This window comes from Ambystoma mexicanum, chromosome 4q (assembly GCF_040938575.1).
Source record: "Ambystoma mexicanum isolate Mex_15411 chromosome 4q, UKY_AmexF1_1, whole genome shotgun sequence".
Classification (NCBI taxonomy): domain Eukaryota; kingdom Metazoa; phylum Chordata; class Amphibia; order Caudata; family Ambystomatidae; genus Ambystoma; species Ambystoma mexicanum.
In genome coordinates this window covers 1,303,511,193-1,303,655,371 of record NC_090928.1, presented here as the reverse complement: position 1 = coordinate 1,303,655,371, position 144,179 = coordinate 1,303,511,193, and the positions used below count along the sequence as shown (strand labels likewise).

Sequence of the window (144,179 nt, the reverse complement as noted above, 5' to 3'; positions counted from 1 at the left end):
TGTTCGTGATATATGTGCCTGCAACCTTAAAAAGCCCCTCTTTCTACAAATCCCAAAAGTTAGGTACTCACCCTAATGTGAGTGATGCAGTAAACATAGTAGCCCACTTTTCTTTTGCTCTAGTGCATGCTAACGTTCGTGCGACAATCTCTGCCACCTATGCTGAAAATACAGAGAGCTTTCAGTCACTGCATGTGCACACTATGATCCAGGTTTCAAATCGCTGGTCTAACCTCTCAAGCAAGAGATGTCAATGTAATGTTCCCTTACGTGAATTTTGTAATGTGACTCTAGCACATGTATGCATTTTTTTATTGAGTGCCGTTGTGGTCTAGAGGCAGTTACAGTGCTCACCATCTGCCAGGGATAGCAATAGGGAGACTGGGTTTAACACAGAACACTGTGTAAACATTATCTGAGTTTTAAAAGATTTATATGCATTTGTAAGCTGTTATTCAGACAAGTGTTTAAAGCAATATTGCTATATCTGCATATGTTACTGCTACAATTATCGGCAATCCTCACATCATTTAGCTCTGCACAGCGAATGCGGATGTGAAAGCAGACTGTATGCTAAGTGGGACACCTGCAATGAGAAGTTGTGCTGTACTGTAATATGCAATTGGCTGGTGTTTGCTGTGTTTTGAGGTAAATAATGTTTGTGCAAAATATTTTTTTATCATAACAATAAATGATACATTGATTTTGCTAATCTGGCCAACTAAGAGCTGGTGTGCTTGCAAGAATTTGTTTCTCTTCCACAAATGCTTTCTCTGCCACTGCGGACCCCTCCACTTGTTCGGGCTTCTAGAAATAAGTCATTTTATACAATGTGCCTCTTAGTTGTTCATCCTAACATCCACTGGTGGCAGTACTCCTTGGGCCCCCAAAAAAACCTTTGAGTAAATGTGTTGGCTTGGTAAATTCCAAAAGTTCTTGTAAACAGGAGTCTAATATTCCCATTTCCGGGTGGTGGTGACATGTCAGACCTAAACACTGGAATTGTTCCTTGCATCATTCTAATGTCTGCTGGGATGCTTTGCACCCTTTGTTTGCCAAGGCTGGTAATAGAACCAGCCCGTCTTCCTTTATGCCTCATTGGAAGGCGACATTACCAGATATCACCCAGACATTGCACTAACATGACCCCATCCCGCTGAGAGTTGAATATTGCCTGACAGCCTTTTTCAATATTTGTTAAAAGAGGGTCTGGTGTTCTGTGTACCCCTGTGGGAGGCGTGTCCATGTGCACTGGAGCACAGGAAGTAAAATAAAAGAAATAGTGACTGTCTAGATATATAGGGACTGAGAAGAATACAGAACACATATTAGCAACTGCAATGAATGTGGCTCTAGGTGAATGCATGATAATATAGTTGCTGGATTTGGGGTTATTGAACATGTGGGTAAAACGACTGCATTCACTGCTCTCAAATCCTGCACAAACTGACACAGATTTCTGTAAGAATTCTTAACTTCTATAATTGGAGGTCTACATAGGCTTGTGGTAGAAATGATAATCCCCTGAACTAACTATGATTTAATCAAGAATGGAGTACAAAAGGGCGTGCCTTGTGTGAAAACAAGAACTCAAACTTGCTGCATGGTAGGAACTCTTGGAAAATAAGGACTTGATAGCTTTTTGGAGGAAGGTAACAAAAGCAACCAATCCTACTATGAACTACTCCACGGAGACAAATGTGCATATCTCGGAATGGGTTTCGTACTTGAGGATATATTTTTAAAAGACAATGGGTAAAATACTGACACTCATTCCAACTTATTAAACAGTCTGAGGGATGACTCACATATAGGAATATGCTATCTGAATGTCCAGAAGCAAATTAAAGCCCACAAACCTAACAAGTCCCCTGCACTGGATTTTCTGATCTGTTTTATACCAATATATACCTGTTGGTTTCTATTATTTGCGGTTTATGGTCATAAAATCGAAAAAACAAATCCCAAAAAAAAAAATCTCGAAATGAAAAGGTCGAAAAAAAAAAGTCGCATTTTTTTTTAATGACGTTTTTTGTTCGAAATGGGGGGGTTCCCCCCCAGCCCTCCTTTTTTTCATTTTTTTTTATTTTACCCCTTTTTTTTACTTACCTGACCCCAAAAAAGCATATAATTAAATAAATTAAAAATTCGACTTTTTTTTTTTCGATATTTTTTTTTCGAGATTATTGTAATTCGAGATTTTTTTTTTGGTCTTTTGACTGACCACCATTATTTGCATTATTTTAATGCAATTACGAAGAACTGTGCAATCCCTGGATCATGTTGCCAAGCTTTAATTTTCTATTTACAAGAAGGGAGATGCGTCACTACCAAAATGCTACTGCTCAATCTCAGTTTTGGATGCTTCTTCAGATGTTTTGGGGAGTGTTTTATGAGGTTTAGTGGAATGGGTGAGATTGGATAACCTGTATATAAACGCTCTTCAGTTGATTTTACAACAATCCGCACCTGATAAACGTAGGTTAGATGATAGAAGGGTCCCCATGTAGGGGCTTCCATCGATGATGTTGTTCTTTTAGTCTGGACTCCGAGAGCTCTTTCAAAATTTCTAAATGACTCTACAGATTTGATGACCCTCAGGAAATTGGAAATCAATGCAACCAAAGCAGCAGTATTAATCATGGGTAAGCACAGAATTTGTGAAAAGCCGTTTTTGAGAGTTAGAGAAAGTGCAACACTTTGACGAGCTGGGAATCTGTTTTGCTGCAAATAGCTGTGGGTACCATCATATTGAAAATCAAGCCATCAAAGGGTCCCAGGCCATATGAGGGATTTTTCGGTTTGCAAGGTTTATAAGAGTACATACATTGGCAATAATGCTAAAGGTTTATAATGTTAAGGCCCGTGCAATTGGTCTATATGGGGCTGACAGTTGGGGACTGAAGTCCTCTCACAAACTGCAAATAATGGAGACTATATTCTGTAGGTCAGTTTTCTCCCACAGAGTGCTCCCACCTTTGCTGTTCATAACAAGCTTGAGTTACCCTTTATCGAAGACAATCACCAGGTTGCTCCAGCACTGATGTGGCTGGCAGCATGGGCAAACAGGAAAGCAAGCCTAGCTAAACTCATACTCAATGTCCTGTCCCACGTTGGTGAACTTAAAATCAGATGGCTCGTGCATGTAAAAGTCACCCTCACAGCCATACTGTTAGGGAGAACTCTCCAGAATGGCTAATTTCCCTTACCTGCTGAGTCCCTCAGCTGCTTTGCTGGATTTCTAGGATTTATTTTTTTCACCTGGTAAGAGTGTGACCCTTTTTTTTCCCACTCTTACATGTGTTTTTGGCTATGTGTTGGTACATTTGTATGTGTTCATGGACTGTGGAGCCTCACCTACTCCATAGACGACATCTTTTTACTGTGTGTGACACAGCACCTTTAGTGCAGTGACACAGGGTTGTCTTTTTCAGACTTTCTGAACTCATTTTCTGGAACTGACTACTGTCTCCCAGAACATGTAAAGTTGCCATTGACTTTATTAGTCTTTTTAAACTCACAGACCTAGTACAAACTATCGTCCATAGAGCACTGGAAAGGGTTAATAGTTATCCCTTTTTGTCTGTTTCTCGTGGAACATTATTTTGTTCCCCTTTATTTAAGATCTGGCTGGTGGCAGTGGTAACTATCATATATTCCCTAATGCGGTCTATGAAAATAGCCTTGGTACTGTTTTAGGCTAAATTAGTAGCCTCAAAATTTAAACCCGCTGGACCCCTTTTATTTTATTCCGGTTCCGGCTGGGTTTAATCGCCATTTCTTTTTGTAAAGGTCTTTCTCGTGTTTTACTCTGTGTGCCAAACCAGGTTTGGCTCCTTTGTTCGCCGTCCTTTGCCGGGCTTCTGCACAGAAGCCCTCCTTAGGTGCCTGAATGTCTGAGGGGGACAGGATGTGAAGGAGGGGTTTGAGACTCCTTGGAGACCCATGTCGCACTCTGTATGATTGGCTGAGGTGACTGTCCCGCCAGGACAGCCACCCTGCTGCGTGATTGACAGCCAGGCTGTGTGAATGGGGGAAAACTTCATATAAAGCAGGTCTCTGGGACTTGGAAGGCTCAGCCATCGCTACCACTTTACTGTGTAGTACAGGCTTGTACCAAAGGTGAATTTGTACTGTCACTTGTAGTCTTAATTGTGGGTGGTGTTCCCAAAGGGTACTGCATATGATTCTGCCTTACACTTACATTCCCACATCTGAGAAATGGCCCCTTCAAGGAGAAGGCGAAGGTCCTGCATGTAAAAGTCACCCTCACAGCCATACATTTCCACATCTGAGAAATGGCTTCTTCAAGGAGAAGGCGAAGGTCCTGCATGTAAAAGTCACCCTCACAGCCATACATTCCCACATCTGAGAAATGGCTTCTTCAAGGAGAAGGCGAAGGTCCTGCATGTAAAAGTCACCCTCACAGCCATACATTCCCAAATCTGAGAAATAACCTCTTCAAGGTGAAGGCGAAGGTCCTGCATGTAAAAGTCACCCTCACAGCCATACATTCCCAAATCTGAGAAATGGCCTCTTCAAGGAGAAGGCGAAGGTCCTTCAGGTAAAAGTCACCCTCACAGCCATATATTCCCACATCTGAGAAATGGCCTCTTCAAGGAGAAGGCGAAGGTCCTGTTGCTGAACGTTTACCAGGGACAAAGGAAAATAGCAGAAATGGGCAAACCCTCGAATGGGGTATATCTGGACATTACGTCACCAAGAAAACTGGAGTCATATCTTGAGTGGTGCAAAGGTGCATTTCAAGACTCCTACTCCAGCTGCGGTTCTATTTTCTCCCTTTTAATTCTGTAACTGGGAAATGCAGGGCCTGGGAATAGATTCTCAAACCTGCCCCTTTCGCCCAAAGGATATCGAAACCTTGGTCACGTTGTATTCTTTTGTCATTTTCACACTACATTTCAGTGGGTTATATCAATCTAGGCTGGCACTATTACATTGCTTATTGCTGAAAGGTGAAGGTATAACCGGGAACTTCATTTCTTTATCAGACAGGCATTGAAATGTATGAAATTGGTGGCCCGTGACTTTGGGGATAATATCTCCACCTCATAAATATGCTAATAAACATTTTATTTCATGTGTTTCTAAGCTGAACTTGCATCGCCAGAAATGAAAGACTCAGCACCAGACTAGGCAATTCTTATAAACTCTATCCTATTTTATCACCGCCCATCAACCCTATGTAACACCCACAAAAAAAAAAACAGAAAGCCTCTAGGAAATCGGGACTGACATCTAACTCGCCTGATAAACATGCCATCCATGGAGCACTGATTAATGCTAGGTGCCTGGTAGCACATGCAATCGACATTGCTGACCTAATTGTAGAAAAGAATCTGGACTTCCTCGCTATCACCGAAACCTGGCTACATGCAGCAGCAGGCCCTTCCCTCCTTATTGCAACCCCAGACAATTACACAGTCCTCAGATCAGACAGAGAATCATCCAAAGGAGGCGGCATCGCCTTTATTGCTAAGGCCACCCTAGGACGATTACATGACATCATACGAGCTAATGACAGTGACATTGCCCCTCAACTCCTCACGCACCATTACAATGCACCTAATCTACAGACCACCGGCCCCTGTAGGAGACTTTGAAGAAGAAATTAACACCCTACTATCAACAAACACAAAGCCATCATCACAAATCATTTTACTTGGCGAATTTAACCTAGGTTTCAATCACCACACAGACCAACCGGCATTGACTCTAGCTAATTCCCTGTCTGATCTAGGCCTCACGCACAGAGTACTCTTCCCCACACAAGAAAAATGAAGAATATTAGACTGGGTAGCAGACTATAATTGTGTAACTAGTATATCTTCTATCGAACAGCAATCTTGAACTGACCACTTCCTACTGATCTTTATTTTACAAGATTGCATACTCCCTACGAAAGAGAATTCCATTGCTCCACCCATCCCAACCAGGAATAAAAAAAATGAAACAGTAGATAAGCTTAAACCTTTCCTCCTCCCCCTGATCAATCCTGTACCTGCCTCTCCCGATCCATCAGAATGAGTGGACCTCTATAACAAAACCATTACTTCAGCAGTAGACGCTATTGCACCGTTAAAAATATGTAAAAGTAAACCAATAGCGCAATTGCACTCTTGGTACACTCCCCATCTAAAAAACCTAAGGAGTGAAGAAAGGAAATGTGAAACAACCTGGAAAAAAGAACCCACTACAGATAATAAAGGCACCTTGCTTAAAGCCTCAGCTACCTACAAAAATGAAATTTTATTGGCCAAACGTGATACGTATACTAAAAGGATCGAGAAAGTCAGCTCCAGTACCAGAGAACTCTTTACCATCCTAAAAGAACTCGAATTCCCCCCCACCCCCCACCACAGAGAGCTGCACCAAGGACCAGAACTGGTGCACTAAAATTCAAGATGCCCTAGCCAATAAAATCACCTTGCTTCAAAAGAAAAGCGATCAATACCAAGCATTCAATATTGATGGAAACAATATTAAGGTCGCCAAAGAGATGAAAACTCTGGGTTTCTATCTTGACTCCTCCTTGAATATGAACAAACAGACCAATGACTTAGCCTCAGCAACAGCTTATATTTGCAAACTTATCCATGCTTGTAAGCCCTTTCGCTCCACAAACAGCTGCACAACGCTAGCTAGAGTATTAATATTATCCAAAATCGACTATTGCAACACACTGTACCTAGGGGCAAGCAAATATATCATTACAAAACTCCAGATCTTGCAGAACAATGTGATCTGAACTGCATTAAGCATACCTTGAAGACAACACATATCTGCCACGAGATGAGATATCAACTGGCTCTCTATAAATGAGAGAATACAACTAAAAACAGCATCTCTGACCTTTAAATGTCTCAACAATTTAGCTCCTCAGTACCTTGTCGAAAAATTCACCAAAAATAACCCAACCCGACTTACTAGATCTTCCAACTCAGGCTGCCTACAAGTGCCTAGGTATAAACTCAAAAAGGCTGGCAGCAGTAGTTTTAGTTATGGCTGCCAAACTGTGGGACTCCCTAACCACAACACTAAGAGATAACCAGTCCTTCTTTACATTTAGAAAAGTTATGAAAAATTGGATAGTTTCCAACAATGCTCCGTACTAGTCACGGCACAAATATTTGTATTATAACTCTGCACAATGTTCACTACTGGCTATAACTAAATGCATACTTCTGATTTTTCCTGCCTACTGTATAAATCTTGCTACTGTAATTATTGTAAATTATATTCCCATGTACACTGCCCACCTGATACTTATTGTAAATTGTATTCCCTTGTACTGTAAATCTTTAAACTGCCCACTGCATATGTTTTACTCTGTGTAACTAAGCAACTGCATAACCTTGTAATGCGCCCAGGTACCTCTGCATTCGGTGTACACTATAAATAAACAAACAAACAAACAAAAACCTTGGAATCCTAATGGACAAAGAACTAACACTAGAACAAAACGTCATTGCGATAGTCACAGAACGCTTGCCATAATTTCTCTCATCATGTCAAGAATAGACTATGCAAAGAGCATCTACTTGGGAATGCCAGATTACCTGCTGAGAAAGCTTCAACAGATACAGAACGCATCAGAAAGACTATGCCTTACCTCACCAGAAGAGACCACATCACCCCAGCAATAAGAACACTGCATTGGATACCAGACAAAAAACAAATCTTCTTCAAACTCTGTGCATAGCACACACAGCAATCCACAGCCCAGGTGCGGAAATCATACAGAAACAATTTTCCATCTACAAACCAGCACGAACACTACGATCCAGCGACAACTTCCGCCTTGATCCGAAACAATACTCAAAACAAAGATTTGGAGGTTCATTATTCTCCTGCATAGCAGCGAAGCTCTGGAACTCACTCCCGAAGGAAACACGAATGACAGAGGATCACATCTTCTTTAGGAAACTGTTAGAAATATCGCTCTTTAACAACCCTAACTAAGAACCAACCCTGAGCAACAATCTCCATCGACTACAAAACTAGAGAAATTGACAGGAATAAAATTGCCATAAAGATATGTCCTGCCGCAGACAAACTCCCAGAGAGGGCAATGTACTGAGCATAGCCACGTCTTAAGGCAGCCACTGCCTTGACCCAAATGCATTAGAGGGTGTACGATGTTGAACTTGGGCCCGGCCAAGAATGACAAAGGACAGGAAATCTACACATAGGGGCTCTCCCCCTGATGTGAGCTGCACTGATGCACAGATATATTTGGGTCAGTGGTGCACATAATCTCTGGTGTGACTGCCCGATCTGAAGAGGGAATGATGCATCTTGTAATGCTCATGAGATTGCATTTTGCATGTGCAAACTTGTTTCAGAGTTAAAACAATGTATGGACTAATACATTAGCACCTTCATATTAGAACACTGTGTAGATCACCTGCTTCAACCCCTAGATCGCCCGATAGATCTATTGGGAGTTATCTGTGTACTGAGATCAGCTGTATTCATGGGATAGGAACTGTGTTGAACTCAACTATATTTTGGGATGGGAAATATGTTGAAATTAGCTGCATTTTGGGGGTAGGAAAGGTGCTGAATATAGCTGTACTCTGGAGGTAGGAAATATGTTCAACTTAGATGTATTTTAGGGATATGAAATGTATTGCACCTGGATGGGTTTCTGGGGTGGGAAGTGTGTTGCACCTAGATGGTTTGTGGGGTGGGAAGTGTGTTGCACCTGGATAGGTTTCTGGGGTGGGAAGTCTGTTGCACCTGGGTGGGTTTCTGGGGTGGGAAGTGTGTTGCACCTGGATGGGTTTCTGGGGTGGGAAGTGTGTTGCACCTGGATGGGTTTCTGGGGTGGGAAGTGTGTTGCACCTGGATGGGTTTCTGGGGTGGGAAGTGTGTTGCACCTGGATGGGTTTCTGGGGTGGGAAGTGTGTTGCACCTAGATGGTTTGTGGGGTGGGAAGTGTGTTGCACCTGGATAGGTTTCTGGGGTGGGAAGTGTGTTGGACCTGGGTGGGTTTCTGGGGTGGGAAGTGTGTTGCACCTGGATGGGTTTCTGGGGTGGGAAGTGTGTTGCACCTGGATGGGTTTCTGGGGTGGGAAGTGTGTTGCACCTGGATGGGTTTCTGGGGTGGGAAGTGTGTTGCACCTGGATGGGTTTCTGGGGTGGGAAGTGTGTGGCACCTGGATGGGTTTCTGGGGTGGGAAGTGTGTTCCACCTGGATGGGTTTCTGGGGTGGGAAGTGTGTTGCACCTGGATGGTTTGTGGGGTGGGAAGTGTGTTGCACCTGGATGGTTTGTGGGGTGGGAAGTGTGTTGCACCTGGATGGGTTTGTGGGGTGGGACGTGTGTTGCACCTGGATGGTTTGTGGGGTGGGAAGTGTGTTGCACCTGGATGGGTTTCTGGGGTGGGAAGTGTGTTGAACCTGGATGGTCTTTGTGGTGGGAAGTGTGTTGCACCTGGATGGGTTTGTGGGGTGGGAAGTGTGTTGCACCTGGATGGTTTGTGGGGTGGGAAGTGTGTTGCACCTGGATGGGTTTGTGGGGTGGGAAGTGTGTTGCACCTGGATGGGTTTCTGGGGTGGGAAGTGTGTTGCACCTGGATGGGTTTCTGGGGTGGGAAGTGGTTGCACCTGGATGGGTTTCTGGGGTGGGAAGTGTGTTGCACCTGGATGGTCTGTGGGGTGGGAAGTGTGTTGCACCTGGATGGGTTTCTGGGGTGGGAAGTGTGTTACACCTGGATGGTCTGTGGGGTGGGAAGTGTGTTGTACCTGGATGGGTTTCTGGGGTGGGAAGTGTGTTGCCCCTGGATGGTCTGTGGAGTGGGAAGTGTGTTGTACCTGGATGGGTTTCTGGGGTGGGAAGTGTGTTGCACCTGGATGGTCTGTGGGGTGGGAAGTGTGTTGTACCTGGATGGGTTTCTGGGGTGGGAAGTGTGTTGCACCTGGATGGTCTGTGGGGTGGGAAGTGTGTTGCACCTGATGGGTTTCTGGGGTGGGAAGTGTGTTGCACCTGGATGGGTTTCTGGGGTGGGAAGTGTGTTGCACCTGGATGGGTTTCTGGGATGGGAAGTGTGTTGTACCTGGATGGGTTTCTGGGGTGGGAAGTGTGTTGTACCTAGATGGGTTTCTTGGGTGGGAAGTGTGTTGCGCCTGGGTGAGTTTCTGGGGTTGGAAGTGTGTTGCACCTGGATGGGTTTCTGGGGTGGGAAGTGTGTTGCACCTGGATGGTTTCTGGGGTAGGAAGTGTGTTGTACCTGGATGGGTTTCTGGGGTGGGAAGTGTGTTGCACCTGGATGGGTTTCTGGGGTGGGAAGTGTGTTGTACCTGGATGGGTTTCTGGGGTGGGAAGTGTGTTGCACCTGGATGGTCTGTGGGGTGGTAAGTGTGTTGCACCTGGATGGGTTTCTGGGGTGGGATGTGTGCTGCACCTGGATGGTCTGTGGGGTGGGAAGTGTGTTGCACCTAGATGGTTTGTGGGGGTGGGAAGTGTGTTGCACCTGGATGGGTTTCTGGGGTGGGAAGTGTGTTGCACCTAGATGGTTTGTGGGGGTGGGAAGTGTGTTGCACCTGGATGGGTTTCTGGGGTGGGAAGTGTGTTGCACCTGGATGGTCTGTGGGGTGGTAAGTGTGTTGCACCTGGATGGGTTTCTGGGGTGGGATGTGTGCTGCACCTGGATGGTCTGTGGGGTGGGAAGTGTGTTGCACCTAGATGGTTTGTGGGGGTGGGAAGTGTGTTGCACCTGGATGGGTTTCTGGGGTGGGAAGTGTGTTGCACCTAGATGGTTTGTGGGGGTGGGAAGTGTGTTGCACCTGGATGGGTTTCTGGGGTGGGAAGTGTGTTGCACCTGGATGGTCTGTGGGGTGGGAAATGTGTTGTACCTGGATGGGTTTCTGGGGTGGGAAGTGTGTTGCACCTGGATGGTCTGTGGGGGTGGGAAGTGTGTTGCACCTAGATGGGTTTCTGGGGTGGGAAGTGTGTTGCACCTAGGTGGTTTGTGGGGGTGGGAAGTGTGTTGCACCTGGATGGGTTTCTGGGGTGGGAAGTGTGTTGCACCTGGATGGTCTGTGGGGGTGGGAAGTGTGTTGCACCTGGATGGGTTTCTGGGGTGGGAAGTGTGTTGCACCTAGATGGTTTCTGGGGTGGGAAGTGTGTTGCACCTGGATGGGTTTCTGGGGTGGGAAGTGTGTTGCACCTGGATGGTATGTGGGGTGGGAAGTGTGTTGTACCTGGATGGGTTTCTGGGGTGGGAAGTGTGTTGCACCTGGATGGTCTGTGGGGGTGGGACGTGTGTTGCACCTGGATGGGTTTCTGGGGTGGGAAGTGTGTTGCACCTAGATGGTTTGTGGGGGTGGGAAGTGTGTTGCACCTAGATGGTTTGTGGGGGTGGGAAGTGTGTTGCACCTGGATGGGTTTCGGGGGTGGGAAGTGTGTTGCACCTGGATGGGTTTCTGGGGTGGGAAGTGTGTTGCACCTGGATGGGTTTCTGGGGTGGGAAGTGTGTTGCAACTAGATGGTTTGTGGGGTGGGTAATGTGTCACCCTTCGATGGATCTCAGGTATGGGAAATTGAGCTGCACTTAGCTGTATATTGTGGGTAGAAAAGATATCAAGGCTGACTGTGCTTTGGGGGTGGGTACGGTGACTCATTTGGATGGATTTTCAGGGGCTGGGAATGTGGTGAATGTGGCTGTACTATGGGTGTAGGGAATGTATTGCACCAAGGTGGATTTTGGAGGTAGGAAATGAGTTACACCTAGGTGGATTTTGGGGGTAGGAAATGTGTTACACTTGACTTACTGTACTAAAAATTACCATACTAAAAACTATCCTGCTGACTGACCAGCAAAATCTAAACTAAAAACAACCCTACCTCTACTGCACCACAATTTGCACACACCACACAAAATGCAACATGAAATGAAAAACACAGAACACACAAAGCACCCACTCACAATCATACCTCAATACCACATGACGGCTACCAACAACAAAACACCAACGCTCAGTGACCAGTTTCTCCGAACTGAAGCTGCCAACAGCATAGAAAAGTTCTCTTGCTCTTCTCCCTCTCAATCCCACTAACAGACCCCTCAAACCTCCTTCCAGTGCAGATCCACCAGGGCACCAAGAGACCACACAAGTGGCAACAGTAACATGTTTATGTCACAGTTTGAAGTGATTTATCTGTATGTGTTTCATGATAATTGCGAATAAATAAGTTCTGAGTCTGTCTTAATCACTATTGAAATTCCTTCCTCCCCCTCGGCCTTCAGTGGATACAGGGGGTTTTCCTGGCAATGGTTTTGTGGTATCTACCTGAATATGTACTTGCTCGACATTTCGTATTAGCCCCACCTCATTCACATGTTGCGACCACAGTTACTTTGGCACATTTGACAACAAATCCTCCAAATATGTCTGCCTTGCCTCATCCTTCTGATCCTCCAGAGGTTATTCCTACAACATCACCATTGCCTAATCCTCATCCTCATTTGGCATAGCTAAGGAACCTCCAAACAGAGTACAATATACAGTACATCACATTTTCATAATAAATCTTGCCGTAATAAATTTGCCAGTGACATATAGCATGCATGATTATCTGAATTTGCGGCAACATGCAGAGTTTGGGCTGTGTTCACATAATAAAGTACTGAATTATTGGAACTACCCACAGGTTTTACAGTGTCAGAGGAGAACGCACAGTTGGAAAATAATATACATGTAAATATTGCTGTTTCTGCTTTGTGCTAAAAAGTCAAATACTGCGGTTTTTACTTTGTGCTAAAAAGTTAAATCTTGCTACCCATTGCGAAATTCTCTGTATTTTGCTTGAATGCTGATGCTTCTCTGTAACTTACCAGCCCAGTGTCCTCACCACTCTCTTTTGTCCCACCTACCTGCTTTAGTCCCCCCGGTTTCTCCACCCTCTCCTCACTTCCAACCCCATGGCGCGTTCTGTTCCTCCTATCTTTTTCAACTTCTTCTCCATTGACTATCCTTCCCTTCTCACTAAGTCTGGTAGGAAGACGTTCAAAAAGGGATATCTTAGCCTCTAACCCTGGTCTTCCTATTGCCGACACCTACTCCAATGCTTCCTCCAGACAGACCCTCACCGACATCCTCTTTGTCGTTCCTTCGCCAGATCTATGGACTCCTCATATGATCTCTGTGCTCTGCCCTATCTCCTCCTCTCCCATTAATGGTGGCACTCTCTGGGAAGTTCTCATGGCTTCCTTCGACTCCTCTAAAATCATCATTAATGTCTACCTAAATGGCGCTGTCATGGTCCAAGGCCCTCAGGCCAATCTCCTCCTCTTTTATAAGCGCTTCCCTCACCTCATCAATTTCCTCTCATCTCCTGCTGTCCCCTCATCTCCTGCCTTGCTACCTTGCCCTCTCTCTCCTCCTCCTCTTCCTCTGCCCCTCCGAGGGCTCTTTCTCCTCCGCAGGGCATACCTCTGATCTGTACCCCTCCCGAGAAGGTCTTTAAGGCTGGCAACCTTCTTCATATTGCCACTCTCAACTCTCGCTCTGCTGTCAAACACTCCTCTGACATCTGCCACCTCCTTGAAGAACTAGACTTTGATGTCCTTGGTCTTACTGAGACATGGTTCACGGCCAGCTCTGTCACACGCTTTGACACTCTACTCCCTGATGGCTACAAGATCCTCTCAGCACCCAGATCCTCCCGGTCTGGTGTGTGGGGGGGGTAGCCCTGATCTTTCCTGAGTGGATTCCTGCCTCTATCATTTCCACTCAGACCTACTCCTCTTTTGAATGCCTTGTCTGTAGGCTTTCTCTCTTGCCTATCCATTCTCTTACTGTGGCTACCATCTACCGGCCTCCTGATCAAATTACCTAATTTCTCTCTGAGTGGGCGGACCTCTCCTCCTCCCTCCTCGCCTCTACTACTCAACTCCTCCTCAGTGACCTCAAATATACATTTAGACTCTCCTTGTTCCTCCTCTGTACTGTTCCATGACCTTTGCGACTCCCTCTCCCTGTCCATTCTCCCCTCTGGCCCGACTCACTCTGCAGGGCACACACTCGATGTCTTGATCTCCTCTGACCTCCCCCTCTCCATCCCTCCGACCACGCCTCTCTCCTGGAGCGATCACTCCCTCCTCTCCCCTCGTCTAATCGCTCCCTCTCTTCCCCCCAAGCCAAGCCTACCCAACACTGCCACATACCTTCACGGACATCTGGCCTATTAAGCATGTGTCAGTTGAGGCTTTTGCTGCCACTTTCTCTCCCCCCCTCCACCTTTGGCTGTCTCACATCCTGACACAGCCCTTTCTTTGCTCTACTCTTCAATTTATAATACTCTTGATGCTCTTGCCCCAGTCATGAGTATCCGTTTGAAGTCCAAAGCCAAGTGCAATTCCTGGTATGACTCTGACCTAGCTACACTTAAACGTAAGTGTAGGGCGGCTGAGAGGAAATGGAGGGCTTCCTGTTCATTCTCTGACAAATTGGCCTGTCACAAGGCAATACCGACTCTCTGTCCTCACCAAGAAGAGAGTCCACATTCAAGTTTGTGTCTCTGCGGCATCTAACAACTCGGCCCAACTCTTTAAAATCTGCAAGGAGCTGGCCAACCCTGCTGCAGTCTCTACCCCTCCTGTTGCCTCCCAGGCTCTTTGCAAAGCCCTTCCCTCTCACTTCATTTAAAAAACCCAGGACATCCTGTCCACCTTCTCCACCCATGCCCCTCCTCTCCCCTCTCCATCTGTGCTTGCAGACCCTCCTTTAGCCACCCCCCCACCATCCTTCTCGTCCTTTCCTCTATTCTCCCCTGATGAGGTCGCTAGACAAGTCCGATAAATGAAAGCCTCGTCAAAACAGGTTCATCCCTGTTCCTCTAAAACCATCAAGGACCACATTGACACCCTTGCTCCGGCCCCTGCTGATTTTTGCAACCACTCCTTTGCCTCAGGATACTTCCACTCCCCTCCCCTCTGAAGCACTCCCTTGTGCATCCTCTTCTCAAGAAACCCACAGCTGATCCTTCTTGTCCAGCTAACTATCGCCCATTTTCCATTAGTCCCTTTATGGGGAAACTCCTGGAAAAGTTGGCCATCTCTCGGCTTAACCTTCTTTCCAATTCTGTTGGCTGTCTCCATGACCACCAGTCTGGCTTCAGAGCTGCCAGAAGCATGGAAACTGCTCTCCTGAACATCCGTGAAGATCTGCTCTCCAACCTTGACTCTAACATTCTCTCTGTCCTCATCCTCCTTGATCTCTCTTCTGCCTTCGACACGGTCAACCATACCATCCTGCTCAACCGTCTCCGTGAAAACCTGGGTATCACTGATCAGGCTCCGGCCTGGCGTACCTCTTTCCTATCTGATGGACCCTCCGAGGTCCAAATTGGGTCCTTCCTATCATCTATCTTCCCCGCTACCTGTGGTGTTCCCCAGGGGTCTAACCTCTCACCCTGGCTTTTCAACCAATACCTGGCAACTCTCACCCACTGCATTGCCATTTTCTGCTCAAATTTCCAGTGCTCCGCTGACGACACTCAACTCATTTTCAGGCTGCCCTCTGCCACCTCCTCTCCCTCTCTCATCTCCGATTGCCTAACTGCCATTCAAGATTGGTGTGCTGCCAGCAAGACGGAGATCCTCCTGATCGGCACACCTTCACCATCCTTTCCCCTCACTCTCTGGCCAGCTTCCCTTGGCCCTCCTCCTACCCCCACCTGTAAGGCTAAGAACATTGGTGTCATCTTTGACTCCACCCTTTCCTTCTCCGCCCACATCTGAGGTCTCCAAGAAGTCAAACGTCCTACTGCACCTCCTCAGAGGTACTCTGCCTTTCCTCTCCTTCCCCCAGAAGCTCATGGTAACCTACGCTCTGGTTCTCTCTTGGTTGGACTATTGTAACAGCCTCTTTCTAAATCTACCTGCCTCTACTCTCCGCCCTCTCCAACTAATCCAGAACAGGACTGCGAGACTTGTCCTTGGCCTCAAGCCCTGGGATCGTATCTCTCCAGCTCTGAAATCTCTCCATTGGCTCCCAGTGGATGCAAGCCTTAAATTCAAACCCCTCTGCATTGTCCACAGGGCTTTCTGGGGCCTGGGTCCAAAATACCTTCAGCTATCCCTCCGCAAATACCTCCCCTCTTGAGCTCTTCACTCCTCTACCTCTCAGGGTCAGTCATTTTTCAAAGAAACGAGCTGGGGGTAGATCTCTGTCTTCGGCTGGGCCTCCCTCTGGAACAGCCTCCCTGCCACTCTAACACATGAGGAGAACCATCTCTGGTTCCGGAAGCACCTCAAGACCTTCCTGTTTTCTTCTGCCTTCGCTCCCCCGCTGCCTTCCTGATCTGTTCTCTCTTGGCACCGTGCACCTGGCCACACTCTGTCCTCCGGGCCCAGGTACCTGCTCACCCTGCTACCCTCCCGCACTGCATCCGGGCCACCCCTTGCACTGGGGTCTGTATCTGTACCCATACAGCCATCCCTCCTTTTTCTTCCTGCACTTATCAGACCTACCCTGTCTGCTGCCTTAAACCCAGCACTTGCAAATTGTTGGCTGCACTACCACTGTTTGTTGCCTTTATTATTTATTATTATTTATCTGTTTCTCCTCTGCTTCGCACTTTCCACTTCTCCCCCTTCCATGCACTTTTCCACTCCCCCTCTCCCAAGCACTTGTGCGTTCTCAATGTCACTGGGCCTAGTAAGATCGCTGTTTTGTTCTACCCTGTTCCCATCCCTTGCCTTGGCGCGCTCTGAAACACTTTTGTATGAGCGCGATAAAAATAAAATATCAATTAAAAAAAACATATGTATTAACATATGTGAGAAACTTGAAAGTGTCTCCATAACTTGTCCCAGGGGATCTGTCATCCACGTGGCCAGGACACGGCCATCGCTATTGGATCCAGTTCCTAGGGGTGGACCGGTCAGGGAGGATAACCTGGATGAGGGGTCCTCGGGGAGAGGAAGCAGGACACCGATGGGTGTGACGTGGTGTCCCCTTCTTATAACACCTTTTCCCCATTCAAGCACATAAGATACTCAGACACTCTACCCCCCGTTTTCTGACACAAACACTGTCTTACACCACGAAAGATAACAGACTAACACTAGAGCCATTTACCGGACATGTCCCAACACAAGGGTCAGGCAGAGTCAGGCAATTGACCAGAACCACACAAACCTGACAGCCCTTTTCCTTCCCCACAGGGATAAAAGGTGGAACACGAGAGCACATGACGAGCAACGCAGCCCGCACAACGAGACAGCTATCCAAACACAGCAGTTCAAGAGGAGGAGAAAGGCAGTGAGAACCGAAAGGGTGACAAGGAGAGAAGCGACCTTGCCCTTTTCTGACTCAGACCCGCAAAGCCTCCCTGAAAAGAAACGTAAGACCGCAAACGTTGCCAGTGTATGTTGCAGTAGATGTCAATGGTACACGGAGCACACCTACACTGATAATCAGAACAGGGGGAGATGTTTGCCACCGTGGTACCGGCCTTGACTCCAGAGACAAGAAAACCCACGCGGTTCATCACGGCTGGTGAGTCGAGGGGAGAGCCGATAAGAAACTGAACTGTGTTAAATGAAAGTCACAAAGGACATATTAAGGAAAGTTCATAGAAATGTTAACATATTAAGGGAAAACCAGATGCAGAGGGTCCAGCACCACGTGGGTGCTCATTCGAGAGACTCTGGTGATCCCACAGTTGTTGAAAATACCAATACCAGAAGGCCCAAGGAGAGCCAGAAGGAGAAGATCAAAGTGGTCGTACAGGGGTCTAGCAAAACCCCCTGTAAAAAGCTGTCACCCACTGACACGTGAATGTAACAGAAAATCTTTTGAATATAAGCCGTGGATCTGAGCCCAGAAGAGCACATCCAGGGGTGAAAAGTCATCACCCAACATACACACGTAGAGGAACTTTTTGTTTGTTATTTTGAATACATCAGGTCCTCGGAGGCAAGAGACTTTTTGTAGAAAAGAGACTTAACCACCGAAGGTCCTGAAAGCTGAGAATGGAACTTTCATCTTGTTCTGGGAAAGCTCTTGAGTGTGTTGTGCTCAGGAGTCCCGCCTTGTCCCGTACTCAAAGGCCCCAGGCTAACACATCCTGACTTATCATTTGTGAACACTTCTTTCTTCTGAATCTTATCCCACACTCTTTTTGTATTTAGTTGTAAGGATTGACAATAGTTTTTTTTAGCATAGGCCCTTTCATTTGACAAGACGCCAATAGGACTGCCTTATTATTATTTGATGGTCATAGCTTGCTCCGATCTTAGATTTAAGTTTAGATTAGGCGTTTTTCAACCTGCACCTACAGTTTAATAAACACCCTTAAACTGTCATCACTTGTGTCCGTTTTTACTGTTGCCACCATGAGTTCCTTACACATAGTATTGCAAAACAATGGGACGTCCCAAGTAATAGCAATTAGCAATGATGCAGTTGAATACAGTCCTACCATCCTACTATTCTCCTGTTTGCTTTTACAAATTTAAATCCGACAACTAACCAACAACACATATAGCCATCTCAAATATGGCACAGTGAAAAATAAAAACAAACCCCCATTGTGTTGTCAGGACATTTTTTGAATAGCTGCTTGCTTCTTCTTATCCAAGTCTTCACTCTGTCATGGCATCTCTATTTCTGCAGCCATCTCTGTTTTGAGTTCCTCACAGCCGTGACATTATTCTCTCGGCTGTTACCTCTTCTTCTCTACCAGTTTGTTCTCCTGGTCTGCATTTACAGTCTCTCTTCCGGGATTAAGATGCAGGCTAGGGTAAGACATGTAAACCCATGCATTTCGGCTTGCCCATTTGGGTAACAAAAGTGCATGGATGATATCTGATGTGCCAGCATGGAAGGAGTGTTCTGGGGTGCTGATTGGGGGCATTTGGGGTTGGAAGGATTTGGGATCAGACAAAAATGTAGAAAAAGTGTTGTTTACAATGGGAATCTTGATCACCTGATAAGAGATCAATGGGAGAAATACCCAATAGCCATCTGACCGGCTCTCACTCCAGATTCCAACACCGCCCCTACAGACTAGAGGTTCCATGCACAATAAGTGAAGCTCACAACATCACAGTATTGCACCCAACATAAGCTACTATTACTTAACTAAATGGTGCTCATGTTATTTACTACTCAAGATTGAAAGGTAGAGAAGACCCAGCTAGACTTCAAACATAAGCATGTAGGTTGTGCCATAATATTGGAGATCTACATATTTGTACACCTGAACCCATTTAATTTGCAGAAGTAAATGATTTGTTTTCTGTTGCATAAAAATAGTCTACATGCAAAATAACTGCTGAATATAAAAATTGAAAGCCCACTTAATCTGGCAATGCAGACAAACCACTGTGCATTTTTATCCCCACCACTTGATTCACATACTTGTTTCTCAAAAATACGCCATTTTTAGAGCATGCCATTTTAAATTCCTGTGCACATGTGCATGACTATATTTAACAGACTGCAATATGCTGTGAGGGTAAAAGCCAGGGGTGGTTATTTCATACCATACTTGGGACAGCTGGAGATCAAAGCAAACTGTTGTTATGCATAACGAGCATAAGATATTTAGTTACATAAAAAATATGAACATGGTTTTGCACACAGCATGGACCAGTCAGCTTGAAAGTTTTAAAACAAGCACTATTTGGTTATTCCGTTTATTTAAGAGCAAGCATGGATTGAGAAAGAAACGGGGCCTTTGAAACACAAATGTTCAAACCATTAAGACCCAGGAAAGAGACACAGACACAGAGGACTCATGTCTTTGGTTATGGACTTTTATTAACGATTTGGGACACAAATGACCTATAGGGCTCCATTGTTGGGGCATGACATTGTATTAACGAGTTAGTAACTCCCAGAAGGGTAAGTTAGGCTTGTCTGTTGATTCTGCTAATTGACTTTATATGTTTGTTGAGTAATGAGAATGCTGATAGTAGTGAACATGAGAATGTTATGATTGTGGTACATAATGGATTTTTCTTTTTATTGTTATGCTTTTCTTGTTCTTCTGTTTTTCTTACTTTTTCTTTTTTCTTTTACAAGTTAAGGCTGACATGTTTTATTCTGAGTAGATCGGTGTAAAAAGTTTACTCTGTTAAACTGCTAAACACAAATAAAAATAAAATTAAAATAAATGAATAATAAAGGGGTTGGAAAATGCCTCACTATGCCTAAACTAAGAGGTATTTCCCTACCTCAACCAAAACCAATGATCTGTCCTGTGTCAAGATGTCCAAAGCAAATATGTCCTGTGTCAAAAGACCAATCCTAGCCCTCACACTCTAAAAGTAACTCTAATGTGCTAAGGGTGATATCTGATGTGCCAGCAAAGAAGGAGTGTTCTGGGATGCGGATTGGGGCAGCTGTGGTTGGGGGGGATTTGGAAGTCCGACCCAAAAGGCATGAAAGCGCACAAATATTCAAGTTCAACAAAATGGTATAAATCCAACAAAAGTTTCAACTGAATGACTCCCTTCCCCAGGTTTCACTCCAGCAAAACAAAAGTTCAAAGGTTCAAAAGAATAACCAAGTTCTTTATAGTTCAAGAGGATGACTTCCTTCCTCTAAATGTTGCAATATAATCCAGGGAAATGACTCTTCTCCAGATTTCTTTCACATTCAACGTAATTAAAAATCCTAAGGCCATGAATATTTGACTCACAAACAACACCTGGTGTACTCCCCGCCAGGTTCTTTCATATGGTTCCTTGATAATATTTGGGCGCAGCTCTAAAACTCGCATAAGTCCTGGTATACTCTCCTGCCAGGTTTCTTTCCACATTCACTGCAGTTCACTTAGCACACTTGACTTTTACTGATTTACTCCCCCTGACAGGGCGTTGTTATGCAGTTCACTTCACACACTTGACTTTGCCTGGCATACTCTCCTGCCAGGAATTTCTTTATGCAGTTCGCTTTACCCTGACCCTAGTCCCACTCGCTACAGCTTCCAATGCCGTGCCCGACTGTGCTTCGGTGTCCCGACTCTTTCCCTGGGCTTATCGGTTGCTTTCTTGTACTCTCTCTGCTTCCCCGTGGATGCCTCTCCAACTCTCATGGCTTTCGCTGACCCTGCAGGTACCTACGGTAGGCACCAGGGCCACGGTCAGTGTCCCAGCTCCTTCAGCTGTCAGGAAGCACTGTTTGCTTCCTTTCACCTCACTGCAGCTGCCACGGAGCATCACTGGGCATGTTGTCCACTGGGCTTCCTTCTCGCTCCACCTTGCCACTTTGTCTCCTGCACCATCGCCAGTCACCATACTCCCAGCCTCTCTCCTTGGGTCTTCTCACCAAAGCTGAGTAAGCAGACAATGACCTCCATACTTCTCTTTCCAGATTGGTTGTCACTATAAGTAATCACCATTGCTCTTTGCCTCTTCCTCGCCTCAGTTGTGTGACTTTATTCATTATTGTTAGGGAGAATTCTCCAGAATGGCTCATTTTCCTTACCTACGGAGTCCCTCAGCAGCTTTGCTGGAATTCTAGGATTTATTTGTTCACCTGGTAAGAGTTTGAGCCTTTTGGTCCCACTCTTACATGTGGTTTTAGCTATGTGTTGTATATTTTTATGTGTTCATGGACTGTGGAGCCTCAACTACTACATAGGCATTATCTTTTTATTGTGTGTCGCTGTAAAGACTGGAGGGGGGTGTCTGTACTTCTGCTCTCTATATGGTAGAGGAGAGGCACAGAGGACCCCAGCCAAGATTCTCTATGCGGTAGCTATGGTCGAGCAATCAAGGCCTAGCTTCTCAGGAGGTGATGCAGGCTGGTTCTTAAGTACAGTGTAGTCCCCAATCCCCCCCCACAAAGGAATGTCCACACACTGTATTACTGAAAACACAGCCTTTATATAATTAATATTCAAGGTTATGTACGCTATCACAATAACTCACTTTGTACTCAGAAAATCAACAATGGTAAATATATACAATTCTAAAGTGGTACCACCAATATTATCAGATCTCATTAAAGTGCATCAACTATACTGTCAGACTGTCACACAGATCAATAACAAGGAAACCAGCAATAGAGATAGGAAGGAAAGCAAGATGGTTGACACAATTGGCAGAATCCTGGCCCTGTTACCTAGACACAGTCCTGTGCAGAGATCCCCCAACCTGGGCAACCTGTAAAATAAAGATATAGCACAAGCCCAGTCCATATATTGCTCAATAGTCTTGTTCTCTCCTATAATGTTTTTACCCCCCCAATGTGCCTGGTGGAGCAGAGTTCTTTGAGGAAGTGTCGACGGATCCTTCTTGAGTGACTCCCTTTAAAGCAGGAGCCACGGATCATCGAGAGGCATCGAAGAGAGTGAACTTGGCGTTGACGGCGTCGATGAGAAGTTCGAGGGTGCCGAGACCACGGTGTCGGTCCAGGCAGTGCTCGTCGGCGATGTCCTGCGAGGATGAAGTGTGCGGGGCACCTCAGCGATTGATTGTCCAGGACTGCAAAGAGTTTCTGAAGAACTGTGGCGAAGCAAGGGCGTCGAGTCGTCGAAGTCTTTGTGGCCTTCAGGTGGCGCGAAACCCACCGCGGATTCTCCTCGGCACGTTGGCGGCCTCGACTTTCTCCGGCAGGACAAATCAGTCGACATTGCGGACAAGGGAGTCCTTCGATTCAAATGTTCTTAGGCAAAGGAGCGGGCGGCTCCGGTCGTCGGCGGCAAGACGTCAAGTGGTCCCTGCATCTGGGCAACACAACTTCGACAGGCCTTCAGCGGTTACACAAACCTGGGAACCCTGGTCGACGGCAATGGACTTCGACAGCGGCGAAGTCCGGGTGCTTCACTTCATTCTCCTCAGCGGTCCCTGTCTCCGGTCGGTAGCCTTTCGAGGGACTGACTTCCAGGGCGCTTCGGCGAAAGTTAGCGGTGCTCGATGGTCCCTCGGAGCACGGGAAGAGGGCACCTTACCAGGTCCTCTCTCGGATCAGTCTTCGACAAATTCGGCAGCTTTCAGATCAGGTCAAAGCAAATGCAACAGCAAGTCGTCTTCTTCCAGCTGGGCGTCGAGGATCAGCAGTTCCAGTTACTCTTTAAGTATAGACACAGCTTCTGAACAATTTCCAGTGGTGAGAGGTCCCCAGATATACTATTCGGTCTCTCATCCACACTGCTGGGTCACGCTCAGCAGCCAAAAGGGCATTCATGCAGTCAGTCAGCCATTCAGGCACACAGTGCATTCAGGCCATCCTCCTCCCTCTCAGACACTCACAACAAGGAATGTGGATTGGGACAAGTACCCAGCCATTCAACACTACACACTGCATTCAGGCCAGTTTCGGGCAGGGCGGTCTCAGCCTTTGCCTCTCATACTGCTTACTCTCTTTTCTCTCCTCCTTTCCCTTTCCCCTCTCTCTTTTCCTATCTCCTCCCCTTACTTTCTTCTATGCACTTACTCTATCAGAATTGTCCCTGGACCTAATATGATAGCAACCTCATCCGTTTCCTCCACCCTCCCATTACTGTTTTTTTCCTCCCCACCACGCCTCCAGCACTATCTGAAATGTCGTCAGGCCTAGTATGATAGTCGCTTGTTTTGTTCCTCCCCTCCCTTTCTGCACCCCTCTCCCTCACCTTTTGTTTTTCTCCGGCTCTACCAGAAATGTCGTCAGGCATAGTACAGTAGTCGCCTGTCTGTTTCCATTTCCTTCCCACTCTCCCCCTCCCTTCCTTATCTATGTTTTAGCTCTTGCACTATCTGAAATGTCGTCAGGCCGAGTACGATAGTTAATTTCACATCCTTACTGTTCATGGCCTGTAAGAATGTGGTTGTATTTTCCCTTGTTCCCTCCCTTGCCTTGAAGCGCTTTGAAACACATTGTGTATAGGCGCTATATAAATAAACGATCATATCATATCATATCATACCAGAAACCAGACAGCCACAACAATAAGTGCATATTGGTCACACACTCCATTCACCCAGGTCCCACCCACAGAGTGTACCCACAACATACAGTCACTGGGAAGGCTCCAGCCAGTCTGGCCTGGACTTCACAACAACACCATATATGGAACTTCCACCCAACAGTCAGCCAGGGGGAAGGGGCAGAGTCAGGGCTCCCAGGACTTTGGGAAAACAGGGTAACAGGCAAAAAAAAGCAAGAAGCCACAGGAGGCATCATGTTTTCTATCAGGAATCAACTGATTCCAATGGCAGGGCCTGGGTATCCCAAAATGGAGGATACTCTGAGCACCTGTCAAATTCAGCATGGAGCTGCCATCAGCCCATACCCTGCTCTGTGGGCCACCCACAGGTGTCCAAAAACATACACTAGGGGCACAGGGTTGTACCCCCAACTATGGGTGCCATAAGGGTATCCCATGAATCTGTACACCAAACCAAAAACAGGAAGAGCTGCACTGCCAGGAGTCCCACATGGACTCCTGGGCAGAAAACAATACAGAACACAAATGAAAAAGGACTACAGGACAAGGACAGGGAGGCCCTGTCCCTCCAATGCATTTCCAGCCTCACAGTCACACAGCACCTTTAGTGCAGTGACACAGGGTTGTCTTTTTCAGACTTCCCACTGTAAACTCCATTTTCTGGGACGGACTACTGTCTCCCAGAACATGTAAAGTTGCCATTGACTTTATTAGTCTTTTTAAACTCACAGACCCAGTACAAACTATCTTCCATAGAGCACTGGAAAGGGTTAATAGTTACCATTTTTGTCTGTTTCCCATGGAACATTATTTCGTTCCCCTTTCGTTAAGATTTGGCTGGTGGCAGTGGTACCTACCATTGTTTCCCTACCGCAGACTATGAAAATAGCCTTGGTATTGTTTTAGGCTAAGTTAGTAGCCTCAAAATTAAACCCGCTGGACCCCTTTTATTTTATTTCGTTTCCGGCTGGGTTTATTTGCCATTTCTTTTTGTAAAGGTCTTTCTCGTGTTTTACTCTGCGTGCCAAAGCAGGTTTGGTTCCTTTGTTTGCCGTCCTTTGGCGGGCTTCTGCTCAAAAGCCCTCCTTAGGCGCCTGAGAGTCTAGGTGGGCTGAATATGAAGGAGGGGTTTTAGGCCCCCTGCACAGGGTCTCCTTGGTGACCCAAGTCGCTCTATGGTTTGATTGGCTAGGCGACTGTCCGGCAAAGGACAGCCACCCTGCTGTGTGATTGACAGCCAGGCTGTGTGAATGGGGGAACGACTGCATAAAAAGCAGGTCTCTGGGCTTGGAAGGCAGAGTCACCACTGGATCGAGAGAACCGGAGAGAAGCTGAAAGAAGAGGACCACTACCAGGACTGAAACTCCCGGTGAAGCCCTGCTGTGGGTCCGAATCTCCAAACTTTGACGACAGAGAATATCTACAAGGAATCTTCTTCCCTTGAGCTGGTGGGACCAACCAGTTCACCAAACACCAAGCAAAGCTCCCTCCCCTGGTCGAATTTGCTGTGCACAGTTGCAGTGAACCGGATAGCAAGGAGGACCAGACCCTGTTTTGGGTTTTAAGGAGCGCACCCTTTATTCGTTGCTTTGCTCTGCTGCTGGTTTCTTCCCTGGGCAGTGCAGGACCCTCCCGTCTTCCTTCGTCGTGTCAGTCTGACAGTCGCTTCAGGAACCGTGAGCCTGCAGGATCTGCCAGGAATGTCTGCCTCAGCTACAGCTTTCTTCTGCTTCTAAGGTACTGTGCAAACCCGATTGTTCGTTCCGTCCGACCGCGGTGAAAGCGTTTTAAACCTTTGCCAATCCGAGGGCTTGTCCTCCTTTTCTCTTTTAAATAACTTTTCTTCCGACCAACTTAGTTTCGAACTCTTGGCAAAGACTTAACCGCAAACTACTCTGAACTGTGTGATCCTCTGCAAAGACTCTGTTCCATTAACATTGGCTCATGCCTCTTGATTTGATTTCCTAACCGTAGTTGCCTTTTCTAGATTGCCCTGCCTACTTACATGTTGGCGCTGCTTACTTTTGAATAACCTTGTCTTTCCCTCCCTTTTAAATTGCTGGAGTGCCAGTTTGCTCTCACTTCATTTTGAGCTTAACTTGTCCAGAATTCATTGGGTGTGGTGTAGTATAATAAGAGTGTGATTTTTCTGCTGCTTTACTTTAGTGAACAGTTTTACAAATGATGTGTAAATAAATGTATATTCTTTTACTCAGAAACCTTGAGTCAGTTTGTTTGAACCATAGTAATTGCTGACCTTTGTGTAACTTCTCACTCTTGAGATAAGTCTGGCTGCTCAGCCATCGCTACCACTTTACTGTGTAGTACAGGCTTGTACCAAAGGTGAATTTGTACTGTCACTTGTAGTCCTAATTGTGTGCGGTTTTCCCAAAGGGTACTGCATATGATTCTGCCTAACAGTTATATGATATTGAGGAGGACTGCCAGTAGAGCTGTCAAAATGTCAAGGGGAATAATGGCAGTATGCCATGAGGGCATGGGGAATGGAGGGAATAATATCCCTAAGAGGGATAGGTGGATACCATGTCCCACCTGATGAGGTCATGTCATCCCCCGAGGGTTGCTTCCCCCCTGCCCCCCATGTGGTCCTCCCTCAAATAGCCATTAACCAAGGTCAGGATCAGGTGGTGGCTGCAGTCCCTGGCTACATGAGGAGAGCCTATTTCAGGGAAATGAGTGATGACATCATCAGATTCATCACACAACCCAGGGAAATGGCCCAATTATTGGACATGGTGCTGTCTTAATTATTTAAACTCACTGAAAATATTGTAACAATGTATCTTGCATTGCATTACAAATTCAATGATAAATCTGAGCGCCTGCTAGTCTCTGCTTCCATGTAGTGGCAGTAGCAGGCAATGTGACAATGTTCTCAATAGGTCATGTGACAAAAGGAATAGGTATGTGTCATAATCTATGCTGGGGTGGGCTATAAATTGTACTGAGGGTAGTGATGTCACTGCCAGAGAGTGAGGAGTGTTGATGGATCTTTGTAATGTGGGGTTCCATGGGAGTCAGTTGGACCTAATGAGCTGGGCTGGGTGAATGTCCCAGTGCTTTCTCTACTGTACAACTATATAGTATAAACTTACATGTAAACTTACCTTCTGGTTACTGACTACATGTTGAAGGTGACTTTGGTTAACATCACTATTCAACTTTTATTATAGACTATATGTACAAAACAAGCTGGTGGAGGGTCCAGGTCTACAGGTGGTCCCTGTTTCAGTACCCTCATCCTTGAAGGGGGCTCCCACCACCATAGCTCAGTCTCCCTACTCAAACAGGTCTGGTGACAGTACATACTTTCTCTAATGTCCACAAAGGCTTTGAAGAGGGTTCAATGGCATCCTAAGGTTCTGTGCCACTCTCTCCTGGTCCCAGCCCTGCCGCTCCCTTGTAGCATGCCTGGTCCATCTGTAGAGGGTGTTTTGTTGCCCTTTCTACTCCAGAATGGGGATGCCTATTCCTTTCACATTTGGGTAACCAGTCCCCTCTTCCTTTTCCAGGCTGGCTCTTGTCCATTGGACCCAGGTGCTTTGTGGTTTTCTGGTTTTCTGGATGGTGCTGCCATCTTGGAATCATTATTGATCCCAGTGATCTGAGGAATGTGGTTCATGCTGGTAATTGAATTGTCTTCTAAGACACCTGAAAGAGAAGAGAAAGAGAGCTGGCCAGACCAAGTTTGGTAGACACTGAGCCAGAGAAAGAGGTACCAGTCTCCATGCACGGCTCAATGAACAGTAGGAAGATGGGGACAGAGCCTCCAGCAGTGCCCCCACACCACGTCAGGGGGCCTTTACTCCACTTGACAGGTTCAAACCCATGAACTTGTTACAGCAATTACAAGAAAAATGCCATTCTCGATGCAGGCACTGATACCCCAACCTGCAAACCTCTGGCAGGCATTGCCAGGTACTGAATCATGAAAGTTAGAAGCTATTGAGCATTCATTGCCCGGGGATTTCAAATCCTGTCATGCCTGTGACCATGGTACTACTGATAACTCTCAAGAACTTAGAATGCTCCCCTGAGAGGGTGAGGCCCAGGTTACACTGAAGGCACTGCGGATTTAGGGTACCCCTGAGGAACATGGCAAGTGACCTGGCAATGGTACCTTCCAAACCGTGGATTATATTCTGTTTAGATGGACTGAGTAAGAAGGACAGTTGAAAAAGATGGTTGTAAAGTGAGGGGATAGAGAGAGGAGGAGGGACTCAGTTGGGGCACAACCACTACAAAAACCAAGGGGGGTTGTGCAGCAAACTACATACCCTGCATAAGGGTGAGAAGAGGCATGATCTGGCCCAAGATGTGAACCCCATGGCAAGACATTGCGCTGCCTAGTAACTCCATGGCGAGACACTGCGCTGCCTAGTAACTCCATGGCGACACACTGCGCTGCCTAGGAACTCCATGCTGGAACTGAAGAAAGAACAACGGTCCTGCATGTGCCACGTTTGTAGAGCAGAATGAGCGGAGCGAGGTGGCATCAGCTGGGCATTCAAGTCCTAGCCCACGTATACGGAGTGGCCAGGTGAAGAAGTGGCAAAATCATATGAGTGGCTGCCAAGAACAAAAGAGACTCAGCTTTAACACCCTTCCTTGTGTGGTATTTTGGCAAAAAGAGCAATTACCCAGACCAGCCGACTCGAGCAACAGATTGGAGATCTCCCGGGTGGGGCAGCCTTGTTGGCATCGTGACTCGGAGTCAACATCAGATACTCAGCCCCAGCCCGGATTGAAGAAGAACCCTGGGGGGCACTGGTGAGATGCCTTAGCTTCAGGCCCACGAGCGTCTACACTCCTCCGGCTCTGGAAGTGCAGACTTACCTGCTGTGGGTGCAACACCCTTTGGGGCAGAGAGTGGAGTGTCCGAGTGCCTAGCTGCTGACCGAACCTAAAACAGTGGATTGGCATGGTTTGGGTATTCTCATGCTGGGACCATTGTACTGCTAACGTCCTACAATAACTCAGGCCTGCCTTCTTGGTGACATGGGGGCACTTTTCTTTTTCACAAAATCAGGTTGCTCATGTTTTGTGTCCTTTGCCTCCGGTGGGGGTTGGAATGAAGGGGTCCTCCCTCTTATCAATTGGAAAAGGTAAGTCAAGTGAGAGGAGGTCATTTATACCTTCTCAATGGTTTCTTTCTCCCGTCAGTGTCTGGATATAGTCTCCAACAGGCCCCTTGCACCAAGTCATTGTTGCCTGCTCTCATTTAAGGTCTGGACAAACTGTCCCAGCCACCTGCTTCTCACTTCTCCTCTGACTATCTCTGCCAGCAAAGCAACTCTCTGGAAGGCCTATTTCCCTAAACACCAATGTCCTTCTGCTTCCTTTCATATCGTTTCCCTAAACTCAAGGTCTTCCATAAGATCTGTGATTGTTGGGGCCCTCTCCACCTTGACTTTAGGTTACATGTTTGGTCAGAGTGTTATTATTCTGTCTTGTCTTCATGTGTTCCTTGCCTGTCCATTCCACTCATGTGACTTATATCTGTTGGGTTATCTTGGTAGCTTCTGCTCTGCAGGCTTAGGCCTCATCAATGCAGGCCAGCCATCTTACAGAGAGGTAAAAATAGGTGTGTCAGCCATCTGGCACTGCATACTGAGCCCTCACTTTGTCGGTTCCTGGTTTTTCTTATTCATTGTATGTGTATTGCATGAGCCGCCGTCATTCGCGCCCATTCTAGGAACTGACTGCCTCTGCCTTCTCCATGAACCTCCCAGCCTTCCTGATAAAGAAGAATTTCTCTACCTCTATAAGTATGTTGTGAACCATACACTGAAGAGGCATTGAGCTCTCTGCCTGCTCTGTGCCTGAGGAGAGGAGCTCACATCCTCCTATTGTGTGGGTCCATGTGCTTGACCTGTAGGAGTGACTTCTGGGTCCATGTGCCTGGCCTGTGGGGTCGTGGGCCTGGCCTGTAGGTCCATGTGCCTGACCTTTGATTAGGATTAGGGGTCTTTAATTAAGGCCTAAGGAGCACAACCAATTCATGTCACTCCAGGATGGATATGCTTTAGGGAGGTAATTTGGGGGCACTGCTGGGTAGGGTGGACTCTACGGGATACCCCTATATACCACCTGCAGGCATCACATCACTTAGTGGCGGACTTCCCTGGCCCTCATACTCCCTCCGTCCTCCTCCATTGGAGTTTTGTCGTCAGGGTAACATTTTAAATCCAGCAAAAATGTGGGTGAAAATCTTCTACCTTACTGCTGAAACTCAGCAGATTACAGCTCACGGAAAATCCTCCCAAAAAAACCCCTACTGAATCTAAAAAACAGCAAGTTATACAGCCTTTTCACCACTCGTGATCCAGTGGTAATGTTACGGGACTGAGTGGTGATAATGGTAATAGAGTTTTCCGACGATTCCACCAATTTGCCACTAGATTACCAACAAACTTGTGATGAGGCCTAATGACATACTTTAAATAAAAAAATTTAAAGAAAAAAGAAAAGAAATATGATTAAAAAAAAAAAGAAATTAATCACACATGACTTCATACTACCGCCCTAAGTTATCAGATGAGACAAAGGGCCTCATTACAAGGTTGCCGGTACGGTAAATCAATGCTGGTATTACCGTACCGCATCGTTTACTGGACCGGGGTATAAGGAGTCGCGATGCAGGAGTCACCGGCATCGGCATGGGACCCACTGTGACCGGCCTCATCCTTGCCGGTATGAGCGTAGACACGCGGCAGCCGTACCAGTGACACCAGCATGCCGCAGTTAAGTGCACATTAAGAGGTGCACGGACATGCAATTACCGACATTGACATCCCAGTAATAATGGATACATTGAAGCCGTTAACACTGCCATCGCAGTGCAGGCATTAATAGGAATCTGGTGTGTAGAAACCTGCCACAGGTGCACAGAACCAGCACAGGTGGAGGCAATGGAGTCTGACACAGCATAAAAGGAGCACTCCCACACCACACCCCTCACAAATCCACAATGCTACCATTAGCACTTGCAGTACTGGAGCTGGAGGACATGCCTGCACTGCTACTCTTTGAGGAGGCAGTGAGCCAAGAATACAGAGGAGGTGCAGGAGGAGAAGGAGGGCGTGATTGGGCCAGCACATACCCATTGTGCAGGCGGTTGTTCCCCGCAGGCAGCCACCAATCCCTCACCTAAGGGCCAGCCCATTTAACCTAACCCCTGCACAGATCCACACCCTGTACCGGCTGGACAGGGACACCATCACCCCAATAGTGGACCTCATTCATGATGACCCGGTGAGCCTAATCAATATCGGGACTGCCAACCCACCCACCCCTTGCTGAATTTAGTGTCTGTGCTACACTTCCTTGCCACAGGCACCTATCAGCACACAGTGGGGCAGCTGCATGGAATCTCACAACCCTGTTTCTCCCGTGTGCTCAACCAGGTGCTAATTGCACCCTTGAAACACGCAAGCAACCACATTAAGTTACCACGGACTGCGGAGGAGTTGAATGCAACCAAAATAGCATTATACGCACTGGCAGGCATGCCAAATGTAATTGGTGCCCTCGACTATACCCTTGTGGAGGTGGTTGTCCGGCATGCTGTGGAGGTAGTGTACCGCAACAGAAAGCTGTACCATTCCCTGAATGTACAGATGGTGTGCGATGCACGCAAAGTTATCACGCATTGCTGTGCAAGATTCCCTGGCACCACACATGATGCCATGGTGCTGCGCAACTCCATGCTTCCCCGCTACATTTCACGACACGCTGCACAACGTACCTGGCTGCTGGGTGAGTCTAACCACAGGGCCATGAGGGGTGTTGATTGGGGGGGGGGAAATTACAAGCATAGTCAACGTGTCTGCAGGCTAGCTCATGAGGGGTGTTTATAGGGGGCGGGGGGAATCACAAGCATAGGCAACGTGTCCGCTGGCTGGGTCATGAGGGGTGTTGATGGGGGGGGGGGAATCACAAGCATAGGCAATGTGCATGCTGACTGGGCCAAGAGGGGTGTTTGGCGGGTGGGGGATCACAAGCATAGGCAACATGTCTGCTGGCTGGGCCATGAGGGGTGTTGATTGGGGGGGGGGGGATCACAAGCATAGGCAACATGTCTGCTGGCTGGGCCATGAGGGGTGTTGATTGGGGGGGGGGAATCACAAGCATAGGCAATGTGTCTGCTGGCTGGGCCATGAGTGGTTTTTTTTGGAGGGGTCACAAGCATAGGCAACATGTCTGCTGGCTGGACCATGAGGGGTGTTGATTGGGGGGAGGGTCACAAGCATAGGTAACGTGTCTGCTGGCTAGGCCATGAGGGGTGCTGATTGGGGGAGGGGACCACAAGCATAGGCAACGTGTCTGCTGGCTGGGCCATGAGGGGATTGATTGGGGGGGGATCACAAGCATAGGCAACGTGTCTGCTGGCTGGGCCATGAGGGTGGTCGGAACATAGCATAGGATTGCATGCATGAGGAGCACAAGTGCACACCACATGCATGAACCCATCATCACTCCTGAAAATAGGCGTAAGCAGTACCATGAATGCAATCAAGTGCAGATAGACTGTGTCAGGCAATAGAAGGCAAAGTCGGATGAGGAATCAGACCTAGATACCTCTACATCTCCAACCTGCACAATAACAAATCACACAACTGGAATGGAACAAGACCACACACAGCATCCTGGGTGGCTTCAACTGTGACCTTAGTAAATTAAACAGAATGTGCAACACAGCCAATGCTTGCAGATGTGCTAGGCCTACACAGCTGTGTGTACATGCAATCAACAGACACAGTGCACACACCAGCACATGTATCAGGAACATCAGAACACATGAACCACAGGTACCACAATGCACCACCATGCAGTGAATATGCATGAAATACATGATCTCAGCAAAGGGAAATCACAAGTCATGCTGCCCTGCCTGATGGAATTTTATCTGCCACACTGAAAAATCTCAGTCACTGCATTCATTCCACAGGTACACTGAAGATCAGTATGCCTGTCATGTCAACTTAAGGGACACCTCCAAGTACAATGGGTCAAGTATGAAAACAATTAAAATCAGCAATCATTGACTACCACCATGATATGATTGAGAGGCGCGGGACTCATCCAAAGTACCTTAGTTCCACCAGGCCAACCACCACCTAGCCGTATCACAGAAATGTAACCCTTCATCCAGGGCCCATACCGCCAATGTAAATCTGACCTAGTCATATGGGAGAAGGTGTTGAGGGACATGCACATGGAGACATGAATAAGTAGAATGCATACTGGGGATACCACTGTGTTACATGAGGCCAATTAGGCACGTGTGATTATGCACTGTACATGCACAGGCCATTTCCATTGATAACACATCAATGAAATCTGAGAACATCATGGACGTTTGGACTTGATTTGTGAGTGCAGGTTCAGATTGAATGGTCCTTGAGACGTCAACAGCAACCACCCTCCCCCATCCATGGATCATCCACAAGTACACTTAACCGGGTCTTTGACAATGGAACATGTCATGTGCAGTTATGAATCCTTAGTTGCATTTAATCATGAACACTGTACAGGCAGCGCTAACATGGAATTACCAAATTAACCACAAATACCCTTTCTATTGCTCCCATGCAGGTGATGCCGAGTATCCCCTGAAGCCGTGGCTCCTGACCCCCATCAGGCAACCAGTCAACAGGCACAAAGAGGAAATTCTGTTAGTATGTGCCATGCTACACAACATGTGCATCCAGCGCAACATCCCCCTGCCCCCTGACATGGACATGCCGCCAGAGGACGCGGATGATGATGAGGAAGATGGTGAATTCCTCAGCGGCACAATGTAAATGAAGGACGTACGATACAGCAAGATTTAATTTCCCACTACTTATGATGGACTGGAAAAGGCAAGGCACTGGGCATGGGTCACACTGGGCACTGGGCAGTGTACATAATAAAATAGACACACACTCAAGAAGCAATGTCCAGTCATGTTTTTTTCTTTTACACACCAGCTGTATTGAATAATGAATAACTATGTACAGATTTGCATCATGTAACTACCACGACTGTCCCATTGAATCTACCCCACATCTCCTCCCCTATTACCTCTACACCCAATACCCCAACACCCCCTCCCCCACATCCAATACCCCAATACTTCTCGCACATGCTCTGCTCACCATTCCTGCAGTGTCTTGTGAGGCATCCTGCATGGTCTGGCGTGTCTGTTCTGCGTCTGTCACGTACTGTGTGACCAGGGCCTGCATTGCCTGCTGGTGCACTTCCATGTGAGAGAGCCACCCCTCGATGTCCCTGATGTGGTGCAGACCTGGTACTGGCAGGGGAGGTGGGCTCTGAGTGCTTGCAGGACTGAAACCAGCATTGTCACTATGGGTGTCAGGGCTACTGGCCTCCACTGCGCAGTGTGCACCTGATCCTACAGGTGAACCATGTGTGCTTGCCTGTCTGGGTGGCGTTGATTCTACCTTCTCCTTCTGGCTCTTGCCAGGGAAGTCTGCCTCCTCCTGCTCACTGTGCGCTGCAGAATGTGCCTCCTCCTGCTCGCTGGCCATGGGGGATTCCGGCACTTCCAGCTGAGGTGCCTGCTGTGCCCCAGATGTTGACTAGTGCTGGGGGTCCATGCTGGCGGTAGTTGATGTTTGCCGGGGGCCTTGCTGGCAGTAGTTGATGTTTGCTGGTGGGCCTTGCTGGAGGTTGATGGTGGCTACTCGGGCTGCTGGCTAGCCTGTGTTTCCTGTTGGCGGGGGGCTGTGACGTGGATAGCGTGGCACGCTTCTCTCTTGCAGTGGAGGTAGAAGGCTCCTGGCTGGAGGTGGTGTCTTCGCTGTGGCGCCAACATGCAGTGGCTGTCTGGGGTGTTGTGGCATGTTCGCCCTCACTGTCTGTTCCTGTGCTTGTGGGGGACAGTGAGGCAGGGCATTAGTTAAGGGTGTGCATCCATCTGACATACATTGATGCTAGTACATTCCGAGTCATGTGCAATGTCATGGACATGTTGGAGGGCCTGGCATGGTGCACACAAGAATGTGGGGGGAATTCAGTGTCGGAGCATCCTTCTGGTGCAGCCAAGTTGTGCATGATGTTTGTTGGGTGGGGTACAGATGTCTAGTGGTTTGCGTGTTGTGGCCATGCAACAGGGGCTGTGTGCCATGTGGTGCTTCATTGCGGAACTGATGTGCTCCCATTATGTATGTTGAGGCATTGATGTTTACTCTGCATGGACATGGTGGGTGTGACAGGTGTGCAACTGGTGATGTGTGCATATTGCCATGTGGTGACACGGTGGTGACGGCTGCATTTGTACAGTGATGTGTGTGCGCATGGAGATGATAGTTGTCTTGGCAATACAGGGGTCATATGGGGTGTGTCAGTGGGTTTGTTGAATGTGTTCGCGGCAGGTACATTGTGGTTGTGTGGGAGGTGGCTTTCGGTGGGTGTAAATGCAGCAGGAATCTGGTGCCACCTATTTGGCATTTGGACTTCGCCATTGGCATTGTGGATGTAGGTGTGTGGTGTGACTTTGGGATTATGGTAAGGGACACTCACCGTCATCATCCGATGTTGCAGCTCCCATTTCTGCATTTCCTATGCCCTCAATACCCTCCATTTGGATAACGGTGCTGCTAGTCTCCTCCCAGGACGTGAGTTTGAGGGGGGATGGCAGTACCCCTCCTGTGGCCAGCCCCTGGCTGTGCTCTGCAGTAAGGAGGTTGCGGTCCCGCAGATGTAGATTGCCCCAGCGCTTACAGCAATTGCGGACAGTCCGGGGTGTTGTCCCCACTGCCGATACGTTGCGGGCCACCTCCTCCCATATGGCTTGTTTGCATAGTTGGGCTGCCCGCCACAGGTCAGCGCAGAAAATGTCGGCATGTTTGACGAGTGTGTCCACCAACATGTTTAGCTCCTGCTCACTGAATCTTGGTTTCCAACGACAAATGGTGCCTTGCCTGGAGGACATGATGGTCTTGTTTGTTTCTGCCTACTCAGTTATCCTGTTGGACTGCTGTAGACTGAGGATTGCAATGGATTGCGTTTTTAAAGATAGCCGCCGGTGTATTTCCTGTTCTGGCACAATGACGTTGTTTCCGGTGCCGGTATTACCGGCATTGGGGTAACGGTATTTACGGCATCGTCAGTGTCAGTGCCTGTGGCATCAAGGATGCCGGTATCAGGGGTTTGGGGGCTGTTACTGGCATGCCGGTAATTTCCTTTTTTTTACCAGCAAACGTTTAATGAGGCCCAGAGTATGCAGCTGTCTGTACTAGGGGTGTACTGAAGTTCGACTTGAAGTTCGGAGAAAGTGTTAGGGAGAATTCTCTGTAAAGGCTAATTTCCCAAACCTATTGAGTCCCCCAGCAGCTTTTCTGGATTTTTGGGGTTTATTTTTTTACTCCTGCTAAGAGTGAGACTCTTTTCCTCCCACTCTTAGACATGATTTGAGGTGTTCCTTTGATTTAGTATGTGTTTTATGGACTATGGGGTCCTTTACCCCATAGGGCTTCATGTGTTTTTGGTATGTGGGTTACACAGCACCCTCCGTGCCATAACCCAGGGGTGTCGTAGCGACCCCCAAACATAGACTCAATACCTTGGGACTGACTACTGTCTCCCAGGGCATGTAAAGTCACCATTGGCTTTACTAGTCTCAAATTGTGAACAGAACCAGTACAAACCATCCTATTGTGGACGTACTGGTCGGGGCAATTCGATTGCCCCGGGGTTTGTTGTTCGAGGGGGCACTGGCCAGTTCCCCCCGACCGAGTTTTGGCTGGTGGCAGTGGATACTACTTTTTATATTCGACCGCAAATATATTCCTATGGGATTTTCCCATTGTTCGAGGCTACCACTTTTTAACATAGCCTCGAACATACCGCCGGTTTATTAAATTAATATAAATTCACCGGTTGGTATTTTTTGCCGAAACTTGGTTCCAAAATGGCGTTTGTGTTTGCTTCTGTGACTCCAACCCAAGTCGAGCCCTTTGTTCCACTTTTTGGCAGGCTTCTCCACAGACGCCTCCAAAAGTGGTGCCACTCTGGGTACCACAGGGGGTGTGGGAGGGGGTTTAGGCACCCTGGACAGATTTGCCTCAGCAACTCAAGTCGCACTCTTGTGTGATTGGCCCGAGTGGTGAGCCGCCTGGCTCACCACTTAGCATGTTTCAGTGACAGCTAGGCTGAATGAATGGGGGTTTTCTGCATTAAAGCAGGGCTTTGGGGTCTGGAACTTCAGAAGTCGCCACAGGACCTAAAGAATCTGAGGAGGGAGAAGCCGAGCCGACCTGCAAAGACGACACCACCGGTGGAGCCCTGCTGAACCGTCTCACCACTTTTCCCGACGACAGAGGAGATCTCCAGTCCGGAGAGTCTTCTTCCTTTGACTGGTGGGGATAACCAGTTTGCCCGTCTTTTTGCCTTCCTGGACCATCTTGTGGCCGCCTTGCCCGTGCCAAGCACCCCGGCAAACAGAATACCACGGTTTACCACTACCGCGAAGAAAAGGGTGGTACCTTGTAACCGGGAAACTCTGCGGCTGGTTTCTTCCCTGGCAGCGCAACGACCTTCAGCTTTCCTCCACGTCGAGACCTCCTCTTCCTCTGGACGAAACACCGACTTGCACCCGCTGCCAGGAACAACTGCCCCCGCTGGAGCGTTCTTCCGACTTTCAGGTACTGTGTCCCGCCTGGGTTCCCTTGCGACAGATCGTTCTGGGTGACAGTAAATCCTCGACTTTCTAAACTGGGCTAGCCTCGGACCTGTTAACTAACTTTTCCTGACTTGATCTCATTCTTTTATGAACTTTCAACAAAGACTCTTTGGGCATAACCCCACTGTGAGATCCTGGACACATTTCGCTTGCTCTCTCTAAGAGTGGGCCTGGCATTTGAACTTCCTTGCTCTCCAGTAGACTTTGCCTAATCTGCCTCACTGTGGTTCTTTGAAAAGTATTGAAATTTGTGTGCTTTCATAACCCTGCCTTTTTCCCTCCCTTTTTAATAACTTATTAGAGTGCCATCTTACGTTAAGCGCTCACCTCTGTCTGAAAATAAGTGGTGTTTCTCATTAAGACTTGTCTAATAAGTAATTAGGGTTGTATATATATAATAGTGTGTGTTGAATTTATTTACCTCTTTGTTCTAGTGTAATTTTCAAGTGTGTCTTTAAATAAATAATCATATACTTTTACACCAAAGCTCTGGTCAGTGTTTGCTTGTGCTACTGTATCTCTGTACCTATTGTGTATACTTTGCATACTGCCTAACTCATCTTGAGAGAGGTCTGACTGCTCAGCCACAGCTACCAGGTAAATCTGGGTGGTACAGACTGCTACCAATTGGGTTTACTGCCAACCACCTGTACTCCTAAATCTTTTGCAGTGGTCCCAGAGGGAACTGCACATGTTTCTGCCTAACAGAAAGTATTTGGCCGAATTCCGGCTATAAAAGAGATTTTGACTTCGGACGATTACTTACCTATTTTGTCACTCAAAGCTGAATTTCACTGTTTATAATTAGAACAGGCCCTTGGTATGCTTAAAAAGACATTGCAGTTTGTAAGTCTGAGATTCTGTGAGATGATAAAGCGGTCAGAAAGGTATAAATAGGCTATCCTGTATTCAGTGAAACTCGATAAACACCAGAAAAACACCGCAGAAGAAAAATTGCCATCTAGGTTTAAAGTGAAAAAGACTGTTTCCCCTATCCCAGTGGTGCCTAAGTGTGAGCAGGGATGGGAGGAAGTTTGGAGGGTGAAGGCATGGCTGGAGAGTGGGCTTTGGAGTCAATAGTAAAATGACCCTACTTTCCCCATGTATGCCCGTTTGCTTTCTCCCATTGCTTCCCCTCCTGTCCCCTGACCATATTAAAAGACACTGCACGTACAATGTTACATCGCTTTCCTTGTAAAAAAAAAAAAGAATATTTGTATTCATCAGTGGTCAGAGCTATTTTGAAGAATTGTAGACAATTTTGAGCCATGTTTGTGTTTTGCCGATTCACCTCTTAAAATTGGCTAAAATTCCTCAAGATAGCCCTTGTCCACTGACAAAGATTTGTATTTACAAAAAATGGTTTAACATGGATATTTCAGTGTCTATTTGTGCCCACAGACACTCTATGCAGGTATATCTGTCTGGAGGAGAGCTGAAAAGTGCCAGCTTCATGTCGGCTTTAAAAGGAAACAAATTGGTTGTAGAGATGCACACTGAGCTAATGTGTTTTAATTGAATGTAAGCAAAAAATTATATCAAAAGATGTAAGTCAGCTTAATAGTGCTCCCTGTTGGGATCTATGCTACTAGATCCAACAAATGAAGAAAAAGGGATGTTATCTCAAGGAACTCGAGATACAAACAGGGGCACAAACAATAGCAGCCTAATAGCTTTAAAAGGAAAGCCATGGGCGGCTTTCATTCACGAGGCTCACAAGAGGCCACAGTCAACTTCCAACCTTCTGTGGATCTCTAGAGATCCCGCACCCAGTGGCCCATCAGAAGCTGCAGGTCCCTTAATTGCTGCTTAGCACTTTATTTCTTCAAGGACAGTTTTTACATTAGGAGCAATTTATAAATGATGGCTCGTTTAAGACAGGTTAGACTAAATTCAGCCAGTCCTGCGCATGGAATGTGCGATAATGAGAATGTATGCTGCTTGGGACGGTGTACTAAGGCTACCCTAAGCCTATTAGCAATAAAGCATGTAACGATATTACACCATTCACCATGCTCAAGAAAGGACATTGTTAAATTGAACGCACAATTTATATCGGTGCATCTGAGTGACTCTAATGAGACCAGAGTGGCAACGTTACTGTTACTTTGTTTGGATCAAAATGTCATCCCTTTATTGTTATGTTCATAATATGGGGTCAATGTTTAAAGTTCAACTATCACAGAGTGAAATATACAATTACAAAGTAACCTTGTTTGATATAACATATCACTCATTGTTTTGCTACAGTCACATTCACGTATACATTCTTTCAATTTCTTCCTTTTCAAAATGTTTTGTTACTGTTTCAATGGTCCATAATCTTTTACCATGTAATACAGTAAGCTAAACACTGGATATCAACAATATACCAATTATGGCCTAATCACAATATTACTAGTGTTCATATCTCATGATCACATTTGTAAAAAAAAACGTACAACGCCTCTGTGCCAACACGTGTTTCGACCTTCCCTTTAGGTCTTTATCAAGGCTGGGTTTATAATAGTACCATTCGGAATGTTTCAGTGTTCTGGTTACAGAATACAATCAGTGCTGATTTCTGAGAAAATATATGCCTGCAGAAAAACAGAACATATCATTTGAAATGTGTTGATTGAGGTTACGACTAGGTTGATCACATGGCCAATTTAAGCCGACGTTATTCCGTCAACATTTATTTGGTTAGAAATGGATGCTTCCACCTTGATGGTGAATTGTATCTGGTAATCATGCCAGTAAAAGTTAGGTCTGTATCCCAATTTGCATGTGTTCTGACCCGTCACTCCATGCCATTAGTTCTAATGGTTATCAAGCATCACATCACCAGTTCTGTGGTTTGAAAGTATCAGCTTGAGCATAAATCTCAGAGTCCATCGCATTTATAATCAGAAAACCATTTTTGTCTCCCCGTGCTATAGTGTGATTGCCAACATAGTTCCATATTGTTACGTTAAATATATGGTACCACTCACCTGGATAGGCTGAGTGATGTTACCCCTCTGGTATATTTGGGTTGAAGCATCCATTCTTTATAGTTTGTATGCTATAGAAAATAAAGAAGGCAATATCTAAAGTAGCCATTTGTTATTTAAGGATCATCGGCTGGTTAGGCCTTCTTGATATTTGCCATAGCCTTTAGTGAATCGTCATCCGACAGGTCTCACCCGTTATAGATGAAGACGTTGCTCACTTGATTATGATATGATAGTTTATTTATAATGTGCTTAATACCCAGAGGTTTCTAAGCGCAGACCCGGGGAATCAAACCTATATTGCTGTGTCATCTTACTTCCAAGGCGAGCACGTTGCTGCTGAGCTATCCTCCTGAGACGATAGGATCATTTATTGAGTCCAAAAAGATAGTTTGGCTTTTGCAGAAAGAAGAGAAAGTTCATCCCTAGTTATCAGACCACACAGTCCACCGATTACAGGTTACGCAACCAGGAATGCTATGCTTCTGCTAGGCTTGCTTCAGGATGACTGATCTTTATAATATAGATCTCCCCGGTCTAGGCGCAGTTGTCAGGCCGCATGGTCTACCCATTACAGGTCACACATCCAGGAACCCTATGCTTCTGCTTGGCTTGCTTCAGGATGACTGTGATCTTTATAATATAGATCTCCCCGGTCTAGGCACAGTTGTCAGGCCGTATGGTCTACCCATTACAGGTCACACAACCAGGAACCCTATGCTTCTGCCTGGCTTGCTTCAGGATGACTGATCTTTATAATATAGATCTCCCCGGTCTAGGCACAGTTGTCAGACCACATGGACCATAAGTCTCTCCTTGGATTTGCCACAAGATCACACATCTTCCTCCCATTTGTAATTCATTACTTAATTATTTGTTCAATTTGACACTTGTTGTTCTGTTCATAAATCTTTTACCTCACAGTTGTAGTTCGAATGCTTAAGTATTTGTTAATTTTGTCACATGCTGTAACTCTGTCCAAAAAGCTGTTAATTCACATTATTCACTTGTTGATAAACAGTTTCATATTCACAATTTGTCAATTTAATTTCCAAGTGTTCATTTGATACTCAATATCATTTGTTCTTTATCAAATAGGAGTTATCATTTAGTTTGGTATTCAGAGTTGTCAAAAGAAAGAAGATCCATAATTCCGTTGGTACTGGGAAGAGGAGGAGGGGTCCAGTGATATTAAAGATCAACAATACCATTAACCAGAATGTGCAGTTTATGTGTTATAGACCAAACCACCTGAGTGGGATGTTTGAATTCAGGAATGAGTTGCAGGTGAAGAGGATGCTGAAGGAGTAGCTGAGGCAGACCAGAGTGCTGGGTCCGCAGCAGAAGGTGAATGGGGAACGCCAGCTGATATGACATGCGATATGAAGGTCTGCCACATTGCAGATTAAGTGCAGTGGAAATAGTTGTCGGGCAGAGAAGCCCATCCAAGGGTTAGATGTACTCCCAAACTAACGTTCATCGCTTTGGTGTGCAGGAGGCAGCAGAGGGTCAAAGAAGCTGGCGGAGCTCTGGGAAGCAACCACACAGATTGCTAAAGACACGCGAGTGCTGTCAGAAAACAGGAGATCCTTGCAGCATCAGCAAGGGGAACAGAGATGCCAAAGAGAACTGGTGAGTGTGTCTGGTGCTAAATGTGCCCCCAGGGCATTCCGAACAGGACATTTTACAGAAACCCATAATTTTCAATACCAAACAAATAAAGCAGTACAAAGGCAAGAAGGGCTCAACTTCCCTCATATGGGACAGGCACCAACAGGGGGAGACCCTGTAACCCACATTGCCAAGAGTTAAAAGACTATAAACAGAGGCAACCATCGTTCAACCCTCCTCAACTAGGATACTGTTGTGGAGAATCTTGGAATAAATATTGCTACCAAGAACAATTACAGTTGTACGAGTTTTACATCCTGGCAGGCGAGTAAACCCGGAAAGGAACCAATAGTAGTTTGTCCTGGCAGGCAAGTGGACCAGGAGAGAAGATGTTGTTCAGAAGCAGTATGATTGTGGCAAAGAAATGTAATGAAAATAACCTGGTAACAATATTTCATTTAAAGAATATGGGTGGCATTACCAGAAGTAGTTGCTGTGCTATCCTGACAAAAGTATTCCATTTGAAGAAGAAATGTGATGTGCTGATAATTGTTTTACATACTGTGAAAGCCAATTACCTTGATTTACGAACTTGTGATTTGAGAGAGACCAATTTGCTTTACCAAGAAGGATATTGGGAAAGATACCAATTGCTTTTGTTTGTGGAACAAGTGTTTATGAAGGAGATATTTACTTTAACAAGTGGAAAGTCGTATTTGAAGAATATCTTTTGTGTTGAACTGAACAGAACTTTGTTGAATCAAAACGTATCCAAAAAGTATTCCTGCATTGATTCAGGAGAAGGGAATCCAACCCTGGTCACAAGGAGTACTTTCAAGAACCAATAAGTTTGAACGTTTATTCTACTGTGTTGAACTGAAGACAGCAAAATATTCCTTGTGTTATTAGTGCGAGAGTCAGAGACGTTTGGACACTAGCTCATTTTTCTGTAGTTTAGTCTGCTAGGTAGGGACATCCTCATTAGGATAGGGACACATGGGCGTTTATCTCACCCCCTTTCATTTAATAAATGGGAAACATTGAGAAAATGTTACCTTTGTGTCCATCTTGCATTTCTAAATCCTCACAATCCTCTACAACACCTTCTGTCCTAGTCACTGGTCACACTTGTTATATTTGCACACATAAAAGTCAGCACAAACAGGCCCTCCTTTAACATCCTGGTTTTCCTGCAGCTCAATGAAACTGGCAAAATGCAGTATGGGCGCTACATAAAGATAGTACAAACTCTAAAAGATAGAACTCCTGGCAAAGTGAAAAACAAAGGAACAGCCAGGTCTGGATGTTTAACATTGGAAATGCTAGCATAGCTGCACGAAATCGCCAGGCCAAGACCCCTCTGGTGTTTAACATCGGTGGTCTACTGGAAACCAGCCACCTAAAGAAAGGATTTTTAAGAGGCATGTAGGAAGAATAAAGATACATACTAAAGGTGCAAATATGGGCCTTAATTGTCATATGCTTTGCTGAGGAAATGAAAGCAGCGAGTAGAGCTCAGCCTCAAGCTGAGCATTTACTCTGTAATTAAAAACATTAATGTGAAGGAATATTTAAAGCAATCACCTACAGAAAAATGTTCTATTCCTCAGTGTTTATGCATTTGATTTAGCATTTAAATTGTTTGCATTCAGTGACACTGGAGCCATCAGCAGGGCGCCAATTGATGTAATCACTCCATTCTCTTTCAGTGCCTTGCTAGAGACAGAAAACGAAAGATGGGCAACCCTACAATACACATTTCAAAAGGTTGAGGCCAAACACTCCCCTGAGTGATTGCACATTTGCATTTTATTGCCATAGGCTTTTCTCAGTTACTTGGTCCCAGTACACCCTTGCACCATGGAAGCTTCTTCCATGAATGCACCAAGAAACAAACTCATGTGTTTTTTCATTTAAACAGAGATATGCTATGGTTAACAAAAAGAGAAAACATATGCACACATATCTAAAAGTGTGCTTTTACTGTACTAAATGATGATAGCTCGCATGTAAGGGCACACGTGGTGCTGTGCACTGCGAGGCGTTTGGTGGCGTGAGGATTTTATCCACTACACAAGGGCAAAATTGAGAAGTAGGGTTTAAGTTACTTACCTGGAAGTATAGTTCTCTAGCATGGGTCTGGAGTGGATTCACATGCTCTTGAATATTCCCCGTCGTCAGGCTGGGAATCCTCTGTAAAAGAAAAAAACTGTTTCACATTCACTTTAAAACTGTATTTCTCCTCCAAACCAATCACTGTCCCCTGGGTCATACTGGCCCCATCCAATGACAGTCCTCTCCGTAAGCCCTGCCTCTGGCAGCCATCTTCAGATTTGGTAAGCACTAAAGTGGAAGTATGACCAAGAAGAGCCACAGAAGGGTCGGAGGGAGGGTTTGCATGTGCATCGATGCCATACCCATGCTGGAGAATAATAGTTACCGGTAAGTAACTTGTTCCTTCTCCAGCTTGGGGTCTGGCATGGATTCACATTCTCACAAATAATGAATACACAGCAGTACACATTACACAACCAAGGGAGGTGGCAAGGCTCAACAGAAGCAATTAACACTACCTCATATTGGACCCCCACGGATGGGGCGACCTCAAAGGACTTAGAAGAGCGCTCTTCGTACTGGCCGGTCTTGGGTGAGGCACGCCCCTGCTCGGAGCATGGTGCAGAGGCCCTGTTCGAGCCTTGTTCGAGTTAAGCCATGCCGCCAGCCTGCTGTGCCTGTCTTTCATCGTCTTCTTCGAGAAGCCCAGGCATATCTCGCAGTCCACCTCCATGTGGTCCGGATGCAGGCAGTAAAGACACTGCAGATGTTTGTCTTCCACAAAGACATTCCGTAGCCCGCATTTGGTGCAGGGCCTGAAGAGGGTCATTCCCTCCTTCTCCCCCAAAATGGTTGGATGGTGTGAAGTAGGCCCAAGGTGGCCTTCTGGAAACTTCGACAAATCCTTTCCCTTGAGAGACGCGAAACTTCACCGACAGCGGATTACGGTTGGCGGCCGATGGGGAAAAGAGTACACAGGCTCTTGTACACAAAAATGTAACTTTTCAGTGAACAATCTGGAAAAACGTACTAGATAGCTCGGAGAGCAAACTCGAGGACTTCCAACACTGAAGCATGCAGTATAAATCTGAAGACGGCTGCCATAGGCGGGCCTTAGGGAGAGAATTGTCATTGAATGGGGGCAATATGACCCAGAAGACATCGATTGGTTTAGAGGTGAAATACAGTTTTAAAGTGAAAGTGAACCCGTTTTTTCTTTTACTGAGGATTCCTAGCCGGACGACGGGGAATATACAAGAGCATGTGAATCCATGACAGACCCCATGCTGGAGAACTTCAGGTACCGTTCTGTAGCATTAATCGGTTGGTGGCAATTGGAGTGTTGCCCAGGGACTTTTGCTGCAGAACTATACCTACACACTGCATCATCCCTACATTTTACCTTTTCACACTCATTGGACTGGTATCCCTTCTGTGTGCTGTATTGTTTTACGCAGTGGTCGAAGTGGGCGGAAGCAGTTGGAAGCAGCGATTGGTTTAGAGGGGAAATACAGTTTTAAAGTGAAAGTGAAACGTTTTTTCTTTTACCGAGGATCCCTGGCCGGACGACGGGGAATATACAAGAGCATGTGAATCCATGACAGACCCCATGCTGGAGAACTTCAGGTACCGTTCTGTAGCATTAATCGATGGTTGGTGGCAATTGGAGTGTTGCCCAGGGACATTTGCTGCAGAACTATACCTACACACTGCATCATCCCTACATTTTACCTTTTCACACTCATTGGACTAGTATCCCTTCCGTGTGCTGTATTGTTTAATGCAGTGGTCGAAGTGGGCAGTTGGGAGCGGTTCTCCTCTACTTTTTTTTACCGTGCCTATAGTTTAATTTAAAAAAGAAACTGTTCTGGAATTATTTTGTTTTAAAATAAAAGCGTAGGAAGAAGTTGAAAGTTGCACTTCAGTGCACTGCAATGAACGTTCCCTAAAATAGCAAGCACGTTTGTTTTGGGGATTGTGGGAGAGGTTGCGGCAATGGGATTTGACGAAAGTGGGGGCAGGCCAGCAGGGAACATAGTTCCGCTACTTCTTTTCGTACACTAGTTTTTACGGGATACTGGAATTGGAAGGTTGTCCTGTTGTGAAACTCGCACGGCTGTAGACCAGGGGATTGGTGGGGGGCAGACTCAGGTGGCTCATTAAGTCAGTCGCGCGTGCCCCGCTCCCACTCCCCTTTGGGTTTAATTGTATTGCTGACAAGTGGCCTCTCATGATAAATTGTGGCTATGATGAAGCAAACGTCCATGACTTCTAAACCCCCCCGAAGACCAACAATGGACATGCTATGGGGGATGGGACGGGGCGAGTGGGCCTTGGGTTTGCCCTCAGGGACTAGTTGTGTGTTGGTGGATGCTGGTGATGAGGCTATAGCGTTGATAGGGGCTGCTCAGGTGCCCGTTTTCCAACCTACTTTTTCTGTGGCCAAACGGCTTGAGGACCGTTTGATGGTCTATGAGGTGGAAAAGAAAGTAGGGGAGGGACCTTTTTTTTTTTTTACTACAGGTGGGTTCAGTTGACACAAAAGTCGCTAATAAAGCTACCGGGAAATTTGTAGAGATTCACCCCCCCACTCGATGGCTGAAAATAATGTAGTGCCTCTTGAGACTCAGGAACCTAGTCCAACTCTTGCCAGGATTTGTCCCACTATAGATGAGGAGAGGGAGGGAGAAGTAGTAGTAATCAATCCCATTATCCCCCTACACAATAGATTTGCCCGGCTCACAATAGAGGGATCTCCAAAACCGGGTTTGGACAAGAGCAAGGGGCTGACCAAAAAAACAGCCAAGTGATACAGCTAGATGCCAAGTTGAAACTCAGTGTGGATACACGAAGGGCTAAACCTCCCAAATGTAAAGCGAGTTGTTGTGAAGCCAGTATAATCAATCTGACGCCCTCACATCTACCTTTCCTGCCAATGTCTTGATAGATCTTGCCATGGAAATTGGGTCGCTGAGGGATTCTATACGCTTATTAATCCTGTACTTAGCGCATCAAGAACAATCGAGGCTGGATACAACAGACTATTGTGCAAAATCCCCAGTGGGGAATGGGAACAACCCAAGTAGAGTTGTGATCCCCAATGGGGGAGAAAAGGGGATTTTAGGTTCTAATTTAATCGATCCACTCAGCAGCACCCTACTTGGCCCTCAGGGAAATCAGGATCCCTCCAGCACCACTAAAGGAGCAGCCCTCTATGAGACCCCTGGGGGTGGTTCGGGTTCCACAATTAACAGCATTAACCGTTTTGTGGAGAACCACCCTCCAATGGTTCATAGGAGACCCCCATTGGTTACCATTGTGGTACACAGAAGAAGAATGCCCAGAGAAGGAATTGATATTGGCCCACACCAAGGGTTTATGGTTCCCTCAGTTTCATGTGTAATGTGCCCAGGCTGATTTGACAATTACTAATAAATGTATACATTGGATAAGGACAGCGAAGGGGTGCACTTCGGTCATTAGAGAAGACATGGTCAGGTGTAAGCGGCTGAAAATACCCAATAGTAAAAATGATTGCATCCAAATTTCACTCATTAACAAACCTCTGGTGGAAGAGTTACTGGCAATTTACTTCAGGATTTATCCACCCATGGGCCCACATATAACCTTGAGAGCACATTTACCACACAATGATAGCACCTCCGATCATAGGAGCCGTAGTCAGAACACGCGCCTAAAGCCTCCAACTGCCACAATAATCATTAGAAATGGCCCTGATGTAGGTTCTGAACCGAGACTTGGAGTAGATTGACTCACCCAGAGAGTCAATGGTACTATTACGGCGCAAGCCTGCAGGCCATTGGCGTGGAATATTGGGTACTATTCCAGCGCAAGCCTGCAGGCCATTGGCGTGGAATATTGGGTACTATTCCAGCGCAAGCCTGCAGGCCATTGGCGTCGAATATTGGGTACTATTCCGGCGCAAGCCTGCAGGCCATTGGCGTGGAATATTGGGTACTATTCCGGCGCAAGCCTGCAGGCCATTGGCGTGGAATATTGGGTACTATTCCAGCGCAAGCCTGCAGGCCATTGGCGTGGAATATTGGGTACTATTCCAGCGCAAGCCTGCAGGCCATTGATGTGGAATATTGGGTACTATTCCAGCGCAAGCCTGCTGTGGAATATTGGGTACTATTCCAGCGCAAGCCTGCAGGCCATTGGCGTGGAATATTGGGTACTATTCCAGCGCAAGCCTGCAGGCCATTGGCGTGGAATATTGGGTACTATTCCAGCGCAAGCCTGCAGGCCATTGATGTGGAATATTGGGTACTATTACGGCGCAAGCCTGCAGGCTATTGGCGTGGAATATTGGGTACTATTCCAGCGCAAGCCTGCAGGCCATTGGCGTGGAATATTGGGTACTATTCCAGCGCAAGCCTGCAGGCCATTGATGTGGAATATTGGGTACTATTCCAGCGCAAGCCTGCAGGCCATTGGCGTGGAATATTGGGTACTATTCCAGCGCAAGCCTGCAGGCCATTGGCGTGGAATATTGGGTACTATTCCAGCGCAAGCCTGCAGGCCATTGATGTGGAATATTGGGTACTATTCCAGCGCAAGCCTGCAGGCCATTGGCGTGGAATATTGGGTACTATTCCAGCGCAAGCCTGCAGGCCATTGATGTGGAATATTGGGTACTATTCCGGCGCAAGCCTGCTGTGGAATATTGGGTACTATTCCAGCGCAAGCCTGCAGGCCATTGATGTGGAATATTGCAGGTGAATTTCAAATTATCTTCCTTCAAGAAACTTGGGCGATAGAATGAGTAGATTTACAGGGGTTTCAGAAATGTCAGATACAAGCACTAAAGGGCCCCAAGCGAAGATCAAGTGGGGGTCTAATAGTATAGGTTGATCCCATTTTGAATTGGACACCGGTTTGGCAGATTTGCAATGCTTAATGGCCTCACACCTGATGGAAATCCATTCTTCTTGTTTAATATGTACAACAGGCCAAATTCTATGTCTACCATGGATAAATGCCAATACATGGTTGAACTATGTAAAATGCAGAATTCACCCATTATCCAGACTGGTTGCTGGTGATGTAAAATTACAAATGGAACCCCTGTTGGAGCTCGAAGGTCTTTGGGAGGACCAGGATGTAGCTTGGAAAAACCATCTGTCACTTGCTTTGCGACCAGCTAGGACCAACAGACACACTATAGATGTAGCCTGCATTGTGTTTATACTTGTTATTAACTTGCATTAGATTCGAGCCATGGGACGAGATCTAGTCACATAGCCTTGCATGCAATCAGTATCACTCATATCACACGTTTTTGTCTTGTGATCAATAGGGGGATTAGGCAACATTACATGTGTGCGCCACAAGGACTACAGAACGGACAAACTAAAATCAAGATCCAGACAAATTAATGCGAGAGGCCCAACTTCCACAGAACAACAGCATAACTTTGCAAAGATCCCCAAGAGAGCATCTACCGGGGTTGGGCATGGATATTTGGAGAATCAGTCTTTGTTACTTTAGTCTTGTTATATATTTTAAATCATTGGTTGGTGTCACTGTTCTAAAACTTCCTTACATTTCTTTCTTCCAAGACTTGGAGAACCAGTTGGGCCCCCCTTTCCATTTGAATGAGCGCTGCCGTAACTGGGGCTGGGTCACGTGTACGATATGTATTAGCTGGCATCCAATCAGAAAGCAGGGAACAATGGGTGGAGCTATCGGTATAAACCCGAAATCCCTGCTTTTCTGTAGTTTCTCGTGCTTGTCCTTTTCTTTCCCCACTCAATCGCCCCTGATTATTCCTTCAAGGAGGTGTGCATTTTCGTGGGAAGGCTGAGCAGCTGGAGAAGGTCACGTCATCCTCCTCTTAGCGGGCTAACGAGCACCTGTGTGCCTGATCTATCCCACTCAATTCCCTGTCTTAGTCGCAGACAGCAAGACTTTTTTTTTTTATTTTTACTTCAGAGGGCGTTTGACCTTTCCTTAACCATATGATAATCGTGGGTACTAATGGCAAAAGTTCACGGAACTATCATAGGTCACTGACATTTTTTTTTTTAAATTTGTTTTTTTTTTACAGTAAACATACAAGGTAGGGTGTGTCGGCAATCCCTGCCTGCCATATAGCAAACAAGCAAAAATGTCAACTTTATTTTATCTTTTAAGCCCATCCCCCTCCTCCCACCCTCCCCACCCCCCCAACTTTGCTCCATACCAAGTCTTGAGGTTTTGCAGGTTATAGCATTTGCCGAGAGCACATTCGAACATCGCTATGTACATTGTTATAAGCTTTGACATCGTGGGATCTGCTTGATTCAAGGCTGACTGATGGCCTAACTAACTTTGGGGTTGGTGCTGGGGTGATTACATGAAATACATAATAAAGCATTTTTTTTTTTTTTTTTACAGACGCATTGAAACACAGTCATCATGAAGGAGCACCGCAGTCCATTCCTGCGTAAATTCCGATACCGAGTCATTTTTCACTGCTGTAAGCTTTTCATAGGTGAAAATCGACCTTAATTTACAAAGCCATTCCTCCTTGGACGGTGCTAGGGCACTTTTCCATTTTTGGGCCAGCGCTAACCTCCCCGCCCTCAGCATGGCCCCAATAACCCTCGGGAATGCGTTCTGTTCCGTCTCCGGCATGGGGGTACCCAGGAGAATTTCCAGGGGGAGTAGGGTTGGGCAGAACCCCTCTATGTCCTTTATCCAGCTGAGCAGTTCCGACCAGTATACCTGAATAACCGGACATCCCCACCACATATGGAACCACGTGCCCCTTTGGAGACATAACCTCGGACAGAAGGGGGATACCTCTACAAACATTCTGGACAGGGTAGCCGGGGGCGATGCCAGGAATGGAGAATCTTGAAGCTGTGCTCCATGGCAGCGGTATACAGAGAACCCGTGAAAATAGACTTGAATATTGCCCTCCATGTGTGGTCATCCACCGTCATGCCCAGCCTGTCCTCCCAAATTTGCATGAAGGGTTGCCTACCCTCCAGGTTAGCCGTTATCAGTGCACTGTAAAACTTAGATAGAGAGCCTTTCCGAGAGACACTTTTAGCTATTACATTTTCAAAGGGGGTGAATGGGCGTTTAAGGTTGTCAGCCCACCGAGGGTGAGTCCGAATTCCCTTTAAGCGTAGATACTCGAAGATCGAGGGTGGTTTGTCGCCCAATGCCTCACATAGTTGGTCATAGTCTATGAAGCCCTCTTCGCGTAATAGTTGGGAAATCCTCTCCAAACCCATGTCTGACCATGCCTGGGTATCTCGGAAGCCTCTGGTGTCTAGATTGACTGGGGGGCCCCACAGTGATGTTAAGGGGGACGGCCAGGATGACAGTACTTTGTTATCTTTATTCGGTTTCCAGGCAGCCCATAGGGCCGCTAATGTAGGGTGTGTTCTGAGGTGGGAGGGGAGGGCTTTAGGGGAGGCCCATAGCAGGTCTCTGACTTTATTCGGGTGGGTATGGATATCTTCTATATATATCCAGTATGTCCTCATATCCTCCCGCATGTGTACCATCATCACCCGGAGCTGTGCTGCTTTGTAGTATAGCCTAAACTCAGGGAGGCCAAATCCACCATGAGATTTCGGAAGGGTCAAGGTGGAGAACTTGACTCTTGCTCTCCTCCCGTCCCATATAAACTGAAGGACTCGGGATTGTAAAACCTCGAAAAAGGCGTCAGGGATCACCACGGGGAGGGCCGCGAAGAGATACAGTAGGCGAGGCAAGACGTTCATTTTAACCGTGACCATACGCCCAAACCAGGAGAGTGTAAGTGGCACCCATCGTTTGAGATCGTTGCTAATCTTGGTCAAAAGTTCGGGGAAATTACTCTGGTATAGTAGTGAAAGGTCCCTAGGAATGCAGGTACCCAGATACCAAGTGGATTCTCGTTCTATTCTTACCCCCAATATTTCAGAACTATTTCCAATATCATGATCCTCCAGACCCATAGGCATAATGCTAGATTTGGACGCGTTTATCTTAAGTCCCGAAAATGCACCATAATAGTTTATGAGCTCGAACAGTCTGGGCAGTGAAACCTGGAGGTTGGTCAGGTAACCCAAGATATCATCAGCAAATAGGGAGAGTTTGAAATCGCAGTCCTCACAGCGTATCCCTGAGATTTCCTGGTCCGCTCTAATCGCTATGGTCAGGGGCTCCATTGCCAAAGCATATAAAAGGGGAGAAAGGGGACAGCCCTGTCGGGTTCCTCTGGACAGAGCCAGGGGTTCCGATGTGCCACCATTGACCAAAACTCTTGCTATAGGACCATTATATAGTGCTGAGACCCACCCACAAAAATTTTCCCCCAGGCCCATTTTCTGAAGAACTCTACCCATATAAGGCCATTCGACACGGTCGAAGGCCTTTTCAGAGTCCAGTGCCAGCAAGTAGCCCTCCACCCCCTGCCTAGTAGTTTAGTGCATGAGGTCTAGGGTCTTCCGTATATTATCCGAACCCTGGCGTCCCGGAATGAAGCCTACCTGATCTCCATGTATTAAGGAGGGGAGGAGCTTCGCCAATCTGTTCGCCAGAAATTTAGCCAGGATTTTAACATCCACGTTAAGAAGGGATATAGGTCGATATGATTGACACTGGGAGGGATCCTTCCCTTCTTTGGGGAGCACTACTATCAGAGCAGACATCATCGAGGGTGGCAGGGAGCCCTGAACTAGCGCCGAATTGAACATTTTAGCCATGAATGGGGCTAACGTTGACCGGTAGGTCTTGTAAAACCTGACCGTAAACCCATCATCCCCTCGAGCTGTACCACTTTTTAATGAGGATATGGTGTCTATTATCTCCTCTGGGGTGTCGGGGAGTTCTAGTGTACTTGCTTTTTCGGGGGAGAGACCGGGAATCGGGAGCGAATCCAGTAAGTTGTCAATCTCGGTTCCATCTCCTGTGTACTCCGAGCAGTACAGGTGCTCATAGTGCAGCCGAAACTGTTCAGCTATTTTACTATCTCTAACTGTCGATTCCCCTCCCGGAGAGCGGATGGAATTCACCCTTCTACTGTTTCTGAGTTCGCGAAGCCTCCAAGCTAGTATCTTATCCGCCTTTTCCCCCTTTTCCATATACTTCTGTTTCAGAAAGGACAGTTTTCTTTCCGTTTGACCCACCTGAAGATCAGCCAATTTTGAGCGCAACCTTTGAAGCACCTCCCACTTTCCGGGGAACATTTGCATTTTTAATTTCCCTCCCGGTTGGATGGCCTCTATCTTTTCCTTCAATAGTTTCTCCTCATGGCCCCTCTCCCTCTTTTTCCTCGAGCCTGTTTCAATGAGAATGCCCCTAATGGTTGCCTTGAACGCCTCCCAGACTCCCTTGACCCCAACCTCCCCATTATCATTTATAGAGAAGCATTCTGTAATATCTGTTAGGAGGGATTGGCGTACTTCTTTGTCATGCAGTAGGAGATCGTTACACCGCCATAAGGAGCCAGGTGGCGGGGCCGGGGGGATACCCAATTTTATTCTAACCAAGTCATGGTCTGTCCAAGGGACAACCTCCACCCCCGAGTCTGTGACCTCTCCCCGAAGCGTGGAGTCCACTAGAATATAATCAATACGGGAAAATGAAGCGTGGGTTTTTGAAAAAAATGTAAAGTCGGGGTCATGGCCTTGCCTACTGTGGTGTGTATCGCTCAAGCCCAGCTCTTCGTTAACTGTTTGGAAAGCCTCAGCCAGTTTTTTGTGGAGTCGCTGATTAGGACACGGGATGGGCGACCTCCTGTCCCGTTCAGCGCTGAGAACCATGTTAAAATCCCCACCAACCAATAAAGTACCCTCCGAAAAAGCCATAATCTTCTCTCTCATCCCCACCCAGAAGTTGTCTTGCCCCTCGTTTGGAGCATATACACAAACCAGGGTAAACAGTCGGCCCCTCACCTCCCCCCTTGACCATGATATATCGCCCTTACGGGTCTGCCCCCTGGGTAGACCCGTACAAAGTGGACCCCAGGAGAGACCAGCAGTGCAACTCCACGTTTCTTGGCTAAGAAGGACGCTGCATACGTCTGTTCAATGGTTTTAGCCCTCAGCTTCGGTTCTTTGCCCCTAACCCAGTGTGTTTCTTGCACAAATAGAAAGTGGAGCCGGAGCCTTGAGAATTCCCTCACCAGCAGCGACCTTTTAGTGGGAGAGTTGAGCCCCCGCACATTTAACGAGCCCACTGTCAAAAATTGTAATGAATCATCCATTATAACGATGGTGAAGGCTCATGTCTCCCTCTACAAAGCAACTACTTTCAGTGCTCCCGCAATGTTCCCGCCCCTTGCTATATTCAAAGGACAGATCTGTAGGTACGTAACAAAACAGAAGACTTGGCTTGCCCCAGCTTAAACCCCATTGAAAAAACCCCAACTTTTTCCTCCCCCTCCCCCTTCCCCCCCTGAACGCCTGGTAATCCAGCGGCTTCATCCTGTTTGCTGAGCCAGGCCACCATTGTCTCCCCCCTGCGGGCTCTTGAACTCTTCAAAAACCAACAACTTGAGCCCCCCCACCCCCGTCTTGCATTTAGATTGTAAACATTTACAGCGCTCCCCCGTTCGAAATAAGGTACAAACTTGACCGTGAAGCCTCCTGTGGTCCCTCAAGTGTCAGGTTGACCAGGGGATGCCGGAGCCACTCTTCTGAACTTCCTGTGGCCTCGGACTTTACGTCTCTCCCATGGAGCCTTTGTCCCCCCCGGGCCAACCGGTTCTCTTATACTCTCTTGCTCTCCGACTTCCATGTTTGGTTCTTCCAGGAGTTCTCCCGACACCCTACGAATATCATCCTCCGTGACCAGGGCATATTTGTATCCCTCCAGTTCGGAAGAAAGTGATAAAGGGTACCGCCATCTGTATCGGACCCCCTTGGTCTGGAGCATTTTCGTTAGCGGGGAAGCACATTCGACGTCTCGCCAGAGTGAAGGCGGACAGGTCCTGATACACTGAAATTCGGGCCCCCTCCCAGTCCACCGGGCCCTTCTTGCGTGCCAGTTCCAGGATTTTGCTTTTCTCCGTGAAATAATGGAATCGTACGAGAATGGATCTGGGGCCTCTGTTAGCCGCACCCGCTCTGTGGGCTCTGTCAATAGTAGGTTCATTCGTATTTGCACCTTCAAAAAGAGTTCCCACCACCGCATTTACAGCTTTGATAATGTCCATTTGCGTTTCACCTTAACGCTCAGGAAAGCCCAAAAAGCGCAGGTTACAGCGGCGTTCCCTATTCTCCAAGTCATCAAGCTTTAGGGAGCATTTCTCTTCTCTCCTCTCGAGCTCTGATAGGCGCATTTCAAATTGAGTCTCCAAAATGTCGTTCGAGGCTGTGTTGTTTTCGAGCATTTGCACCCTGTCCTCTACATTGTCCACTTTTTTATCCAGGGTGTCCAGCCGTACCGCTATGTCCGCTCTGAAGCCTCTAAGAGGGCTGCCATACCTTTAGTGACACTACTAGTATCTGACAGTTCCTGATGAGTCGGGGCCGCCATCTCCGGGCTGGTTGGCGGGCTTGGGTTCCGATGTCGAAATCTCTGCAGGGACTCCTTCCAGTTCATAGGCTCACCCCGACCATCTCCACTAGGTCTCTTCCTGAATGTCTCGGACCGAGTGGGCTGTGTCACTTCTCTAGAGGGGGGAGGGCAACCAGAGGTCTCCACTGTATAGGGCCTAAACTTCGTGCTCACTGTTGGGGCGGGGGGTTGCTCGAATCAGAACTCCAGGCCATGGCTTGCAAGGGTCTATCGCTCTCTATCCCTGCTTTCTGTCGGGATACCTCCACATAAAATATTCTCCTGAGGATGGGCACTTTAGTGGAGCCCAGCAGCAGGCGCGGTAGGTGGCCCCGGGACGATCCCCTCTGCCCTGAATGCTGATGTAAGATTTGGGGCCCCCTCGTACCGTATGGTGTCCCCAGAGTCCGCTCCGCCCAGAGGGGCCTGTGCTCCGAGGGTCCTCTGGAGAAAAATGGCCCTGCAGGCCGAGAGGAGGACAGTAGTTAAAATGGCGCCATCCGCGCCTGTTGCGTACGTTCTTACGCCGGCTCCCCGGGCCCCCCGCGTTCCGTGGGAGAGTCCAAGCCGAGGTGTCCGCAGGCCGCCGGGGGTCAGCGCCTCACTCCTGGGGGTCGAGGGTGGGCTCAGGTCCCTCTAACGGCGCCCTGTGGAGGAGACTAGTGCAGATGCGTCAGTGCATCTCTGCGCCCCCTGGTGGTTCTCGGTCACTGACATTTACTGTAATTCTTGGGATGTGTAACCGCAAAGAAAATTCAAGGCGATACAAACTGAAGAAAATGTTTTCAACAAAAGTAATTTTAGAGGAAAATGTCGTCTAGCAAAGTTTTAACACCAAAGACTGTAGGAAAGAATCATTGGCTGTCCATTAGGCAATGGTCACTTACTCGAGTTACAAATTCAAATAAAAAATACATTTAGAAAAAGAAAAATAGTTCCTTACGAGACCAGCACACAAGAATAATTGGGATACATGAAGAAATCCCCAATAATTAGAAATGGTTAGCCCAAGTCAAGGCACTAAAAAGGATAGTGGCATCAGGGTGATTTGGGTGAGCTGGCTGACAAGATATTTGAAAAATAAAATTTAGAATTGGACCGCCTAAATCAAAAATCTGCAGAAGAAAACACAGACATGTAACAATAGAATTACAAATAAAAAAAAAGTGCACAATCACACCCATTCCAAAATAAAACAGAGATCGGGATCCCAACTCGGACCGAGCAAAGCCAGCCAGAAGAATCAGATCAAAAATGAAGGCACTAGTAAGACATTTAGCTTTTTAATGTTATCAAATAGTGGCAGATAATGGCCGAATTTTAACATGATTTTCATCAACATTGAATTCATTTATTTCAGTTGATGTACTCTTGCAGATTGTTTAAATTAGACAGCTGTGATCATTTGTTTGGTAAAAAGCATTTTGGCCACTATTCATTCTTTGAATACAGAACCCGCTATGACATTGTTAAGCAGACAAATATTGATCATTTTATCCAGAAAGTAGACACATTTACTAATTTACAAAAAATGTATTTCATTGAAGAAAATGAATATTTTCATTCAATTTGTTGTCCCTACTCTATTCACAAGGAGGTACTTTTTCATAGACAAATATATACTATACAATAGAAAACCTTTGACATCTGCAGCTTATTTATCATGCTAACAACATTCTTAGAGAACAGTGCTTAAAGAGTGGACATTTGCACCCTCTCTTCTGTAATGTGCACCCCACTAAGCGGATCCAGAGCCATAGAACTAGCTGTTTACATCAAGTGCTCCAATCACGGGAGGCAAGTGTGTAACATTTTTCAGGATCCTGATGGGAAGACAAGACTATAGTTGAAGAACGGTTATTCATTAACAGCCATTTTCAAAATTTCCAGTGGTCATTAATTTGTCTAAGGCCCTCAGGCAGTGTTTCATAGGATGGCTACCATACCACAGAAGGCAGGCTCTCCTGTTCCAATATTCCTGGAGGGATACATTTCAAACACCAGTGATTCCAGAAATCATAACCAGCAATTTGTGCAATAAGCTCACACACAATTATGTAGTTGCCAATGAAAACTGAAGAACAGAGGGGATATGGTCTTCATGGTTTCGCCAATAGCCATGAAGCACAGACACATTTAAAAAAAAAAAAAAAAGCTCCCTCCTCACTGAAGTTTTTTAAACATGGCGAGTGAAGAGGAGTTTTCTCACTTTATGTATTCTCTTTACTCATAAGGGTTTTCACCTGAATTGATTCTAAGGTGATGAATAAGAAATGTCTTTGCACTAAAGCTTTATCCACATTCTGTGCACTGAATATGTTTCTCACTTCTATGTGTCCTCTGGTTGCTAACAGGATTTCCCTTCTGAATTAAGAAGTTCTTGAGTCAGTGTACCGTTAAGGCTTTCCACGTGTATGTGTTCTCAGGTGCTGAATAAGACTTGGCTTCCAAGCAAACCTTTTCCCACATGCAGTGCACGCATAAGGTTTTTCCCCTGTATGTCTTCTCAGGTGATGAACAAGGCTGGTCTTCCAACCAAACTTTTCCCCACATTCAGTGCACGCATAAGGTTTTTCTCCTGTATGTGTTATCAGGTGTTGTATAAGGCTTGCCTTCCAACCAAACTTTTCCTCACACTCAGTGCACTCATAAGGTTTTTCACCTGTATGTGTTCTTAAGTGCTTAATAAGAGTTACCTTCACTCTGAAGCTTTTCCCACATTCAGTGCACTGATGAGGCTTCTCACCTGTATGTGTTCTTAGGTGCTTGATAAGAGATGATTTAACACTAAAGCTTTTCCCACATTCGGAGCACAGGTGTGTTTTCTCACGTGTATGTGTTCTCAGGTGCTGAATAAGATTTCCCTTCTGACTGAACCTTCTCCCGCAGTCAGTGCACTCATAAGGTTTCTCACCTGTATGTGTTCTCAGGTGCTGAATAAGACTTGCCTCCCAACCAAACCTTTCCCCACACTCGGTGCACTCATAAGGTTTTTCACCGGTATGTGTTCTCAGGTGTTTAATGAGCGCTGCCTTCACACGGAAGCTTTTGCCACATTCACTGCATGGATGGGCTTTCTCTACTGCATGTGTCCTCGGGTGTTTATTAAGAGCTCCCTTTGTACTGAACATTTTCCTGCATTTAGTGCACAGATGCGGGTTCTCATTTGTGTATATTCGCTGCTGGTGAATAAGACTTCCCTTGACATGGAAACCTTTCCGACATTCAGTGCACAGATGAGGTTGCCCACCTGTCTGGGTTCTCAAGTGGTGAATACACACTCTCCAGACGGTGCCCTTTCCCACATTCAGGACACACGTGAGGTTTCTCATCTGTAGATCTTCCCTGATAACAAACTAGACTCCTTCCTACTGAAGGTTCTGGCACATTCAGTGCATGACTCTATTGGTCCATTTCTATTGACAAGTGATTACAGAATCTTTTAAATGAACTACCTCTATATGCAAACTATACATAATATGCCACACATGCTCTATCATGAATAATAACAAAACAAAACATTTTTATTACAGAAAATATTACACTGTGTTCTTATGCTCCGTCAACCATTCTATATGTTCATCGTATCTATGTCATAAGATGCTGGAAGTTACGAGGAAGGCGATTGGCTGAAACACGATACCAGTTTCTCATTACAATGAAAAAACAACTAGTTCCCCCAAGTCCTGTATCCTTGTAGATGTGCAGGTAGTTCATAGGCTCCCAATGAAGCTTTCTACTGTATAGGTCCATCAGAGAAATTACTGAATCACTATAGCTGCTTTTTTCTGAGCATCAGTCACCTATAGAATTAAAGGAAATGCACATTAATAATGAATATATGGTCATGGTCCCAAGCATAACATTTAGCAGGCAGGCTGTCTCTTAGTACTAGTGATGTGGGCTAGTTCATGGAGTGTATGTAGTCAATGATACGACTTTGAAATCCCATCGATTGGAGAGACGTATTTCAATGAGTGGTAGAGGAATAATGCAAGAGTTACAGAGCAGATGTGACGGCAGTTGGAATAGCGTGTTTTGTTTTTAGTTAGACTTACTTTTAGTATATAAAATTGTGCTACAGAGTAAACAAAATATATCAGGAGTGTGCATTTCTGTCCTACCATCATACTTTTTTTGCGAGGCCCCAACTAGCACATGAAAGTTCCACATTTACTTACATGAATGATAAGGTCTTACTCTTCACACTATGCCAGCAGTTTGTCACCAATTGATAGACATCTGTAGGCCAGCCTAGTGGGTCCTCATTGACTACATTTTATTAGCCACCAACCGTACCTGCTCCCTGGGATGCCTGGAGGATTTCATAAGGTAAGGCCGGCCTCTATGGGTGTCCACTATGTAACAGTGATGGAATGAGAACAATGTTACACATGGAATAAAGACAAGGAAGGTCGATTGTCGGTAGAGAAAAAAGCAGGAAGTACAAAAAACCTCCACTGATGGTTCCATGCTGGAAAAAGACAATGGATATTCAGAAACCAGGCAGGACTCAAAGGTCTGGAGGAAATCACGAGGAAAGCCAGTGACCAGAGATCAAGGACAAAGGAGCGAGGGGAAGACTGCACATGGCATGAAGGAATGGTAAGGACAAGGCAGCGAAACGGAAGAACACACAGCAAGAAACAGGACTCGCAGGCAGGTCCAGGAACAGGATTCACTCAGAAGGGAACAGAGCATTAGGACGCCACGTGGAAAACGTGGTGTCAGGGAAGGCTTCCGGGTTCCACTGTGGTTGGTTGTGCTGGTGCGAATAAGTCGTCTAACACTGGGAGTGTTAGAGCATTCAAGATGGCTGAGGTTGGCAGCCTGGTAGACTTTATAGAGTGGAAATATTCATCCCCTGCCCCTAAACTAGATGTACCCATAGCTGGCTCTGAGTTATCCTCTCTGTCCTGGAATATCACAGGTTTGGACAAAAATACTATAGATGATCATTGGTGTCAATTTATCAGATGGCACCATGTAACAGGAAACCTGAGCAACGTGTGAGATATTGATACAGGGTAGGCTTCATATCATATCCATGCCTGTGAGGGCTAGTGGTGGCCTAACAGTCTGGGTGGATTCAACCATCAATGTTAATATTGTACAAACTGGCAAATGGAACAAGATTTCTATTGTTAAATGTTCATAATAGTGTTTAAAAGCGCAATCGGACTAAAGCAATACAAATAATCAAATCATGTTTTGAATATTGGAGAAGTTAGTGGGTACAGGGTTAGTGGGTAGAGCCCCTTGACTCTTGTTGTGACTGTGCACTCACTAAGTTTTCCTCCACTTATTTGCTTGCATCACATACCAAGTAACCAGTGGGGGTGCATCCCCTTAAGTGGGAATATATACAAGTCAGGACAAACAAATGCTTGAGGCCATTCCCTGCTCTTGGCAGGTGGATGGGTTAGGAGGGCTTTGCATATGGACATAAGGCAGATTGCCTTTCCTTAGGGAGGCCTAGCTCCCTAAGGAAAGGCAATCTGTCCTATGTCCGTTGGTGTTAAATATAAGAAGAAAGTCTTTTGGTGTTGGTAGCTGGTGCTACTCTCACGTTGGAATGCTGGGTTGGGATTGTCTGCAGGATGTCACTAGGGCCTTAATCAGTACAGGTGCTGTTATATTTACTGTATATATTGAAATGACCACTGAATGTTACCTTCAAGTCGATATTAAGTGAATCGGAATCCAAATAAAACCATCAATGTGAGATCTACTATCACAAAAACAAGAGTTCAAAATCCAAAGTAACCAATACTGATTAGGGGCCTGGGCAACTGCGATGAATCCTATGGATCCCTCACCAAAGCCCTGCCTAAAGTCTCCTCCCAGGAGGCCACGAAAAAAGGCAGATGCTTCCTGATCCTGACCTCAGGAGTGGTGGCTCTGCGGAGGTTCACCTGGTAGGAGAAAAGGCTAAGTTAGGTGAGAGGAATCAATGGAGCGAGACACAGTATTTACCTTCCCCTGAGGAAGAGAGGCTACAAATACCAACATACCTAATGGCTTGTTGCCACAATAATGTAACTGTTCCACTTGTTAAATACCTAAATGTGGGTGAAATCAGCCAAAGCTCATGTGGTATAAAAGTGAATAACACCCATTATAAAGCATCTAGAGCTAAATGCTTCCCTACCTCAGATGGGGGTAATAGAAAGAAGTCTATAAATAAGAATCACCAAAGCCCAGAACACATTATTCCTCTTTCCCAACAAGACGGATTTCCAGATTTCATGAAATTCCTTTTAAAAAAAGTTATTGCAACTAGAAGGCAAATCAGTAAACCACAAAGAGTTAGAAAACCGAATTTTGTTAATAGGGACTTCAAGTGCCATAGTTCCCTCAGTACTGGGACGAGGAAGAGGGGTGCAGAGGAGCACTACTTTGGGAGCTATCTCTTAATTAGTGTAAATGGCCTACACCTGAAGGGGACTGTGAGGCTTAAAAAGCTGCTCAGGTGCAGGGATTAGAGAAGAAGAGAAAGAAAGCAGAGCAGTGGAAGAAGAAGAAGCAGCACAGACCGAGATTGCAGCTGAGAGGGAAGTCTGGGGCGAGAGAAGATGCTGGGACCACGGAAACGCCAGAAGCCATGGCGGGTCCTGAGAAGTCTTAGCCTATGACTCTCCCTATTGTAGAGGTCGCAAAGCAGGAAGCGTGAAGAGGAGACACTTGCCCAGTGGCATGAGCGGAGGAGAACCAGAGGAAGCTCTCCACCCAGCCGCGAGGAGCCACAGGCTTGCGAACCCGAGCGGAGCGTAATGGAGCAATTTACCCAGTGAATCCACAGCTAGTAAATGACTCCCAGAGCGCTTGCATGCTCTCTGCATGTTCACGGCAGGCTGCTTCATTCGGGAGTGAGTGAAAGCAACAGTATCAGTAATGTAGATCGGACCTAGAGGGAAATGTAGTGGATCTGCTCATACCATCAAACTATAAGGATTACTTGTGATCCACTATGGATTACCAACCACAGACAATATGTGAATGAAGAGGACATAATCATGTCCAATTAACATACCACATAGCAGAAAATATGAATTTATATAAGTAACCTCTACATGCTATGCATAGAATAATGGACTGAAGGGCAAAAGTTACTTTAGTAAGAAATTGATACCATGAATGGATAGATTGTAATTACAACCAAATGTATTTTTAACACCTTCCTTAGGAAGAGACATATTGAATTTTGTATAATCTAAAACATTGTTATTGGTATTGTTTTGTAAAAATGATTTGAATATTTACCCACGATGAAGAGAAAGATATTCTCAAAACGCGCTTGGCCTAAAAGAATAAAAGATATATTGTACGAAAGATTTACTGATTCAAGTTGCATTTGTGATGCCATGAAGAAAATTGGTTAATGAATTGACCTTACTTTACTTACTTCCAAAATAACCCTACAATTGTCTTTGAAAAAGTTGACAACTTCGTTTTTTTTTTTAAACGTCATTTAACAGTTGTGGTACACAACTACAGTGCGGCAGCACGACAATTCAAGCATGTATATAGCATAAACATTCGATACAGTCTCTCAGCACAGCGTGTAATATTTACAGAGTAGGCAGGTTATTTGGCCCTGCCGGGCTACTGCTGTTCGAGTCCATCTCACATAAATATACTCTGAGCGGGGCCCAGATGTCCTTCGGTTTACATGGGCTTGGTAAAGTCATTACATAGTACTCCTCACATTCATTTACATACATTAGTTCCTTGAGGAAATAATTTACGTGCGGTGCCTGTACACTCTTCCATTTTTGCAGAATGCACTTTTTGGCCACCGTGCATGCGATGTTAAAGAGCCTTCTGATCACCTCGGATCTCTTACCTATATCTCCAAACAGATATTTTAATGGTGTGAGATCCGCCGGTATCTGCGTAACTTCTTCCAGAATTTTTGCCACCTCCCCCCAGAATGCATATATGTGTGGGCAGCTCCAAGACATGTGGAACGGGTCAGCCTGATCGGCCCCGCATTTCTGACATCTGCCAGGGCTGCTTTGTGTGAACTTCGCAATTTTTTGGGGAGTGTAGTGTAACTTGTTCAGAACCTTAAATTGAATCAGCCGGAGGCCGGCATTCATGGATACCCTCTTGGTCAGTTCACAATACCTCTCCCAGGACCTATCACTAATGGTAGCACCCACATCTGACTCCCAGGAGGCCTGGTTCCCGATCGGGTGGACAGGGTCGCCAGGCACGGGTGTGGTGGGGGCCCATCAGTGAACAGGGGCCATCTAGCCTTAAATGCCATTTTCATTCTATAGTATGGCAAAACCATCAATTGATCTCTACCCATCCTCGTTTTGACTTCCTCCAATGTTATAAATTTTCCATTTGGGAATATGTCTTTGATTTTGAATTGTCTCTCTGCATCCCATGTCTTTTGCACATCAGAGTCATACGTGGGTGCTATACCTGGGAAGTTCCAGAACAGGGCCTCAATAGTATGGTGACTCCAGCCCGAGCCTATGGAAGATCCTTGACCATGCATGCACTGTTGTACTAACTGGGTCGAATGGACATTCATCCTTGTGTTTTCTTTAAAGATAACGGACCTTAAGTCGGTCGGACGTGCTGCATGCGTCTCTAGGACTATGTGGGGTGAGGTGTCTTGCTCGTCATACCAATTTTTAACAAACTGGGCCTGTGCCACTAGGTAATATAATTCAAAATCTGGTGCTGCTATGCCTCCTTTGTTATAAGGTTCGATCATCTTTTCCCACTTCATTCTGGCCGCCCCCCCACACCAGACAAACTCCACCACCGTGGACCTAAGTTTATCCAAAAAATAATTGCCTACCAGGCCATATCGGGACATTAGTGAATACATATAATAGTTTGGGGAGAATAATCATTTTCAATACAGCAACCCGGCTGATGAGGGATATGGGGAGTTTGGCCCAAAAACAGAGTTTAGTGGCAATTGTGTCCAAGAGGGAATCATGATTGTTCGACAATAGGGAGGCTCTATCTCTCGACACAATCACACCCAAATATCTAATCTTATCAGGGGACCATTTTAGACCATGTGTATGTTCCGGACATTTAGTGGCAGGGGTCAAGGGAAAGATTTCCGATTTGGAATGGTTAGTTTGGTATCCCGAGTATTCTGCAAATTCCTGTACCGCCCCCATCACTGGCCCCAGGTGTGTGTCTGGTTCTCGGACATACATCTGGGCCATGATACCAAATAGCCTGCAGAGATTTAACGCTGTGGATCTGGTAGGGATGAACCCGCACTGGTCCGGGTGGACCAGTAGTGGCATGTTAGGCAGGAGTCTCGTGGCCAGGGCCTTTGCAAATATCTTGGCGTCGCAATTTATAAGGGATAGAGGCCGATATGAGGACATTTCATTCGACGGGCGTCTGGGTTTGAAGAGCACGGTTATAATAGCCTCCCTCATGGATGTTGGGAGTGTCCCCAGTTCCAAGGCCTCCTCCCACACAGACAGGAGCACCGGGGCTAGTTCCTCACTGAGCTCCTTGTAAAGCTCGGCCCCCAATCCATCTGAGCTGGGTGCCTTACCATTAGCTAGTGACTATCGCTTCCTTAATTTCCTCGACCGATAGGGGTTGGTTAAGCAACAGTCTGTGCTCTGTTGACAACTACGGGAGTGTAATGTTTCCTAAGTATTCTCCAATTTCTTGTGGTGTTTTCAGATCATGGTTAGCATACAGGTCTGTGTAGAACTGGGTGAATTCTCCATTTATATCTCCCTCACTTGTGGCCACCGTACCGTCCCCCGCTATTATGCTAGAAATCATGGTATGATGTTTTTCGGACTTCAACAAGTTGGCTAGGGTGTGATCCGCCCTATTCCCCTCGCCATAACTGCGTGCTTTAACTGGGGTTGCCATATACCACAGCTCCCTAGTGGCCAGTCTATTGAATTCCTGCAGGTTACCGTTAATGTCCGCCAGGACACTGTCCTCATGCGCGGCTGTGTATCGCATCTCCAATTCGCCCAATCGCTTCTCAGTTTCCGCCAGTTTCAGCCTGACGGCTCTCAACAGCCCCGTGGACTTGGAGATCCAAGTCCCTCATCCAAACCTTAAACGTCTCCCATAGAGTTGCACTGCTACTCACTGAATCTTTGTTTGTTTCAAGGAAGAACTCCAACTCTGTGTGTAGTGCCTCCGTCACTGTGGGGTCTCTGAAAATATCGTGTGGCATTTTCCATCTTCTGGGAGGGGGCTTTATATTCTCCAGTGTCATATTTAAAAGGATAGGTGAGTGGTCAGATAGGGTACGGGGGAGCATCTCACTACTGTCAATTTGGTGCATGAGTGACGCAGACACCAGCCAGTAATCTATCCGGGACTCTGTGTCATGCACTGAGGAGTAAAAGGAGTATTGCCTTTTATGGGGGTGAAGAGCCCTCCAGGCGTCCACTAGCGTGAATTGTACCAGGATTTGTTGTAGGATACCTGCGGTTTTGGTGGAGTTTCTGTATCTAGACGTAGAGCGAACTAGTGTGATATCCAGAATGGTATTGAAATCCCCTCCCCACACCACTTGCTCACCACCAGAGAAGTTCACCTCTTGTATTACATTTGTGTAAAAATCGGGATCATCCACATTCGGGCCATATGTGTTCACCAGTATCAATTTTTCCCCTGTGATGCTTCCCCACACTATCAAATAGCGACCTTGTGGGTCTATCTTGCTCTTACCAAATTGAAACCCAACTGAGGGGTGGATCAGGATGAGTACTCCTCTCGCCTGTGAAGAGTACTCGGTATAGTATCTGTGTTGACCCCACCCCTTCAAAAGCTCAGTGTTTACTTTCTGCAGTGCATGGGTTTCCTGTAACATGACTATCTGGGGGTGGTGTCGACTGACATAGGTCCCCACCTTGTTTAACTTGGCTTGGTTATTCAACCCTCGGATGTTCCATGTGAGGAGCTTTAGTCTCAACCCTCGGGCCATCATATTGGGGTTAGCCATATCCGCATTTCTTCATCACGCCCCACCTTGCACTGCTATTTAGGAGAGTTACATGTGCCGCCCTGTCACCACATTTTTTAAGAACTTGTGGGACTCTTCCAACTGATTCCCAATATCCCAACTTTCCCCCGTCATTTCCACAATGCTCAACAGAGCTAAACAATTTGCAATACTTCAATCCCCCACCCACATCATCTTCCCCAACTTGACAATGCCTCCCTGTAATTAACATTCCCCTGAACTGGTGGAGCTTTCCAGAGGGTCACTAGTTGCAGCCATCTGGCGCGCGCCAGCTAGAGACTCACGGCCTGGATGATCATGAGTCTTTGTTCAGTTCGTCCTTGTTATGTAGTTGTCAATTTTTCCTCAGCCGACAGATAGGTGGTTTTCATTCCATTTTCAGTCTGTTGGGTCTCACCTCTCATCTCTTGGTTGTGGTCTCGCATTTTGGTTCGCCGCTCGGTCTCCGGGGGGTAACGGAATGGATGCCTGAACATACACCATGGCTTCTGTGGGGTTTTCAAAGAAGTGGGCCCGTCCCCCATGTTGTATTCTCATCCTCCCCGGAAAGATAAGGGCATAGGGCACATTACGCATTCACAATTGTCTTTTCACTCCTTCATACGATCTCCTTTGCGTTTGCACAGTGGTCGAAAAGTCTAGATATATGTGGATTCTATTCTGATCATGGGGTAGAGTTCCTTTTTCCCCTCGATAGTCGAAGTATAGTGTCTCTGTCCCTATAGTTAAGGAGCCGTGCAATTATAGTTCGAGGGGGAGCTCCTGGTTTCGGGCACGGTGTTAGGGTGCAGTGGGCCCTTTGAATCAGAAAGTGTTCTGGGAAGGAGTCGGCACCTAGCATGTCCTTCAGTAGCGTTTCTACTTGTTTCTCCATGGGTCCTTTGCCATAGTTTTCCGATACCCCAACGATCGAATGTTATTTCTCCGGGACCTCGATTCGAGATCCTCACACTTGGCTTGAGTTTTGTACAATTCTGATTGGAGGTGGGCTATGTCTCGACTGTGTTGTAATATCGTATCTTCGCTTACACTTATCCTGTTTTCCGCCTCCGTAATACGTGCGCTCTCCTTCTCCACGCGTGCTTTCAGGGATCCGATCGTCGCCACTATGTCATCTAGTTTAACATTCACAGCCATGAATCCATTCTGTACCAGCGTTGCCAGGCGATCCATCGGGTCATTCTCCTGCCCATCTGACGTTGATGGTTGCCCCCAGTCTCTCCTTGTGGTTGCGAACTGGTGTAGGTATCCATTGGACCAGTCTTTTTCCCTCCTGTTCCCTTCTTCTCGTTGCGGCCCATGTGCTGTGGTGTTCTGCTGGGGGTGGACTGTGTTCTCCCACGTATTGCCGCCCAATGAACTGGTGATTGGCTCAGGATGGGGAAGGGTTGTTTCCTTGTATGTCTGCCCTTAGTAAATGGTGGTTCGCTTCTATAAGTTGAGTAAATCCAGCAGTTTTGCGCCGGTGGGAGCCCCACGGCCACCGCTCCGGTCTGTATTCGTGAGGGCCTTGTTGGACCGCTGGGCAGTGTGCCCGGAGCAATAAAAGCGGCGTCCCCCAGTTGTGTCGGCACGTTCTAGGGCTTGAGGTCGTTGCAGTTATACTGCACTTAAGGGCCAATGTTCATTCTCCCCCGCAGTCACATGTATGTGGCCCATTGGGACCCCGGGATGCCCCCACTTTCAAGGATCCGTGTTTATTCCCCCGTATCCATTGGGGTTATAACTGGATCGAGATAACTGCCGTGGGGCACGATGGGGGCCCCCCTGCCGCAGCTGCCTCCGCGAGCCGGGTATCGTAGGGGGTCCGCTTCTCCGGCGTTGGAAATAGGGCCCCCGGTGCGGGCCAAAATCACTTACTTTATATGTGCGGGAGGTGGACTCCCAATGCACATGCCCCCGGGCCATGTTCGCAACCCAGCGGGCAGCGTCGCAAGGAGCCGCCGGCAGCGCCGCCAGGTGCCGTGGGCTGAGGCCGGGCCTTGCAGCACTCCCGGTCCCACCGGATGAAGGCGGTCCACTTCCACCGGGTACCGCTTCTCGTTTTTGCCTCCTCCTGCCTCCAAGGAGCGATCGCTGCTGCAGCCACGATCGTCTCAGGGACTGGCAGCCTCTCGGCTTTCTCGTCTCCAGGATATCGTAGGCCGCGCGGTGCCCCTCCCCCACCGCAGCTTGCAGTCCAAACGTTCGTGGAGCCTCCAGGCGGCCACGCGGGTCTCCCTTCGCCGCCGAGAACACCGGTCGCAATAACTTGCGAACACGGGCACAGATTTCCACCGCTCTTTCACCCAATTGTGCCTTGTGTTTCTTGCCCTCGGATGCGGGCTTCTGTTGAAGTCTGGGACGAATTTGAGAGGATTTATGTCCGAGTCGGAGCTCTCACACTAAGCGGCCATACTTGATGTGCGCAACAGCCCCCCCGTTTACAACATATTTTTTGAAAAGTTTGGCCTTATATTTCGGCCAATGAAAGTGTGCAGGGGACGGGAGTTTCCGATTTGGGAACTTGTTTCTCCTCCGTTTCAGTTACTTGACCTGTGCATCACAGTTGACTATTTCTCCTGCGCACCTGGAGTAATCTCATATTCATTTGAATAGTTGAAGCATGATGGAGGATTACATTGATAATCTACCCATAAAATGTGTGCAGTGTACGACGTATATAAGGTCAGATTCACCAGAAGTGTGTAGGGGAGAATCTGGTACAGACCCACGCTGCCATTGCATGCACTGCTAATGCGGCGCAGTAAAGACATATTCTGACTGCAGGGCTACACAATGTAGGTAGCCTTTTACTGCATTAGTAGCTAAGCATCCAGCCGTGGTTGACATTGTGGGTACTAATGCATTTTAGTATCCCTGCACCCTCAACTTGTATTGTGGTACGAAGGACAGCTGTAAAGGCAGTTTGCCTATGTAGGCTCTTTCTAAGCCCATGAAGCCTTGCTGGTGAATGCCTTATGCAGTTTGGGCGGGGCTGGGGTCCCTTAGATGTCCCAACCCACAGCTGTGTAGGTGTGCTTGAGTGTTTGGAAAATAGCTGGCCAGCCTGGATTGCAGCCACAACGTGCTGCACACCTGCAGGTTGAGGGGCTAGCTTAGCCAGCTCCTATGTAAGTGTATATATATATTTTATAGTAAGTTTTTTCAGCATTGCCTTAAACCATACACAATAATTTCAACAGTTAAAAATATCAATCTTGACGTTACAAATCAGGATGCGGTCAGTTCCAATATGACGAAATAATATAATATAAAACAAATGTCAGTCAATTATGAAATGCAAAGTGCAAAAGCATAATTGGCCAATGGTCCATTAAATAATTCATTAATTTCAGATAATAGGGTCTATAAAATACAAAATGCATGCGCATGAGTACTGAGCACTCACCACAGTTACATTTTCCACCTGATAAAACTGCAATACCCCACATACAGTTCATTAGTCCCAACAGTTCAAGGAAGCATAAGATTACACAAGTCCAGAGTTTGCAAGAGGATAATAACCCTGTTATATCTCCGGCCTGTAGGCTGAAACTCATGTTATTAAACATGAGGTCATTGCTGAAACACGCACCCGAAGTATCCACACTCATTGAAGAATATAATGTGGATCTCTGTGTCTTAACAGAGACATGGAGCTATGAGGCTTCTGGACCCAGTCTGGCTTTAGCAGTTCCAGAGGGCTATTGTATGATAAGGCGTGATAGAAGGGGGGCTGGAGGGGTTACCCTTAGTAAATCAGAACTAAAAACCTGGGAAAATAAGGTTGATGGTGATACTATTCCAGGAGTGATGTTTGTTCTGGTGAAAGTGGACATTAGTGCTGAAACCACACTTAACATCCCATTTCTCTATAGAGCTCCAACCCAAGCACCCACCTTTCTTTTTCAATTGAGTAATTGTCTACTGTCCTTCCTTAAACCAAACACTAAACTGGTTTTGTTGGGAGATTTTAATCTTTGGTTAGGCAGTGACTTGGATACTAATGCAGGGTTTCTGGAGACTACATTAGATTTGCTCTGCTTCGCTCACATTATTAGAGAGCTCACGCATATCAAGGGTCATACTCTAGATTGGGTCTCCACCCACAATCCGATCCTGTCAAATAAGGAAGTTTTACCTTGCCCATGGTCGGATCATTAATTCCTTCACCAAAAGATTCAAGGAGCTTAGAGTTGCCCAAACCATTAGAAGGCGCAAGAAACCGACATTGGAAAATCTGAGCCCATGGGCCATGACTCTGAAAGCTGAAATTGGTAATGCAGGAAGCGTGGAGGATTTCACAAACATTTTTTGCAAATTTACTAAACATAGCAACTGACAACAGAAAACTAGCCCCTGCTAATATGTAATGCATGGTTTAACGATAACCTTGCAGAGGTAAAGACCAATAAAATTAAACTCTTCTATGCATGGCGGCAATGTCGAGATTAATCTAGCCTGCAAGCATATAACAAAGCTATCCAGCATCTTTAACTCCGCTAAAAAGGAGTCATTGAATGTCAGAATTGGGAATGCCAAGTCAGGCACGAAAGGAACTCTTTAGATACTAAAAGAGCAAAAACATGTACTGAGGCCTGCCCAAGACCCGATTTAAAAAAACAATCCTTGATGTTCAAATATCCAGGAGGTCATATTCAGAAAATTAGAGAACAGAGAAAAAGCTCTCTTGGCAAAGAGGATCAAGATGCCAATGTATTCTCGCTACCAAATAAGGACAGGGAGGTGAAGACATGACATTTTTCACCCATATCAGAGGCTGAACTTTCCAAAATGATTGCCCAATTAAAAACTACAAGCTGTAAGGATGAGCCCAGCTCTTCAATTATTATTAAGGAGTGTTCACCCATTTTAATTCCTGCACTCACAAAATTTGTAAATGCCTATTTTGGTCAGCATAGACTTCCCAATGATATAACAAATGCATGGATTACTCTGTTATTGAAAAAAAGAAAAAAAAAACCTTTGCCCCCTTACGCCTTCCGAATAAAGACCGATAACAAATACCATGTTTCTTTTGAAAATTCTGGATAGAGTGGCGTACAACCAGATCTCGCTCTACCTTAATAACAACCAGATTTTGCATGAATTCCAATCTGGATTCCGTCAATACCACCGGACAGAGACGGCCCATTTAGCCTTAAAATCCCATTTATATCAAGGCATGGATGAAGGCCAAACTGCCTTACTGATGATATTGGATCCTTTGGCAGCTTTCGACCTGGTGGACCACTCCATTCTATCCACCAGGTTGAGGGAAATTGTCAATTTCTCATCCCAAGCCATCCAATGGATTTCCTCTTTTCTAAGTGGTAGGCAGGTTAGGGTGGCAAGTGACTTGGCAAAGGCAAATCCGGTTCCTTTATTAATTGGGGTTCCACAAGGGGCCTGTGTGACCCCATGTTTTTATAATATTTGTAGGATTCTGTTTTTCTTCTTGCTGGAGCAGGAGGGGATTGTTTTAGCCAATTACGCTGACAACACGCAATATGACATTCCAATTTCAGGAGTACATTGCGAAGATGAATTATTCATCAATCAAATCTATCAGAAGATCCAAAAGTGGATGGTGGCTAATGGCCTGGAAATCAACAGTGCCAAAACGGAACTCATGATTGTTGGTTCTGACACTAGATAAGAGAAGTAAGGCCCCATGTACAATAACCTATTGAAGACGCAGGCATCCCATTCGACAAGAACCTTAATATGAAGGCTCAGGTGAGCGTCTGGTTTCTTCGCCCTCTTACTCTATTCAATTGTTGCGAGGCCTCGTGCCTGATCTCTGAGAAAAAAAATGAGACTCTGGCAAGAGCCATTATCTGCTCCAAATTGGATTATTGTGGTAGCCTTTTGACAGGTATCACTACGATGGATTTCCACCATCTCCAGGTGGTACAGAATGGGGCAGTGAGGGTTACGAGACGTGGCGAGACATAGCCTGCATTGGCTCCCGGTACAGGCAAGGGTTTGCTTTAGGCTCCTGCTCATAACACATAAAGGTTTGAGTGGTCACATACCATCTTACCTAATGGAAGCCATTGTGAAGAAACCCAGCACCCGTCTTCTTAGAGCAGACAACACAAATTTGTTGAAAACGTTGCGTTGTAAGAACAATAAAGCATGTAATGGAGCTTTCAGTATAGCTGCTCCCCTAGCATGGAAGGCCCTGGCACCCGCGCTCAGAAATATTGTCTCGACAGAAGAGTTTAAGAAGAAATTAAAGACCTTTCTTTTCTCGTAAACCTCGCTGGTTAACTGTTTTCTTCCTCATCCTCACACTTTTTCAGTAATTACATGGTTTGTTTCTGTCCCGGTTTTATATATGCACCCTTAAGCCCTCGGGTACCGGGAGCACTATACAAATCGATAAATAAATAAATTGCATACTAATATTGCTTAAATATTTATCCAAGTCCATAAACTACAAAGTGCAAATGGATAATTAGTCAAATCCATGAAATATTGAAGGAACTTCGTAAATTAAAATACAAAATGCAAACGCAAGAGTGCCAATGTTACGAGTATTTCATCAATTCCATATAATGATTCGCCATTAAATGTCTTCTTTTACTAGGCTGCCATTAGATAAGAGTGCGCCTCATTACGAGTGCTGATGGTTTGGCCAAATAAAACGAGTAAAAATTGCATTTCTGCAGCATTACTACACCGCCCAACTACAGGTTTGGAGGTAAGGTGGAGGAAAACCCTCCAGCAGATTGCGGGAGGCAATTCTTCCGCTTTACAGCCCAAAAACTGCCAAATCAAAGGAATTACACTAGAAATCCCATGGAGTCCAATACATGGGGAGTAACACCACCTACATTCACTTGTAATCCAGTGGTAATTCTGCAGGACCAAGTGGTGGTAATGGTCATTTGGTTTGGTGGTATCTCAGTGGATTAACTGCAGAGGTACCACCAAAATTGTAATGAGACCTATATCTTTTAATTGTGCATAATGTTCTGCCACTTTACAAAGGAGTACTGCCACTTTTACTGACCCTTATACCTATTTCCTTAAGTATGAAGCCATTTATCGCTTAACATTCTATCCAAGGGGCAAAACAATAAGATACTGTCACATCAGATATTACACAAAATTGACATTTCATAGACCGACTATCACTCCACCTTGATGTATAAGCTTGGAGTGGAGGAATCCTAGGCCTTGACATCATTAAGAGGCTTGTTCCTTAACCTCTAGCACGTCAAGTTAATTTCCAAAGGTTGATATTCATTTAAGCTATAGATACTTTGTTATACTCCTGAGGCCGCTGGGACCTTCTAGTTCGGCTGGTGAGATTGAGGACTCTGGATGCAGCTGGGACTTTCTAACTCTGCTGGTGAGATTGAATACTCCTGAGGCTGCTGGGACCTTCTATTAGAATGGATTTCGAAACTATGCTCTGTGAACAGATTTTTAGGAGGCCACCCTTCAGTGAAACAGGGAACACTTCTGTGAGGTTAGCCCGGGCAATTCAAGGTAGCTTGAGAGCAGCTAAGGCTTAGGAGTAGTCGGGGATCTGAGGTCTTGGATGAACACACAGAGTAGGACGACACAAATTACCCTTAGACAGTAGTATATAAAAAATATACAGTTTATTAGGCCCAAAACAAACACAAGTGAATAATGGCAAACTCAGCAATATCACTACTTAAACACACACTATGTAAAATATATGTACAATCACATTTTGGTCAATGCAGTAAAGTGCGGTTTCCTGCCAAAACCTGTCGGGTGGGAAAGCAGACAAACTTTAATACACTGGCCAACTCCAGAGATGAATATTCCTAACTTAAAAGTCAAGCCCTGCGAAGATTGGGGTCATGTGCTCAGTGTCAAGTGTGTGCGTGTAAAAACGCTCTGTGATGTGTAAAGCTTACAAAGGATAACAATCAAGGGAAAGGAAAAGTCAGCAACATAATTCTGGAGTGTAGCAATTTGGTTCTGAGAGTCAGAGGAGGATCTGCTGTGGAGAACAGGGTTGTCCCCAACTTTTGGAGGACTATAGAAAGCAAGAGCCAGCCAAGGCAAGGACCACAAGGGATCCTTCATGCATAAAAACGGGTTGCATGAACTAGGTGCCACTGTTAAGTGGTATGACGACTCACCGCCCTTAGCTCACTCAGGGTCCAAACTTGGCAGGCTTGGAGATGGTCGCTGGAGTACGAAACCCCTCATTGGTTTAGCTTTAAAGTGCACAGGTGCCGCAGGTGCAGATGCGGGTCCGGTTTACAACTGGAGCTTAATATCTCGTCACAAATGCAGGACAAAGAAAGCACTGATACAGCTCGTCTCAGGACACTTGTAGAAAGGCAGGAAAGTCGTCAGCAGCAGCAGTCACTGGTGCACAGTGATGCAAGGGCACCCAAGTCTCGCGGTCTGATGCACGGTCCTCTCTCACGACCAAAGCTGCTGGGTCAATGTAATTCGGCAAGAAGATGGTTTGCAGTACATACAAGGATTTCCCCAAAGCTCAAGGTAAAACATGATGTAGCAACGCTCCCACGCAGGTGCCAATGTTCAAGCTGATCAGACCACTGGAGGGCTCAGGGACACTTCCAAGAAGGCTCTTTTCAGGGTACCAAGGTGGCATTGAGAGTATTTGCTCCCACAGCTCCAAGCGGTTGAAGTACCTTTGCAGGTCTTCAGAGATCGAGCGCAAAGCAGGGCTCTACCGGGACAACAGCGGGCTCAGGGTGCCAAACCTTCTCTGTGTGGTTCCGGATAGTCCTTGGATCTGCTTCACTTCTCGGGATACTTGGCTATGTGTATAGGTCGATTAGGACGTATGGGTGATCTGCGGGGCTGCAATCAGGCCCCCTCCTCAGATCCCAAAGTCCAGTGAGTACTTGCACCCAGCTGGCCAATGAGGAGATCTGCCCCACTCATGCACGCCAGCAGTGGTCCAATCAGGGACCACTGTGGCTCTCATGCTCTTGTGCACACCAGACAACCTGGCACCAGTAGAGTGGATTGGGACCAGATAGTCCCAGCCAACTTCCTGGGTACCCACACACGTGACATGAATTAGACCATGAAAAGCGCCGACTTTTGCGGATGAATGAATGCTCAAATTAGGACTCCCCAGGTCACAAAGACCAGGAGGAAGGCTAACAGACAAAATGGCCAAAGGAGAAGACAGACCTCTTGGCATGGACACTAGCCAAAGTCAGGAGCCAAACGCAGTAAGCATGGAATCGCTTAGTAAAGAAATGTAAGAACACATGAAAAGCTTCTGCTGCCCCCAGTCTACTCCTAGGAACATTGTCCAGTTACTAAAAAAATCTTTAAGGGATGTCTAGGGCCCCTAAACGCAAGGACCCCATTGTGCGGTACAGACATGTACTTCACCCACTGAAATATAGTTTACCAAAAGTGACTAAGACTAAGAGAAGCAAAGTTTCTCCACACTGACTGCCTGAACGACAAGTCAGTTTCTCCAGAACGATGATCAAAAGCCCAGTGGAGCGCAGCTGAAGGCTGCGCTTCACTGGGAGAAAGTCAGGACAGGATGCTGAAAGAAAATTAACAAGTTGGGAGGTTCCACAAATAGAGGTAACATAGCAGTAAGTGAATTGTTACCTAAAACTCGCCTCTCCCAGACTAATGACAGGGAGCCTTAATCCACCCCTGGATGAGTCTCATGTTCAGGTCGGTTAATCATTCTGGACAACCCATCAGCATTACTATGTTGGACACCTGGCCTATGCTCAATAGTGAAGTCAAAGCCTTGAAGTCTTATGGTCCAACTGAGCATCTTAGGATTCTCTCCCTTCATGGTCATCAGCCACTTTAAGGGCTTATAGTCAGTCTGCACAGTGAAGTGGGTCCCACAGAGGTGGGGCCTCAGCTTCCTATTGGCCCAAACAATATTTTTTTTATTTTTTTTACAGTAGACCATCTGAGCTCTCTGTCCTTAAGCTGGCAACTGATTAGTTCAATCGGGTGTTCCTTGCCTTTCTCATCTACCTGTGTTAGTGCAGCACCTATCCCAGTGTCAGAGGTATCTGTCTGCACAATAAAAGATGGCTGATGGTCAGGAGCCCTGAGAACAGGGGCCCTGGCACAAGGCCTTCTCACACTCCTTGGACCAAGATACCTTCTTGAGTTTATTTGGAGTAGTGACTCAGGGGGGCAGCTATGGTACCATAGTCTTCCATTACATTCCTGTAGTACCCAGTGAGTCCCAGGAAAGTTCTCACTTGGGTGTGGGTTGTGGGAGTAGACCAGTCTTGTACTGCTTGTACTTTAATGGGGAGAGGCTCCACCAACCTCTTACCCAAGGTAGATCACTGAACCCTGACCAGTTTGACACTTGCTGGCCTTTATGGTCAGATTGGCCTGCTGAAGAGCCTGCAACACAATCCCAAGGTGTTTTAAATGTTCCTCCTAAGTGGGACTGAAGACTGCTATATCATCCAGATTTGCAATGCAGTATTCATCCACCCCATTCAGAACATGGTTAACCAACCTCTGGAATGTGGCAGGTGTATTCTATAATCCAAATGGCGGCATTACCCTGAGCTAGTAAATCTCTTCTGGAAATGAAAATGCTGTCTTCTCCTTGCCATTTTCTGTCAAAGATATTTGCTAATACCCTGGAGTGAGATCAAAGGTGGTAGGGGGTATCTGTCTTGGTGACAGTATTCAGAGCCCTGTAATCCACACAGAACCTCAATTCAGAGGTACGTTCCTTTGGCACCAGAACCACAGTACTGGACCATGAACTACTAGAGGGTTCAATACCCGCAAGATCCAACATCTTGATATGTCATTTATATCGTGCCTATACACAAATGTTTCTAGGTGTGACAAGACAGGGGAGGAGAAGACAGAGGGAGGACAAGGAAAACGATCTTACTAGGCCTTGTGTCATTCAGATCGTGCAAGAGCGACAGCTGTAAGGAAGGCATGGAATCAAGAATAGACAGACAAGTGATCACAGTTCAAGGGTATTTATTAAACTGTATAGGTAGGTTGGAAAAACGCTTAACTTAATCTAAACCTAAATCTAAGATGGGAGTAACCTATGACCATCAAATCATAATACGGCAGTCCTAGTGGCCTTGTGTCAAATAAAATGGCCTATAGTAAGAAAAACCTATTGTCAATCCTTACGGTAAATACAAAAGAGTGCGGGATGGGCTTCACAAGAAAGAAAGAAGTGTTCACAAACGATAAGTCAGGATGTGTTAGCCAGGGGTCTCCCTTCCCCACGTTTTGAGCATGGGACAAGGCGGGAGTCCTGAGCAGAGAACACTCCTGAACTTTCCCAGCACGAGACAACAGTTCTGGTTCACGTATCAGGACCTTCGGTGGTTAAGTCTCTCGTCTACAAAAAGTATCGTGTCCCCAAAGGACCGGATGGGTTTCAAAAATAACAAATAAAGGAAGGTCTGTTCTAAATGTACGTTGGGTGATGGTTTCACCCCTGGGTCCCCCTCTTCCGGGGACAGACCGCTCAAATAGTTTTTATCAATATCAGGAACTTCAGAGGTTGTCTCTCCTGCTTCTGACGATCTGAGAGGCTCAAATAACAAACAAAAGTTATTTTGGATTGCACTTCAGATGATGATTCTTAACCTCTGTGCCCCCCCCCTCCTCTGGGCGTAGAACCCTCTCATATATCAGCCTCCCTCCCATCAGGTTCAACTATGGCTTTTCATAAATCAATTTTTCTTTTAGCATTCACAAATCTTAATGTCTTCACTTTTGTCAACTAACTGTTTCTTTGAAATTTAGACTTCGCCCCTCTTTATTGGCATCCTCCGCCAGGTTCCCTTTTGCCGTTTCACAATTCCTTTTACTTTGTTCTGATGCAGGATTTACTTCCCTTGTTTTTTCACTGGTTTGCCAGTCAAAGACGACTGTACAGGGATTTTGCTAGACCACCTATATGACCATTTTGACCTTTGTGGCACCCCTATGGCCTTCTGGTATCAGTAGTCATTCAACGCGGGATCAAGCAGTGAGCACCCACGTGGTGCCGGACTCCTCTGCAGCTGGTCTCCCCTTAACAATTTACAGTTCTTTGAACTTTCCTCAATGTGCCACTTTGGGACTTTCATTCAACACACTTCAGTTTCTTTATCAGTTCCCCTTCGATTTACCGGCTGTGATGAACCACTTTGCTTTTCACTCTATTTGGAGTCAAGGCCGGTACCACAGTATCAGGTGTCTCCCTCGGTCCTGCTTATCAGCGTAGGCATGCTCTGTGTACCATTGACATCTGCTGCAACACACTGGGGCCATTGTTCGCGGTCTTATATCTGAGGCGGCTTTGCGGTCTGGTTTGGAAAGGGCAAGGTTGCTTCTTTCCTATTTGCCCCTTCGATTCTCACCACCTTTCTCCTCCTCTTGAACTGCTGTGCGTGGATAGCTCTCTCGTTGTGGGGTCTGCCTTGCTCATATTGTGCTTTTGTGCTCCACCTTTTATCCCTGTGGGGATGAGAAAGGCCTGTCAGGTATGTGTGATTCTGGTCAATTGACCCTTGAGTGGGGACATATCAGGTAAACAGCTCTAGAATTAGTCCCTTGTCTTTTGTGGTGTGAAAAAGTATTTGTGTGGAAAAAGGGGGACAGTGCTTCTGAATGTCCTTGTTGTGAGGATGGAGAAAAGGTGTTGAAAATTGGAAAAAGGGGGATACTGCGTCCCACCCATCGGTGTCCCACTTCTACCCCCGAGGACCCCCGATCCAGGTGATCCTCCCTCACTGGTCCAAACCCAGGAACTGTATCCAATAGCAATGGCAGAGTCCTGGCCACCTGGGTGACAGAACCCCAGGGACTAGCTAGGGAGACACCTTCAGGTTTCCCACACAGCATAAAAGTGCAGGGGGAAGTGAGAGGGGGGGGGGGAGTACCAGAAAGAGGGAAGGGAAAGTGCAATCAGGGCAGCAGTGAGTGCAGCCAGGGCAGTGCGGCTCTAGGTAAGTGCAAGGAGGCAGGGGACTGTAGAAGTTACAGTTACAGCCTCTAAGTGTGCTGTAGGCCCGGAGGTAGTGCAGGGGAGACTGATCATGGAGGATCCTGGTACCCAGTGTCACTCTTGGGGTAGAAAAACAACCAGTCCGTGCCACAGTCAGGTGGGCCAGCAGGGGGAGAGAGAAAACAGAGGAGAAAAGGAAGGTCTTGAGCAGCTCCAGAACTTCAGGTGGTCTGGCTCATGTTGCAGATGGGCAGGGAGGCCATTTCAGAGAGAGGCACCAGCAGAGGAAAGAGATCTACTCCCCACTCAATGCCCGGAGAAGAGTCTATTCCTTAGCGAGTTGGAGGTAGCTGAGCTAAGGGCTTCGGAAGGAAGGTATTTTGGAAGAGAGTTGTATGTAGGGCAAGCCCCAGCAGCCCCCGAAATCTTTGTGGACGATGCAGAGGGTCTTGAACCTGATCCTTGCAGCCACCGGGAGCCAGTGGAGAGATTTCAGGGCTAGAGAGATATGGTCCCTGTGCTTGAGGCCAAGGATAAATCTTGCAGTCCTGTTCTGGATTAGTTGCCTAGGGCGAAGAGTAGAGGAAAACATATTGAAAAAGAGGCTGTTGCAGTAGTCCAGCCTAGAGAGAACCAGGGCTCTAGAAACAGTGAGCATCTGGGGGAAAGTGACAAAAGGAAGAATAGCTTTGTGGAGGTGCAGCTGGTAGTAGGCCTTCTTGGCAAGGTTGGTGACCTGAGAAGAGAAGGAGAGAGTGGAGTCGAAGATGACACCAAGGTTTTTTGCCGGGCCCAAGGAGGGCAGCCACAGTGAGAGAGGGAAAGCAGGTGCAGGGGTCCCAATGAGAAGGATCTCTGTCTAAGTGGCAATAAGGCAGAGATCATTGGAGGTGTAACAATCCTAAACTGAGGCTAGTTAGGAATGAGCGAGAGAGGAGGCTGAGAGGAGTCTGAAAGAGATCTGAGTGTCATCCGCATAACACTGAATGTTAGAGAAGGTAGAGATCAGGTGGGCCAAAGGGGCCAGGTAGACATTGAAGAGCCAAAGTGAAAGCCCTGGGGAACACCACAAGTTGAGAGAGAGGTGGTGTAGAGAAAGCACCCTAGTTGGACCCAGGAGGGTCTCTCCAGGAGGAAGAAGGTCAACCACTCCAGGGTCTGGTCCGTGATGCGCAGGTTCTCGCGGAGTCGATTGATCAGGATGGCGTGATCAACTGTGTCAAAAGCAGAGGAAAGGTCAAGGAGGATGAGGACAGAAGGAAGGCTGGAATCAAGATTTGAGAGCAGATCGTCATGGGTGTTCAGGAGAGCAGTTTCAATGCCTCTGTCTGCTCTGAAGCCAAACTGATGGTCATGGAGACAACAAACAATTTCAGTGTGGCGAATAAGCTGAGAGATGCCCAGCTTTTCCAGGAGTTTGCCCAGGAAAGCAGTCATAGAGATCGGGCAATAGTTTGCCGGGCAGGTAGGGCCAACAGAAGGCTTTTTAAGGAGGGGCTGCATAAGGGAGTGCTTGAGGCGAGAGAGGAAGGATCCAGTGGTGAAAGAGTGGTTGCAGACCTCGCCCCAGGCTGGAGCCAGGGTGTCAATGTGGTCCTTGATGGATCTGGAGGAGCAGGGGAGCACCTGTTTGGGTGACACTATCATATATTGGACTTGTTTAGAAACATTGCTGGGTGTTGTCAGAGAGAAAGAGGAGAAAGGAGGAGGAGAGGGGCAAGTGGCCAGAGGGGGGCCGGGAGAGGTAGAAGGAGAGGAAGAGGAGAGCGAGGACAGGATGTTCTGGGTTTTAGAGGTGACGTGAGAAGCCAAGGCCGTACAGGGGGGCAGGGAAGGAACAGGAGAGGTAGAGACTGCAGAAGGATTGGCCAGCATCTTGCAGATTTTAAAGAGTTTGGCCGTGTGGTTGTTAGAGGCTGCAGAGACGCAGGGTTGGATGTTAACTCTCTTCTTCGCCAGGACACAGTAAGTATTGCCTTGGGAGCAGGCGCCAGGCAAGTTTGTCAAATGATGCACCCGAAGACCTCCACTTCCTCTCAGCCATCCTGCACTTGCGTTACAGGACGGCAAGGTCTGAGTCATACCAAGAGTTGCACTTGGTGGTAGGCTTCAGACATTTTCACATGACATGGGCAAGGATGTCCAGAGCGTTGGAGATTCAGGTTAGAGAGGGCTGTGTCAAAGTGCGAGTTAGCCGCAGTAGTAGGAGGAGCAGAGAAAATAGAGGCAAAGGCATCCACCGACACCCACTTCATGGGCCGAATGAACGAGAAGGCAGGTGGCAGTGCTGGGGAGGGCTTTATCTGAGGGACAGAGAGTTTCAGGTGAGGGGAAAGCAGGAAGTGGTCAGTCCAAGAGAGGAGTGGTGAAAGGGTTAGAGAGGGGGATGTCTTAGGAGATGAGAACATCCAAGGTGTGTCCGGCAGAGTGTGTCGGGGCAGAGTGTAGAATGGAAAGAGAGAGTGTGCCACAGAGGTTACAGAATAGCCCAGAGGGGGGATTAGAAGCATTCAGGTGGATTTTGAGGAGGAGAAGCTGAGAGGTAGAGGCATGAAGAGAGGAGGAGAGGTCAGCCTACTCTGAGAGGAAGAGCAGAACCTGGCCAGGAGGCCTGTAGGTGGTGGCCACAGTCAGAGAGAGGCCAGGGGAGATAGAAATAATGCACAGCATGCATTCAAAGAAGGAGTAAGCCGGCATAGGAATGACAGAAGCAGGGACCCACTATGGAAAGATCAGAGTTACTCCACCTCCAGGTCGGTTGGTTCTGGGCTCGGAGAGGATCTTGTAGCCATCAGGGGGGAGAGTGTCAAAACTAGTGACAGAGCTGGCCATGAACCATGTCTCTGTGAGAGCGGGGACATCCAGGTCAAGTTCTCCGAGGAGGTGGTAGATGTCAGAGGAGTATTTGAGAGCAGAGCGAGAGTTGAGAGTAGCGATGTGGAGCCAATTGCCACATGTGAATGTCTTCCAGGGTGGGGTAGAGGCTTGCGGTACACCCAGCGGAAGTGATTGAGGGGCCCGAGAGTACGCAGAACTGGTAGCAGGAGGTGGCATAGTATCCAGAGAGGAGGTGGGAGGGGGCCAGAAAGGTGACAGAGGCAGAAGGTGGCAGAGAGGTGTTAGTAGGAGTAGCAGGATAGGGAAGGAAGTTGATAAGGCGTGCACAATGCCTATCAAAAAGAACCTGAGGGCTGAGGGCCCTGACAAGAATGGTGACCTTCAGATAGACATTAATGATGGTCTTGGAGGAGTCGAAGCAGGTCAAGAGGGCCGCCCACCGAGTGCCACCATTAATGGGAGAGGAAGAGATAAGAGAAAGAACCGAAACCATATGAGGAGACCATAGGTCTGGTGAGGGAACGACAAAGAGGATGTCAGTGAGAGTCTGTCTGGAGGAAGCACTGATATAAGTATCAGCGATAGGGAGGCCTGGGTTGGAGGCCAGGATGTCCCTCTTGAACCTCTTCCGTCCACACTTAGTGAGCGGCATAGGATAGGAGATAGAGTAGCAATTAGAAGATGGGAGAGAGGGAAAGCACCATAGAGGGTGCAAGGAGGAAAGTGTAGGAGGAGGGAGCAAAAGAGAGAAGGAGAGAGACAGCCCAGCATCGCAAAAAACATAGGAAGCATATAGGGGGTTTGGGATCACACAGTAGGGAACATACAGGAGGAGCAGACAGCAGACACACAACAGTACAAATGTACCCCCAGCAGGTGTGGGGACCTAGAGAGTGGGAGAGCCTAAAGGGACACAGTTCACAGTACAACAGTAACCACAATGCAAAACCACCCAGATTTGATTTAAAAGAGGGAAAAAGGCCTAGTTGGAAACAAAGCAGCAGTGCAAATCCAACATTCCACAGTAAATGTGATGGGTGGCTAAACAATACAATTAACCGAGATGCTAAAGGGTGGTGTGGTAGCGAAATAGGAATCATTTGGGGGGTGGGTCAGTTTAGTGGAGTGCAGTGATTGCTACCCAAGCCCCCCGCCCCCTGAGCGCACAGCAACCACCTGGTTCATAGCAGCAGGTTGACGGATGCAGGCTTTTTGCTTCCCTGGCCGACACTGCGGACACAATCTGAAGCTGCTTCTGTAGGAGCTAACCTTTGCCTTAGGGCCCTTAGCCAATGGCAGCCCTAACAAAGTTGGCCTGGCAGGGCTTATGAAATACAGCTGTTCCAGTCACAGATGTGGCACGGACAAATGAGATTCAAACGGGCATAGAGACACCGGACTGCTTCAGTCATTTGCAAGGGGGAGGGTTGGGACAGTAAGAAATCCAGAAACAAACAAAGAGTGCACACCCTAGAAGCAGAACAGTACTGGTAATATGTTTCTATGAGAGTGAGAAGTAGCTTCTATCAGGGTAAGCTTACACTTTTAAACAGTTTGATGTGTGTATACGCAGTGCAGTTTTTCCGTACTGGAAATGCTGCAGCTGAAACCCATTTACATACTTTTTTAGAGAGAAACTAAGAAGTATTTGGTTTACGTCCATTCCATTCCAGCTATTTCATGAAGCAGCGCAAACGCTCCGGGCACCTACAGTTGAGTGGCTATTAAGTGTTTATGGACCAGGTTAGTCTGACAACCAGACTTGTGGTGTAAACAATTTTCAGAATACCTTGTCAGTAGTCCTTAGTGACTTTGTTCTTGCTTTTTCCCCACATATTGGGCCTCATTACAACTCAGGCGGTAAGGGTTTTACGGCGGCGTAAACAGCGCCGACCCTTACCGCCTGAGTACGAGGTCCCTTAGCGCCATGGAGATATTAACACCTGCTTTTAGCAGGTGTTAAAATCCATGGCGCTAAGGGACCATGGAGTTAATTACGCCACCGTAATTTACGGTGGCGTAATTAACGCCTTCCCCACTCCCATTATGCCCTATGGGGCAAAATGGGAATGGGGAAGGGTAAATGGGAAAATGGGGATTTACCGCCCCGCCAAGGTTGGAATGGGGCGGTAAATCCGCCAACCACCATGGCGTAAACGTAGTTTACGCCATGGTGGTAAAGTCACGGCCCAGGCGGTAACTTACCGCCTGGGTCGTAATGAGGCCCATTGCCTATAGATTGCTGGTTGTAAATTGATCTTGCCTACTGCATTCGTTTGAGTGGCATTTCTGACTTTGAGGCAAGTTGGGCTTTTCCGTGATAGCCACCCACTGTATGCACGTTCTGAGGGGAATGAGGGATACAGAAATTTGGTTGGTTCTTTTTAGTTGGCTTTTTTGGTATATAGTTGGATTGTTTGTACTCCCTGCACTACCTGGAATATGAATGCATGCATATCATTTGCACTAGGAGCACCTGTGTCACTAGTCTAAAATGTGTGGTATTGTAAAATTGCTGATTTGTATGTATATGCAGTTTCTGTACATTTGTTTTGGTATTTTCTTGCCGTATGATGTGCTCTTCAACAAGGGGTTTTAACCCCGAAACGTGTCAAGCTCAATTCAGATTGCTTGGCCTACAGAAGGCATTGAAGCCAATAAATTATCTTCACTCCTTTTACTCCTTGATTTGTCCAAAACCACCATATGGCTGATTGATTTTGGCATAACAGGTTGGCTGGTTTACAGCATTGAAAGTTTGCAGGGGACGGGAGAATCCATACATTGGACTTTCTTTCTCTATTTTGTCAATTTTGTGATCTTGCGTCAGGGTCATCATTCCTCCCCCGCACCTATAATCTTGTCTATAATTGTTAACTTGCTTATAATGTATTGTTATATGCTAGGTGTGCACTAACAACCCTCCTTTCTTCCAGAATGCAAGGCCACCCACCCCGCTTCTCGCATCTAGGCACATGCGGTGGAACACAAAGTACTGATGTGCATCTCTATGTCCTGGTGCTCCCTGTGCTAGTGGATAAGGGAACAGAGGTACAGTATGATCTTCCCAGGATCACACAGTGTTGCCAAAGGGGAAAGACAAAAGTAAAACCAGGTCTCCCGCTTATAGTATGGAACTTGACTACAAATTCTCTTATCTGCTAAAATCTGAAAGTGATTAGATATCGAAGGCTCCCTAACAACGAACATCCGGCAGGCGTGTGCAGAGGCCGTGACTTAACAACCTTGAGGGTATGTGACCTGGTGCCCATGTTATAGCCAAGTACAAACAAGAACTCGAGACAAAAAAGATCAGAAAGTTCAGGAGAGACACGCAAGACTACAAATTGGATATAGTCTATAACTGGCAAGAATACTACGGCTTACGTGTTCCAAGACCACTCCAACCACGGCCCCCAAGAACAGGACCCATTAAAAGTGATACTACTTCTTCGGAAGCCTCCAGTGCCGAACTAGAAACCAGTCCAAGCACAGCAACGGTAGCACCTTCGACTCCATTAACAGAAAGCGCTGCAGCAAGTACCTCTGATTTTTTAGAAAAGGACCAACCCGACGAGGACAGAGGAAGAAAAAAATCGGAGAGAAAGAAACCAGTGGGGAAGAAGACATAGGGGTTAATATATCATCTTACACATTGTCACGTATCGAATTACAAGTTTTACGGAAGGGTCTGTCTTTTGTGCCCCAATATAACACCAGCCTGCTGAAAGAGAAAATAGATTTCTTTAAGCTTATGCGCAAAGGCTGAAGGTATTCTTCAATTCCATTGAAGAAGAAGAAAACATGAATGAACCCTCAGAATTTCTGGAACTTTCACCCAAGAGCACATTTAACCCGCCCGTGAATAATGATGTTCTGACTGTGTTTGAAAGAACTGTTCTGAAACAATTCAAGAAGATCCAATACAAATCAAAGAACCAAGGAAACTTTACAGCTACGGATCGACAAACCCTGAAAAGACTCTTAGATAATAAAGACATTATCTTCAAACCAGCCGACAAGGGAGGGGCTCTAGTTCTAATGGATAAAATCAAATACATCAGGGAAGTGGAGCGACAACTTGCGGATCAGGATACCTACAAAGAAATAAATCACAATCCAACGGAGGATTTGATGAAGCTAATCAAACAAGTACTTGATGAGGCAGAACACAGAGAGGTTATCTCTGAAAAAACTCGCATATTTCTGGAAAAAGCACACCCTATCACACCAGTGATATATATTCTTCCCAAGATTCACAAGAGATTACTAGACCCACCAGGGAGACCGATTATAGCAGCCACAGTCTACTGGAACCACTGGCTAAATATCTGGACAAGATTCTGCAACCCCTTGTACAAGAAACTCTGACGTACATTAAGGACACCACACACTTCCTGAAGAAACTTAAGGAAGTACTCTTTGTTGATGGAAGAGATACCCTATTTACGATGGATGTCACCTCGCTCTATACCAATATAGTACATGATGCGGGACTTGAGGCAGTCGAATGGCTCCTTCTGAGGTCGGACGACTGCCAAGGGGACAAGATCTTTGTCCTAACACTGCTGAAATTAGTTCTTATGAATAACTTTTTCAGATTTGAAGATAGGTACTACTTACAACTCTCAGGTACCAGCATGGGGGCGGCCATGGCCCCTGCTTATGCCAATACATATATGTATTATCTGGAAAATGAACATGTTCTCACCTCAGCAAGATGGCTGCGCCACCTCACCATCTTCGTAAGGTATATTGACGATGTGTTTGGCATATGGTCTGGCCCGGAGGACGAACTGGTTGAGTTCTTCCATATGATGAACAACATGCACCCACGTATTCAATTCACCACCCAAACCAGTAAATTCAAGATCAACTTCCTGGACGTGGAAATCTATGTGAAAAATGCTAAACTCGAAACCAGGATATTCACGAAGACAACTGACAGGAACAGCCTCTTGCTAGCCACGAGTTTCCATCCGCAGAGGACAATTGAAAGCGTTCCACTGAGTCAGTTCCTACGTTATCGCAGGAACATTTCAGAGGAATCAGAATATGCAAGACAATCAGTGGCCCTACGTCACAAATTCAGGGAGAGGGGATACAAATCGGCCTCGATCGCCATGATTGAAGAGAAGGTGTCAAATGTACAGAGAGGCACTCTGCTCACGACTAAAGTCAAGAACAAAGAGGAGAAATTAGTGTACGTGACTACACATTCTAGTCAGAGCAGAAAAATCAGGAACATTATCCACAAGAACTGGCCAATGTTACAAATGGACCCTGAAACTCAATCCCTTTTTCAAGAGCCCCTGATATTTGCATATAGAAACAGCAGGGCTCTCAGGAACAGCCTGATTCGAGCCGAGACAGGAGCTGACTTTCCAATAACTACACAATACAAAGGTACACAACCCTGCTACAATTGCCAGCACTGTAGTAATCTTCTTTTGGGCAACACAATCTCACATCCCCATACGGGCAAATCCATCTTTCTTAAACATTCCTGTACGTGCGACTCAACGAATGTTGTATATGCACTTAAATGCCCCTGTGGTCCATATTACGTGGGGATCACCATGAGGAAAGCAAAGCTGAGATGGACTGAACATAAATCAAACATTAGAACCAAAAATTTGAGATCTCCAGTGTCAATGCACTTTTTAGAAGCTAGGCACTCAATTGCCCAATTAAGATGTATTATTTTGGAACAAGTACAAGCAGGCCCAAGAGGGGGTGATGTACACAGACGATTGCTACAAAGGGAAATTTTTTGGATTGATCTGCTGGATTGTTTAACCCCAAGGGGCATGAACTGCGAGTTCGATCTGATGTGCTTTGTCTAACATTATGTTATGCCTATGTTTGTTTCTAATGCATAAATGTCAATTTCAAGTTATGGTTGTTGTTTGTATACATGCAACCATCTTAGTCGCTCTGTTATGTTTCAGAGGTATGTTTCCTACATTACACCGACTGGCTTAACCTTAGCCACCAAAGATACTAATAACACCAACTCACTTTAACCAGCCATCCAGACGGACTGAACGCGGGCTTTGTCCTGCCTTGTTCTGTGACTGGTCTGGCTGAGCATCACTATTCCAGGGTGTGAGGGGGGACACCACGCAGCCTTGTTCTAGGCTGCGGTGGTGTCCCTCCTCGCACTCCACACACACAGCAGTATGGCCATTCACAACACCCAGATTGCTCACCTGTTAGGCCCCCGGGCCGTCAATGAGACCTTCAATTCAGTAGGTCAGCCTTACCTGTGCTACAGTTAGGTTACACAGTGTCCAAATGATTTACCCATCAGTATTAGATCCCCGTGGTCTGCCTCCTCACAGCCAGACGCAGCACCCTGCAGCGCCTCGGCTGTTCATGTTGTCACCATAGCAACCCACTCGAGGTATGAGTTTTGTGTCGGAACCTACAGTTATTAACACTAGATGCGGCGATAGCTTTATAACATTCTTTACAACAACAGGCATTTCAGATGTGATACAAGCCCGTGGATCGACAATTTTGATTGTTAGTTAGCTGCATGCCCCCACCAACATGGCGTCATCCGGAGCATCGCGCATGTGCGAGGCTGCCATGGCGACCATTTATAAACCCGCATTCGCGAGCCGAGCGTCTGACTAGTGGACATCTCGTACTCTGCGACCGTGCTGTGATTATAGGTAAGACTGTTGGAACCCTTGAACAGCCGTAGGGGCTGTAGAATCGATTATTTTGCAAAATGCATACATCCCAAATCGTTAATATGCATCTCATACGAATTCTGAGCCCAATTCGTGGTAGTCACGGATCCCGCCATTTATTTTGGCTTGTTGCATTTTCTCTCTTCACTTCATTAAGTTTACCAGACCTTGTTAACTCTACTGAGTTATACTCCATACATTCCTTAGTAGACTCTTCACCATCATTACCCTCGTGGTTTCCTCAGTAATTCCATTTCGGTTCTTTGATTAATTACAGTACACGCACCATGTGATTGACCTCCTAACAACCCACTCACATCCGGGGTGATCCATATTCGCCTTTGAACGTGGTGAGTGTTACTCCTTTGCTTTTTGCTTTCTGACTTTGTGAACTAAAATTTAAATTTTCACAAGCTGACATTAATTTTTTTCGCTCACTACACAGATTGTAAGAATCTTGATTTCTAAACGTCAATACTAAGGTTAGTGCATACCTTTGGGTGTTCAATACATCTTTTCATTTATAATTCCCAATTAGCTAACTAGTTTATTTATATTTCCCTAGGAATACCCATTTAAATTTGAAGAAACTTCATATTTCCTGCCCTGAAGATGGATTCATCCGAATCCGAAACGCGTTGGCACTTAATTACTTCTAGGAGTGTTTAGGACTGAAAAATACTTTTGTTATCTGCAAATACGTTTGTTATCTACAAATATGAACTATTGTATGTTTAGTTACAGAAAACCTATGTTTCTGGATACTCTACACTTTGCCAGTTTATTCTGAAGTTGAACGACTATATGTATTGTATTGTACAATTGCACCAAATGAAAAGGTCTTCTGATGCTGCCTGTTAAACACTGAGTTTGATATCTGATCCAATTGTATATTTGAGACTTGAATTGGAATCTAATTTCATTTTACTTAATGGTTTTTGTAATGTGTCTAATTACCTTGTGACATATAAAATACATGTGTTGTGCACTTGTAGTGTGAAGGTTCTTGGTGGCTCCTGAACAGACTCTACCAGGTGGACATTCATTTACTTAAAATACACAGTTCATGACTGTTATGTACATATATGAGTACTAGATTACCCAAGTCTATCGGAGAGCTCTATGTACACCTTTGGGAGGGTGCCTTCTGGTAAATGGGAGATCCCCTCTCACGATAGATCATTAAATCACATAGGGGTTTTTACCCCATTAGGAGTGCAACACAGGGCTATCAGCTGGCAACACCTGATGTTTGTTTGATGTCATAAAAGTCCTCAATAACATATGTGGTGCTGCCCCTTTAAAGGAATGGTTCGGTCAGAAATTGTTATTGTCCCTACGGGTCGGCCATGTGTTTTTAAGCCTAAGTCGGTCGATATTAGAAAAATTCCCTATGGACCTAACCCGAGTTTTCGTCCATTAAACACACGCGAAAACAGGCAGCAGGGCGCCGCCATTTTATGATAATCTTATCACTTGCCGCATCGCCCTGTGTTGTGACCTGCTTTTGCAGCACTAAATCATATCCCCCGCCCCTGAGCCTGTCATCAGCAGACATGTACCGCCCATTTCACAACGTCAAAGCACGTCTCGTGTCAACATTCGCTGCGCTTCAGCTAATGACGTATCGCCATGGAAATGGCAGGACGCCTCTTTACTCAATAAGTATAAACAGACCGTTTGACAACACACAGCAGCAGATTTTCGATTCCATTCCTCTCTCTGTGTTGCTTTGAGTATTCTGTGACTCGTTTATGTGCTCTGGTCAGCTACCTTTGCCGCTTGTAGCCCGTGTGAACAGATACCAGTACCATCGCTATAAATTATTTTAGTTTGTTTACCACACAATGGCTACAATAATGCCCTACATGTACGAGCCCGGGTAAACCGAGGAGGAACTACTGGAAAGGGAAACATGCGAAAACGATGGGGCTTTGGACGGCAGTTGGCAGGACGAATCAACGGATGAAGACACTGGACCTAATCGCATGGACGGTGTTTCCACCTGGTGCACATGCAATCGGTGCGAGCTAATGCCAACCGAGGATGAGAACTGCTGCTGCTGTGAAAACTCTGGATGCGTGGCCTACATTTCGGAAGTCGAGCCACGGCCGCAATGCATCACCGAGCTGCCAGACTTCAGGGCAGCCTGCCTCACACGGTCCGTGTTGAGGATAATGATGGGGCTTATGCACGAACTTCGCGCAACTGTTCGTCCTCGTAATCCGAGTAACGAGTAAGTATACTCTGGTTGTGATGCCACTCCTATTTCATAGCCGTCTCCTATACTCAAAATTACATTTACATATCATTGTAACGCATGAAAGTCGTTCAATATTGTGCAGTGTCTAGATAGCATTTGTCCAAGCAGAATGCCATTAGTTACAAGAATTGTCATTGACAACAAAGGTTTAATAATCTTATCTTGGTCATTTAAAAACAGTTTGTATCATTCTTTTTCACAGGTGCTACAGGCTGGTGGCCTATCGTTCCTTTACATGGTGGCTTCACGGGAGACTTGGACACCGCGTTCGAAGAGTAATGCCTGCATGTGCCGTTGGTGCCATAAGACAAACTTTCCCCAGTGACAGCAGTCAGTACAGGGGATTTTCCCTCGCTGTGCTGCAAACTGACCTGTACAATGTGTAAAGTTTTGTATTTTTGTGCCATCAAAATAAGAAACAAAATAAAACACCACATATTTTAACAACGGTTGTTTCGATTTTTTAAATGAATCAAGTGTGCCTCCATTCAAGAGTCTTCCTGTGCCTTGTCTGCACGCCCACCGGCCCATCCACCCCCCCCATCAAAGGCAGTTCGCACCCGGGGATGAGCGCTGCCATGGTGTGCCGTCAGGGGCGATAGCGGCCAAGGTGCCAAACACCATGTACACTTTAAAAGGTATCCCACGCCCAGGAGCCATTGCTCACATGGCCTCCTCAGACCTTGTGTCTCCAGGCAGGCCTCCCCTGAAGCAGGCCGCCCCCCTGCAATCCACATAAGTGTGTCTCCATTCAAGAGTCTTCCTGTGCCTTGTCTGCATCCCCACCGGCCCATCCACCCCGCCCCCCCTGCAAACCACATAATACCACGACATATACACGTCATTCATTCACAAACACACCCCTATTTCTAATACTTTATAAACCACTTGATATTTCTCATGAGAACATCTTTGTGCTTTGCAAGTCAACTCCTGAACGTGCTACCTGAGAACCACTGAGATAGATGCTAATCTGCTCGTCGTCGTGCTATCTGTGAACTTCTGTGACCGCTTCGAGCAAACTCATCAGTGTGCTAGCACTGGCTATCTACCTGTTCTCCTGCCACAAACTTCTGGGCTTGCTGAATCTAACTGTTTGTTGGTCAAGGTAAGGCCATGAATCACAGCCATTTTTCAGTCATTTTTAAATCTCTATTTGCGAGTAGAGTACTCAATAGTGCTATGTTCATTGGTCTCATTGCTATTGACTTGAGTTTCAATTGTTATGCTATCAATAGATCTATTTATTTTCATCTGTGTCAATTGTCATCAAATTGCATCCTTTGCGGGTCCTGTCTATAATGTAAGCATGTTTCCTTCTCGTGCAAGACAGTACATCCAAGGGACGAGTCACATGTTCAGAGTTTAGTTCCATCATTTTTTAATTTGTGAAAGTAATGCAAATACTAATTCGCACTCGATGAACTGGTATAGTTCCGGCGACCAAAACAAACCTTGCATTGAACATTGTAAGGTTCATTTACTTTTTATGGCATTTTTATTCATCAAGGTTTTATAATAGTCTTGATATTTACTTTTCAGAATTTTCAATAATGCCTGCCCGTTCGATTAGCGGATGCCCTTCGAAGACCCTTGCTAAATCTGAAGGCACTACAATGCATGTATTCTCTAAAACTGTTGATCGAATAAGAGAATGGGTCAGACATTGCGGATATCCACCGGAAGAGCTTGAAAGTAGAGTACAACAAATCTTTGAGGACAAAAGGGGTGATCGATACCGCATCTGCAGCTGGCACTTTTCCTCCAACATGTACGCCACATCTTGGGTAACAAAGAAGAATAAACAGCGAACGACACGAAAATTGCTCGCAAACGCTATTACCACTCTATTCGTCCACATTCCGCCACTGGTGAGGCAAGTGTCCGGATTTAGCTTTAGGCCTTGCGGTAGTGTGTAGGAAGCCAAATTGATATTTTAGGTGTTGTGTCCCTTGTAATACTTTCGATATTGATATGAGTATAGCTTCTTGATCAATAAATTATTTTTCGATGTTATAACCCTCAAAGGAAATCTATTTATGGGCCCAGGGAAATGTGCTATATTGCACATTTTCAATAGCATTATTCTCAAGTATTCTGTCGCCTTACATGGCAATTTTTAATATTGGCATTTCATTATCAAACAATAATTTACCTTTACAACTGCTTGACTATCCACTGAATCTGAGGCAAGAACATTCTACATCCGTGACATGCCCGCAGTTATCAACCACTTCTAGCGCGTATCAGGTAATCTTACTTAGCTATTACGCTACAGATTTGTTTTATGCATGTCAAGTAATAGTTTTTATGTATCGTGTAATTATTTTACTAAATTTTTGATTAGTGCTTTCCAATTGATATACACCTTAGTTGTCATCCCCTAGTGTTTGTTTTCAGTTATAATTAGTGTTATCCATACTAATGCAAGTACTGTCTTTCAGGGAGATGCTAAGCGTCCACCACATTGACAACATCCCTAGATGTTCTTCAGCAGCACGAGGTATGGATACTGACAGCTCCATCGAACTAGATCATCAGAGCTGGAATACTTGTCGATTGATTGTTCTCCACAATGTTTCATTCGTGGTTAGCCATTGATATGTACCTGTGCGGTCGACCCCAAGTGTGTGTTATGTTTTCAATATTGTAATCCTCACTAATGCAAGTACTATGTTTCAGGCAGTTGATGGAGCGTCAAACCCTGCACTTGATGCGGAGCCTGACATTCAAGTAATTCCAGGGGAAGTGGAAGCGGGACCATGCGTATACGAATCGGTACAACAGCTTTCGGAAGTGCGCACTACATTTACAACATCCATAGATATTCTTCAGCAGCAGGAGATATGGATACTGACAGTTCCATCGAGCGTGATCATATAACGTGATTCCATTTGCTATACTTTCTTCCGTATTAACGCAAGTACTGTGATTCAGGGAGACGACGGAGGTTCCTCTACAATCACAACATCCCATTTAGATGATGCAGATGTAAATAAATCGGAGAAATAAGTCGATTAAATCAGATCATATTTAGATATCTATTGATTCTTTTAGACAATGCATCATTTGTGGTTATCTCTTTATATGTACCTGTGCCGTCGACCCCAAGTGTGTGTTATGTTTACAATATTGGTGGTGCCTAGAATATATGCCAATATGCCAATGTAAATCTTATTCATGATGTGGGCCCCCACATTAATTGCAATGGTCCACCGACCACTCAGCCCACATGTGCGCACACACGCACACACATGCACCAACCACCCTCCCTCCAGTCAAGCCACCAGTCAATACCAGTAAGGCAGACAATGGAGGCTGGCTGGGACATGAGACCTGGTGGTAGGAGGAGGGTCCAAAAAAAGAATGGCATATGTCATTTGCAGGTAAGTTTTGGAGTACAGATGCTACTGGACATTTACAGAAAGTACTTGGATAAAAGTAGAGAATTGACAATTTGGCACCCAAGTCTCGGTGTGCTGCCACCAATCACTGCCCACCTCTAGGATCCAGTCCCAATGAAAGTAAAGGGCCCAGAGATTGGCAAAAGCAAGATTTAACACGGAAGAAGCAGGTGAGTGCAGGCGTCCACATTGTGCCCCCATTTGCCCACTTAATAAAAAAATAAAAAAATGCTCCCAGGCCCCGTGCGCGCTGTAATTCCCGGCGGCCATTTCCTGGTCTCCCCTCTCCCTCCCGCCTCCCAACCCGCCCACCGCTTCCCATTGGTGAATACCATGCTGCTGGCTAGGGTCTAGCAAACCGCTCGCCGCTACCTGCCCTCCACCCGCCTCCTGAGTCCAACCCCGCCCTGCGATTGGTGCTATTGACGATCTTAACCGTCCTTCCCTGGGCAGCCCTCTGCCCGGAAGCCCCTGCGGCTAAGGGCCTCAAGGCAAAGGGCGGCTCCTACATTGGCGGCTCCAAGATGTGTCTGCAGGTGTCAGCAGGGGAAGCCAATGAAGCCAGCAGACACTAACAAAACTGTGAGTGTGGCATGGGTGGGGTGTAGAGCAATTACTCTACTCCAGAAGGCCCCTGTCACTCTACCTTACCTTCAATAGCATAGACTGTCATAGAATTAGACAATACATACTTAGAAAGACTTGTTACCACTGTAAATGGATTGTAAATGTTGCCTTCTGATGCAAATGAACTTTTTTAGCTAGTATCACACATGTAGGGAACTTAACATTAGCCTGCGTCGCATCTAGATGGAAATGTGAATGTTAGCATGTGCCGCACTAGTATGGATCTCTGAATTTTGGCTTGCGTCGCATCTAGATAGAAATGTGAATGGTAGCGTGTGCCACAATCGTATGGAATTCTGAACTTTAGAATGTAACTGTTAGCATGTGCCTCACTCAGGATTCTTAACTCTAGCCTGCGTCGCATCTAGATAGAAATGTGTTTGTTAGCATGTGCCACACTCGTATGGAATTCTGAACTTTAGCTTGCATCACATCTAGATAGAAATGTTATTCCTAACATGCACCACACTTAGAATTCTGAACCCTAGCTTGCATCGCATCTAGATAGAAATGTGATTGTTAGCATGTGGCGCACTTAGAATTATGAACCCTAGCCTGCGTCGCATCTAGATAGAAATGTGAATGTTAACATGTGCCATGCTCGCATGGAATTCTGAACTTTGGAATATAACTGCTAGCATGTGCCTCACTCAGGACTCTTAACTTTAGCCCGAGTCGCACCTGGATAGAAGTTTGAATGTTAGCATGTGCCACACTAATATGAAATTCTGAACTTTAGCTTGCGTCACATCGAGATAGAAATGTTATTCCTAACATGCACCACACTTAGAATTCTGAACCCTAGCTTGGGTCACATCTAGATAGAAATGTGAATGTTAGCATGTGCCACACTCCTATGGAATTCCTAACTTTAGCTTGCAGCGCATCTAGATAGAAATGTGACTGTTAGCATGTGCCGCACCTAGATTGAATCCCTAATTGCAAGGACAACAATGCCAAACATACCAACCAACTAACAATTCCATCCCTCTGCATACACCTCTCAAACTCTAACCAAACACAACCACAAGCCTAAAAAGCAGCAATCCGCACAAACTTCACAACAATGCAACAACAAAACCAACCACACATAGACTTGCACAACAGCACACGATCACTACGGACCGTAAAACACCCCAAGCCCAGCCAACGGACCCACTGGGCTGAGGCTGCCAATAGCACATCACTGCTCTCTTGCACTTTTCCAGCTTATCCCCACTAACCCACCCAACTCCTCCCCTTTTTCAGAGCCGCCAGAGGACCACTTCGGTGGTGATAGTGCGCGGTACAAATGTCCTTTAACATTAACATATTGAAAACCATACTAATGCAAGTACTGTGTTTCAGGGAGTTGCTGAGGCGTCCTCTCCACTAAAATCATTTATGGCAGTCTTTGCGGAGCCAGAGGTATGGATACTGACAGTTCCATCGAACTAGATCATCAGAGCTTGAATACTTGTCGTTAGATTGTTCTACACAATGTTTAATTTGTGTTTAGCTATTGAGATGTACCTGTGTGGTTGTCCTCACGTGTGTTTTATGTTTTCAATATTGTGATACATAGGAATCAAAGTACTATGTTTCAGGGAGTCGATGGAGCGTCATTCGATGCTGTCTATGCGGATCCAGAAAATATAGTCGTTGCAGCGCAAGAGGAAGGGAAGACATGCCGAAACGAATTGGAGCAACAGCGTGCAGATGTTGAAGTTCGAGTCAAGAAAGTTGCAAAGAAAACAAACCAAAATAAGGTTAGTTACAAACAATTCACATTTTTAAAAATTGTTTTGTGCTGGGGCCTATATTATGTTTTTTTTTTCTGTCAATTGTACTATACTTTATCTTGTGTTTAAACTGAACATCCCTTTTCCAATCTGTCCTCTAGTTACCCGTGGGTGTACGAACTCTACATACACAGACAGTGAAGCAAATGAGAGATGTTGCTTGCCAGACCATTTACACTATGGAGGAACTATTAATTCAGGCGCGGCGTGTTCAGACTCGAGATGCATTTGTCCAATGGCCAAAACATGAATTGAATGTGTCCGGAGAATCCAGCAAAGTTTCATCGGACCATTGCTACAGTGCGACTGCACCACCACAAGAAGAGGATACTGGATGTATTCACGATACCTCTGAAGTAGTCGCAGATCAATTCACACAATCTGCACCAGCAAACAAAAATGCCACCCAAAAAGCTGTCGACATTGTTGTGTTCTCCCATCAATGTTCAAGTAACAGATGTTGAAATGACAGAGAATGAACCAGCAGCACTATTCACAGACGCATCAGAACATGATATCAGCGATATTAGTTTCAATTCTGGTGATATGTACACAACGATACAGTCTGGAACAACTGTGATGCAGGATGACAGTCAAATGAAAGAGGGCAAATACATAGTATTCAACAGTTGCTTGATGGATATTATAAGTATGCTGAAATGTGGGCATTCCGTCAGAGGGAAAGTATGTGGAAGTCATTGATTCATGTGACTCGTCAAAAACAAGGCAGTAACGTCACAATACATGCCGCCTGTAGATTAAATCATACGTTCTCAGGGTCTGAACAACCGATGCTGGGGAAACTGCCAGCAGGCAATCTACTGTGTGCAACTGCATCACTTTTTAGTGGCTCCAGTTTTAGAAAGTTAGAGTCTTTCTTTCAGTTTGTGGGACTCCATTTCATTTCTAAAACGCAGTACTACAAATTCCAACATGATTATTTCCGGCCATTAGTGATGTTTGGAAAATGGAACAATTGTCTCTAGAAAGTAAATTCGAAGGCAAACGATTCAGGCTAGCCGGCGATGGACAGTGCGACAGCCCTGGATTTTCTGCCAAGTACTGCACCTACCACTTTCAGGACATGGATAGTAAGACAATTGTGAGTTTGGTGGTCATGCAGGTGTCCCAATGTAAATCCTCAGGGCCATGGAGAAACAAGGATTTATAAAATCATTGGAATATCTACAATCGAGGGGAATGCACATCAACCTCATAGCCATGGAAAGACATGTTTCAATAGCCAAGACAATGAGAGAGCAGTTCCCACATATTAAACATCAATTTGACGTATGGCATCTTGCTAAATCAATCAATAAGAAAATCTCGGCTGCAGGGAAAAAAAAAAGGTTTGGAAAGTATTTCACAGTGGTCCCAGTCTATCAGCAACCATCTGTGGTGGAGCTCCAAAACTTGTGAAGGGTCAGTGGAAATCCTACTTGAAAAATGGCGGTCACTGATGCACCACTGTACCAAAGTTCACCGCTAGACATAAAACCAACATTTCCACCAATGTGAACATGGCCATTTGTCCCCAGAGGAGGCACGGAAGAAGAAGTGGTTGATTCCATCTTCACCTCCACACAAAGCCATTGAGAAGATAGTTTTGAGATTTGAGGGGACTGACAGAATTCTGTCACACAGGAGGCTTGGAGGTGTTCCACAATATGTGCCTAAAGTACAGGCCAAAGCGATTGCATTTCGGCATACATGGCATGAAACATAGGACTCTACTAGCGGTCTTGGCCCATAACGGGAATGTGTGCCGTGAACAATCTAGGACTACGGGAAATGTAGGGATGCTTCACTACACTACGGCCTTTGCAAAAGGTAGTAAGAAATGGGTGGTCAAACCAGTATATGAGGAAATGGAGTTCGACTTTGTCAAAGGCCTTATTGTTAATGTACTAGAGAAGCACACACATGGATTTTGAGCGATTCTGTGCAGAGCACAGATACATTGCCACCAAACATTGCCACTGTGCCATGTCCACCCAAAGAAGAGCTTGTTGAGAAGTACAAATCCCGGTTTAAATCATTATAATCTGATTGTCTTTTTGAAAAAAATGTTATTGTACAGTGTACATACAAAGTATGCTAACCCTAACTCCTCCCTTCACCATCCTGGGTGGCGAACAACCTGGGTGTCATCTTTGACTTCTCTCTCTATTCACCTCATATCGCTGACCTTGTCAATATGTGTATGTATATATTTTAGTTGTTGCAACTAAGCTTCGCAATCTCATGTAAATGCTGCGCACTGTTACCTGAGGGGAGGCTTGCGCATTACAAATAACAAAACAAACAATAAATCTCACTTTCAACTCAACTCCTTGGGTACTTTATACTTTTCCTCACCTTCCCCCAAAAAGTCAATTTCTCCATAGTTATGGTTCTCTAGGGCTGCAAAGCTTGCGGACAACAAGGACAAACTTGGGGGCCTTGGAACGCGCCAAGCGAGGCGTTGCAGATGGGAGAGAAGCCAGTTCGCATTAGCACAGTGAGGCCTAGTACAAAGATGGAGTCGAAAATTCAAGTTCTCACAGATGGCTTTACACGGGATGTTGCAAAGTAGGAATGTATGCTCGTGCAGAGTGAAGGTCAGCAGCTTTGATTTTTTGCTGGCGGGATGGAGAGCCCACAACTCGCACTGGCAGTATAAGGTTCTATTTTTTTTTACCTTGAGCGACAGGGACCATGCCGAAAGGACTTCATTTGAAGGAGGGGTGCAATAACGTAAGAGTCGATAAGGCTGAAAATTCTGAAACTACACCGAGTTTCATGTTAGTTCAGTATATGAAAAATCGTTGCCACAAACAGAGTGGGATTTACGGACTGCATTACGCAGAGACAATGGAAATGGCAAATATAATGTAACTCTTTAGACAATTTTATACCGGAATATAATAACAATAGCGTTCAGTTAAAGACAGGTTAAGTTGTACTTGTCGTTTTGTGTGGCATATTACAATGAAGAGCAAGTGAGACATTTGTGGGATCGTCTTTCTACCAGGCACATGGGCATGCATTTGCCCATTCGACACGCATGTAGACAAACAGTCGTTTCTCAGTGGTTCAACGTTAATAAATCATTACATTGTGTGTTAACCTCGATTTCTTTTGTCAGTTTTCGCATTGCTTTTAGAGCCGAACATACTCCATTTCACTATAATCGCAAGCAAATAGTTTCACCTCGGCCCTAATAAATAAAATGAATAATAGTAATAAAGATCGGCTGGCGAGACTAATTTCAATTTTTATGTTTTCAAAACAGGTACATCCTACCGTACTGCGACTGCCACCTATTCCAGATCGCGGCCGACGGATTCTTCAATCGCCAGCTGCAGCTTCTTGTAAACAACTGCACTACCTTGACTATCTTGTGGGAAGATCGCCAAGGGCCCATATGCCCTTACGCAGTACTAGCGGCTAGAAGCAACATATCAACCTTTACGGTGGCCTAGTGCCTAGTTGATGAAACGGCCTTGCGATTCACCGTGTGACCAAAGTGCTTCTTTTAACGAAAACCAACACCCTGTGTAACATAAAGGAACAGCGCGTGACTCACAAACTTTAGCGGATTTGCGGATCGAGAGCAAAGAAAAGAAATTCCATTCCGATTTAATATGTCAATTGCTGAATATTCTCTACACATTTAATGTCAAATAAATGTACTTTACCAAAAGTACAATCTTGATGTTTGATTTTAAAGTGCAGTTTCATATTCCGAATTGTGGTGCGCTGTGTTGGTTTCCGGGTTCTGTTTGAAGTCGCGTAGAAGACCCTGCTCATTCAGGCGTGCTCGTTGGGGAAGCGGCGATGACAGGTACTGAGGGAACCTGGGACCACCCTGGCTCGCATACTAGAGCTGGGTCGTTGCCAGGAGTTCACGGAAGCATGTGTGCCCAAGATGGAGGCCGGCGCATGTCCTGTGAAGGCGGAGGAGGTATGTGCGGTGGGGCGTGGCGGTAGAGGCGCCAGGAGGCCCAGTGGCAACTTCCGCAAGAGGGGCGGAAGGCCTGGAGAAGCGTGTCAGAGGTGTGGTTACGACCTGCTCCACCCTGCTGAGTGTCCAGCGGTTGGAAAGACATGTGGTCGATGTGGCCTTGCAGATCACTATGCACGAGTGTGCAAAGCATCTCTACCTGTGATGGTGCCCAGAGGCCCTGTGCGCTCTGGCTTTCTCCCGCAATCCCGCCCACCCAATGTTGCCCAGGTTGATCAGGGTGAGGAAGGTGCACAGCTGGACGAGGAAGAGGAAGAAGAGGAGGAGAACATCTTTTTCGTCTCGAGCGTGGAGGCTCTCACGTCGAGAAGTAGGCGACAACCACGATGCATTGTTGCAGTGAATAAGTCTCCCGCCCCTGTCCTGCTGGACATGGGCTAGTCTGGCCACCCCCAGAGCTCGTATATTTACATTCAGAGGGTCCGAGCCAATACCCCTGGATGGGGCATTTGTGGCCAAGGCGGAGCATGCTGGGTCAAGGATCACGGCACGATTCTACGTGGCACCAGTCAGCACCAACACGCTGCTGAGTTATGTGGCAGCGGAAGCCCTGGGCATAGTGAGTTTTTCTTATTCTGTGTACCTGGAGGACATTCACGACCTGCTAGACAAGTACTCTCGCCTGTTCCAGGGGATAAGACAGATGGCTGGCGATCCGGTGAGGTTACACATTGATGAGTCAGTGCAGCCCATTGCTCTGACACACTGCAGGGTGCCCTTTCACCTGAGCGACCTAATGGATAAGGATTGGACAATTTAGTCAACCTGGACATCATAGGAATGGTAGAAGGTCCCACACCGTGGTTGTACCCCATCGTGGGTGCAAGAAAGCCCAAACAACCCAACTCGGTGGGAATCTGCGTCGATATGAGGCTCCCCAACAAGGCAATACGGAGGGAGCGACACCTAACACTGACCATTGATGACATCACTGAGCTGCAGGAAGCTCGCTTCTTCTCAAAGCTCGACCACAGGGCCGGATACCACCAGGTCGTGTTACACCCCGAGTCGAGATATATCACAACATTCACCACCCACAGAGGCCTGTGCAGGTACAAAAGACTCCGCGGGGTGTCATTGGCAGCCGAGGTATTCCAAAACATCATCAGAGGCGTCTTGGCAGATCTTGATGGCGTGTTGAATATCAGCGATGATATCCTCATATTTGCAAAAACTGTGGTGGACCATCTATGCAAGCTGGCCAAGACCATTGAGCGGCTGCAGTCGCTGGGCCTGAGCCTCCATCGGGAGAAATGCGAATTTCTAAGGCCAACCTTTGAATTCTTTGGGTTCATGTTCAAAGATGGTGGTGTGTCCCTGGATCCCAGGAAAGTGAAGGACATTAAAGATGCCCCCCCCGGGAGAATGCGTCCGAGGTGAGGAGTTTCTTAGGGATGGTGATCTACTGCAGACGCTACATCAAGAACTTGGCGTCCAGGTCAGAGCCCCTGAGGGCCCAGTGCGACAGCCCTGGATTTTCTGCCAAGTACTGCACCTACCACTTTCAGGACATGGATAGTAAGACAATTGTGAGTTTGGTGGTCATGCAGGTGTCCCAATGTAAATCCTCAGGGCCATGGAGAAACAAGGATTTATAAAATCATTGGAATATCTACAATCGAGGGGAATGCACATCAACCTCATAGCCATGGAAAGACATGTTTCAATAGCCAAGACAATGAGAGAGCAGTTCCCACATATTAAACATCAATTTGACGTATGGCATCTTGCTAAATCAATCAATAAGAAAATCTCGGCTGCAGGGAAAAAAAAAAGGTTTGGAAAGTATTTCACAGTGGTCCCAGTCTATCAGCAACCATCTGTGGTGGAGCTCCAAAACTTGTGAAGGGTCAGTGGAAATCCTACTTGAAAAATGGCGGTCACTGATGCACCACTGTACCAAAGTTCACCGCTGGACATAAAACCAACATTTCCACCAATGTGAACATGGCCATTTGTCCCCAGAGGAGGCACGGAAGAAGAAGTGGTTGATTCCATCTTCACCTCCACACAAAGCCATTGAGAAGATAGTTTTGAGATTTGAGGGGACTGACAGAATTCTGTCACACAGGAGGCTTGGAGGTGTTCCACAATATGTGCCTAAAGTACAGGCCAAAGCGATTGCATTTCGGCATACAGGGCATGAAACATAGGACTCTACTAGCGGTCTTGGCCCATAACGAGAATGTGTGCCGTGAACAATCTAGGACTATGGGAAATGTAGGGATGCTTCACTACACTACGGCCTTTGCAAAAGGTAGTAAGATATGGGTGGTCAAACCAGTATATGAGGAAATGGAGTTCGACTTTGTCAAAGGCCTTATTGTTAATGTACTAGAGAAGCACACACATGGATTTTGAGCGATTCTGTGCAGAGCACAGATACATTGCCACCAAACATTGCCACTGTGCCATGTCCACCCAAAGAAGAGCTTGTTGAGAAGTACAAATCCCGGTTTAAATCATTATAATCTGATTGTCTTTTTGAAAAAAATGTTATTGTACAGTGTACATACAAAGTATGCTAACCCTAACTCCTCCCTTCACCATCCTGGGTGGCGAACAACCTGGGTGTCATCTTTGACTTCTCTCTCTATTCACCTCATATCGCTGACCTTGTCAATATGTGTATGTATATATTTTAGTTGTTGCAACTAAGCTTCGCAATCTCATGTAAATGCTGCGCACTGTTACCTGAGGGGAGGCTTGCGCATTACAAATAACAAAACAAACAATAAATCTCACTTTCAACTCAACTCCTTGGGTACTTTATACTTTTCCTCACCTTCCCCCAAAAAGTCAATGTCTCCATAGTTATGGTTCTCTAGGGCTGCAAAGCTTGCGGACGACAAGGACAAACTTGGGGGCCTTGGAACGCGCCAAGCGAGGCGTTGCAGATGGGAGAGAAGCCAGTTCGCATTAGCACAGTGAGGCCTAGTACAAAGATGGAGTCGAAAATTCAAGTTCTCACAGATGGCTTTACACGGGATGTTGCAAAGTAGGAATGTATGCTCATGCAGAGTGAAGGTCAGCAGCTTTGATTTTTTGCTGGCGGGATGGAGAGCCCACAACTCGCACTGGCAGTATAAGGTTCTATTTTTTTTTACCTTGAGCGACAGGGACCATGCCGAAAGGACTTCATTTGAAGGAGGGGTGCAATAACGTAAGAGTCGATAAGGCTGAAAATTCTGAAACTACACCGAGTTTCATGTTAGTTCAGTATATGAAAAATCGTTGCCACAAACAGAGTGGGATTTACGGACTGCATTACGCAGAGACAATGGAAATGGCAAATATAATGTAACTCTTTAGACAATTTTATACCGGAATATAATAACAATAGCGTTCAGTTAAAGACAGGTTAAGTTGTACTTGTCGTTTTGTGTGGCATATTACAATGAAGAGCAAGTAAAACATTTGTGGGATCGTCTTTCTACCAGGCACATGGGCATGCATTTGCCCATTCGACACGCATGTAGACAAACAGTCGTTTCTCAGTGGTTCAACGTTAATAAATCATTACATTGTGTGTTAACCTCGATTTCTTTTGCCAGTTTTCGCATTACTTTTAGAGCCGAACATACTCCATTTCACTATAATCGCAAGCAAATAGTTTCACCTCGGCCCTAATAAATAAAATGAATAATAGTAATAAAGATCGGCTGGCGAGACTAATTTCAATTTTTATGTTTTCAAAACAGGTACATCCTACCGTACTGCGACTGCCACCTATTCCAGATCGCGGCCGACGGATTCTCCAATCGCCAGCTGCAGCTTCTTGTAAACAACTGCACTACCTTGACTATCTTATGGGAAGATCGCCAAGGGCCCATATGCCCTTACGCAGTACTAGCGGCTAGAAGCAACATATCAACCTTTACGGTGGCCTAGTGCCTAGTTGATGAAACGGCCTTGCGATTCACTGTGTGACCAAAGTGCTTCTTTTAACGAAAACCAACACCCTGTGTAACATAAAGGAACAGCGCGTGACTCACAAACTTTAGCGGATTTGCGGATCGAGAGCAAAGAAAAGAAATTCCATTCCGATTTAATATGTCAATTGCTGAATATTCTCTACACATTTAATGTCAAATAAATGTACTTTACCAAAAGTACAATCTTGCTGTTTGATTTTAAAGTACAGTTTCATATTCCGAATTGTGGTGCGCTGTGTTGGTTTCCGGGTTCTGTTTGAAGTCGCGTAGAAGACCCTGCTCATTCAGGCGTGCTCGTTGGGGAAGCGGCGATGACAGGTACTGAGGGAACCTGGGACCACCCTGGCTCGCATACTAGAGCTGGGTCATTGCCAGGAGTTCACGGAAGCATGTGTGCCCAAGATGGAGGCCGGCGCATGTCCTGTGAAGGCGGAGGAGGTATGTGCGGTGGGGCATGGCGGTAGAGGCGCCAGGAGGCCCAGTGGCAACTTCCGCAAGAGGGGCGGAAGGCCTGGAGAAGCGTGTCAGAGGTGTGGTTACGACCTGCTCCACCCTGCTGAGTGTCCAGCGGTTGGAAAGACATGTGGTCGATGTGGCCTTGCAGATCACTATGCACGAGTGTGCAAAGCATCTCTACCTGTGATGGTGCCCAGAGGCCCTGTGCGCTCTGGCTTTCTCCCGCAATCCCGCCCGCCCAATGTTGCCCAGGTTGATCAGGGTGAGGAAGGTGCACAGCTGGACGAGGAAGAGGAAGAAGAGGAGGAGAACATCTTTTTCGTCTCGAGCGTGGAGGCTCTCACGTCGAGAAGTAGGCGACAACCACGATGCATTGTTGCAGTGAATAAGTCTCCCGCCCCTGTCCTGCTGGACATGGGCGAGTCTGGCCACCCCCAGAGCTCGTATATTTACATTCAGAGGGTCCGAGCCAATCCCCCTGGATGGGGCATTTGTGGCCAAGGCGGAGCATGCTGGGTCAAGGATCACGGCACGATTCTACGTGGCACCAGTCAGCACCAACACGCTGCTGAGTTATGTGGCAGCGGAAGCCCTGGGCATAGTGAGTTTTTCTTATTCTGTGTACCTGGAGGACATTCACGACCTGCTAGACAAGTACTCTTGCCTGTTCCAGGGGATAGGACAGATGGCTGGCGATCCGGTGAGGTTACACATTGATGAGTCAGTGCAGCCCATTGCTCTGAAACACTGCAGGGTGCCCTTTCACCTGAGCGACCTAATGGATAAGGAATTGGACAATTTAGTCAACCTGGACATCATAGGAATGGTAGAAGGTCCCACACCGTGGTTGTACCCCATCGTGGGTGCAAGAAAGCCCAAACAACCCAACTCGGTGGGAATCTGCGTCGATATGAGGCTACCCAACAAGGCAATACGGAGGGAGCGACACCTAACACTGACCATTGATGACATCACTGAGCTGCAGGAAGCTCGCTTCTTCTCAAAGCTCGACCACAGGGCCGGATACCACCAGGTCGTGTTACACCCCGAGTCGAGATATATCACAACATTCACCACCCACAGAGGCCTGTGCAGGTACAAAAGACTCTGCGGGGTGTCATTGGCAGCCGAGGTATTCCAAAACATCATCAGAGGCGTCTTGGCAGATCTTGATGGCGTGTTGAATATCAGCGATGATATCCTCATATTTGCAAAAACTGTGGTGGACCATCTATGCAAGCTGGCCAAGACCATTGAGCGGCTGCAGTCGCTGGGCCTGAGCCTCCATCGGGAGAAATGCAAATTTCTAAGGCCAACCATTGAATTCTTTGGGTTCATGTTCAAAGATGGTGGTGTGTCCCTGGATCCCAGGAAAGTGAAGGACATTAAAGATGCCCCCCCCCGGGAGAATGCGTCCGAGGTGAGGAGTTTCTTAGGGATGGTGATCTACTGCGGACGCTACATCAAGACCTTGGCGTCCAGGTCAGAGCCCCTGAGGGCCCTCACCAAGACAGTGTGGCAGTGGGGTCCGGACGTTTGAAGACATCAAAGGCCCCCATACGGCGGAGGACACAATGGCGTTCTTCGACCCCGCCCTCCAATCAGAGATAATCGTGGACGCCAGCCTGTTCGGCCTGGGGGCCGTGTTGACGCAAATTGGCCCTGATGACAGCATCCGCCCAGTGGCGTATGCTAGTAAAGCGCTGTCAGACACCGAGCAGCGCTATCCCCCGATCGAGCGAGAGGCCCTTGCTGTTCTGTGGGGGTGCGGGCACTTCCGGTTGTACGTGCTGGGCAGACCTGTGACTGTTATGACAAATCAAAAGCCTCTGCTCCCCATTTTGGTTGGGTCATCCTCGAAACCACCGGCGAGAATTGAAAAATGGGTGCTCGCACTGCTTGAGTACGGTGTCTCACTGGTGTACCGACCCGGCTCCAACAATGCAGCGGACTACCTGTCCTGCCACCCGTGGAGCAGCAGCGGAGACGCACCGGACACATGTGCTGAGGAAGCGGACGACCACGTGCAGACGCCTTGCCACTGGAGGATCTGGAGGCTGCAGCTGCCCAAGATGAGTACTTTTACATCCTAAAGACCGCCATGCAACAGGGGATGTTGAAGAGTGTGCTTGAATCATTGGCGGGGCGGATGCAAGAAGCGAAAGGGGTGCTAGAACAGCTGTGGAAGGTGCGGAAGGAACTATCATTCTCTGCCACAGGGCTCCAGTTGAGGGGCGACCGGATCGTTGTTTCCCAGGCCAAGATCCAGGAAGTCCCAAGTCTGGCCCATCAGCGACATCAAGGGGCCGCGAAAACCAAGACCCGACTATACCTCAAGGTGTGGTTTCCCGAACTTGAGCGGTGGGTGGATGAGCATGTGGCCACATGCGTCTGGTGCCAGACGGCTTTCCCCGCACAACGAGAGCCCGCCATCGAGGCGATGCCCAGAGGCACGTGCCCGTGGGAGGTGGTAAATGCGGACTTGGTCCACCACGCAGGGTAAACACTTCCTGGTGGTGGTAGACGAATACTCCAGATATCCAGAGGTTGAGTTTGTCGAGTCAGTGGCATTTGAGCATGTGGTGGTGGCCCTGGAGAAAGTCTACGCCTCTCACGGGTTCCCCATACCCTGTGCTCGGACAATAGGACGCCCTTCCAGGGTGAGCGGTTCGCTGAGTTGATGGATGGTTATGGGGTTCAACATCACTAAGCTCTGGCCACGAGCCAATGGGGAGGTGGAAAGACTAATGAGACCTCTGAACAAGACATTCCGCATAGCGCAAGGCCAAGGACGGTGCCTGAGAAGAGCACTCTACCAATTTCTGCGGGTTTACCGGTCCACCCCCCCACACATCGACGGGGGTGGCCCCGGCAGAACCGCTGTTCAAGCGGTGCCCAAGGGGACTGCTGCCAGAGGTTGGGAGAAAGAACCAGGGGTCATTGACGACCAGCAAGTGGAGCGAGATCGCCGGCTGAGGACCGAGCAAGTGAACGCTAGGCGAGGACTCCGGCCCAAACACCTGGTGCCTGGGGACAAGGTGCTGATTAGAAACAGGCACCCCCACGGGAAGCTGTACTTGCCCTATGAGCCAGAGTCACTGGACGTCGTAGCCGTGAAAGGCTTGATGGTGACAGCCTCAGACGTTAGATCATCAGTCAAGTAAATTTGTTGTCCTCATGAAAAAGGAGGAGTGTGGTGCTGCCCCTTTAAGGGAATTGGCACGCAGCAGAGTGACGTTGTATTCTGCCGCCTGCACTATAAATAAAAGGGGCGTGCCCGGCTGCAACAGTGCGACCAGGGAGCCCGAACACTACGGACGTCTGTCGGCTGAGTCTGTGGGTGTGCTGGGGGCTCAGGGGCATCATGAGGGGGCGTAGACCGCCCTCGACAATATCGTGCTTCACTTTACCTGAATGTCGCTGCAATAACTTCCCCTTTGACTCCTCTCATCTAGAGACCCATGGAATGTCTATCACATCTAAATGCTACTGTGATCTCTCTAGGCTCCTGGGAACGCAAGTGTCATATTGCACCTCATTTCAATGCCGCCGGGGCCAATCCTCTCATCACATGTACGCTCCTGGGATATCTCACGCCTGTCCCTCGGCAGACCCCATCGCTTTCTTAGACATCGGAATGGACTGGAAAAGTTTCGAGGGTGCCCACATGCACAAGACCGCAGAGCCTGCTCAGGAAGCGTGACACTAACCACCGGGACATGTCTAGAACAGTATCCAAGCGAGTGACCTACTCAGGAAGCGTGACAGGAATTACCCTGGCATGACTAGAACACCATCCACGTTAGTGACCTACTAGGGAAGCTTGACATCGGTACAAGCCCAGAACACTATCCACGGACATACTCAGGAAGTGTGTTACAATCACCTGGGCATGCCTAAAACACTATCCAAATGACCTGCTCATGAGTGTGATAGCAATCATTAGGACATGCCCAGTACATTATCCACAGGCCCTACTCAGGAAGCGTGACACATTCACCCTGGCATGCCTAGAACGCTATCCACGTGACCTGCTCATGACTGATACTAATCATCAGGGCATGCCCAGAACATTATCCACAGTCCCTACTCAGAAAGTGTGACACATTCACCCTGGCATGCCTAGAACACTATCCACGTGACCTACTCAGGAAGCGTGACCCAAATCAGCCTGGCATTCCTAGAACACTATCCACGTGACCTACTCAGGAAGCGTGACCCAAATCAGCCTGGCATGCCTAGAACACTATCCATGTGAGCGATCTACTCAGGAAGCGTGACATCAGGACATGCCCAGAACATTATCCACATACTCAGGAAGCGTGACACTAACTGTGGGGTCATGAGCATACATACCAACCCTCCTGATTAGGCGGGAGACTCATCATTTTATGGTGAAAAATATTGCTATTTTTCACAGCTTCCCCCCCTAAAATAACTAGCCCCAATGCATTCCTATGGTGGAAATTTCCATCCCAGGTGCGTCTGAATGGTGGCATGAATGCCTGAGGGGGCACTGACCTTCAGCTGGAGGTCCAGATCAGCCCACATCCATTGCCTAGTCCTTCTGGGACCCCCTAGGAAGGAGAACCGTACCCAAGGATGGAGAAACACACAGGGCCCAATTCATGGACTTGTTTGCACAGATCAAAGTGACTTTGCATTGCTGAAAAAAACCCTGATTCATACGACTGTGCAAAGTGTATTTTTGCAGGGCAAAGTCTGTGCAAAATCAGTGCATGGTCATTTTTGCAGTATAAAATTTATTTGCACTGACCGTATGAGCACTGCACTATATAAATTAAGTTCATACTCAAAGCACTGTATGCACGTATCGGTGGGAATCTCATATTGAAAGAGTGATCATACCACACAGAAAGCAATTATAAATAAACCCTTAAAAAAGTGATGATAAGTTAGCACTATTGCCTAAAAAAGTATGACAGTAGAAAATGCGCAGAGCATCAACAGGAACTTACACACTTGATATGGAAACAAAAAAATAACAAGCTGAACAGGTAATTGCCACAAGGGTCACAAGGGTGAGCTTAATCAATGACTGTCACTATTAATGTAGACAGCACAACCTACAAAACAAACCAAAAGCACAGAACATTAACGTGCTCTCACTAAAAAATATAACTAGCTGAACATGCCCTCATCACCATATCCGCCTTAGGCAGAATCACGAAAAGGGGAGTTCAGTGTACTCACTCGTGAGACAAACATCGACTGTGCTTCTTTTCAATCATCTGTGGCGTATCACGCGTTGAGTACTCAGGGCAATCTTCAGTCAGTTCAGCATCTTGGCCTGCATTAGTACACAACTGTCATAGAATAACAGAAATCAGCATGAATATACTCACTAAAGGTCGCATAGAAAATCACAAGAACATCACTCGTCCCATAAATAAAGGACCATAATGATAAACTGGCCCAATAGCACAGCGAGTAGTGCGCTTGCTTTGACATCCGTGCAGCGCCTGCTGACTCAGGTTCGAACCCCGGCAGAGCCAAACTCAGCCTTTCATCCTTCCAAGGTCGATAAATGAGCATCCAAACACTGCGGGTAATAAGCAGCGCTCAGATGCCAGAGGGTTCATAGCGCTATATAAATGCTAAATTATTATTATTATAACAATGCATCCCTCAGCAGCACACTATGGTCAGCTAGTGGCCTCATGTGTAACACAAGTATTGTCCACAAACTTCGAAATATAGCAAGAACAATTAGACAATAAACAAAACAGTCAATGTACAACGAGTAGTATATACTGTTGCAATGGAATTGCCAATGGTTAGCAAGAAGGCGCAGCGCCAGAAGCGCTCGTCGGATCCTAACACAGGCCTTCACACACGACTCGCTCACCCGGAAACGTAAAGCACGCATGCGCGCCCAGTCACAAGCACGCATGCGCGCCCAGTCCCAGGCACGCATGCGCGCCCAGTCACAAGCACGATGCGCGCCCAGTCACAAGCACGATGCGCGCCCAGTCCCAGGCACGATGCGCGCCGAGTCCCAGGCACGCATGCGCGCCCAGTCACAAGCACGATGCGCGCCCAGTCCCAGGCACGATGCGCGCCGAGTCACAGGCACGCATGCGCGCCCAGTCCCAGGCACGCACATCCGGAAACTGCAAACGCACTGAAAGATGACACGTGAGGAATCCAAACTTGTACAGTCCCGATCTAATGTCACCCGTGTGTACGGCCAGCATTACGAGTGAAAGATGCACTCTACAACTGATGCAAACAGCAACACAGTCAAAAGCATTGCTTCCAAGCTCACCCGATAGTGGAAATGACTGAACATATAACTCAATGAGTATGGCCAAATGCCTCTAACACATTACCCAAACAAGTGAAAATTCCCACATGTAAGTCGCATGCGCCATCCAACAATAACACGTCACATCCTATGTGTCTATACCAAAAGATCATATGGCCAAGTCCAAATGATCATTCAGGCCAGTCCCATGGCTTGTAGTCAGAAATATGAGCCTAATTTCTTCTTTCAACAGCATGCCTCTGCCTGACAGCACCCCCTGCAGTCTTTAGAGTAGAGCTATAATCCATGGTGGGAAATGATGCATGCTGAGAGGGTCTCCATGCACATTAGTCTGGTCAGGTATTTGGTAGATATTTGTGAACTGTGTGATTGAAAGGGTGGGAAATGAGGATGTTGTCTACCGTCTTCCAAAATAATTTTTGTTCTGTGACTGAATTATCTCATGGTGGGAAATAATCATTGTACTCTGAGCATACCAGCCACACCGGCCTACATTTGAAAATCAAAATTCCTGAGATGTATGCCCCGCCCACAGTCACACAAAACTCCGCCCATTTTCACATAACTCCGCCCACATGTCAAAAAGGTCAACTCTGTTGGAAAGTGATGTCAGAAATTTGCAGTTCAAATTGAAATATGCACATTTCATTAAATTGCCTTTACCCCATTGCATAGGGCAAAAAGCATTTGCCTTCCATAAAATCAACACGTTAGAATGTGCACATGTTAAACTCCAAAAACCAATACAAAGGTTTTCCCTGAATTTTGCAGTACCGAAATTGGACATTTCACCTTAGTTGTTTTTCATCAGGTTATTTAGTGCAGTGGTGAGTTGTCCAGCCTGCAAACCTGATGGCTGTGGTTCAATGGGGCTGAGTCCACCCTAACCTGCATAGCTCTCAGTGTTAGGGAGAATTCTCTGTTTAGGCTGAATTTCCCTACCTAGTGAGTCCCCCAGCAGCTTTGCTGGATTTCTGGGGTTTCTTTTTTTCTCCTGCCAAGAGTGAGACTCTTTTACCCTCACTCTTGGACCTGTTGAAGTGTGTTTTCTTGGTTAAACCTTGTGTCGAATGGGCTATGGCGTCTTTTACTCCATAGGGCCTCATGTATTTTTGTGATGTGGGTTACACAGCACCCTCTGTGCCGTGACCCAGGGGTGTCCTAGGGACTCCCCAACATAGACTCCATACCCTGGGACTGACTACTGTCTCCCAGGGCATGTAAAGTCACCAAAGACTTTGCTAGTCTTGAATCCTGAACAGAACCAGTACAAACCATCATATTGTGGACGTACTGGCTGGGGCAATTCGATTGCCCCAGGGTCTGTTAGTCGAGGGGGCACGTCTCCGTCCCCCCTGATCGAGTTTTGGCTGGTGGCAGTGGAAACTACTTTTTATATTCGACCGCGAATATTTCCCTATGGGATTTCCCATTGTTTTAGGCTAACACATTTAATTATTTATTTACGGTAGCCTTAAACATACCGCCGGTTTATATATTTATTATTATAACTCCGGTTGGGACTTTTTGCCAAAACTTGATTCTAAAATGGCGTTGGCGTTCGCCTCTGTAACTCTGACCCAAAGTGGAGCCCTTTGTTCCACTTTTGGCGGGCTTCTCCACAGAAGCCCTCCAAAGTGGTGCCACTCTGTCTGGGGTACTTAGGAGGGGTGGAGGGGGATTTAGGCACCCTGGACTGAGTTACCTTGGTAACTCAAGTCGCACTCCGTCCTGATTGGCCCAAGTGGTGAGCCGGCCGGCTCACCACTTAGCATGTTTGAGTGACAGCTAGGCTGGGTGAATGGGGGTTTGCTGCATAAAAGCAGGGCTTTGGGGACTGGAACTTGAGAAGTCGCCACAGGACCAAGAATCCGACGAGGGAAGAGCTGAGCCGACCTGCTTCGACGACACCACCCGGTGGAGCCCTGCTGAACCGTCTCACCACTTTTCCCGACGACCGAGGAGAACTCTTAACGGAGTGGCTCCTTCCCTTGACTGGTGGGGACAACCAGTTTTTCGCCTTCTTTTCGCTTCTCGAGGTATCTCGTGGCCGCCTTGCCAGTGCCAAGCACCCCGGCAACCGGAACCCCACCACTTTTACCCCAACCACGAAAGTCGGTACAACCCTTTGACCGGAGGACTCCGCGGCTGGTTTCTTCCCGGGCAGTGCAACGACCTTCTTCTTCTGCTCTTCTGCAAGAACTTCTTCTCCCCTGACCGACGTCGAGCCTTGCTGCCACTGCCTGGAACAACTGCCACCGCTGGAGGATCCTTTCCGCTTAAGGTACCGTGTTCCGCCTGGCTTCCCTTGCCACCGACTGTACGGGGTAGATTTAGCCCCCGGCTTTCGAACCTGGGAGTGCCTGGAATACCCTGGCTAAACTTCTAAGCCACTCTAAACCCTTTCTAACTCTTTGCAAGACTTTGAATCCCTAATAACGGTGTGATCTTGGGCACATTTTCGCTCCGGCTACTCTAAGAGTGGGCCCTGCCTAGTGACTTTTGCTCACCTGTGACTTTGTGCTTCTTTGAGCCTATTGCAAGTGTTCTGGACCTTAGAGTGGTGTGTTTAACCCATTTCTGTTTCTTTTTATCCCTTCCTTAAACCTACTAGAGTGTCATCTAACGTTAAGCGCTCACCTCTGTTTTAATTATGTGGAGTTAACTTAGAGTTGTCTAGATAGGAGTAAGGGTTGAAACTGCTTTCATTATAACTGTGTTTTAAGTGTTTTTACTATACTTTGCTAGAGTGTTTTCAACTTATGTGTTCTTAAAAAAAATAAATAACTATATACTTTTGAAACCAAGCTCTGGTCAGTGTTTGCTTGTGCTATTGTGTCTGAGTACATATTGTGTATACTTTGCATACTGCCTAACTCTTCTTGAGGGAAGTCTGACTGCTCAGCCACAGCTACCAGGTAAATCTGGGTGGTGCAGACTGCTACCAAGTGGGTTTACTGCTATACCTGTAGTCTTAAATCTTTTGCAGTGTTCCCCAAGGGAACTGCACAGGTTTCTGCCTAACACTGGTGTACAGCGGTGGGATTTGTATTGAGTATACATTTTATTGTGCTTTAGATACCTTAGTGCAACTAACCACAAAGCTTAGCACTGTAAAAGTAATCCTCTAACATGTCAGTTATAGAAAGCTATAGTCAAGAGTCCCTTGCAGCCAAAACTGCTGATTGTTTAAGAGTGCTCTGTAAACATAAGGATCTCCTGACTAAGGGCAAGAAAATGGAGCTGATTGAAAGATTGTTAGCTAACCAAAGTCTGGGTGATGGTTCAGAGGAACCTACCACTCCAGCAACTGTAGATGACAGTATTGAAGTTAACATGGAGCAAAATGTTGATGATTCTGAGGAAGAGTCAGAAGAGGAGGGTGAGGCTGTTATGACTGTCCCCCCTAGGCCTCTGCCTGCTCTACCTGCTGTACCTACTGGACCTTTACCAGGTCCCACATTTAGTCCTCAGTACTTTGAACTGGAGAAAATGAAACTAGAATTGGAGTATAAGAAACTTAATGCTCAAACTGACAAAGAACTAAGGCTAAGGGAAATGGAGCTCAAGTATGACTTAGAAATGAAGAAATTATCTGTTGAGAATGCTTCTCTCTCTGGCTCCTCTAGAAGTTCCAGTCCTAAAAGACCCCAGATGCCTAAAGAATTGGTTGGTATGTATGAGCCTAAGTTGGATGTGTTGGATTGGTTGTCTCTGTTTGAATATAATCATGGGCTCCAGAACATCACAGGAAATGACTTACTCACCTGGTTGTTCTCTAGGCTTCCCCCTGTTGCAACTGATGTGGTAATGGAGATGGGGGAGGAGGATAGGAAGGACTATGAATGTGTAAAACTAGCTTTGATAGCTAGGTTTGGGAAGACCCCTTCCCAGTATCTTAAGAGGTTTAGGAGCCTCAAAAAGCATGATGGTACCCCTTGGGCTACCTGGGTGAGTGAATGTTTGAAAAACCTAGAGGGATGGATTAAGGGTTACAAGGTGAACACTTATGAGGGGATGAGAAATCTCTTTATGTTGGAGTCAATTTATGATGCCTGCTCTCCTGAGCTCAGACAGCACTTGGCTGATTCACAGGAATTAGATCCTAGGAAGCTAGCTAAGGCTGCTGACTTGTGGGTTGCCAACAGGGCCACTCACAAGGATTCTGGGGTAACTCAGAGGAAGGATGGGGAGAAACAGCCTAAAAAGGACTCCAAAGAGAATTCTAATACCTCCCATACCCAAGAGGGCCACAAACAACCAAATAACCAGGGTAAGCCCCAGGGTAAACCGAATCAGGCTAGTGTACCTTCTGGCCACAAGCCAGAAGGAGGTCAGAACAAGCCACCCTTCCAGAGAGCATTTGGACAATGCTATGTCTGTCAGGGTACTGACCATATCAAAGGAGATCCCAAGTGCAAGGGTAAACCTACAGGGATCAGCACAGTCTCCTTAGCCTTCACTCCTGAGGATGAAGTACAGATGGCTAGTGCCCACTTTGAACTCTTTGCTGAAGAACCCTTGGGTCTTCAAGCAACTGTAAGCTTAGAGCCTATGGGTCTGGTTAGTCCCCAGAATAGGGTTGTGTATAACTCCCTACCTGTTAACTCTAAGGTGTATTATGTGGACAGTGTTCTTGTCAATGGCCAGGATACTCCTGCCAGGAGAGACACTGGGGCCAGCAGAACAGTAGTGGATGAAAGCTTCTTTCAACCTGAGGATGTGGCCAAAGCACCCAAAGGTCCCACTAAGATGTCTGGAGGCCCTGTCCAAATGGTTCCTATTCTACCAGCCCTCATTCAGTGTAACAACATGACAGTGAGGATCCCTGTCAGTGTTCAGACTGAGGTACCTGGGAAGGTCCTGTTGGGGAATGACCTAAGAACTCTAGGAGTAGTGTCACATACCCCCAGGCCTCCCAGTATGGAGAAGCAGAACTTAACCAAATTGGCTAGAAAGGCTACCTTGAAGGACCCTTCTAAGCCTGTGGGACCCTCTACTGAGAACCCCACTACAAGCCCTGGTGTTAGTAAGTTGACCTCTAACCCAGGCACATTTCAGGATAGTATGCTAGGAACATGGGCGCCCCAACCAAGCTCCATCATTGTTCCCCTAGTCTCAGAGTCTCTGCCTCCCCCTGCTTCTGAGGAAGAGGTGGATAGACCAACTAGGCCCCTATCTGGACCTGAGAGAACTGGTAATTCTCAGTGCTGGTGGAAAACCAGAAAGGAAAAGTCTAAGGCCAAAAACCTTCAGACTGTTGGACCTTCTACTGAAGACCCCAACTCAACTCCTAATATTAGGGGGGAAACTCCTAAAATAGGTAAGGGTAGATCTAAGAGGAAGGGGAAGCAGGTGCATTGCCTAACCCCAACCCCTCCAACCAAGAGGCCTAAGACCCAACCTGCTCCCACAAGAGAGGTGGTGAGGAACCTTGGAGGCCCCTCTAGATCTAAGGGAATCCTTTATAAGGACCCCTTCAAAAAGCCTAACATAGGTTCAGAAGTTGTACCAACTTCTGAGGGACTGGTCAACCAGATCCCCTATAACAAAAAGACTGATGTTCCTCAAAGGGTTTGTAGGTCCTTTAGCTTGCAAAAGAAAACCTTTGAGTTCTCCCTTAAGCAAAGGTCAAGGTGTCACCATCAAAATGCTGATGGACTCTCTAGGATGTATATCATCGACTAGAGGTATGAGGTTCATCCAGGAGTGGATTAAATCCTCCTGTCCCTTAGTCTGGGGGGGGCGAGTGTTAGGGAGAATTCTCTGTTTAGGCTGAATTTCCCTACCTAGTGAGTCCCCCAGCAGCTTTGCTGGATTTCTGGGGTTTCTTTTTTTCTCCTGCCAAGAGTGAGACTCTTTTACCCTCACTCTTGGACCTGTTGAAGTGTGTTTTCTTGGTTAAACCTTGTGTTGAATGGGCTATGGGGTCTTTTACTCCATAGGGCCTCATGTATTTTTGTGATGTGGGTTACACAGCACCCTCTGTGCCGTGACCCAGGGGTGTCCTAGGGACTCCCCAACATAGACTCCATACCCTGGGACTGACTACTGTCTCCCAGGGCATGTAAAGTCACCAAAGACTTTGCTAGTCTTGAATCCTGAACAGAACCAGTACAAACCATCATATTGTGGACGTACTGGCTGGGGCAATTCGATTGCCCCAGGGTCTGTTAGTCGAGGGGGCACGTCTCCGTCCCCCCTGATCGAGTTTTGGCTGGTGGCAGTGGAAACTACTTTTTATATTCGACCGCGAATATTTCCCTATGGGATTTCCCATTGTTTTAGGCTAACACATTTAATTATTTATTTACGGTAGCCTTAAACATACCGCCGGTTTATATATTTATTATTATAACTCCGGTTGGGACTTTTTGCCAAAACTTGATTCTAAAATGGCGTTGGCGTTCGCCTCTGTAACTCTGACCCAAAGTGGAGCCCTTTGTTCCACTTTTGGCGGGCTTCTCCACAGAAGCCCTCCAAAGTGGTGCCACTCTGTCTGGGGTACTTAGGAGGGGTGGAGGGGGATTTAGGCACCCTGGACTGAGTTACCTTGGTAACTCAAGTCGCACTCCGTCCTGATTGGCCCAAGTGGTGAGCCGGCCGGCTCACCACTTAGCATGTTTGAGTGACAGCTAGGCTGGGTGAATGGGGGTTTGCTGCATAAAAGCAGAGCTTTGGGGACTGGAACTTGAGAAGTCGCCACAGGACCAAGAATCCGACGAGGGAAGAGCTGAGCCGACCTGCTTCGACGACACCACCCGGTGGAGCCCTGCTGAACCGTCTCACCACTTTTCCCGACGACCGAGGAGAACTCTTAACGGAGTGGCTCCTTCCCTTGACTGGTGGGGACAACCAGTTTTTCGCCTTCTTTTCGCTTCTCGAGGTATCTCGTGGCCGCCTTGCCAGTGCCAAGCACCCCGGCAACCGGAACCCCACCACTTTTACCCCAACCACGAAAGTCGGTACAACCCTTTGACCGGAGGACTCCGCGGCTGGTTTCTTCCCGGGCAGTGCAACGACCTTCTTCTTCTGCTCTTCTGCGAGAACTTCTTCTCCCCTGACCGACGTCGAGCCTTGCTGCCACTGCCTGGAACAACTGCCACCGCTGGAGGATCCTTTCCGCTTAAGGTACCGTGTTCCGCCTGGCTTCCCTTGCCACCGACTGTACGGGGTAGATTTAGCCCCCGGCTTTCGAACCTGGGAGTGCCTGGAATACCCTGGCTAAACTTCTAAGCCACTCTAAACCCTTTCTAACTCTTTGCAAGACTTTGAATCCCTAATAACGGTGTGATCTTGGGCACATTTTCGCTCCGGCTACTCTAAGAGTGGGCCCTGCCTAGTGACTTTTGCTCACCTGTGACTTTGTGCTTCTTTGAGCCTATTGCAAGTGTTCTGGACCTTAGAGTGGTGTGTTTAACCCATTTCTGTTTCTTTTTATCCCTTCCTTAAACCTACTAGAGTGTCATCTAACGTTAAGCGCTCACCTCTGTTTTAATTATGTGGAGTTAACTTAGAGTTGTCTAGATAGGAGTAAGGGTTGAAACTGCTTTCATTATAACTGTGTTTTAAGTGTTTTTACTATACTTTGCTAGAGTGTTTTCAATTTATGTGTTCTTAAAAAAAATAAATAACTATATACTTTTGAAACCAAGCTCTGGTCAGTGTTTGCTTGTGCTATTGTGTCTGAGTACATATTGTGTATACTTTGCATACTGCCTAACTCTTCTTGAGGGAAGTCTGACTGCTCAGCCACAGCTACCAGGTAAATCTGGGTGGTGCAGACTGCTACCAAGTGGGTTTACTGCTATACCTGTAGTCTTAAATCTTTTGCAGTGTTCCCCAAGGGAACTGCACAGGTTTCTGCCTAACACTCTCAACTCGCCTTGTAAAGGACTGAATCACCCGCCAAGCCCATACATGCCAACTCCCCCAATTTAGGCAGGAGACACCCGATTTTTAGGTGAGAAATATTGCTATTTTTCACGGTCTCCCACCTAGAATAACTGTAGCCCCAATGCATTCCTATAGAAAAATATGCGTCTCCTTATTTCCATGTGGAAATCTCCCTCCCAGGTGCATCTGAATGTTGATATGTATGCAAGCCTCCTGCACGCCCATTAATTCCAATGGGCGTCTCACCCACCAAAAACAAAATCGGGTGATTTCACCCGCCTTCGCAGCGCAAATGGTTGAGAGCTATGAACCTGGGCAAAAAGAACAAAAGCAAAAGACGCGCCGTTTGCATAGAAAGTCGGCAAAAAAGAATGAAAGGTGAAGCAAAATAAACGCGCGTTATTTTGCTTCACCTGCATTCTTTTTGCCAATGTGCTGGAAGAGTTACGGTCATTGCTGCAGAGACAAAGCCACACTCAGGCAGGGAGTCCGAGGCAGTCCTTCAAGCATAACAAAACAAAAAAAAAGTAATCAATGAAAGCTGCCCCTCACCAAAATTCCTGAGATTCCAGGGTCTTTACCGGACACCCAGAGAAATGGTTAAAATTCCTGAGTCTCTGGGAAAAATCCAGAGGTTAGGCAGGTATGACTGTGAGTGAATTATTTCTATGGTGGGTGGGACATGTTGCATGGTCGAAGGGACACCTTGTATCCTGCTCAGGTTGGGTACTTGGTAGATATATGGAAACTATGTGAATATAAGGGTAGGAGATGAGGATGTTCCTATCTTCAGTCTCAAAGACTATTGCTGTACCATGTCTGAATTATTTCGTTTATTGACTGTAAATTCAGAACTCTTTAATGAACTTATTTAGAACGTTCCTCTTTGTAATTCTCTTTGTTGTTTGAACTAAGATTTTAAACGTAAAACAATAAGTACACTCACATATCTTATGGTGTAATTTTCTCCTTTTCAGAATTCTTGGATGAATCTATTTATGACTTTTCTCTTTGTAATTTTCTTTGTGGTTCGAACTCAGATTTCTTTTTTTATGGAAAACTGTCATCTTTGTAATGTATGTATCAACATATTGATTTCTTTTACATTTTTTGTAAAGGTTACTTGTAACCAAATACAAATAATTATAAATAAATAAAAACACTGTCTCTACCTGTGGTGTTCCCCAGGGTTCTAACCTTTCTCCCTGGCTTTTCAAACAATACCTGTCACTTCTTTCCCACCGCATTGCTGCTCTCTGCCTCAACTTTCAGTGCTATGCGGATGACTCTAAACTCATTTTCAGGCTCCCTTCTGCCACCTCTTCTCCTTCTATCATCTCTGACTGTCTGTCTGCTATCCAGGAGTGGTGTGCCGCTAGTGATCTCTGCCTTAATGCCAATAAGACTGAGATTCTCCTCATCGGCACACCTGCGCCCTCCTTTCCTGTCACTCTCTGGCCGGCCTCTTCCCGCTCCCAACTGCGAGGCTAAAAACCTCAGGATCATCTTAGACTCCACACTCTTCTTCTTTCCTCACATATCTGACGTCTCTAAGAAGTCACACTACCAGCTGCACCTCCTCAGAGGTATTCTTCCTTTCCTCTCCTTTCCCCAGAAGCTCACTGTCTCCAGAGCTGTGGTTCTCTCTAGGCTGGACTATTGCAACAGCCTCTTTCTAAATCTGCCTGCTTCTACTCTCTGCACTCTGCAACTTATCCATAACAGGACTGCGAGACTTGTCCTTGGTCTCAAGACCAGGGATCGTATCTCGCCAGGACTGAAATCTCTGCACTGGCTCCCAGTGGCTGCGATGGAAGTGGTTTCAACCCAGCAGTCCACCTAAGTCAATGCCTAGTATGGGATGCCCAATGGAAACACTTATTTATATATTTTTATGTCAAAAGTTCTTTTATTTCTGGATGATGTACCCTTATATAACGCCCCTCTCTTTGAATCCCTCCGGTCTCACTGAACCAAGAAGGAGGATTGTTTTGCGTATTAAAATATTTATTTGAAGAACTGAACAATATATATATATATATATCACACTTTTATGAATATGAACAATATCTTAAATCACACTATTATGAATATGAACAAGGATCAGCAATGGGTAATATTACAATATCAACAATCTCTTTAATCAATTAGGTGTAGGAATAGGAAGAATGATGTAGCAGAGAATAACTTTGTATGGGTTCAAGGAAAGGCAATGATAGGAAAGAATGCAACACAGAAATAAACTTGATATGAATTCAACCAAAGACAATATAATCCCTCTTTCCCCCTGTTATTACTCACTCCCCCCAATATGCAATATGAAGACATGGAATGAGGGCACACAGGTTTCAGGAATAACAATCAACAATTGCAGTTTCAATCCCGATTCCCCCCAGCAAGCTTAGAGAGAACAGTAATGATTTTAAAACAGGTCAATTGCTTTGAAATGTGGTTTGAAATGAATGGGAAAATGCTGAAATGACTTTAATTTGCTAAACAGGATTCAGAACTAGTGAGAGTTTAGGGGTTAAAATCAGGTTGCAAGATCTTAAAGGCCTGGTGAAAAGGGTTCAGCTTTTTGGGTTAGGCCTCTGTTTCAGGGTTCTGGAGTCTGGTTCTGGAGTCTGGTTCTAGAGTCTGGAGATGGATTCTTCCTGCAGAGCGCTTTGCCGGTAGATCAGTGATGAGTGAATGTATGTGTGTTTCTGGGTCCTCAACAGTCCCTATTTAGCCATCTTCCAAAGGGGTGGGGAGGCTGATTATTCTATGCCCAACCCTCTAAGGATCTGATAGGTCAAATAATTCCCCCCTCTCCTGATTTGAGAAAGGAACAGTGTGTCATGATGTGTCGTCATGTGTCAGAGTGACACAGTGTTTAAGGTCCAGAAAAAAATCCCTCCCCTTTGTTGTTACCCAGAAAATCTATTTTTCCCCAAAAATATATTTCCCATATGCATAACTTGTTAATAATATATATTTACATGACAGATTGATTAAGGTACGTTTCTGTCCAAGCCTCCTCTTCCTACGAGTTTTGGTTCACAAATGACCATTTTTCACGCTTTTGGGCGGTTACTCAGTGTCAGTTCTGTACCAATTTTTACACATGCATACCCATACCATCTGGGCATATTCCTGGAAATTTTCATGATCCTGACATAATCACAATTGCTAGAATATGAACTTTTTCGTGGTTCAGTCTCTGAAAGTCCCAAAATTTCCAGAGTAGTTTCTACTTGTGAGCAATGTTTTCATTTTAATAATCTCTAAGTTCCATATTTTTGTCACTTCGGTACAATATTATATAAGTCTTTTCCCAAAACAATATTTTCTGGGCTCTCTGAATGCACACAATGGTTTGTCTCCGCCTCCAAGGTCTTGGCTGGGCTAGAGAGTCACATGGGCTTGTCTTCCTGGGCAGTTGGTGTCAGTCACACTGTCACCCATTGTCTCTTTCCCAGGGCAGCAGAGGAAGTCTCCTCCCCGTCTCATTAGCAACCCCATGAGATATTCAGGGTGGTGTGTTCTCAGTGGTGGGGAACCTCTTTGAAGTTTTAGCTGAATCAGGTTACCTTATGGTCAATTGTGACATTGTTCCTTGTGAAAAATGACAGTTACAAATTTAAAATAAGCAAACATATCTTCAATTCCAGTCTTTTTCAACATGAACCCTATATTGCACTTGATGGAGGTCCCTTCTTTGGCATATTTAGCTTTTGAGACACAAGTCTCACCTGACAGATTTAGAGATCGCCAGCGTCTGACAGAGGCGAGTAACGGTATTGCACCCATTTTTGACATATTTCTTTCCAGCTAGCATCTTTAAAAGTGGATTTTGTTCTGATAAAATATACTTCTGCTGACATTATATTTATGTGGATTCTTGAAGTAGAATGATGTTCATCCCCCAACAAGGAGGTTGGATCTTTTGGGAGGTTTGTGAGCCATGAGGTTTGCAAATGTGACAACCAAGAAAAAAACGGATTTCCACACAGCTCTGTGTTTCTTTTGCAGTCATTTCGCTCTGTGGGCAGCAAATGATGGGTTTTGGCAGTGGTCTTCTGTGTTACCACTGACATGGGCAAAAGTGTATGGCGGCCTATTTTTCCTGCGCACCTTTAGCATGCATAATGCTTTCCAGCGGCCATTCTGATGTTCCCGATGCAAGCAGCACACATGAATGTTGCAGGGCCTGGACTAGTGGTGTAAAAACATCCCACAGTGAGAATTAAGTTCAAAACCCTCTACATTGTCCACAAGGCCTTCTGGGGCCTGGGGCCTCAATACCTTCAACTCTCTCTTACTAAATATCTTCCTTCTCAAGCTCTTCGCTATCTGCCTCCAACTCCCTCAGGGTCAGCCGCTTCTACAAGCAACAAGCTGGTGGCAGATCGCTTTCTTCAGCTGGGGCCTCGCTCTGGAAGAGTTTCCCTGGATTCCACCCTCTCCCTCACCAAACAGGTAAACGCCACAGCCTCCACCACTGAATATACTACCAAACGGATCAATGCCGTCAAGCATTTCTTGTCCAACAACAGTTGCATATCCCTAACCAAAGCACTTACCCTTTCAAAGCTGGACTACTGTAATGTTTTGTACCTTGGCACCAACAAACATAACCTGAAGAAATTACAAGTTCTCCAAAACAATGCACGTAGGTCTGCGCTCAACATCCGATGAGCCAGTCATGTTTCTGCGTCAAAATAGAATGCCAACTGGCTCCCCATGCAAGACAGAATAAACTTCAAAATGCTAGCAATCACACATAAATGCCTGTCAAACTCTGCCCCTCAAAATCTTGTTGATAAATTCACCAAAAGCCACTCAATCAGATCCACCAGGTCCCAGTACACACATTGCCTAAATGTTCCTGTTAGGAAAGATTTCATATTTGAATGTAATTTTCCCTCCATGTGTCAACCCCCAAACCTTTTGCTGCTGTTTTACACCCTGATCTAACCTTTGCCAGAGAAGCGCAGCCCTCAGCTGCACTCCTTTGGGCTTTCACTCACTTCTTATGGGGAAACTGACATGCCCTTAAGACAGTACTGGGAGACCTTGTTTCCCTTAGTCCTTTCCTCGTGTTACTGCTTTTGTGCAACATGTAACAAGAGTGCAATGTAACTTAGTTTACCGCACCCTTGGGTCTCTAGTCATTCCAAATGCCCTAGAAACTCTCGCTGGACTTTTTACGAACTGTGCAGATGTGTCACGGACAGGCCTGGTGGCAGCTATTGTTTTCTTATGTTTTTAGCCCTTTCTTGTCATGTTAACCGCACTTACCGCGTTTGGCACGAATAGGTGACCTGGCTCCAAAATGGCCATGCCACGAGGTTCTTTGTCCTGTCCTTTGGCCATCTTGCCCCTTCACTTTCCCCAGGTCAAGTCTATCCGGGTCAGTCCTTATTTGGTCATGCACTTTCCCACGAAACCCAAAGCTTTCACGGGCTTCTGCATGCCTTGTGTGTGTGCCTCCAGGATGTGGGCTGAGATGTCTGTTCCCAAAACACATCCTGGGTGTCAGATAGTTTGGAGTGTCCTTAATGCCTGGGACCACCATGGTCCGTGATTGGTCCATGTATGGAGTGAATATCTGTGAGCAGATCTCCCATTGGGTCCCTCCATTTTGGCACGAAGGAAACCTTGAATAAGAGGAGGCCGTAAACACCACTACCATGTCGATCTCCTGAGTTCACACGAACAAAGTATAAGGAGCCGAGGAACCGCTTGTGACCTGCTGGAAGGTTTGGCACCCTGACCCCGCTGTTGTCCTGCGAGACCCCTCTGCATCTGATCGTCCTAGAAGGTCTGTGAAGACGCTTCGACCCATTGGAATAGTGGGACCAACTATTCTCGGCACCTTCATCAAACCCCGCAAATAAGCCTCTTCGGAAGTGTCCCTGGGCCAACCAGTGGGCTGACCAGTTTACGTGGGACGTTTCCTCTGTTACCACCGCGGTTTCGAGGAAGCCCTCGAAACCAGGTATACTGCTTGCTCTGTGTCCACGGCACCCTCACACCGAATATCGTACACTTGGCATTCCCAGGTCTGAAGTGAGACGAGTGCGCCCAGACAGGAGTGAACTCGGTTACCATGACCCTGAAGCCTGCTGCAGTGGAATTGGGCTGATTCCTCCACCCGGACTGGAGAAATCGCCCCTGTCCCATTTGGGAATCCCTGCTGTACCGCGGAAACTACACAGTGTCAAGACATCCTGATTGTCGCATTCGAACCTGCCAGCGAAGTGGGCTGTACTGGTGAAGTCTGGGTCTGCCTGCGTCGGGGACCGGTGAGTAGCCCATACCGCAACCGGTGGCCCCTAGCGCAGGAGCCCATTTTTCCACAGCTATTGCGAAATAGCGACTCCATCCCGCACTCTCAACCTGCCTCTGCCCCCAAGTGGAGGTCCTGCTTGAATAGTGGCGACTTGTTCTTCATCGACCTTATTCACCTTCCTGAGCTGCTAGTGACCCTTGAAGAGACCCTATTTTGTCCATTGGCACAAGCGCGTGTATATACTATTGAGCATAAGGCTCCTCTCTTCGTAGGACTTGGACTGCCTCTTAGTTAGGTATATTCGTGATGTGGAACTGGGTCTAAAGATTACTTGCACTGCCTGTTTTCCTCCCCATCTAGGTGGTCTACATATTTCGTGCTTCTTAATCCATTAGACCCCTCTGGTCTTGTATATATATTGTGTTGATTGTGATGTATTGGTTTACTTTAGTATTATTGTGATTCTTTGCTATGGTCTATGTTACAAAGGCCTTGTAATAAATGTGTCTATATTTTTAATATAACACCTGTCTGGAGTAATTTGTAAGTGTCCTTGCTTTGTGTGCTCATTGAGATCTTTCAGTCACCCTCACCCCTCTTGAGACTTAGTCTTGACCGCCGCCATAGCTTCCCTGATTGGTCTGGCTTGTCCAGAGGTTGCCCTGTTCCAAGAAACTAGGTTGGCCTTCTGAACCTCTGCCCCTCCAGGTCAAAGTTCAAAAATCCCTCTTAACAGTTCCAAGATAAAAAAATACAAAAATCTGGCGGTTATAGCTTCCCAGTGCTTGCAGGCAGGCTGTGGAACTCACTACCGGTCTCATTGCATGAAGAACCTTCATTCGGGACATTCAGGAAAAATTTAAAATCTTGCCTCTTCAACCAGCAGGTCCTTTGTGAACAAACACATCTGGCGCTATTTGTCACCATACTTAAGTATATATGCCTAGATATGTAACACTAGGCTTCCGTTAAATATCTTCAACTATGTATGTTTGTAACTTAAGTAATGTACGGTATGTAGCCTGAGCTGTAACACAACGCTATGCCTCGTATTTCATGTATTGCCTCTGTATTCTCACTGTAACCTCACTAAGCTATAGCGCCCACATAACTTTGGGTTCGGTGGACACGATAAATAAAGAACTAAACTAAACTAAACTAAAATACTACTTCAAACCACTCCAATGTGACATCCACTGACAACTTTATATACATCACAGTTCAAGTACCTCTACCACTGTTTTGTAATACTGAATTATTAGTCAAAATCTGACAAAACACTTCAACCTCTTCAGATAGGCAAGGCACTTTTCCTTTCAATTACTCTCTAAAAGGGTGCAGCCTCTTTGCCTCTTCCGTCTGTCTGACTGCCACAAGAATACAATGTCAACTCTTCAGTACTTTAGAATTATCAGGCATTTATTGATAAGACACTTCCACCTCTTCAGGTAGGCATGACACTCTTCCTTTTAGTGACTTCCTAAAAAAGGGGCGACCTCTATGCCTCTTCCGTCTGTCTAACTGCATCACAAGTAACCCGTCTCTGCCTAGAAGCCTTACATTCTTTCAGCTTCATCAGTCTTTAGCATTACAGGTTCACTTCTGAATATTCTTTACAAGCACCCAGCTCCCCTTCCACAGCTTTACTCACACCTTTTCTGTCCAAATAATTACCCATAAGCCATAGTACTACTCTTTCAGCTTTGGGTAACTTTGCCACACTTATATCCAAGGCCACTGGATTGTTGACAACTTCATAGATTAGGTGGATGGGTTTACACAGGACTGGTTTCACTATTGAAAGGGTTTGCTTCTTGGCTCGGGTAATGCTTGTTCTTCTCTTCAGTATAGTAACTTCTTAGAAGAATAAGGAATGTCAATTCTGGATTCAACACAAGGTTCAGTCTTCAAAGTGAAAACACATGCGGGCACACGCGACCACCCTTTTAGGTAGATTTTTAAACTTAAAGTGTTGAATAGAATTATATTCCTGTATAGTAGAAAGGAAGCAACCTCTGACTTGCATCGGGAAACACAATTGGTCACATGCAACCTTCCTTTGATGCAGTTTTCACTTGTTATTAGTTGTAACTCTTGTACAACGTTAATGTTAGGTTTTTGGATTGGATTCAATGAGCGATCTTTCTTCATAACTAAGGACATGCGACCACCCATGGTAATTCTTCCTCGTCAGCAGCTACCCTGAGGAGAGGGCAGGAGCCCCTCCTCCCCGTAGCAGCCTCCTACCAGCTGCAGGAGCACACCACGTGCATTGGTCACTGCCATCCATGGCACCCAGCCATAGTGAAAGCCCTTGTCGAGCCAACCATGCGGTAAGGCATTGCTACCCCAACTTCACCCTGCCTGCACCAAGGAAAAATTGAAAATTTAGATGCCATCGGGCAGGTGTCGTCGATCCCGCACTGCCTGACTCACCTTGCCTGACCTCATCATGCCTGGCGCAGCGCGGCACCAAACCGAGGCTGATGCCTCGTTGCTAGGCTACTAGCGGCCTTTTCATCTGCCCACATCCGCCGGCAGGCGGAAGTGCTGGCGGCCACATGAAGGCCCATACTAAGGCCCCTGTTTGCCCCTAGAGCCCCATTCCTCCTCGCCAGCAGCTACCCTGAGGAGAGGGCAGGACCCCCTCCTCCCCTGTAGCAGCCTCTAACCAGCCGCAGGAGCACACCACGTGCATTGGTCACTGCCATCCATGGCACCAGATGTAGTGAAAGCCCTTGTCGAGCCAACCATGCGGTAAGGCATAGCTACCCCAACTTCACCCTGCCTGCACTAAGGAATAATTGAAAATTCAGATGCCATCGGGCAGGTGTCGTCGATCCTGCACTGCCTGACCCACCTTGCCTGACCTCATCATGCCTGGCGCAGCGCGGCACCAAACCGAGGCTGATGCCTCGTTGCTAGGCTACTAGCGGCCTTTTCGTCTGCCCACATCCGCCGGCAGGCGGGAGCACCGGCGGCCACACGAAGGCCCATACTAAGGCCCCTGTTTGCTGCCTGTTTGTGCCGTGGAGCGCAAGGGAGTGCCCTATCCAGAACCCTTACGTATGAAATGTGGACTCTGCACCAGCTTAATGGACACCTTTAAAGACTAACTGTGTTGTTGCCTATCTATCTATATCTATCTTCTTCTGGTTTAGAAGAGCACAGCATCCTGTATCCGATGCCCCCCGTAAGTCGTTACATAATATTTTTTGCAGATTTGTCACGTTCCAATCCGCATAGTATCGCTGCATACTCCGTAGTACACGGCTATTACAGGGACTGCACAGATTGTACTTACTCCTAACTCTATGTACTCTAGCCATACATTATTACGCCTTGCTATCACAGCAGAATGTCATAACTTCCTATTGTTTCAATTACCTATGACTAAGCGACCAGTCCAATAGTAAAACTCGAATCTGTCCACGGAAAGGTATGGTCTTATGGCACTCTGCTCACTCATGCCTACCGTACTCTAGGCAAACAAAGTAAAACTCGGATCTGCCTATTGTGATTTTCTATGCTTTTATAATACTTGGCTTACTTTGCACACTGTGTTCCAAGGCCCACTTAGCCAAAATCGAATCTGCCTATTGTGATTTTCTATGCTTTTATAATACTTGGCTTACTTTGCACACTGTGTTCCAAGGCCCACTCAGCCAAAATCGAATCTGCCTATTGGGATTTTCTATGCTTTTATAATACATGTTTACTTTGCACATTGTGTTCCAAGTCCTACTTCGCCAAAATCGAATCTGCCTATTGTGATTTTCTATGTCTTTATAAATAATGAGCTTACTTTGCACATTGTGTTCCAAGGCCCACTCAGCCAAAATCGAATCTGCCTATTGTGATTTTCTATGCTTTTATAATACTTGCCTACCTTGCACACTTTGTTCCAAGGCCTACCTAGCCAAATCTACTCTGCCTATTGTGATTTCCTATGCTTTTATAATACTTTTCTTACTTTGCACACTGTGCTCTAAGGCCTACTTAGCCAAAATAGAATCTGCCTATTGTGACTTTCTATGCTTTAATATTACTTGGCTTACTTTGCACACTGTGTTCCAAGGCCCACTTAGCCAAAATCGAATCTGCCTATTGTGACATACTGGATCCTTATCGGATCCCATGACACTCTGTCTACCTGGTATATTGGGTTAAGCCTGATAAACAAGCTATACAACCTCCTGATTCATGACTAATATGCTAGGCCAAAGCATCCTTCTCCCCATCCGGATATTAGTGGCCTTAGAACTCCTTGCTAGTAGCACCATAGTCCATCTTAACTATACCATACTAGAAGAGATTAGATCCCACCCATCTAACTTGCCAATCATGGCTCCCAACTCTAGTAGCCTTGCCCTCTCTAATCACCCCTCGTGCAAGTCTCCAGGAGACTACACCTCAGTCCCATGCACGACGACCAATAGAAATCTCAAACTGCGCACTAGGATTCCTAAACTATACGAGCCTCGGACTAGATCCCTACCTCCCACCAACAGGAAAACTAACTGTTACCGTCTCACGACACCCAATACTGCCAAATGGCTTTCCTCCCCACCCTCCCCATGTGCCACTGTTACTCAGACTACTACACCCCTCTCTAAAGTTACGGCACATACCAGCCGTACTCTACGCTCAACCACAACCAAAATAGACAATCAGCCCTTAAGGTCTCTGGTGGCTCATGCTATTGACATAGCCGACTTAATAACAAAAGACAGCCTGGACTTCCTAGCCATAATGGAATCCTGGTTACACGATGCTGCAGGACCCGTACTCATGCTAGCCATCCCGGAAGGATATACCATCTCCAGACAAGACAGAGTTGGAACCCGAGGCGGTGGAATAGCTATCATATCTAGAGAGAGCCTATCAATGAGAATAGTTCCTCCCTAAACTTTGCAATCCTGCAAATTCTTCTCTATCAAATTCCCATGAAACAATTCCCAATCACTTACCATGCATGTAATATACAGACCTCCGGGCCTATTGGAAATTTTGAGGAGGACCTGCATAATATACTTGCCAGCAATCTCAAACCTACATCCCAAGTATTGCTGCTTGGAGCATTTAATTTAGGTTTTAACGATCCTTTGGATAAACAGGCCCTTCAAATTGCTAACTCCCTCATTGCACTAGGAATAACGCAAAAAGTAAACAAACCCACCCACATCAAGGGCAGAATTCTGGACTGGGTAGCTGACTTCAATTGCACAGCTACCATTACCTCCATTTCCACCCTCTCATGGACTGACCACTCCCTCGTGTCCAAGACTCTATCCACCACCAGACCAATAATTATAGCTCCTCAAGTAGCGCCACCTTGCCCAACTAGAATGAAAAAGAACATCACAGTGGACAGTGTGATCCCTAATATCTACCTAGCTTAAACTCTCTGCTGGATAATCTCGACCCTAGCACCTTGGTGCAGGAATATAATAAGATCATGCTCTCCACATTGGACAAAGTTGCACCCCTCAAACTGAGACCAAGCAAAGCCAAAGCACACCTCAACAAGTGGTTCACTCCACAACTCAAGGACCTGTGACTACTAAAAAGAAAATGTGAAACCGCCTGGCAGATTTGCCGCTCTAGCAAGAACAAAAAGAAGCTAACTTCCATGGCATCACACTACAAAAATGAAATTTGTCTAGCAAAACGAAACAATACAATGAACGTATTGCTAATTCCAACTCTAGTATGAAAGAACTATTCACAATACTAAGAGAACTAGAGTCCCCCATTTCCACACCAGACATCTGTATTAAAAACAAGACCTGGTGTTCAGAGATCCAACAAGCCCTAACTAATAAAATAAACACCCTACAACTTAAAATAAAAAATAAGAAAGACGCTTTGAATTTACCACAACCAACCAACTCTCTCCCACTGAACAGAAAAAACATTGATCAAAATAACAGATTCCGTTCCACTAAAACTTCCATCCTAGAAGTTGAAAAAACTATCCTATCGCTTAAACCTTCCAATTGCAAAGGAGATGTCTGCCCAGCACATATCATAAAAGATGCCGCTGGAGACCTCTCTCCATTCAAATCCAAGTTGATCAACGCCTCATTTGCCTCCAGCACCGTCCCAGTCAACCTCAAACAATCCTGGGTTCTCCCACTTCTGAAGAAGCAAACATTAGACCCACTTATTGCCACAAATTACCGCCCCATCACAACGGTACCATTTTTACTTAAAATCCTGGACAAAGTTGCTTACTTGCAGATCCAAAAATACCTCGAGCTACACAAACTCCTAGGGGTCAGACAATCAGGATTCCATCCATTAGATGGGACAGAAACAGCATTGATAGTCCTGAAAACACAGATCGATGAGCTGAGAGACAAAGGGAAGACAGCCCTACTGTTGCTACTTGATTTCTCAGCTGCATTCGATTTGGTGGATCATAAGGTCCTCTGCAGGCATCTCGACTCAGCAGCCCACTTCTCCACAGATGCCGTCAAGTGGATAGAATCATTCCTGAGCAACAGAACCATCAGAGTATTCTCCCGTTCAGCGGCGGCCGATCCTACCCCTATCGTATGCGGGGTCCCTCAAGGCTCATGCGTATCTCCTCCTCTGTACAACATACTCACCAAGCCATTGTTCGATGATTTGGACCTTCTGGGTATCACCTATACGAATTACGCAGATGATACACAGATTCTCCTCCCACTTTCCAGGGATCATGGCAAGGACTTGGCGCTGGTGAATAGGATCTACCTTCATTCAGGCTTGGATGGTCACACACGGCTTATGCCTGAATGATGACAAGACAGATCTGATAATTCTTGGTTCCCCTTCCAACATTTCTAAACTAGGTCATGAATATGCTTCTTTCATCATTGATGGCAATAACACCTTATTCTTTAAGGAGGTAAAAACACTAGGTTTCTACCTGGACCTACCTGAACGCCACTATGTCTTTCAATAAACAACTGAAATCCCTGGCTTCCATGACAGCCATGTGCAAGCTTATCAGAGCAGGTAAGCCCTTCCTGTCCAATGACAGTTGCATTATACTAGCCAGAGCATTAATTCTCTCCAGATTAGACTACTGCAATGCTCTACACAGCAGTGCCAACAAAGCCAGTATCCAAAAACTACAAATACTACAAAATAACGCTCTTAGAGCCCCCCTACGCATCAACAAAAGAGTGCACATGACTGGAATCAGACGCCAATATAAATGGCTATCCACTCATAACAAAATACATCTAAAAATCGCCTCCCTGACACACAAAGCATTACACAATGCTGCTGTCACGCCTTCTCCCTGCCACACCATTGCTAGACAACCTTCCAGATTCACGTCCACCACCCCTAACCATGCACGCTTCATACGGCGTGTACCCAATAACATTCATCGCATTCAGCAACTGAATTACCAAGGACGGCTACGACCTTTCCTACATTGGAATCTGCCATGGCGCTTCTCTCCAGGACGGCACTCGTCCACGGGCGCCCGGAGACTACAATTCAGCGCACAAAGTGCTTCAGATCAGGTGATCAAATGCCGGCAACAGACGGGCAATCGCTGGCAGACTCCCCGTGCAACGTCGAGGGTCACATGACGTGGACCCACGTTTCCCTCGTGACTGTATCACGTGATTAATTCAACACAGTCAAAAGGACAGGGGAAACGCGGAACAGACGCTTCGCAGCTGCTTTTCGGAGTGCTGCACATCGTTTTTGGATCTCGCTTAGAATTCGGATTTCTTTGACCACGGAACGTTTCACGGATTGCTTTTAGTCTCTTCCTCAGGCTCAGGCAAACTTTAACCTTCAGACTTCACGACCTTTGGCTTTGCACAAACTTTTGAACTTTGGATATTGGACCTTGGTTATTGTTTTCTCGGCTTTCGACCCTGGACTGTTAACGGATTGTTTACGGATTATCCACTGGCTACCTGACCTACAGGTGTATTCCATCAAGAGTGCCCACAAGGACCCTTCTGTTCCCCTAACCCTTTGAGGCATCCTGACCAACACATTTGGGTAAGCCCTTTAGCTTCTTCCACCATATTGCATTGTGATCATTGTGACTGTCTGCCCTAATCATTTATTGCCTTACAGCGGTCAGGGGGTCCTTCCGGTGTTCCTGGTTCCAGCTTGACGGCACTCCATACCTGTGGCCTCAAGAATTGCATTGGTAGTGATATTATTCTTACCAGTGTGGTACTTGGGGACGGAGGTATCTTCATCTACACGACCATCAAGATCACAACAGACTGTGAAGCCCTTTTGGTCGTCCAGATGGATACTTCTGCCGGGGACCCAGTGGCCGCTTTAATGCAAGCAGTCACAGCCCTTAGGACTGATATGGCCACAGCTACCACCGCTATTCACCATAGACTGGACGCCTTAAACAGCGTCCAACATCCTTTACCCGTTGATGCCGAATTTGGGGACGCTGCCCCCCAGAACCCTGTTCCTCCCACAGTTCCTCCGGCTCCCTCTCTGCCCCCTCCTGTGGTACTCCCTAGCCCCATTCCTCTGGCAGCCCCCGAAAGGTTTCATGGAGACCCTAGGAAATACTGCACTTTCTTAAATCAGTGCAAACTCCATTTCTTGTGCCGGCCCTTAGCATTTCCTGATTCCGTCACTAAAGCAGCTTTCCTACTCTCGCATTTGTCAGGAGTGGCAGCCACTTGGGCAAACCCTTTTTTAGAAAGCGACCATCCTGCCCTATACAACTTCGACCTCTTGGTTAATGAAATGGCAAAAGTCTTCGACACCAGATATAGGGCACAATCCCAGGACTTGGAACTTTTGGACCTCACTCAGGGCAGACAGACGCTTATAGAGTACATAACCCGCTTTAACCAGCTGTCTGCGGAGACGTCTCGGCCTGAAAACAAAAAGGCGGTTGTATTCTATAGGGGTCTGAGTAGCGCCTTGAAGAATGCCCTCTCAGACGTCCCATCCCTTCCGGCTATCTATTCAGATCTGGTTGCTCTGGCTTTACAGGTGGATGCCTGAAGGGCAGACGCAGGTTTTTCTGGTCAGCACACTTCCCCCTCAACTGATCAAACCCCAGAACCCATGCAAGTAGGCGGGATCCGTAGCCCCATTACTCATACTGAACGGGAACGTAGACGTACTGACAATGCTTGTTTCTACTGCGGTATCAGCGGCCACTACGTAAAAGAATGTCCTCGCGGACCCAAAAACAAAAGTCCGGGTTTTCAGAAGGCTCGCCCCTGAGATCGGGGGTACGGGCGAGCATTCCACTAACCCCCTCTGATATCGCTTTTGGTCCCATTAAACCAGTGGTGGTCCAGGCTATGCTGATCCCAGCCCGGGAACGCATGCATTCGGTTCACATTGTTATAGATTCAGGTGCCACTGGCTGTTTTATTGACATCTCACTGGCTCAACAACTCAACCTACCATTGATCACCAAAGAACGTCCTGAACCAGTGCAGGCCGTTGACGGTACTTCCCTCGCTTCCGGCCCCATCAAGCAACAGACTGCTCCTTTGGAAGTAGTAATCCAAGGTACCCACAGAGAAACATTAACCTTTGATCTGATCACTACCCCTCAGTTCGGGATTATCCTCGGGATACCGTGGTTGAAACAACACAACCCTCTGATAAACTGGAGTACCGGACAAGTGTTTTTTGAATCCGTGGTCTGTCAGCATTTTTGCCTGGTAGAGTCGGAATCTTTGTCCAGTCCCGCAAGAGTACTAGGAGCTGTGGCTTTCCTAACCTTGGAAGACGGTATTCCCACAACCACTGCCACTTTATCTCATACTGTTGGGGCCGTCACAGCTGGGATACCCTCAGTATACCAGGACTTCCATATGGTGTTTGATAAAGCCTCAGTAGAGGGCCTACCGCCTCACAGGCCGTATGACTGCCCCATCGACTTAATACCGGGAGCTCCGGTACCGAGGGGTCGCATATACTCACTGTCCCAATCAGAAGAACAGGCCCTGAAGGATTACATCCAACAGGCCTTGCGGTTAGGTCACATCCGTCCCTCTTCTTCTCCAGCAGCAAGTCCCATTTTCTTTGTTCCGAAGAAAGAGGGTGATCTGCGCCCTTGCGTCGATTATCGGCGGCTAAATTCCATCACCATTAAGAACAGATACCCCATTCCGCTCATTTCCACGTTGTTGGACAGATTGTCTCACGCATCTATCTACACAAAACTAGACTTACGTGGGGCTTACAATCTGATCCGTATGCGAGAAGGGGATGAGTGGAAGACGGCGTTCTGCTCCCGACAAGGACTGTATGAATATACTGTGATGCCCTTTGGGCTTTGCAACGCCCCAGCCACCTTCCAACATTTCATAAACGATTTGTTCAGTGATATCCTAGATGTATATGTAGTGGTCTATCTAGACGATATCCTGATCTTCTCCCCCACTCTGGAAGAGCATGTCATTCACGTCAGAGAAGTCCTGTCCCGCCTCAAAAAGAACGCACTATTTGCTAAACCTGAAAAATGTCTGTTTCACGCCACCGAAGTTGAGTTCTTAGGATTCCATATTACACCCGGGGGCCTCTCCATGAACCAATCTAAGGTTCGCGCTATCACGGACTGGCCCGTTCCTGTTACACTCAAACAGCTGCAGTCTTTTCTTGGGTTCGCAAACTTCTACCGGCGTTTTATCGCTGGTTTCTCCTCCATTGTTGCGCCTTTGACTGCACTAACCAGCCCTCTGGTCCACTATCATTGGACACCGGAACATCAAACAGCGTTTGATACCTTGAAGGAGAGGTTCACCACTGCCCCTGTTCTTCAGCACCCGGATCCTGAACGCCCTTTTATTCTGGAAGCAGATGCTTCATCTTTGCATTAGGTGCAGTTCTCTCTCAAGCCTGCCCTATCACGGGTCGACTGCACCTGGTGGCTTTCCATTCACGGAAGTTCACTTCATCCGAAGTACACTATACCGTGACGGAGAAGGAACTATTGGCCATTAAAGACGCTATGCAGACATGGCGGCATCATCTTCTAGGGGCTAAACACCAAACTACCATTTATTCCGACCACAAGAACCTACATGATTTGGCTTCCTTGAAATGCATGAATAGCCGTCAAGTACGCTGGCATCTGTTTTTTGCTGCATACGATTTTGTAATAAAACACCGACCCGGGGTGGTTCATGGTAAAGCAGACGCTCTGTCCCGCTCCCCAGGAGGGGATTCCCTTCCTTTGTTCCCAGATACCTTGCTAGGAGAAGGCCATGTTATCTGTGCCTGCACCCCCTCACCGTCCATGTTAACTACCATACGCCACTGGGTTGTTCACAATAGTCATGCAGTCAGTGAATTGGATCTTATAGTTCAGGATGGCTTACCGTTTATACATGGGAAACTAGTGACACGCGCACCCAGGCTCTGAACTGGTCGCATGACGCTGCGATCAATGGTCATCCGGGACAACGCCGTACCCTGGATCTATTGAAACGGTGGTGTTGGTGGCCATCGATGAGGCAGGATGTAGAGAGTTACGTGAATACCTGCTCAGTATGTGCCCAATGTAAATCCCGAAGGGGTCGTCCTCTAGGTCTACTTCAACCACTACCCATACCCCCGAAGCCATGGCACATGGTTTCGATGGACCTGATTACGGACTTACCTCGCGTACAGGGGTACGACACCATTTGGGTGGTGGTGGACTCTTATACCAAGATGGCCCGTTTCGTGCCCTGCACAGGGATTCCCACGGCACCAACACTGGCCCGTTTGTTTTTCAAATCCATCATCTGCCTCTTTGGCCTGCCACAGGTTAGAGTGTCTAACCGGGGTACCCAGTTCACTTCTCGTTTTTGGTGAGCTTTGACCAAGTTGCTGGGCATTGATGTGCATTTCTCTTCCGCTTACCACCCTGAGAGTGTTGGTCAGACAGAAAGGGTGAACCAATCCCTAGAACAGTACTTGCGATGCCTTACCCTCCAATATCAGGACACATGGCTAAATCTCTTGCACTTGGCGGAATTCGCCTATAACAACGCTCTACACTCTTCAACAGGCTTCTCTCCTTTCTATTCCCTTTATGGCCAACATCCTCGTACCCTTCCTTTCCCAGACTTCACACCTACAGCCACCCCTGCTGCCAATGCCTGTGCTCGCGATCTAGTCACTGTTGACGCCCAAACCCTTGTCCATTTGCGGGAATCTCAAGTCTCCATGAAGAAAGCGGCCGATAAGAAACGGTTGGTTGCTCCAGAGTATCGGGTGGGGGATCGGGTGTGGTTGTCTTCCCGGCATTTACACATTCCTGGTTCCCGTAAGATGCTCCCTCGCTTTGTCGGTCCGTACCGGATCTCCAAAGTCATTAACTCAGTCACTTTTCGCCTCTCCGTTCCCGCCTCATGGCGGATCCACCCAGTGTTTCACTCTTCTCTGCTCAAGCCCTGCCCGGCTCCTACCCGTATCATTACACCGCCTGCTCCTGTCTCAGTGTCATCCCCTGACGTATTTGAGGTCAGTGCCATCTTGGGTTCCCGTCTCTGTAGGGGTCAGTTGCAGTACCTGGTGGAGGATCGCTCTTGGGTTTCCTCTCGGGATGTACGGGCCCCGCTTTTGGTTGCTCGTTTTCATCGGGACCATCCTTCTAGCCCACAGGTTCGTGGGCCGTTGAGGGGGGTCTCTGTCACGCCTTCTCCCTGCCACACCATTGCTAGACAACCTTCCAGATTCACGTCCACCACCCCTAACCATGCACGCTTCATACGGCGTGTACCCCATAACATTCATCGCATTCAGCAACTGAATTACCAAGGACGGCTATGACCTTTCCTACATTGGAATCTGCCACGGCGCTTCTCTCCAGGACGGCACTCGTCCACGGGCGCCCGGAGACTACAATTCAGCGCACAAAGTGCTTCAGATCAGGTGATCAAACGCCGGCAACAGACGGCCAATCGCTGGAAGACTCCCCGTGCAACGTCGAGGGTCACATGACGTGGACCCACGTTTCCCTCGTGACTGTATCACGTGATTAATTCAACACAGTCAAAAGGACAGGGGAAACGCAGAACAGACGCTTCACAGCTGCTTTTCGGAGTGCTGCACGGCGTTTTTGGATCTCGCTTAGAATTTGGATTTCTTTGACCACGGAACGTTTCACGGATTGCTTTTGGTCTCTTCCTCAGGCTCAGGCGAACTTTAACCTTCAGACTTCACGACCTTTGGCTTTGCACAAACTTTAGAACTTTGGATATTGGACCTTGGTTATTTTTTTTCTCGGCTTTCGACCCTGGACTGTTAACGGATTGTTTACGGATTATCCACTGGCTACCTGACCTACAGGTGTATTCCGTCAAGAGTGCCCACAAGGACCCTTCTGTTCCCCTAACCCTTTGAGGCATCCTGACCAACACATTTGGGTAAACCCTTTAGCTTCTTCCACCATATTGCATTGTGATCATTGTGACTGTCTGCCCTAATCATTTATTGCCTTACAGCGGTCAGGGGGTCCTTCCAGTGTTCCTGGTTCCAGCTTGACGGCACTCCACACCTGTGGCCTCAAGAATTGCATTGGTAGTGATATTATTCTTACCAGTGTGGTACTTGGGGACGGAGGTATCTTCATCTACACGACCATCAAGATCGCAACAGCTGCCCCCAGTTACGTAATTGACAAACTGTCAAGAAGAACCTCTAGTAGGCCTACCAGAGCTGTCAATACAAACTTTCTGGTGGTTCTAAGATTCAAATCCTCCAAGATCGGCAGCAGTAGCTTCCCTGTGAAGGCTGCTAAACTTTGGAACTCTTTGCCACACAAGCTGAGAGCTGACCAACCCTTTCCACTTTTCAGAAAGAACCTTATCACCCACTTAAACCTGATTGAAGACTAGACCCAACTGAAACTACCTCATATAAGCACACCTCACCTCCCAATATTGTAAACTTTTGTATAGTATTGCACATTATGATGTAAATAACCTTTTTGTTTTGAAATCTACTACTTGTATATTTTGAGCCTTACGTACTTTGTATTTCATGTGTCAAATTTCTTTATCATTTGCTATATGTAACCTTGTAAACTGTGCATAACCTTTTGCTTCGCCCTGCTACCCCTGGGTCTGGTGCGCATAAGAAATTCAATAAACAAACAAACAAACAAACAATTAAAAAAGAGTTCAACATAGGATGTAATGACTTTTTACTACTCACGCTAATAATACAGCTTCCAGAATAAGCGCAAGTGCTACAATTCCATTGTTGACAAACAGTTTAAAGATGCTGAACAACTTTTACTCGCTTTACATGTTAAGTGAGTTGCTTCAGAACTGAATACTGTTATTGGCAAGGCTTGTGGAGTGAATCTGAACACTGTGCTTCACTCACAGTCGTCAGGGGCACTGCGGTTGTGGGTTGCTCGGTTGTAGGTCAAAGGATCGACAACCAAAGGGTCGAATTTTTTTACTTTTTTTTTTTACTTTTTTTTGGGGGGGTTCCAACCCCCGTTTTTTTGCTAAAAACTATTTTTTTTACCTATACGAAAACCTAAAAAAAAATATATAATTTAAAAAAAAATGTGATCCTATGTCCTGTCGACCCTTTGGTGTCGATCCTTTGTCCTGTCGACCCTTTTTTTTCGATCCTTTGACTAGACACCAGGTTGCTCTGCTTTCCCAACTTCCTTGACCACTGCTACTACTTCTGGCTCACTTGGGACCCACACCCTTCTCCAGCACGGATGTCTCTGGTCCATCCACATTAATTGGGAGTTTCTTTTACTCCTGAGACCCTCGACTTGCCTTCTGCTTCTGGCTTTGGGTTCCTGCACGGCCACAGCTCTGCAATCACAGCAGCTCGGCTCACATGGAGAAAACTTGACTGTGCCTCCTCTGCTGGTACTACTTCCAGCCTTCCCACTCCTGCTCCTTCTCACTCTCCTGCTTTCCTGATGGGGCCTTTTATGCCTCACAGGTTTGACAATAGACTTCAGGTGTGAGCCATTAACTTTAATTGCCTGACTCCTGCAATGGCTACCAGGCTTTGTTCCTGACCACTACATCTACATTTCTCTTCAGCCCTCTTCCTCGTCTCAGTTCCTCTAGGATTCTGGGACGTGTAGTTTGTTCCAACAAAGTCAGATTTTTTCTGCTTCTTATTTATTTAGAAGATAAGATTGTATTCCCTTAATATTTTTAACAGAGGGGCTATGGCCTTTAACTTTTACAGAGAAAGATGGTTTAAGGAAGACAACACTTCCACAATCCTTTGTATTGCACCCTTAGGATTGAGATGGGCATTTAGTTTTAAATACAAAAACGGGTTTTCTCTTGGTATAGTGTACTTTGATGCTACAACTTTAGGGATCACAACCGTAGATTTAATATGAGGTTGAGAGGCATTAAAATGGCAATAAGCCATGACCTCTTTTGGCACAGTGGTAAGAATTTCCCCATCAGAGGAAAAATACTGTGTCTCATCCCACGGAATCTCCTCACTACCCTGGGCCCTGTCTCCACACAGGTGACCCTCCCGCAGTACACCGGCTCCATGTGATTGCAGAGGACACATAACAGAGAATGATTTTTCAGCAAAAACAATAACAGTGAAAACATATCTAGATTTCTATTTTTAGGGGGTTGTCCCAAACCACCTGTTTCTCTATGTGCATAAACCAGCCCCATTTCCATCCGTTTTACCCCCTTACCCCACACCCATATCTATTTCTTTTAAATGTTGATTTATTTCTGTTTTTGTTTCTCTGTTATGGCATTCTCTATAATTGTATTCTCTATTGAATACCCAGTACACCACCCCCAGGTTTGGGATCTGGAAGCATCTGCCTTCCCCTGGCCGCCTGGGAGCAGACTTTAGGCTCCACCCCCAGGTTTGGGATCTGGAAGCATCTGCCTTCCCCTGTCCGCCTGGGAGGAGACTCTAGGCACCACCCCTAGGTTTGGGATCTGGAAGCATCTGCCTTCCCCTGGCCGCCTGGGAGCAGACTCTAGGCTCCACCCCCATGTTTGGGATCTGGAAGCATCTGCCTTCCCGTGGCCGCCTGGGAGCAGACTTTAGGCTCCACCCCCAGGTTTGGGATCTGGAAGCATCTGCCTTCCCCTGGCCGCCTGGGAGCAGACTTTAGGCTCCACCCCCAGGTTTGGGATCTGGAAGCATCTGCCTTCCCCTGGCCGCCTGGGAGGAGACTCTAGGCACCACCCCCAGGTTTGGTATCTGGAAGCATCTGCCTTCCCCTGGCCGCCTGGGAGCAGACTTTAGGCTCCACCCCCAGGTTAGGGTTCTGGAAGCATCTGCCTTCCCCTGGCCGCCTGGGAGCAGACTTTAGGCACCACCCCCAGGTTTGGGATCTGGAAGCATCTGCCTTCCCCTGGCCGCCTGGGAGCAGACTCTAGGCACCACCCCTAGGTTTGGGATCTGGAAGCATCTGCCTTCCCCTGGCCGCCTGGGAGCAGACTTTAGGCTCCACCCCCATGTTTGGGATCTGGAAGCATCTGCCTTCCCCTGGCCGCCTGGGAGCAGACTTTAGGCTCCACCCCCAGGTTTGGGATCTGGAAGCATCTGCCTTCCCCTGGCCGCCTGGGAGCAGACTTTAGGCTCCACCCCCAGGTTTGGGATCTGGAAGCATCTGCCTTCCCCTGGCCGCCTGGGAGGAGACTCTAGGCACCACCCCCAGGTTTGGGATCTGGAAGCATCTGCCTTCCCCTGGCCGCCTGGGAGGAGACTCTAGGCACCAACCCCAGGTTTGGTATCTGGAAGCATCTGCCTTCCCCTGGCCGCCTGGGAGCAGACTTTAGGCTCCACCCCCAGGTTAGGGTTCTGGAAGCATCTGCCTTCCCCTGGCCGCCTGGGAGCAGACTTTAGGCACCACCCCCAGGTTTGGGATCTGGAAGCATCTGCCTTCCCCTGGCCGCCTGGGAGCAGACTTTAGGCACCACCCCCAGGTTTGGGATCTGGAAGCATCTGCCTTCCCCTGGCCGCCTGGGTGCAGACTTTATTTGAAACAAGTGGGGAGGCGTCCTGCCACTTACTTTAGGTCCATTTACCTGTATGGTAAAGGCTGAATTTCTTTGCATGCTAATTATGACAGTGGTTATATTATTTAACTGACTGTCATAGGTTTTCTTAAAAGATGAGCAAGAAATAGACCCTTATGGAAATGCATCATAGCATACTTTTATTATTCTGCTAGTGCTAGTAGGTACACAACATATTTTATGCTTTTAAAGTTTTTACAAAAATAAGTGTAGAAAATGCTATTTCATAATGTGCATCTTAAATCAGAATACATTCATTTTGTTTTACAAATGCATTGGAAAAAAGAAAGAGTGAGTGACAAACATGGTTGTGACAAACATTCAACAAATGCACTAAAAGAGTGTAACAAATGTGATATACAAAATCACCATTAATATTGTTTGTTCGTGTCTTGAATAAAGCATATAATCAAGACTGTATGGTGTTTGTAAGCTCTAGAGAAGACAGGGACCTAGTCGTTGGTCAACGTCAGGAATCAAATCAGGTTATGAGACGGGACTGTGGGAATGTAGCCCACAAAATTATGTAGCCCCGTGACGTTTCGGCAATAAGCCTTCTTCTTGGGCCTTGACTTGGTCTCCCCTGTGTGTGGAGAAAAGGAGGGAAAAAATAAAGAAGATTCTAAGTAAAATTCAAGGGCAGACTTACTACAGAGTACATCTAAAAAGAAAGCTGAGTCTGTAGGTAGTTTGACCTGCATGCTTTAAAAATTAATCAGGACCAATATAGGTACAACAGTGGAGTTGTCCTAGTGCTTGCTGGACACTTAGGTACTAACCTGAAAAAAGTACAGGGTTCTAAAGGTGGCTTCACGGAGATGGAGGCGGGGAATACTGTTAGGCTCTCCAACATCAGGTATCTGGTAATTCGAGAGTTGTGCGTGGATTGTTTGGTTACTACAGATACTGGAAAGGAGACAGGGAGACAGAAAAAGTGTCTCTCAGTCATATGTTGAGATTTAACATACTCTGGGTGCTGTTAAAATAAGTATACAGAGTGACCATGCAGTACC

General features: G+C 46.6%; 1 protein-coding gene across 1 annotated transcript; it reads right to left on the bottom strand.

The window, feature by feature from the left end:
* Window positions 1-57,039: 57,039 nt before the first annotated feature.
* Window positions 57,040-111,589, bottom strand: LOC138468413 (gastrula zinc finger protein XlCGF57.1-like). Its single transcript, XM_069608964.1, has 3 exons — window positions 111,483-111,589; window positions 110,922-111,034; window positions 57,040-59,575 (listed from the first exon to the last, which is right to left on the bottom strand). The coding sequence occupies exon 3, from the start codon at window positions 59,102-59,104 to the stop codon at window positions 58,169-58,171; it is 936 nt and encodes a 311-aa protein (XP_069465065.1). The 5' UTR covers window positions 59,105-59,575; window positions 110,922-111,034; window positions 111,483-111,589; the 3' UTR covers window positions 57,040-58,168.
* Between the last annotated feature and the right edge of the window lie 32,590 nt (window positions 111,590-144,179).

What these genes read in the sequence shown, in the direction of transcription:
- LOC138468413 (XM_069608964.1), bottom strand. Translation starts at nt 59,104, where the DNA reads ATGAGAAACCTCACGTGTGTCCTGAATGTGGGAAAGGGCACCGTCTGG.